This window comes from Vulpes vulpes, chromosome 1, assembly GCF_048418805.1.
Source record: "Vulpes vulpes isolate BD-2025 chromosome 1, VulVul3, whole genome shotgun sequence".
NCBI classification, from domain to species: domain Eukaryota; kingdom Metazoa; phylum Chordata; class Mammalia; order Carnivora; family Canidae; genus Vulpes; species Vulpes vulpes.
In genome coordinates, this window is record NC_132780.1 from 36,044,121 (window position 1) to 36,188,299 (window position 144,179).

At 40.4% G+C, this 144,179-nt stretch overlaps 1 protein-coding gene across 2 annotated transcripts; it reads left to right on the plus strand.

Moving 5' to 3' along the window:
• The first annotated feature begins 9,902 nt into the window (after positions 1–9,902).
• On the plus strand, positions 9,903–91,226 carry GDA (guanine deaminase). Of its 2 annotated transcripts, none has more exons than XM_026001551.2 (14): positions 9,903–10,256; positions 47,503–47,591; positions 53,157–53,328; positions 60,257–60,344; positions 62,187–62,292; positions 64,212–64,239; positions 65,407–65,514; positions 68,039–68,146; positions 70,963–71,060; positions 73,333–73,400; positions 82,239–82,385; positions 85,548–85,678; positions 86,073–86,100; positions 87,184–91,226. In XM_026001551.2, exons 1-14 carry the CDS (start codon positions 10,134–10,136, stop codon positions 87,252–87,254), a joined length of 1,365 nt encoding a protein of 454 aa, XP_025857336.1. In that variant the 5' UTR covers positions 9,903–10,133; the 3' UTR covers positions 87,255–91,226. The 2 variants fall into 2 exon arrangements, with proteins under 2 accessions (XP_025857336.1, XP_072618726.1); XM_072762625.1 differs by lacking the exon at positions 9,903–10,256 and adding an exon at positions 44,774–44,881.
• Positions 91,227–144,179: the final 52,953 nt, after the last annotated feature.

The window sequence follows — 144,179 nt, forward strand, 5'->3', positions numbered from 1 at the left end:
TCCTTAAGTAATAGTGGAATGATGGATATGGTAGGGGAAAAAAGGCTTAGGACAATCACCACCATTTTCAAATCCTGGAGAGCTGACATGTGGGAAGTTAGAACTGAGTTCTTCTTTCTTGCTCAAGAAAGTCAAAGTAGGACAACCTGTGTGACATTTTGAAATGCAGCTTTCAGCTCCATATGATATACACTATGAATATTAAAACTAGCTATAGAAATGGCTATCATTCAAAGAATTGAGTTCTCTGCCCGTGGGAATTGGTAACAGATCATCTTCCAAGATTGATATGAAAGAATTGATTTTATTATTTGGGGGATTGGTATCAACTCTAAGATCCTTTAGAACTTTAAGATCATTTTCAACTCCATCATTCTCTAAGACTCCATGATGCTTCAGGTAGCTTAAAGATCACTAGACATTTAAGATCCTATGGCTGAGGATTTTATTCTAGAGAAAGTTTTTCAACCTCAGAACTACTGACATTTTGGACTGGATAACTCTTTGTTGTAGGGGGCTGTCCTATGTATTGTGAGATGTTTAGCAGCATCCCTGGCCTTTACCCACTAGATGCTAGCAGAACCTCCCACTGTGACAACCAAAAATGTCTTGAGACACTGCTAAATGCCCCCTAGGGAGCAGACCACTGTTGGTTGAGCATCATTGCTCCAGACCCATTTCTCTCTGTGTATATTTACTCTTCTGAGACAGGAATCAATAAGAAGTTTTCAAAATATTTATATCTCATGCATACTTTTACTATTGTGCTTAATGCACCTAACAAACATCTATTGAGTATCTACAATATGCCAGATGCTGCATTAGGTCCTGTGGCTACAGTGGTAAAGGAGACAGACCTGGTCCTTACAGAGCTCTGTTCTGGGTGGTTGGGGTTCCAGGGGTTGAGGGGAAAAGAGGCAGCCCTGTATATGGTTTATCATAATTAACCTATGTGCCTATATGTTTCTATCATCTTGTGAGCTCCTTAAAGGTGAGAACCATGTTTTTTTAAAAAAATCTTTTGGTTCCCAGAGCCTAGCCGAATGCATAGAATATAGTAAGTGCTCAACAAATGTTTGCTGACTAAATGAATGAGAGGGTAGGGGGTGGGTAAGGGTGGGGAGTGGTAACTTACTCAGCACATTGGACAACGACAAAATCAACCATATTTTATTGAAGGAGGACAATTATATAGTTCAGTTTTTGTTGGATCTTATAAAACATTAATATCATGTCATCTTTCCATGAGTTTCATCATATGTTGTTTTTATGAGCATAGCCCCCTATCCTAACACTGCTACGTATATGAAAAAATATGAACCAGGCATGATCTGCCATTCCTATTTTAGCACTTTTTCTTAAGATTAACAAGTAAAAATTCAAGTCTCAGAAATGATCAAAGCAGGGCTTTTTGTTGTGGCTCACTTGAACCAGGAATTTTGGTGTATTTGGTCAACTGCAATTTTACTAGATTTTATTATCAATTTCAGGATTGCATGAAAGATAAAGACTGTGAAGATTAATAATCAGGTTAACATTGTAATGCTTTGTGTTTGAGGCCACTGATATAACTACATCAGTATATTCCATAACTTGAAATGACTGTGATTTCCATGAGGTACATGGCAAATGGAAAAATTCCTTATGGTATCACAAATGTTAAGTGTCTTTTTTCTAAGTCATAGTGGCTGAACTCTGAGCCAGATCTATGTGTTCATGTCCTTCTAAGGTAACAGCAGTCTGTAAATAAAAATTAAAAGAGTAATTCCACTACGTACTTTAATTTTAATGTTATGTTTTGTTTTTTAAAATATTTTATTTTTAAGTAATCTCTACACCCAATGTGGAGCTTAAACTTACAACCCCGAGATCAAGAGTTGTGTGCTTTCCAACTGAGTCAGCCAGGTGCCCCTATGCACTTTATTTTTAAAAGGCCCCTTATGCTTGTGATTCTTAGTGTGAGGACAGGGACCATACCACACTTATTTTTATATCCCGCACAACACATAGCACATGATCTTTCCTGTATTAGGCACAAACAAAGTTTGTTGAGGGAAAACAAAAAATGTTATAATTATTTCATGTACATCTTGTAGTCTATTATACTTTATCAATATTTATGCCTGTTACATTTCTAATTATGTCTGCACTTATTCCACTGAGTTAAGTCAATTACTTTGAATAGAGAAACTGGTACTCATTACACCATAATAAACATCAGCTGTTTTTGCTACCCAACATCCTTTCACCTCCTCCTGGACGCTTTATCTCTGTCTGGATAACTACCCTCTTCCTCACTCTCAGTTCTTGTACTTGGTGGAGCATGGGACTCAAGTCATGATATCACATTTTATATTGGCCTGCTACATTGATTGAGGAAAAAACATTGGTTCAATTAGGGCAAATAAGGCAATGAATTTTTGTTTTTGTTTTTCTGGAATTTGGGTTTTTCTCTCACTTGAATTTCAGAGAGTGTAAAGTCTAGAGTTGTTGTCGCCATCTTGTAGTCATTAGGAAAAAGATGCCAGAGAATGGAGGGAGGGAGGGAGAGAGAGGTGGGGGATGTGGGTAACTGGTTGCTGTAGACATTAATTAAACTGCAACTAAGCTGTGCCACAAGGTAATGTGACCATGGATTTTTAGGTTGTGTGAGACACTATATTTTGTCTTAAACTGTTTAAGTTAGTCTTCTACCACTTTCAACTCATAATTTTATACATGCCCCAATCTCAAATTACATTTTCTTTATTTCACAGAATATTATAGTATAAAGTATGCTATATAAATTTTAATATTCCAGGGGAAAATAAATGAATCTGAATTGGGGTTTAAATGTATATAATGTAACATTAATTCATCTAATATTTAATGAATCCTTATTATGTGCCATTGCACAAAGAATTCTGCAAACAAACCAAATTTATAAAAGCAATAACAGAAATGTATTTTCTTCTCCCATTAGGGCTAGCTTTTTTTTTTGTCACAAATACAATTATTACTGGCTTTTGCATGCCATATGGAAGAGTGTTCCATAAATGATAAGTTTTTTCATTTATGCATAATATTAAAAATCATCTCTTTAGAAATAAGGAGAGAGGAAGGAATTTTTGACATTTATGGTTTCTGAAATATGTTTAATCTTGTATATTCAAGTAATGCTATAAGAATTCCTCAGAACTCTTTTTTTCACTAAAAACGTCATTTGAGTTTCAGTTAGTCTTTAAGTTCCATATGCGATTGGCGGGGGGCGGGGGGCGCTAATTGTATAGCTCTTCTAAGGATGGTACCATTTGGCTTTCTGCTAGGGTAGAGCTCAAGTTTGGCATGCTTCTAGGAACATGAACTCCACACCCATTCAACGGTTCTTAGTACATCCACTATCATGTTATTAACTGCATCCAGTGTCTTTCCAACCTTGTAACCATTGCCAGCTTGAGCCTCTTGAGTGTGCATTGATATTTCTTGAGGAAACCCAACCCTTCTCTGTGGTCTCCAGAATTAGCACCTAAGTTCATCTCATCCTCTGGGACTTACCCATTGATGTAGCAAAAAAATTGACTACTAGTTCTCAAAATACATGTGAAATCATGTCAGTGAGTCTCTACCCTATTTTGGTTTTTATCAACCTACAGTCCCAGGATACTCAGAAGAGTAATTCAACAAATTTAAAACTGTGCTCTTTAGCTATTTTTAAAAGAGATTTTATTTATTTATTTGAGAGACAAATACACAAAACACAGACACACACACTCACAGAGGAGCAGAGGGAGAGGGACAAGGAGACTCTGTGCTGAGCATGGAGCTGTCAGAGGGCTTGATCTCAGGACCATGAAACCATGACCTGGGCTGAAATCAAGAGTCAGATACTTAAAGGTGCCTCTTAAACTATTTTTAGCAATTCACAAAGTGTAATAGAATTTGTCCAACTTAAGATAGATTGTATGGGCTAAATAAAATGTTACATCTTGGGCACATGGGTGGCTCAGTTAAGCATCTCTCTTCAGCTCAGGTCATAATCCTGGGGTCCCGGGATTGAGCCCTGGCAGGTGGCTCCCCACTAAGCGGGGAGTCTGCTTATTCCTTTCCCTCTGCTCCTCTGTGCGTGCACTCTCTCTCAAATACATAAATAAAATCTTTAAAGAAATAAAATAAAATGTTACATCTGTTTTGGCTTTCAATTATGTTAACTCAACGTGATGATATTAGTTCATATTGATTAGAAATTCTTTTTTTTAATAATCTTTTTTTAAATTTATTTATGATAGTCACACACACAGAGAGAGAGAGAGAGAGAGAGAGAGAGAGAGAGGCAGAGGGAGAAGCAGGCTCCATGCACCGGGAGCCCGACGTGGGATTCGATCCCGGGCCTCTGGGATGGCACCCTGGGCCAAAGGCAGGCGCTAAACCGCTGCGCCACCCAGGGATCCCTTGATTAGAAATTCTAATTGGTAGTTGATTTGGTCTTTAATTTGTGAAAAATAGGAAATAATTCATTCAACATCTACTTATAGCAAGTATCTATTTTTGTGTTGATGAATGAAATGTTTTAAAACTTAAGATTTAAGTAGGAGAAATAAAAAAAATGAGTCCTTCAGACTAAAGAAATATGGAGTCAGTGATAGTATGTGACCTTCCATCTTACAGAAGAAGAAACCAAGACCAGAAGAGCATCATTGGCTAGTGGCTGTGCTTGACTGGAACCTAGAGATTGTGACTCTATCCAGTGCTTATCCTTTGATATTAAATATTGAATAATAGAATTCATGTTAGGGCAGAAATGTAGATAAAGTAACACCAGGTGAGTTGTATTTGTTTTGAGCTTGCTGCCATGGTGGGAAAGTACATAAGCTAATCTCTGGTAAGGTGCTACACACAATTTTGAGGATCAGCAGTATGTGATGGAGGAAACTACTTACATGATATTGAAAGCTTTCCATCCAGGAAAAAAATTTTCCTGCACCAATTCATAAGAGAATTGTGTAAGTTGCATATGGGCAGGACTGTATCTGTTTCATACAGTGTCATATCAATGGTGCTTAGCATAATGCCTATTCTAATTTAGATTTTCAAAAAGGTTGAATGGACAAATAGAAAAAATATATAGGGGACTAGTGCAGTATTCTCATAAAAATCAGCTAAACGAGGACTGAGCCATTTCTCTGTTGCCAGGAAATGCAGGAGATGCTCACAGACATAACTACTGCTGCACAGATAAAGTAGTTTTGGGGGGTCAAGAGTGCTCCTTCGATGGGAATGCAAACCTGCATTCTCACTTAAGAACTGGAAAATCGAGATCATTATTATTTGCTATCCATTAAGGCTTCCTACTCAGAAGAGCACAGTTTTAAAAGGAATGCATTTATCCCATCTCAGATTTTTGGTGTGCTTTTTTTCTTTCTTCTCTAAAGCATAACAAGCTTGTCAGAGTTTCCATGGTGAACGTGGGGCACCATGGAAACTGATAGATTTAGCTACACAAGAAGAATAAATAAAATAGGCAGGCATTTATTTCACTGTGCAATGACAACTTCTCTCCTGCCTGGAAGAGGAAAGTGGGTTCTCATTTAACCCACCTGTCCTTCATTCTTTGTGCCTCACGAACACATGAATTGTTCACTGCATCATTTTACTGACCCATGGTGATTGGATTGTTCTTCTCCTTGAGTCCATTGGTCCTGCTTTGGCTTCACTTTGGGTTAGATCTGTGTGTCACTGGCAACTGTTGGAAAACCACGTACAATGTGAAAGTGTAAATGACAACTCACAAAGCACCGACAGTCAAGGCAAAATGGAATGGAAAATTCTTTGCAGTCTACTGTGATAAGACAATGTGTGAGAACAACTGGAGTCAAGACTCAGGTCCATCCTGTACTAACTAGATAGGCAAGCCAACTCCCCTAAACCTCAGTTTCTCCATCTCTAAAATGGTTAAAATATATCCTCTTCCTACTCTATAAGATTGTTGTGAGGCTCAGAATAAGATAATGGAAGGGAAAAACCTTTTTCAATGATGAAGTTCTGTCTTGCAGGAGAGACTGACTAGCTATGGATATAATTATATGAATAAAGTGACCAAAATATCAAAACTGATCATGCCATGTTCCTGTCCTTTGCTTCAGGGAGTTAGAGGTTCAGAATATACTGGTCCCTCCCAGTAGTTGTGAAGTTTTGAGACTACCTGGCTCCATCTAAAAATAGGGAGAAATGTGATTTTGAGAAATGTAGCTGCTCAACTTTTCTGTGTGTTTGAAATTTTTCATAATAAAATGTTGGAAAACTAAATAACAAATGAAATTTTCTTAACTTTTAGTCCTATTGAATTGATAACCATTAGCACACCACCTCTGTAGTTTTTTTTTTTGTCACTGAAATATGTGCAATAGAGCCATCACTTAAAATTCAACATTTTTTGTATAAGTCTGTTGAGTATATCCTATTAGCAAGGCACTGTATTAAGGGGATACAGAGAAAGAAAGGAAGAAGACATGGTCCTTAAGTAGAACACAATCTTCTGGTGGAGATAGATAATAAAGGAACAATTCTAGCACCCCCAAAAACTCAGAGAAGGAGCACTTAGCACCTGAGAGAGAGTGAGGAAGTGTAAAGATTTTCTGGAAGGGGTTGGGAATGGGCAATTAAGTTGAAAGATTTAGCCAGGGGAGAGTGGGAAGTAGAATAAGGCAGGCATGGTGTAAGGTGGCATAAGGGCACTGCAGGCAGAGATCGTGAGCAAAGCAGATGCATAGTATGTGGGATAGTGGAGGGAGAAGAGCCTGAAGAAGCAGTGAGGGCTTCGGGAAGCCTCCATACCAAGGAGCATCTCTTTTTTTTGGAAGGAAGTTATATGTGGGGTAGCACTGAAAGTGCATACCATTGTGGATTTCCTTTTGAGAAATTGTGTTGGTGAGGGTTGAAAGGTGTCATTGCTGATGGAATAGTGATACTAGTAAATACCAGGGAAATGCACATTGAATACTATCTTCTCAGGTCTTTCAGCTCTAATATTGCATGAATATAAACGTGGGCTATAGAAAAAGCTGAAGAATAGAAGCTGCTATTGGTACATCCTTTGCCTGGTCAGAATAACCATATTAACCAGAAGCTGTCTTGTGATGAGCTTGGGCCATATTTCAAAGATGAATGTTAAAGCTCTTCACTCCTTTCTTCCTCCAGACTTCTATGGCCTTGAGAACATTTCCCTGGAGACACTGAGATGGGAGTTGAAATTCCAGGAGAACCAACAAAGTAAAGGATGAGGATGGAGAACACATGAGAATAGTTGGAAAGCCAAGATTTCTTGGTCTTTGGCTGAGCTGAGGGTCCCAGGTCCCAGGTGAGGTGCCTACAACTTGGCTGGGAGTTGAAATGGGAGAGAGTACTGCTTGGAAGAGCTAACTCCCCAGGAGTGCTAACACTATGTCCTCTGGGGGCCCATGACCATTCCTTCTGTTTAAGATTAACTTTATTTAAAGCTGCACAATAATTACTCATTCCATAAACCAGACATAACAATGTCAACAAACATCAAAACAAAATTCCCTAGCAATTCCATTTGCTCAACAGAACAATACCCATTGTTTGGTATACCATTTAAATTCTAGCCTACATACCTACAGGTTCCTCATGATTTTAACCGCTGCATAAGTGACATTTTAAAAAAACTTACCGTTTTATTATATGTAACTCCCATATGGCTACATAGTTCTCCTATTTTTAACAACTGCATAATACTCTACTGAATAAATAGATTCTATTTTACTAAACCAGTCTCTGTTGTTGGTTGCTCAGATTGCTTTCATTAAAAAAAACAAAAACAAAAACAAAAACATTAGCTGTATCTGTTTTAGGGAACCAATATCTCTTTTGGAAACATTTAATTGGCTCCCTTTTAAATACTAAAACCCAGACATTGTCTTCACTTTTATTTCAGAGGTTCATATGTATATGAGCCTAGGTCAAGAGGATGTTTTCTTTTGTGCTAGCTGTTGGAACTGCAAGGAGGGAGTGCGGTCTGCAGAATCAAGAGAAGATGCCAGGAAGAAAGGGCTAATGTGGCAACTTCAGAAGGCAAGTCCAATGCTCTCGGCTTCAGGGCTTCCTATTTCTGAGTCCTTGGTGGGGTGAGCACCACCTTGGTGTGCCTGAGACTGCAGAGTATCCTTAACATGACAAAACCAAGGAGGGAATGAATCATTTATGTAAACTAGCCCTGTGTCATAATAATAATTCAGAGAAAGCCTGCTCATGCATTGAAATGAGAAACCCTTATAGATATTTATATACCTCTCTAATAGATATTTATATAAGGTAGGTAATTATAATTATAATTATATTATAATTATATTATCTATAATTATAGATAATTATATTATCTAGAATAGATACCAGAATAGATATTTATCTCAGGTTACTGCTGTGCTCCCCCAACACCATCCATACATTTAGTCAATAAATATGTATGAAACACTAGGCACTGTTCTAGGCATAAGAGCCCCTATCTTGTGGTGCTTCCATTACTCTGTGTGTGTGTGTGTGCGCGTGTGTGTGTGTGTGTGTGTGTGTGTTGGGGTGAGAGAAGCAGAAATAAATGAAAGCACATGAAATAAATGAGGATGGATATGATAAATCCAATGGCAGACATAAGATGGGTTGATGGGATAGAAATTTCAGGGTTGGGGGTGCTACTAGTTTGGTGGTGGTTGGGTGGGTGGGTGGGGGTTACCCCAAAGAGCTACATTTGAGGCATACCAGTGATGAGAAGAGCCAGTCATGTGAAGATCCGTAGGAGGCATGAGGGGTCGAAGGAGCAGAATGTGCGAGGGACGAGTGGAGACCAGTTGGTCTTCCTGAAGGAACTCAGTAAATGACTCTGTGAATGTAGCCCGAGGAAGGAATGCCAATCTGGAAGCGGTCTTAGCAGCCAGTCTAAATCCCATTTTCCCAAACGAAGATAAAGATGCTGAGCCCCACTGCCTTGACCACAGCCTCTTGTTCGTAGTCTGGTGCTCTTTCCAGAAAGCCGCACCACACTGCCATTCCCAGTCACTTGGCTTGAGAACTTAATTTTTCCCCCTAGTACACCTGGAGTTAAATCAAATTCATCTATTTTATTTATTTATTTTTTTTTTAAAAATTTTTATTTATTTATGATAGTCACAGAGAGAGAGAGAGAGAGAGAGGCAGAGACACAGGCAGAGGGAGAAGCAGGCTCCATGCACCGGGAGCCCGACGTGGGATTCGATCCCGGGTCTCCAGGACCGGGCCCTGGGCCAAAGGCAGGCGCCAAACTGCTGCGCCACCCAGGGATCCCAAATTCATCTATTTTAGGTGTGAGAAAGAGGGGGCTTGGAGTTGTGGATGGACACAAGGGGCAAAACACGGGCGCCAAGGTGGAAGACAGGGACTCTGGGGGTACAGATCAGCCTCCCCTGTGCCAGGGCCCCAGGTGGTTCTGTTCAGAGATGCTTTCAGAACACCAGGTTAGGACAAATTCTGCAAGCTGCAGAAACTGAGAAATCTAACTGGTCGGTAAAGCCGGCAGCCCTCACTGACCTCCCCACCTGTTCCTGGACGTGTGCCTGTTCAGACTACAGGTGCTACGGGTGGAAAAGGTCTGGTCACCAACAGCCCGAAGTGTAAAGGGCAGAGAAAAGCAGGAAGATGCGACTCTAGGTATGCCAGTAAAGGAAGGTGAGGCGCGGGGGGACAGGTGCGACAGCAAATGGCTGAGGTGCGTCGGCTGCTCCTGCCCCTTCCCTTCCCTCGCTCCCCTCCCCGGGGTCGGGCACTCAGCCCCCCCCCCCCCCCCCCCCCGGTTAAAAGAACTGCGCTGTGAGCGGTGATTTTGGAAACTCAAAGAGTTAACCTGCCAAAAACTAACCCCGGGGAGCAGAGGCAGACCACACCCCGCGGAGCGCGGAGCCGGGTGGCAGGGGGAGATCCTATTGGCGTCGGGGAGGCAGGGAGCCCGCCCCTGGGCGCGGCCTGCAGGGGGCAGGCTGCCGCTCGGGAAAGCGGGGGCAGGACGGAGCCCGCCGAGTGGTGCGCTCCGCGGCCGCCCGCAGCAGGACCGCTCGCCGACGCCCTCCGGCGCGCCCTCCTCGGCCGGGCCCGCGCTGCGCTCCGCCGCCGACATGTGTGCCGCCCCGATGCCGCCCCTGGCGCACGTCTTCCGGGGGACCTTCATCCACTCCACCTGGGCCGACCCCATGGAGGTGCTGCGGGACCACCTCCTCGGCGTGAGCGACAGCGGCAAAGTAAGCGGGCGCGGGGTCCGGGCCCCCGCGGGACGCGCCGTCGCGCGGGGCCGAGCCGCCGGGTGCGGGGTGCGCCCGAGCGTCGGCTGCTCAGAGCCCGGGAGCCGGGGCCGGGCCGGGCCGGGAGCTGTGGGGAACTCGCGGCCCGCGGCGGGTGCTTAGACGCCGTCCAGGCTGCTCGGGGAGGCCGAGCGCGGCGCTGCCCTCGCGCACCTTAGGGGACCATCCAGGAACCCGAGCCCGGCTTCCTTCATCCTTGCATCCCCTGCGCCTGCCTGCACGGGCGAGGCGCCCCGGGCGCAGGAGCGAACTGATTGTGGGAGCAGTAACAGAGGAGGGGTCACTTGCTTGTTAGTGCTTAGCCCTTTCGCATAGAATTAGCGAAGGACTCATTTACTCACCTGCTCGCTCAGCAATGTACCGATGATCCCAACCAGATGACTTCTAATACTAGAAAGGACCGTCTCAGAGGAATTATCCATGTCCCCCCCAAGCCCCCCTATAGCCATCTGCATCCAAACAAGCAGCCCCGTTTTAAGGCTCAAAATGTCCACTATGAGTGTATCTTCTATTCTTGTTTCTCCAAACTCGGGATGTCTGCAAACGACCTAGGTGACTTGATGTCTAACACTTCCCGTTCGTTCATACACACCGTGCAGGTGGTGGTAACTGCATCAGCAGTGGCTTAGCTAGTTTGGTAAGTGGAAGCCATTCCATTTTTAGCAGGAAAAAAGGAAAAAAAAAAAAAAAAAAAAAAAGACGAGGATGGGATATTTTTGAGCTTTTCCCCAACTACCAGTCTGGTTAGCAAAAGTACACCTATTTGTGAGTTGTCAGCTTGAAGTTACTATTCCTGACTAGAGATGCTTCCGAGTTGGTGACAGTTTTGAATCGTGACTCCTACATTTGGGGATACGTGAACCCTGTTTTCTTATGGTGCTTTAAAAACATTCTCTCCGTGCATATTCAGGGAGCCTGCTGCTGTGGTTCCAAGGTGATGGAACTCTCAGAGCTCCCCAAAATGGGGAGATTCCAATAACCCCGGAGACTGATGAGTTTATTGCATAGTACCCTTGACCATCAAGTTTGGGAGAACCTTTAGGCTTGGGGCAGGTCTAAGGAAGCCACTGAACTGGGGAGAGATGAGAGGAGCTTGCCTAATCACAAGCTGCTGTTCAACTCTTAGGTTTCTGTGTAAAAAGTAATTTCTCATATCTAGAACTTTAATTGGTAAGATAGCAGGCAAGAGGGTGGACTTGAAGACTGTCTTCAACCAGTGGAGAGGAGTCAGAAAAGGAAATAATTTATCTAAAAAAGTTACCTATTCTGGGGGTTGTACAGAAGAAGAAGCAAAATGTTGAGTCGGGGAGTCTATTCCTCATTAAGGAATGTACTGAAGTTATAAATTTAGAAAAATGCCATTCCCTCACAAGATAAAAGTAACTAGGCATTGAATACCAAGGTGAGTTAATCAAGTACCTTGTAAAATATCCTAATCAGTGAATTGGTAACTGTTGATAGCTCTTCTAGCTGCAAGGCTGTTGATTGCTGACTATGTGTAAGGGGAGAATGTGCCATATATACTCCAAGATTTTATTTCTCCCATTTTGTAAGTGGGAATGCTTTGCCTTTATAGTTGGTGGGATAATAGTTATTTAAAAAATGTTAAGGTTCTTACACTAAATTATGTCCCCATAAAATAAATAAGTCTGTGGAGTCAGCATGATGTTTACATTTTTACTGAGCTCCTAAAGCTGTTCACAAACCCTGGGATGATTGGAAACATCTCAGGCAGGGGGTGGGGGTGGCGGGGCGAGGGGTGGCAGAAGTTTGTTAACGTGTTGGTTCCTTGGGGTCATCCTCAGAGAATGTGAATCTGTAGGCCTGGAGAGGTCCCTAGGAAATGTCATTCCAGCAAAGGTCCCAGGAGATCTGGAGGCAGGTAGTGGATGGATTACATTTTGGGTGACCATAGTGTATATAGGCTGTGTGATGGAACCAGTTGCATGGGGTCTTGGACCTAGTTCTTCATTTCGAGCCGAGGCCTGGGGTAGCATGTGAGAGAGAAGTGGCATGACTTCCTCCTTCCTCTCCCTTCTAAACCTCATCTCTCATTTTGTGTCACTTCATTTAGACCCAGAGTATGAAAATGAGTAACTACTTTAATTTATTAATAAAAGCCCATTCAAAACTAAGTTAATTAAAAAATGCTCTAGTAAATGTTTTAGTCCTGGGCATTCTGAATTCAGAGTTAGTTCTTCTAGTGAAGTGGCATGTAGCTTTTTAAAAGAAAGACTCCAGAGTGTATAATTTATTTGCAGATATTTAATTAAGTCTTGAGACACCATGTGCTCCGATATTACTAAATTATCTGATTCTTCCCACATAGAACAGGATCAGGTTGACTTTAAACTTACCTAAAAGATGCCCTGGGTCTTGTAATGCACACTTACCTGGAAGCAAGCATGAAGAAGAGAACTCTTTTGGAGGTTAGTACCCTGGGGTAGCAGGAGAAAGTCCTATAAAGAAACCAGGGAACTGAGTTCAAGTTCAGTCTATACCACTTACTTTCTCTGAGACCATGAGTGAGACACGTAACCTGTCTGAGCCTCAGTTTCCTCATTAGTAGAATCAGATTTTCTTTTGCTGAGTATTAAATGAGATAATATATGAAAATGCGCGGCACTTAGTGGATATGTAACACATGACATATTCATTCTGTCCCCTTCTTTCCCTCTACTCCTAGTCATGTAGTTTTCGAATGTTGGTATGTTGGTGTTGGTGGGGTCAGGTCTGGACCTGACACCCAAGAAGGAATTCTTGAGTCTTTGGTGCAAAATGGTGGTTTTATTAAAGCACAAGGAAAGGACCTGTGGGCAGGAAGAGCTGCTGCCCCAGGATTGTGAGGAGCAGGTGATTATATACCTTGGGGTTGGGAGAAATAAAGATAAATGAAGTTCCAGAAGGGGAAAAAAAAAAAAAGGAAGTTCCAGAAGGACTTTCATATGCTAAAGAAGACTCAGGGTCCTGGAGGAATATTAATGATCTGCCTATCTCAGGTATCTGTCAATGGGCTGCAGGTTATGACATTTAATTTTATCTACATTTCCTTCTGCATTTGTTTCCCATATCACTATCAAACCCTTAACCCCTTCCTCACTGTAGCATTTTTTGCATATTTCCACATGGTGGCATCATACAGACCAACAAGTGGAGAAGAAAGCCATGGCCTGCGACGCACTATGTGGGAAGTGGAGAGGTCACCAGATCTCAGCTGTGCAGCCTCACAGCTCCTGTCATTGGTCCACAGGGGCACAAAGATGCTTCTGGGAAGAAAGATCTGACGAACATTTGTTGCCAGGTTCGCTAGCACATCATGTTTAGTATCCCACCGGGTCATTATTCTCACTTACAGATGGGGAAGTTGAGACTTGTCTTCAGCTTGAGTTATGACCCTAGGGTCCAGGGATGGAGCCCCATGTTGGGCTCCCTGTTCAACAGGGAGTCTGCTGCTCCCTCTCCTTCTGCCCACCCCCCCATTTGTGCTCTCTCTTACTCTCTCCTTCTCTCTCAAATAAATAAAATCTTAAAAAAAAAAAAAAAAAAAGAAGACGACAGGGGCAGTATAGTGTGTCAATTAAGATATGAACTTTTTTTTTTTTTTTTTTTTTTTTTTACTTTTTTCCCCTTGAGTATGGTGGATACACAATGTTACATTAGTTTTAGGTAAGATGAATTCTTTTTTTAAAATTTTTTTTATTTATTTATGATAGTCATACAGAGAGAGAGAGAGAGAGAGAGAGGTAGAGACATTGGCAGAGGGAGAGGGAGAAGCAGGCTCCATGCACCAGGTGCCCAATGTGGGATTCGATCCCGGGTCTCCAGGATCGCACCCTGGGCCAAAGGCAGGCGCTAAACCGCTGCGCCACCCAGGGTTCCCGGTAAGATGAATTCTTAAGAGCGTTTCTGTCACTACCTATGTGAATTTGATGAAGTCACTTAACATTTCTATTTCCTGGTTTCCTAATGTATAAAATAATTAGTGTAGTCCATCTCATAGGGTTGTTGGAAGGCTTAAATGAATGAATAATTATGAAGTGCATAGAATAATGCCTTGCACATAGCATATGCCCAATAAACACCAGGAGTTATCAGCAGTGGAGATGGAGAGAGGTGGGTAGGATTTGTAGCGACTGAGATCAAGTCGATTGGATTTGATGAGAGATATGTGTGACTGTATTAAACCAGATGGTGGGATACTTATTTTCCCAGCTTCCTGGTGGTAAAAGGTGGCCACTGATGACCTTGTGACATGCAGGAAGTTGGCTCAGAGGCTTCTTAGAAATATTTTTCTTCTTAATAAACACGGGAAGAGAAGGTCTTCCTTTTTTGGATGCTCTCATGAGAGGAGCTGCTGCTACTGCTGTTTGAGACTATGAGGAAAAAATTAAGATGATCTCAGAGCCACTTGACTAGTCCGTCCTCTAACATCATCAAATACATACATGAATAACATCACTGGATAGTTAACTGTCCCTGGAACTGCCTCCTGCCCACTGTCCTCAGACTTCTGCATGATAATGAAATGTCTTCTTTGTCTCCATCTCTGTTAATTGGAGCCTAGGACACCTCTGATTTTTGCATTGCTTTTTTCAAAGAATCATATTTTACAAAGGACTACTCACTGTCTTCCCCTTCTCCCATTTCTGTCTTCTCCTTACTGGCCCAAAATGTCAGTGTCTTTTCAGGCACCCATATCAGTAGTCAAACCTGGCCAGTTCTCCTCTGGGGTATCTGTACACAATCCTCTCCATTGTCATTGACCTTGTCTTGCTAAAGGAATAGAGGAGCCTTCTAGCTCTTTGCTCCCCTGCATTCTGGTATATCTTCCACATGCCAGACCATTACTTTCTTGGAGCATAATAGAATCATATATCTCCTCTTTGACAACTACCTGTGGCTCTCTGTTGTCTTTAACATCCAATGCCCCTGACACTGTAGGCATGACACTATTTGGCTCCAGCCTGCTTTTATAATACTTCCTCCCACTCCATCCTTCTCTCTGGCAAATGAGAGGAGGATTTCCATGACTGGTTTACACCACGAGGTATCCATGAGCTGAGGGATGTCTATCCCTGCCAATTTCTCACTGTTTCCTAGCACATCGTGTTCTTTTATGCCTCTTCTGCGGGTGCCAATCTCACAGCCTAGAATAGCCCTCCTTTTTCTACCCCCCTTTTTCCACTTCACCTCTTGAAATAAAAGGCCCCATTCTAATATCATCTTCTTTTCAAAAGTTTCCCTGACCATCATCCTTCAGGTAGAATAGATTACCCTTTGTTCTCCCATAAATGTTGGCATATATATTGAAACCATTGTTTTTCTGGTAGTTAAGAACATGGCTTCTGGAGTCAGACTATGTGGATTCAAATCCCAACCCTGCCTCTTACTTGGATGGATTTTCTAACATATCTGAGCCTTGGCACCCTCATTTATCAAATATGGATGACAATAGTACCCTGAGAGAGTGGTAAGACAGATGAGATGGTGTGTGTAAAGCATTTGGCACATAGTAATTGACAATAAGTATTGGACACTGTTCTTATTTTTTTTTTCACTAAGGTAATTATTTCATTCTTACCTTCCATCATGCTTAGCTTTATAGAATGTTCTCACTCATTGAGCTGATGAGAAGTTCTTTGACAAATGGGAGGTGAACTGGAGAGAAGTTAATATTTATTAAGTCATACTATATGTCAGACTCTGACAGATTCTTTGTTCATCAGCAATCCTGAGATGAGACAGCATCATGATCATCTTTTTCTTCTTCATCCTCTCTGCTTTACAAATGAAGAATGGAGGCTCAGAGAGTTGTCTATCTTGGCTGTAGTCACAGCAAGTAAACAGCAGAGCCAAGATTCACACCCATGTCTGTCTGATTTCCAAGATCTCTGCTCTTTCCAGAGTCCCTGCTGCCTCCTGTTATGAGAAAAGCTGAAACTATATTGTCCTAAGGGCTTCTCAACAGTATCCCATTGTTTCAGTACAAGTTAAGTGGTTAGTAAAGTGTGTTGCATGTGATATGTAATACAAAGATGTTTATGTGTGATGTGTAAAAAAAAAAAAGACGTTTCTAATTCCAGAGATTTTTTTTCCAAATTATAGTTGACACACAATGTTACGTTAATTTCAGAAGTACAAGTCTATACGTTATGCTATGCTCATCACAAGCATAGCTGCCATCTGTCACCATACAACACTTCTATGATACCATTGACTGTATTCCCAATTCTGTGCCTTTTATCTCCATGAATTGTTTTTTCTATCACTGGAAGCCTGTGTCTCTTACTCCCCTTCACCCATTTTGCCCATCCCCCTTCTTCCTGTCCTCTGGCAACCATTAGTTTTTCTCTGTATTTATGTGTCTGTTTCTACTTTTGTCTTGTTTATTCATTTGTTTTATTTTTTGGGTTCCACATGCAAGCAAAATCCTATGGTATTTGCTTTCTCTGACTCATTCCACTTACATAATACCCTCTAGGTCCATCCAGGTTGTTGCAAATGGCAAGATCTAATTCTTTTTTTTTAAGACAGAATAAGAGTCCATTGTATATTTATACCACATCTTCTTTATCCATTCATCTATTGGTGGATACTCAGGTTGCTTCCACATCTTGGCTATTGTAAATAATGCTGCAATAAACATTGAGATGCATCTATCTTTTTCAGATTAGTGTTTTCATTTTCTTTCTTTCTTTCTTTCTTTCTTCTTTCTTTCTTTCTTTCTTTCTTTCTTTCTTTCTTTCTTTCTTTCTTTCCTTCTTTCTTTCTGTTTTGTTTTCATTTTCTTTGGGTAAATACCCAGTAGTAGAATTACTAGATCGTATGGTGTTTCTATTTTTAATTTCTTTAGGAACCCCCATAGTGTTTTCCACAGCAACTGCACCAATTTACATTCCTACCAGCAGTACACAAGGATTCCTTTTTCTCTACATCTTTGCCAACACCTGTTATTTCTTTTCTTTCTTTCTTTCTTTTTTTTTTTTACTTGTTTTCAGAGGAACACCTGTTATTTCTTGTTTTTTTTTTTTTTTTTTTTGACTCTAGTCATTCTGGCAGGTATAAGATGATAATCCTAGAGAGATTTTTAAAGAGCACAATCGGACTTATTCTTTGAGGCTTTGAAGCAACACTGCTGGGTTTAACGAGTTTGCTACCCCCCTTCTGGTTCTATAACATTTCCTGTTCCTGGAATTTCTCAGCAATAATTTTTCTAAGATTGAGCAATAAATGTTGATCATCTCCCAACAGATCTTATCTCATGCATGATTTTGATGTTGTTTTCCTACTTTCTAAGAAGGCATACTCTTTTCCTTTGTGAAGACATTTTTTAGTTGATTTTATTACACTGATTTGTTAATGCTAAAGGATAAATTGCATTATCTTTAAATTCTTTTTTTTTTAAAGGTTTTATTTATTCACTTATGAGAAACACAGAGAGAGAGAATTAGAGACACAGGCAGAGGGAGAAGCAGGCTCCATGCAAGGAACCCGATGTAGGACTCGATCCCGGGTCTCCAGGATCACATCCTGGACTGAAGGCGGCGCTAAACCGCTGAGGCATCCGGGCTGCCCAAATTTAACTTCTAATTGAGATCCAGTTTTCAAAACGTTTTGACTGTTGTATTTGATGCTTCTGCTTGTCAAATGCTAATTTTGTCCCATTAATTAATTATTCATACACAATTACCTGAAACCATTTCATAGCAAATACTTCTCAAGTCTTTTCTTCCCCTGTTGGCCTGCACAGGATGGCACCCCTATGATTCCCATTTCTGTAGTCATAGTGCTCTTTCTCTTCTCAGCCTATTACTGGGTTTTTGAAAATTATTTTGACAGGATGAACCTTTCTCAGAAAAAACCCCACCAGAGAACCCAATTGTGTCGATCTCAATTTATCGGCAAGCTATTCACTCATGAGTTAAAAAACATCTTTGAAGGCTAGGGCAATGATACAGTAATTCTAATTAAAAATAAGATCTTTTAGGCTTACATATAATATTATATAAATTATAAGGGCCTAATGTTCTCCAGTAATTTAAATAGAAAACATATATCATATGATCATATGCCCCCTCCATCCACCCATACCCGTATACACACACATGTAGAACGCATTTTCAGAAGGCAATGATAAAATTAAGAACCTAAATAATACTTTTGTAGGGCAGGAGTGCAGAGTTGGAATGTGGAGAATTTTTGTGTTGTACTTTATAACTTTTTGTATTGTTAGGTTTTTTTTGTTTCACTTTTATGATTTAATGTAAAATTTACCATTTTAGAGTGTATGCTTCAGCATCATTTATGACGGTCACAATGTTGTGTAACCATTACCATTCCCTAGTTCTAGAATATATCTGTCACCCCAAAAAGAAACCCATTAACCATGAAGCAGCACTCCCTTTTCTTCCCCTCCCCCACTCAGCAAACACTAATTTGCTTTCTTTCTCTAAGTTTGCATATTCTAGATGTTTCGTATAAATGGACACATACAGTATGTGACCTTTTGTGTCTGACTTTTTTTACTTAGTTCAACGTTTTCAAGTTTCACCCATGTTGTGGCATTGAGTCAGAGCCCCATTCCTTTTAACAGCTGAATAATTATCCATTGTAGAGATATATTTTGTTTATTTATTCATCAGTTGATGAGTGTTTGAATTGTTTCTATCTTTTTGTTTTGTTTTGTTTCTATCTTTTGCTTACCATCAACAGTTCTGCTACCAACATCCTTGTGGAAATTTTAAAAACCTTTAAAATCTTTTGATGGCTTTTCATTGCTTAACTATGGGATGAACCTTAGCCTGGCCTCCTGAGTATTTGCCCAACTTTCCATATCATTTATGCCTTCATGTTTTTGTTTATACTCCTCTTTCATCTTCCATATGCTGGATGAATATACCTTTTAAGACTAATTTAAGTGTCATTTCCTCAGTGGTATCATTGTTGTCACTCCAGCCCTCCTGTTCCCAGGCATAGCTAACCTCTTTGTGCTCCACTTTTTGCTTGGCACCTTTTTACAGCTCTTACTTAGTCTCTTGACTCTTCCCCATAACCTCACCTTGAAGGGAGGGGTTATGACTTTATCACTTTCATATCCACAACTCTTAGCATATGGTAGGCACTCAGAAGAATATTTGTTGGATAAATAAGTGGTGTTTGGACTCTCACCATGTGATAACCAAGTTGGAAAAGTTTACTTTAGGAGTCAGCAAAATGTACAGCGAGCTAAAAATATCTTCCAGATAACCAACTGTTTGAATAAGAACTCTGGGTTTTTCTAATCTAGATTCTTGATACAATGTATTTGGCCACTGGGAGTTGTAATTAGTTTCATGTCCTAGTGAATAATTAAGAACCTGGAAAAGTAGACTTTAATTGGAACCCTGAGACCTCATAAAATTCTCAAATGTCTTTAACTCGGACTATGTTAAGGATTTGGAATAATGTAGATTATAGAGGACTGCTTATTCCGTTCGGTTTTGTATAGTGGTTTGTTAAGTGTTCACTTCTTTATAAGATGGTGATTTCCTTAAAATATTGCTTGTAAATTGCCACTTACAATTACAGTCCTGGAATATGGTAGGCCCTCCATGAATAATGGTTCTTATTATCCATCTCCCGTCCCTCCTAGTACCTAGTGCGTTAGCACAAATTGGCATTCAGTACGTGCTTCTGAATAAAAGAAAGGACAGAATGGGCTGCTGTACTCTGTATGCTATTCCTTTGGGAGCACAGATGAGGCAGCAGAGTTTTTCCTCCATACTATTTACCTAGAAGTTGTTTTCCTCCTGCCATGTGTAGAGCGGTCTCATGTAAACCTTCACCCTCTTTTGAAGTAAAACACAGAGAGAAGCCATTCTAGGTCCCCAGCTCAGTGGGAGCATGTGAACCTTCTCAAGATCCAGCCTGCTGTGGACTCACTAGTCCTGTGGAGCTAGTATGCTTGGAGCTCGTACGAACTGACAACCGATGAGGAAAGAACAAAGACTTCAAGGGGTTGGAATAAAATGATGAGCAAAAGAGATGCAGGTTCTGTCTTATTTGCACTCAGAGTCAAAAATCAAATGATCATGGAAAAGCATATAATTTCTAAAGGAGAAAAATGCAGAGTGCAACAGAGCATGAAACCAGAGGATGTGGATTATTTTGAAGAGGTGCTTCAAGAATGCATCCCTAGGAAAGTGACATTTGAGTTGAGTTTGAAGGTTAAATGGATTTAATTAGGCAGGGAAAGATAGAGGAAATGCCTATGCCAGAGACTCACTGGGGAGAAAGAACTGGAAACTGATGTGATAGAGAGTAGAGAAGGAGAGTTGGTGGAAATAGATGAGGCCAGAGAGCTAAGCACCAGACTATTGTAGGCTTTTTCATTTATTCCCAGGACAATACAATGGGAAACCAGTGGAGGATGTTAGATAGAGGAAGATAGATCAGATTTGCATTTAAAAATGTATATATAAACAGTAACTGCAGAATAACAGTAAAAATTACAGGAAAACAAACTGGACCAGTGGTGCAGGGCAAGAGTAGTTGCCAGAGGAGATGAGTTGGAAAGCAATTGCAGTGGACCAGGAAAGAGACACACAGATGGTGGTAGAGTAATGGTAGAGAATTGGGCAGATCTGTGACACAATAGAGAGGCAAAAAAAATCAGTGAGATTTGGTGACTGGTTGGGTAGAGAGGGCTAGGGACAAGCTTCTCTGGGTTTCAGGTTTATACAACTGGATGGATGTGTTGGCCATCACTGGTGGAGGGAACAGAATAGATCCACCCAGAGAGGGCAGACTCAGAGGCCTGTTATGATCATGCTGAGTTGAGGTGCCCTTGTGACATCCATATGGAGATATCAGGTAGGTGTTGGCTTGCAGGTCTGAAGCTCAGAGGAGATACCTGAATGGTAGCTATAAAATGTGAAATAAGGGTTGAGAAGAGAATAGGAATATATTAACTCCAGTGGTTGAGTTTGGATCAAAAGAGAATGACTAGGTTGAGAAAGGCAACCCAAAGGTCAGGGTATAACCATGGGAGGGTAGTGTAATAGAAGGCAAAGGATAGGGCACAACTTTAGGAGGAGAGAGTAGAGCAGATGGTGCACATTACTGAATAGCAGAAGTAAGAGGAATAATACTGGGAAAATGTCCAATGGATTTAGCAAACCGAGGTTATTGCTGGCCTTAAGAAAACTTATTTTATAAAGAGAGAGGATGGCAATTAGCCTGATTTGGGTTTTGGAATGGGTAGAAGATAAGAAAATGCAGAAAGCGATCATAGACAACTCTTCTGAGATAATAAAGGTGTCATATTTTTGTTTATCATATGAGAAAAATAAAATAGTGCCTTTAATAGTAATAAAATACAAATAAATTACATATGTTTTATTCTTCCAATGCTTAGGTTATTTGAGGACTTTTTATACAAATGTTTCACTTCCATAAGTTATGTAAGCACTGGTATTGCCCACTTGGAAATGTTTGAGTGGATGCCAAGGCCTTGGCAAACATGTTATATGCCACAGCTTAGAAGTAGCTGCAGCCTTCTTAATAATCATTTTACTGTCTTATCTTAGAAATATAATTTATCTTTTATGTGTCACTGAAAATCTTTGTGTTCTGTCAGTGTTTTTGTTTTATAATGCAGGATGCCAGTAGTGAAACTGTTCTCATGTTGTTAAGATCAAACAGGAAAGGCATACTTTTTCCTTAGGTTTGAGATTTTTTTTTTTTTGAAATTAAAACAAAAATAAATAAATAAAACTGGGAAAGACCATAAAACCAGATGTTTTCTTAATTTCAAAGTGCAGTTTGATTACAGGAAAGCATTTTTGGACTTCTGTTTTCTCTGAGGGAACTGAGAAAAACCTTACCCGTTCCGTCCTTTCTGGTGAATTACTTTGAAAAGAAGATTTAATCCAGCTGAGATAAACAACTTATAAGTGACTCATTAAGAAGGAGAACTGCAATCCTTACATGTATGAACACAGGCTTGTATAATCATTCTGTTTTTATTTCTCTGTCCAGACAATGAAGTAGAAGAAGGAGAAAAGCAGGAAAACCTACGTTAGATTTATGCCAATTGAAATTAGAACAAGGTGAATTATACCTAGAAAACTAGAAAGGACTGGATGCTTCCAAAATGCCAAGTCATTGGGCAGATAGAGTAAGAAGGCACTAAGAGGAGAGGATATGGAAATGCAATCAAGTGACAAATGGCAATAAAAACTCAGATCAGTTTACAGTGAGTCATGTCTTTGGCCTTCTCCATCTTTTTGTCCACACCCTGAACACTTTTACCTATCACCCACAACTATGCTCACCTTATCCATCACCTTCTCCAAAAAACAACTGGATTTTTCTAGTCCTCACTGATTTCTCCCTTCCCTGAGTTTTCTCAGCTTGGTCTATAATGCCAACTTGGAATTTACACACATGCCATCATGCACTGTTTTCAGTTTCATATATGCACATAAATTTTATTTCCTCAGCTAGAATATAAACTCTCGAAAGGTGAGGATTATTTCTTATATATATATCTGAATCCTTAGCAGTCTGATGGGCATACGATGTACATCTCAACAGTATGTGTTGCCTTGGATTGTTATCAGTTGAAGTGCATTATGGAACATGATAAAAGGTAGGCCAAGAAGCATATTTTAAGCAACTTCCTGCCAAATCTTGGGATTTTCCTCCCAAACTCTGTATGCAGTGATTTGATTGGCATGCATCCGGTCACAGGCTCTTGGCGTGCACAGGTGTGACTTTCACAGATGAACCCGGAAGATATTTCTGATTTTGTGGAGGTTTATGACTGAATCCCAGAAGGTGCATGTTGGCCTGCTGGTCGCTATCTCTTCACGAGCCCATGAGCCCACAAGCCCACCATTAGCACCAGCGTCTCAGTGCAATTTCTCACCCTTGGTATATATGGAGTAACTCTCATGAAACAGTTGGAAAACAACCCAAACTTGGCATTTCTATAAAATGTTAGAATGTTCTTGAGAAAACTGATGAGCAAAGGAAGATGTACTGCTATCAGTTTCTTTTTTACTAGTGGTGCTGCTGCCCAAGGCTATAAGCTAGCTCATCTAGTAAATAGAATGTGCTCAGCAAATATCTGAGGGATGAATAGGTTAAAAGAATGTTTATTTCTAATAAAGGCAAAAGATTGTAGAGCGCTTCTTATATATCAGCCACTGGTCTAAGTCTTTTACATATACTAACTCAATCATTGCAACAACTCTGTCAATTAAGTGCCATCATTATCTCCATTTTGCAGATGAGGAAACTGAGTCATCAACAGTTTAAGTGCTTTGTTCAAGGTCACATGGCTGTTAACTAGTGGAGTTAGGATTTAAATCCACATGGTCTAGTTCTAAAGTCTGTACTTTTAGCAGCTCTTGTATGACAGAAGTTAAATGCTGTACTGTTGCTCAACTGTTTGGTGATACATGGAAGCCTTAGGGTATTGTCCTCTGTTTCTGTTATAAAATTTTTTGCTTGTTTTTGGCTTTTTGTCTTGTAAAAGAAAACTAAGTGGTTATGAAAATTTTGTCAGCACACCTTCTAAAGCAGTTATGTGTTCTCTCTGAGATCCACAATTTTCTAATTCTTAATCAGATTTTTAACAGCACTGTTGTGTTGTCACATGTTAGAGCTTTAGAACCAGTGAGTAAGGGATCCCTGGGTGGCGCAGCGGTTTGGCGCCTGCCTTTGGCCCAGGGCGCGATCCTGGAGACCCGGGATCGAATCCCGCGTCGGGCTCCCGGTGCATGGAGCCTGCTTCTCCCTCTGCCTGTGTCTCTGCCTCTCTCTCTCTCTCTCTGTGACTATCATAAGTAAATAAAAGTTAAAAAAAAAAAAAAAAAAAAAAAAAAAAAAAAGAACCAGTGAGTAATTTGGCTTTGGGAGCCGTGAGAAGTAAACTAGTATCAGTTCGTAGCTAGCATCCATCTTCACACAGGAGAGGAATTTGTAAGGCCAGGAGTTGGGCTCGTTCTGAGTCTCTTTCATTAGCTTCAGGAGTTGAGTTTGTGGCGTTAAGCAGACAGGTCAGTGAAGCTCACAGTATATCGGTTGTGTGAAACCTAATGTTGAGTGTATTAAGAGCTACTTTAAAGAGAGTCCAGGCAAACAAAGAGGGCGAAGAGTCTTAAGTCACATGAAATATTTGTCGGACTTAGATTTTATCTTTTAAAATCTAGTCTTTTGGAAATAGAGTCATGATTTGACTTAATTCAGTTGCTGTGAATGCATGCTGTCTGGAGGGCCACCATGATTTTGTGACACGTTTATATCGACTTCGTAAGTAGGCTTTATAAATCAAACCTTGGAATAACTATCCTGGTGCAACTTATTTGAAGAACTATCCCAAATCACAGGTAGGAAGTGTGGGCAGAAACAACCAACCAGAATTTTGCCTTTGTGCTCTCATCAAACTTTCCACATGCAATCAATCTGATTAACAAATAATAAACAACAACCAAACAGGTTGATGAGCTCACACTAAAATTAGAAATTGAAAAGCAAAAACAAACAAAACTAAACTAAACTAAAAAAGCCCAACAACCCTAAAATCAACCAACCAAACAAAAAAGTAATTAAAAAACATTTGGTTTTCCGGGGGAACTGCAAAAAGCTTTGTAATTAATGCAACAAATGAAAAACTGAAATAAAGATGTTTTCAATTTCAGCATTCAATTTCACATGATAGAAAAAAATAGATGTTTAAAAAATGTAGCTCTGAGAGCAGGTTAAGCGTGCCCTACATCTGAACCTTCAGAAAGAGACATTCTTTGTTATTTCATACAACTATGTCCCATCCAGTGAGCAAATGGGATGAGGAGAGATGAGTTGTAAATTAAACAGAAAAAAATATAAAGCTTATTTTCCCTTTAAACTTAGGGAATATGACATCCAAATACCATTCTAAGGTTGCCATAAAAATACAACAGGAAAGTTGGATCAGTCCCACAGGTTTGACTAATGATTCTGTGTTCATGAAAACACATTATTATCCCTGAGCTCTTGGAATGAACCAGTTGCAGTAGCTCAGAAGGGGGAGGGGATTTGCACATATTAATTTTAAAGATAGAATTCTAGTTAGCAAAAATGGCTCTCCTAGAACTATATAAAGGATACAGCAAGAGGCAAGGAATATAAATAAAACCTGAAAGAAAAATAAAGCTCATTTTTGTCTTCATCCAGTACAGATCTTTTCAAACCCTAATACTGGACTTTTATGGAGCTATATATAAAGGGGATTTTTTAAACTAAATATTATAGGAAAATATTTAGTCCAGAAGTTAAGATACCTGAAGTAGAGAAGGGATTCTATTATTCAAACGATCATGTGATCATGGGCTAGTCAGTATTCTTTGGGTGTCTTATCTGTGAAGTGGGTATAGTGATGTGGTCCTCTAGAAAGGATTTTTATTTTCTTCTTTTGGGAGCAAGGGACCTCTGGGGCTACCATGCATTTTGTCTGAGCTTACTGCTCACTGCCCCTCTTTCAGGCTGAAAAAAGGACCTTGAGGCTTTCCCTATATCCTTCAAGTGCTACCTAAAAGCACTACTGAAAAAATCTAATGCAACACACAATTATTTTGTACCTGGAGGGCCCTTTAGAAATATCTCACCCACTGTAATCATGGAAACAGGTATCACTGATATTATTGAATGCTTACTTTATGCTAGGCATTCTTTTGAGCATTTTCCTTGTGTTATCTAATGTTCATGCCACTTTATGGGGAAGGTAGTAGTTTTATTCTCAGTTTATGAGGGAGGAAACAAAGGTCTAGTGAGATTAAGTAATGAGTTGCCAATGTCAAACAGCTGATAAATGTTGGAACTGAGCTTTAAAAAAATAGACCTAAAGAAAAAAATCCACACACCCAGTGGGCAATCTCTAGTGCACAAAAGGAGGTGTAGTGGCTAGGAAGTGCCATTCCTTGTTCCTATAGCCTAGACATGGTATTGTGCCTTCCAACAGGCAACTGATTTCTGTTTGTATTTCTTTGTATTTCTTTTGTATTTTGTATTTGTATTTTTCTAGAGATAGTGTACAAAACATACAAGCTAATATATATATTTTATATATTAAAATAGTTATATGCATTCTTTTTTTTCCCCTTAGCACGTAGTAGTACACTAAATGCACTGTTAAATGCTTTGTCTTGGACATCTTTTCTGCATTCTGGAAATGATGAGGAAATAGAGATATATTTATATATTTGCTTACCTATTCATATTTCTCACTCACTAGATTACTGATTTATTATAAAAGGATACAACTCAAGAAGAGCCATATGGAAGAGATACATAGGGCAAGGCATGGGGAAGGGTCATGGAGTTCTCCCCACATCTCCACCTTTTCATCCATCTTGAAGATCTCTAAACCTCATCCCTGTAGGCTTTTGTGGAAGCTCCATTAAGTAGGCAGGGTTGATTAAATCATTGACCATTGCTGTTTTATTTAACCTTCCGCCCCTCTCCCCTCCTAGAGATCAGGGAATGGTACTGAAAGCTCCAACCCTCCAATCATAAGGTAGAAACATTTTTCAGTAGAGGAGTAACATGTGACCAGAGCTCTATTGTTGAAAGATGGCCCTGGTGGCTGTAGGGAGGAGACTGTAGGTAGAGATGAATCTGGAAGCAAGGAGATTCTTTCTTTAATAATGAACACAAATTCCCACTTCTCCGATTACCATGTGGACAGTGTAAGCTCTTACTTCTTCCACCTATCCAACTCCAGGGGCCTCCATTCTCCTTCCACTGCAGCCACCTGCAGGGTCTCACCTGGAATCTTTGAGCTCTGACTGGGACCTGTTCCTTGTCTTGTTTCAGCCCTAGGGTAAGACTGGGCCCTACCCTACTCCCTTCTGCCTGCCTTTGATAGAAACATAGAAATAAGAAAGCCAGAAAGTCACATTTCTTGAATTCTTATTCCATGCCTGACACTTCTTATTCATCACCTCATTTAATCTTGTGGAGAATTATTAGTTTTATTTCACAGGCTCCTAACTGAGCCTTAGGAAAGTTTAGTAGCTTATCTAAGGATTTTTAGATAGTAAGAAGCAAAGCTTGGATGCAAACCCAGGTCTTCATGGAGCCTGAACCTGCACACTCAGATCTCAGATGATGCTACCTTTGGGTTTTCAGAGGAATTGACATGCTTAGCACCATTGTCCTGGGTTAGGGCAAGGTTTAGAGCTGAGGCTGGGGATAGGGTTCACCTTAGGATCTCCTGATCTCTACCCTGGTGTCCTGCCTAGATATGGCCTGCCCCAGTTAGTTTGGGCATTACTGGCTCCTGGTGGGTGGATTGGAGCGCATGAAGTTCAACCCTGCCCAGGTTCTCTGCATTCATATTGTCAGTTTCAAGCTTAAGGATAGGCCTTTGACAACCACTCTCTCTATTTTGAAGCTCCCTCCTTCTCTTTTCTTCTTTCTCGGATTCTCTTTTTCCTTCCTTCCAGCCTTTCTCCATATATTTATTTGAGTATCTCCATATGTCTAGTGCACTGTTTGATGCCAGGAATACCAAGGTCCAAGAGCCTCACTGTCTTTTGAGGAGATTATACATTAGTGGGGAGACAGATACCCTCACTTTAAATGATAATGCAGTGAATTAAGTGCTTGTGTTAAATTCCTTTGGCTACTATTACAAATTACTGTAGGCCTGGTAGCCTAAAACAACACATGTTGATTCTCTTACATTTCTGGAGGTCAGAAGTCTGTAATCACTTTCACTGGGCCAAAATCAAGGGCCCTACCCCCCCCGAAAGTTCTAGGGAAGAATCTGTTTTCTTGCCCTTCCCAGTTTCTAGAGCTACATTCCTTCCATCCTTGGTTCATGGACCCTTTCTTCATCTTCAAAGCCAGTATCTTCCTTCATTGATCACCATTGATCACCATGGAAATGCTTCTCCATCTGAAGTTTATACCAAACTTTGCTCGATCGACAGCTGAGCTCTGCTAGTGCTTGGGTGTGGCTTCTGTGTCAAATCTTTATCTCCCTTTATTAAGAACACTTGTGATAACTTTTAGGACCCACTCTGATAATCCAGAATAATTTCCCCATATTATGATTTTTAATTTAGCCGCATCTGCAAAATCTCCTTTGCCATATAAGATAACATTCACAGGTTACAAGGATTAGGAACTGGATATAACTGGCCATTATTCAGTCCACTGCATTGCTATTGCATGCAAACAGTGCCAAAGGAGCACCTCATTTAGCCTGAGGTGGTAGGTCAAAAAGATTGCCAGAGTAAGTGGTAGACCCTAACACTGAATTGTTAAAGAGTGGGTGGGAATGAGCTTCCATGTCATTACTCCCCAGTCCTGTCTCTCTGACTTTATCTTTATCTTTATCAATTTGTTTCAGGCTCCTCTCTCCCTTCTAGGCTCATTAAAGCAGCTGCAAACCCTAGGCTTCTCCTCTTAGTCCTTTTTGTTCATCTTCTCTTTCCCAGATATGTCAGCCTATGTCAGACATGCATGGGGTTCACATTCACCACCAATGGAGGTGCTTAAAACGACAACTCCAATTTCTGTCTCCAGACCCGGCTACTCCCAGAGCTTCAGTCCTATGTCCACATCTGCTGTTGGACAGCTCTATTTGCAATTCCTACTCCTCCACCTCATCTCTTCTCCCTACCCACAAACCAATATCCCCCCTGGCTTCCATAGTTCTATCCTTCTGTCCTCGTCCTCTCATTCAGAGACTTAGTGTGTGTGTGTGTGTGTGTGTATCTATATATCTATATAGCTCCTCAACTGTCCCCCCGTAACATCTAGTGTACTACCATGTTATGTGGGTCCTTCCTTAACATTCTTCCCACATCCTGCTACACTCTACACTGGTAATTGCCTTCACCCAAATGAACCATGCAAATGGTTGGCTAAGGCTTTTTCCTATCGCTAAACTCTCCTCCAAGCTTACCTTACAATCATTTTTCCATTAATTTTTACACATGACTCTTATTAAAAAAAAAACAGCCTCTAGAGCATAAAGTCTAAACTCCTTAATGTTACATTTTAAGGTTCTCCAGAGTCTAGACACTGCATTACATTCATGCATTTATTCATCTAGTGTTCATCAGACACCTTTCATGTGCTAAGATTGTGGCAGGAAATGGAAGTAGGATAACAAGTAAAAACAGACATCTCCACCCTTATGGAATTTGCCATTTAATGACAAAGACAGATGTAAATAAAACATTAATTATGAATACATGTGAGATTGTGAAATTGCAACTATAATCAAACAGTAGCTCAGACTTATGTGATGTCTGTGATGGGTTGGCCACCTTGCTAAATACTTCACATACATTTTATTTAATTGTTACAAAGTGTTCATACCTGTTACCCCTACTTTATAGATGATAAAACAGGCACAGAGAGTTTAAGTAACTTGCTGAAATGCACGCAACGGGAGAGGACTTAAGCCAGACAGCCTGGTTCTAGATTATGTGTATTTAACCTCAATGTTGCATTTCCATAAAGAAGTAGTGCCAAGTGCTTTGAGAATCATTAATTAGGGATAGGGAATTTGAGATAGTCAGGAAAAGTGTCCTAAGGAAAGACAACTAAACTGAAATAAGAAAGAAGTATAGAGTTAATTGGGCAAAAGGAAAGGAAATGTGTTTATGCAAAGGGAAGGTTTATGTAAAGACCCATTGGGGGAAAGAATAGGGTGCTGACAAGGTCTGAATGGGATCAATGTGGTGGAGCAGGGAGAGCAAGGGAGGTGTGGAGCAAGGAATGGGATTAGGCTGAAATCGAATTAGGCTAGGGAAGCACATAGGTGCCAAACCACCCAGGGCCTTGTAGATAGACCATGTTATAAACTTTTCTTCATCTTAAATGGAGTGGGAAGCCATTGAAGTTTTAAGCAGAGGGTAAGAAAGAGATGTGACAAAAGTTTCTGCATAGTATCCTGAGTTGATGAGGTCTCATTTGCTAGAACAGGAACCCTGGAAAGGGACTAGATTTGGGAATAAGATAATGGATTCCATTTTGGACATGTTGATTTTGAAGTACCTTGTGAGAAATACTAATGGGATATCAAGGAAGATGTAAATATATGAATCTGAAGTTCATAGACATCTAGGTTGGACCTTTAAGTTTGGGTGAACAGAAGGTGCCATATTGAAAGAGTTCCGTTATGTATGAAGAGTAGAAAAAAAAAAAAGAAGAGTAGAAAGGCTCAGCGCTTGTTTAAATGACCACTTGCAACTGAGAGACGAAATTGTTGAAGGCTTCATTCCTGCTAAAGATAACTTAAAGACCTATTTTTGAGGTCTGTATTAATCTTTTGCAGCAGATTTGAATGTGGGGTAATAATCAGGCAGAGTGGGAGGAATTAATTTTAGACTCCTTGTCTACTTTCTACTTTTACAACAGATTACCATTGTATAATCATTTATCCTTCAATGATAGGAACTAATTTTTGGCAATTGTAGTTTGGATTTATTAAAAGAAAAGTGGCAAAAAAAAAAAAAAGGCTGTGTGAGCAGGCTTCTCAAGACTGCAACGTACTCTTAGTATTTTAGATCAATCAAAATGGATCATATTGGTTAACTATTGCTGCAGAACGTATTACCTCAAAATGGAGGGGCTTAAAACAACTTATTATTTTTACAGTTCCTTTGGGTCAGGGATTCAGGAGCAGTTACCTGAGAGACTCAGGGTCAGGATCTCTCATGAGGTTTCACTCAAGATGTTGGCTAGAACTGAAGACTTGACTGAAGCTGGAGAATCCACTTCTGCTGTTCAATTTTATTTGTTATTCTAACAGTGTTTGGCAGCAATCCATGGTATTTCCACATAAGAGCTTCTCCTGGGGTTGCTTGAGTAACCTCATGGCATGACTGGAGGCTTCTCCCAGAATAATAATCCAAGAGTAAGAGAACCAGGTGAAAGCTGTTCTTTTTGGAGCTAGCCTTAGAAGCCATATTTTATCATGGGTCCTTCTTTCCTAGCATACTGCTAAGTTTGGCCCACTGTAAGGTTGGAAAGGTCTCTTCCACCTTTTGAAGTGAGGAACACTGAAGGATCTGTGGATGTGTTTTCGAGCCACCACATGGATGTTTGGAATCTGAGTTGTGGAGGGAGCCTCCCCTCTCACCCTGTGTAGAAACTAATTTCTGCAACAACAAACCTAACAGATGGGCAGTAAGCCTCTGCTTGGCACTTCCAGATATGAGAAGTTCACTATGTTGTGAGTCAGTGAATTCCATTTGTACCCACTTTTAATTGTTAGAAGTTTCTTCTATTCATGAAATTGAAAGCTTTGCTGCTGAATATTTCATTATTAAAAGCTGCTTCTGCTGCTCTGGAGTGGCACATTTATGTGATGGTGTGTCCATTATTTGCAACCATGGTAATCTTTCTTCCTTCAGAGAAAATAATGTCATTTCCACTTAGAATTTTCTCTCATGTTTTTCCACATTCTGGTCACCTTCCTGAAAACATTCAGTTCATCCCTCCACAGCTGTTAGCCAACAACTAGTTCTGTACTTCAAGCTAAGTTTAAAAGGACATGACAAAAAAAAAAAAAAAGAAAAAAAAGCAGTTCTTATTTGGCACAATAGGGCAGGACTGAAAAAGAATGACCGTGAAAACTGAAATCATGCAAAATAATCTTAGGAATCAACGAAAAGGGACGACTGGGTGGCTTAGTCAGTTAAATGTCTGACTCTTGATCTTGACTCAGTTCCTGACCTCAGGATTGTGAGTGAAGCCCCATTGTTGTGCCCAACAGAGAACCTACTTTGAAGAAGAAGAAGAGGAAAAGGAAGAGGAAGAGGAAGAAGAAGAAGAAGAAGAAGACGACGACGACAAAGAAGAAGAAGAAGAAGAAGAAGAAGAAGAAGAAGAAGAAGAAGAATAAGAAGAAGAAGAAGAAGAAGAAGAAGAAGAAGAAGAATTAATGAGAAAATGATGATTATTGACATCTTTAAAAACATTTGTTAAAATGAAAAAAAAATTTCCAATCTAAATACATGGGGAAATGAAAAAAAAGTAAAACTTAGTGTTCATTTAGTATAATTTAAAGCATTCAAAATAGGGAATTTTTTGTTTCTTTAATAAAAAATACTTAGCAAAAATAGTTTGTACAGTGCTTACCTTTTCTTCTCATTTTATAATTTATTACAGAGTGAGCATCTTTTGTTTGCCTTGGCAAATTGTCATCTAGCTTTTGGATCAGCTTCCAAGATTTTATCTCTCTAACTCTCAGTGTCATGAAATTTCCCTGAGATGCTTCTCTGAGAGTTCCTTTAATGGGAAGCTTTTACTGGTGTCACTTCTTCCAAGACATCTTCAATAACTATTCTCATTTATGTTGATAAGTCCACCTCTGCTCCGGCTGTTGAACTAGAATTTTTTAAATGATGGCAATGTCAACATTCCCATAGTCAGCTATTTCTTCTGTTACACCATTTATGTTAGATTCAAATTTCACTTCTTGGTAATACCTTTCCCTTCTCCACTATACTTTCATTCATCTTAAGCAATGCACTCTTTCAATTATCCATTTTCTAAAGATTATATTTATTTATTCATGAAAGACACGGAGAGAGAGAGAGAGATAGGCAGAGACATAGGTAGAGGGAGAAGCAGGCTCCACGCAGGGAGCCCGATGTGGGACTGATCGCAGAACTCCAGGATCACACCCTGAGCCAAAGGCAGATGCTCAACCACTGAGCCACCCAGGTGTCCCTCAATTATCCATTTTTATAAAATGCCATATGAGTTTATTGCTGGAAGACAAGGAGGCAACGCAACTACATGTTTTGCTGTCAGTGTTTGAATTGAGTCACAGATGATAGATCATGGTAACTGCTATTTGAACCATGCTGTTGGGGAACTGTTGTTTAAACGATGTTATCTGAAATTTATGTGTATCAGAACCATGCAAAGCAAGGGTTGCCTGTATTTCTACATATTTGACCTTAGTTAGAATCTGTTTTTATGTGCAATTATTCCACACTGTTTATTTTGAGCTTGTGGTCCTTGTGGTTATCAAGTCTCATATATCTTAACCATGTGCATTTGACTTTTCTTAAATATAAATGTCAGGTTTTACTTACGTTCTGGTTAAGCTTTCTCCTGTTAGTCTTAGCCTATGGATGTCTTTTTAAATCTTGATTTTGCTATCTAGAGAATAAGCTGTCCTCTCCAAATTGTTATCCTTTTCATATCTAAGCTGTTAATAAAAACATAGTTGGGGTGGAGCTCAGTGATGTTTCTTGAGATCTCCAGACATGCATCCCTCATCATGTTAATCAACCCTTTGAGTAGGAATATATAACCAGACATGAATTCTGCAACTCTCTTGTCAGCCAGTTGCCTTTTTCATATTTATCCAACAAAGCTAACTGGTGCCATCAGATGCCTTTCTGAAATCAATGCACATTGTGTTAGCAGTTGTCTCCTGAAATACTAGTCTGGTTACCTTATCAAAAATTAAGACTAGGGCATCCCGGGTGGCTCAGAGGTTTAGCACCTGCCTTCAGCCCAGGGCGTGATCCTGGAGACCCAGGATCGAGTCCCATGTCGGGCTCCCTGTATGGAGCCTGCTTCTCCCTCTGCCTGTGTCTCTGCCTCTCTCTCTCTCTCTGTGTGTCTCTCATGAATAAATAAATAAATCTTTAAAAAAATTAAGACTAATGGCAATACCTTATGTTTGCAGGGAGTTTTAACACTTCATGGAGTATTTTACACATCTCCATTTGAAAATATTTTGTCTTTTTGGGGTTGAAAAATGTGGCACACCTTATTACCACATTTTTGAAAATAGTAAGTCAGAAACAGTATGGGATTTGCCTGTTTTAACAGAACTCCTAAATAGTAGAATCTGGATTCTTCAGTGAGTTTAGTGTTTTTTTGTTTTTTGTTTTTAATATTTATTTATTTATTTTAGAGGGGGGAGGGGCAGAGGGAGAAGGAGAGGGAGAATCTTAAGCAAACTCCCCTCTGGGCATGGAGCCTGACTTGAGGCTCAATCTCATGACCCTGAGATCATGACCTGAGCTGAAATTAAGAGTCAGATGCTTGACTGAGCCACCCAGGTGCCCCTAGTGTTTTTTTAACCATCTCAAACTTCTCAGATGAGGTGCCTACAGAAAACAAAGAAAGAGTTTCTGTGTTTTTTTTTTTTTCTTTGCTGATTTATTAGATTAGTCTTCCAATCCTTCCTCTGATAGAATCTTTATATCAGTTTGCTAGGAGTACTGGAACAAAGTACCACAAACCAGTTGATTTACCCAACAGAAATTTATTTATTTTTATTTTTTATTTTTTTCAGAAATTTATTGTCTCCCAATCTGGAGCCTAGAAGTCTGAGATCATTGTTATCAGCAGAGTTGGTTCTTCCTGAGAGATGTGAGGGGAGCATCTGTGTTAGGCCTCTCTCCATGCCTTGTTGATAACATCTTATCCCTGTGTTTATTCATATCAACTTCCCACATTTTTCCTTCTTGTAAGGACATAAATCCTATTGGATTCAGATCCATCCTCAAGACCTTCTTTTCACTTGATTAGTGCTGTAAAGACCTTATCCCAAATACAGTCACATTTTGAGGTACTGGGGATTTAGGACTTCAACACATGAATTTTAGGAAGATTCAATCGAACCTATAATAGGTCTCTAAGGCAAATTTCATGTTTTAGAAAAACAAAGTAGTAAGCTTGTATACCCAGTACTTTTCTGCATACCTGCATTTTCTTATCAGTATATATGTATTTGCTACAGTCCATTGAGATAAACTTTATGGACTATTACTATCACCTTTCAGTTTTCAAAAGGAAAAATGAGTACTTTTCCTAAATTCATGCTCAGATGTCCACTTGCTGAATTTCATATCTGAGTATGTCTTTTGTGAAACAGCAACCAGAATTATTGGCTTGTTTAATGATTTAATGATTCAAATGTGTTTTTTAGTGTTGGTTTTGATTTGAGATTTGGGGTGAATTTGACTCAATTTTTGATGATAACTGTATCCATCTTAACAGTTTCCCTATTCTGAAAATTGGCTAAGGCATCAAGGGGTTTTGTATTTATGAAACAAATAATCAGAGCATAACAATGTGTATCCCAAAGCCATTCACAAACTGTCAGGTGCATGTAGAGGTCATTCAGCACATTACTGACTCTGAAAAAAAGGGACATATATTATCTTACTTTTTAATTATTTTTTAAAAAAGATTTATGTATTTATTTTAGAGAGAGAAAAAGCATGAGTGGGGAGGGGACAGAGTGAGACGGAGAGGGAAAATCCTCAAGCAGACTCCCTGCTGAGCATAGAACCCGATGGAGGGCTTGATCCCAGGAACCTGAGGTCATGACCTCAGCCAATACCAAGAGTCAGACACTTGCCCAATATGACCACACTTTAGATTGCTGGTTTAGGGTTCTGTAAATATTAGATCTTTGTCTTTCTGTTTTCCCACTGCCTCCACCCTGCTTGCAGTGTTTCTTTTTGGTCCTTTGGATATTCCACAGATTATCAAAGTGAGCATTTTTATATGTGATTTTTATATGTGATTTTGGTGTTAAAAAACATTTATTATGAGCAGATAATTTGTTTTTGTTCATATGTTTGCTCACATAAAAAAGAACAATTATAATGCCTGTGTGTTGGGTATGAATGAAGACACGATGAATGTCGGTTTTCTTCAAAGACTCCCAGATGCTCTTTCCATTCCTTTTCTTTCCCTTCCCCCTCTGAGGGAACTATTATCCTAAATTCTATGTTTGTCATGTCCTTACCTGTCATTATACTTTCCTTTGAATATTTGTATTTCAAATAATATACTATTGGTTTTGTAGTTAAGAGTTTTTAATACTTTTTATTTTTTAAAGGTTTTTTTTTTTTAAGATTTTATTTATTCATTCATGAGAGACACACAAAGAGAGGGAGAGGCAGAGACACAGGCAGAGGGAGAAGCAGGCTCCACGCAAGAAGCCTGACGCGGGACTCGATCCTGGGACTCCAGGATCACACCTTGGGCGGAAGGCAGGTGCCAAACTGCCGAGCCACCCAGGGATCCCCAAGAGTTTTTTATTTTTAAATCAGTGCAAAATTCTTTTAAAAAGTCACAAGACTACTATGAATAATTCTCATATAGCCTTCACCCAGGTTTCCCACTGTTAACATTGTACCACATTTGCTTCATGGTTCTTCTTCACTCTCTAGATACATGTAGGTATATATATGCAAACACACATACACACATTTTTTTTCTGAACTAATTGAGAATAATTTACAGACATACTATGTAAGTCTAAATACTTCAGTGTGTATTAAAAAAACAAGGATGCTGTCTTATATAATCATGTACAATCATTTAGATCAGGAAATAATGTCGATCTAAATCTGCAACATTATCCACAGATCCATTCAAACCTTGTCCACTGACCAACTAATGTCTGTGATAGGTTTTTTTTCCCCTTCTGGGTCAGGATGCCCATTAGAGTCCAAGTTGCATTTACTTATCATGATTTTTTAGTTGCCTTCCATCTGAAACAGGTCTTTAAGTCTTTCTTGTCCTAGGTAAATTCCAAGAATACAGGACAGTTTGTTTGTTTCTTTTGTTTTGTTTTAGAATGTCTTTCAAGTTAGGTTCACCTGATGTTTCTTCTTGATTAGACTCAGATTATGCATATTTGGGGGGAGGAATACCACAGAAGTGATGCTGGTATTCTTCTTGTTGCATCATAGTAGGAGGTACAAGATGTTGATTTATCTATCCCATTATTCTTGGTGTAACTTTATTCGCTTGGTTAAGGTAGTATTTATCAGGTTTTTTCACCATAAAGTTATTATTTTTCTCTGTAAAATAAATTTTGGGGAGAGATATTTTTAATTTATATAAATATGTTATTCAACAAAATTTTCACCCACTAGTTTTACATTAATTGATGATTTTTTTCGTGAATCATTTATTACAGTGACGGTTGCCAAATGCTCATTTTCTAATTGTATCATTCTTTCCACACGTGTTAGTTGGTGTTCTACTGTAAGGAATTCTCCCTCCCTCCCTCATTCATTCATTCATTCATTCATTCATTCATTCATTTGTGTGGCCTCAGGGATTCATATTTTATTCATAATAAAAAATTATAAATGAATAATCATAAATTTATTATTATTATTTTATTATATACTCAAATTGGCCTAGATTTTGCTAGCTGAAGCTACTTCAAGGTGGCTCCTGTGTGCTTTTACCATTCCTTAGCTATTTTTTTAGTGCTTTCTATTTGGTACAAAATTATATTCCAGATTTATCTTGTACTTTGCTCTAGCCCTGGAGTCAATCTGGTTCTTTCTAGTGGAGAATGGTATATAGAAACCAAGATCTGAGCATTATGGGTGCTGATTGCTACAGGGTGTCATTGTTTCTAGGTCCTCTTAGCAGATAGACTTAGGAAGGATCTATATATGCATGCATGTGCATTCATTCATTATTGATCTGTCTAACCCCTGCATTGACACTAGTACCTTCAATTCAAATCCAGTACCACCCTATGCTAGCCCTCCCTTTCCATATTTGTAACTCACCCCTAAGAAGACTATCACTAACCACAGGATGTTTATATACTTGCTGTATATCCTGTGTGTATAATCAGTCTCTTGACCCTAGTGGCTGACTGCCATTGCGGCCCACTTAACCTGCCTCCTTGACTCTGTACTTCTTAACCCCCAGTCCCTGTGGCCCTCTTAGCCTTCTCAGCCTTCGTGACCCCTTTAGCCCCAACTGCTTTTGTGTTCCTGGCCCCTCCAGCCTGGGATGTAGTAAGAGAAGAGAAAGGAAAGGAGAGACACCAAAAAAATATTTTATAAAGGAAAGAGAAATTGTAGGGGAGGGCTCTTTTTAAAAATTTTGTATGAAAGATGATTTTGTATGGTATAGTATTTAATAGCCCTCAGCCTGGACAACAACTGTAGATACCTACTAGCTGTGTTATCTTGGGTAAAGTGCTTAACATTATCCATGCCTCGGTTTTCTCATCTGTAAAATAAGGTTAGTAATAGTACCTGCCTCATAGGATTCTTGAGAGGTTAAAATGAGTTAACACATGTAAAGTGTGTTACTTGTACACAGTAAGTACATTTAAAAATATTTTTATTATTATCAGATGTCCCATCACTTTAAACATGTTTTATTTTTCTAATAAAAGGTTACTAAATGCCAATGAATCATAAGTGATGTCATTAGATCAGGAGAATTACTAAATTTACTTCTGTATCTGTCCAAAACCACATTTTCTATAGCAAAATAAAATTTTATAAGGCAGCCAGAATCTACACTTTTCCAAGAATATTTTATCAATCTTATAAGTTAAAGGAGTAATTGTTAAAAGTCATTACCAATTGAAAAACGAATCACAAATTCAGATAAAGCTTTTTGGAAATGTTAGTGTAAGCCACTGGGGTGGTTTTCAAATTACACAATTTTAACTTACATAAGTCTTTTTAGGGGTCTGTAGCAGAGGCTGGCAAACTGTGACCCACAGGTCAAATCCAGCCCACTGACTGATTTTATATAGCCAAGGAGCTAATGTAATTTTTATATTTTTTAAATGGTTGAACAAGAAGAATATTTCCTAACAAGTAAAAAGTAAAAAAAAACCCAAAAAACAAAAAAACAAATTTTGTTTTCTATCCATAAAGTTTCTTTGCAACACAGTCACGCCTATCTGTATTTATTATCCAGGGCTGCTTTTGTGCTCAAATGACAGTTGAATAGTGACGGCAAAGACGGTATGGCCCACAAAGCCTAAAATATTTACTTTATGGCCCTTCATAGGAAGTTTGCTGACCCTTAGTTAATACTATTACAGAAGCAGGGGACGCCTGGGTGGCTCAGCGGTTGAGCGTCTGCCTTTGGCTCAGGGTGTGATCCTGGAGACCCAGGATCTCGAGGAGCCTGCTTCTCCCTCTGCCTGTGTCTCTGCCTCTCTCTGTATGTCTCTCATGAATAAATAAATAAAAATCTTAAAAAAAATACTATTACAGAGGCAGTCTTAAAGGTCTGGGAGAACCCATGGGAAGATGGGTCAAGTCCAGGAGGTACTCCTGGCTTTCCTTGTGACCTTTGACAAGTCATGTAACCTGGTCTGTTTCCTCATCTGTGACATGAGAATATCAGACCTGAGTATCTAAGTCCCCCATGCCACCCTTTGGTGCCTTTGTAATGTGAATTTGTTTGATTGTATCTTTATAGGCTGACAGGTTTTTATGTTTGTTAGTTGTGTGTGTGTGTGTGTGTGTGTGTGTGCGTGTGTGTGTTTTGAGGCAATCTCACTTCATCTTTCTTTCTCATTAATCTGTTTGAGGTGAATTGAACTTATTAATAAGGTGATTTTTTTAAATTAATTTTTATTGGTGTTCAATTTACCAACATACAGAAAAACACCCAGTGCTCATCCCGTCAAGTGTCCACCTCAGTGCCCGTCACCCATTCCCCTCCAACACCCGCCCTCCTCCCCTTCCACCACCCCTAGTTCGTTTCCCGAGTTAGGAGTCTTTATGTTCTGTCTCCCTTCCTGATATTTCCCAACATTTCTTCTCCCTTCCTTTATATTCCCTTTCACTATTATTCATATTCCCCAAATGAATGAGAACATATACTGTTTGTCCTTCTCCGATTGACTTATTTCACTCAGCATAATACCCTCCAGTTCCATCCATGTTGAAGCAAATGGTGGGTATTTGTCGTTTCTAATTGCTGAGTAATATTCCATTGTATACATAAACCACATCTTCTTTATCCATTCATCTTTCGATGGACACCGAGGCTCCTTCCACAGTTTGGCTATTGTGGCCATTGCTGATAGAAGCATCGGGGTGCAGGTGTCCCGACGTTTCATTGCATCTGAATCTTTGGGGTAAATCCCCAACAGTGCAATTGCTGGGTCGTAGGGCAGGTCTATTTTTAACTCTTTGAGGAACCTCCACACAGTTTTCCAGAGTGGCTGCACCAGTTCACATTCCCACCAACAGTGTAAGAGGGTTCCCTTTTCTCCGCATCCTCTCCAACATTTGTTGTTTCCTGCCTTGTTAATTTTCCCCATTCTCACTGGTGTGAGGTGGGATCTCATTGTGGTTTTGATTTGTATTTCCCTGATGGCAAGTGATGCAGAGCATTTTCTCATGTGCATGTTGGCCATGTCCATGTCTTCCTCTGTGAGATTTCTCTTCATGTCTTTTGCCCATTTCATGATTGGATTGTTTGTTTCTTTGGTGTTGAGTTTAATAAGTTCTTTATAGATTTTGGAAACTAGCCCTTTATCTGATATGTCATTTGCAAATATCTTCTCCCATTCTGTAGGTTGTCTTTTAGTTTTGTTGACTGTATCCTTTGCTGTGCAAAAGCTTCTTATCTTGATAAAGTCCCAATAGTTCATTTTTGCTTTTGTTTCTTTTGCCTTTGTGGATGTATCTTGCAAGAAATTACTGTGGCCGAGTTCAAAAAGGGTGTTGCCTGTGTTCTCCTCTAGGATTTTGATGGAATCTTGTCTCACATTTAGATCTCTCATCCATTTTGAGTTTATCTTTGTGTATGGTGAAAGAGAGTGGTCCAGTTTCATTCTTCTGCATGTGGATGTCCAATTTTCCCAGCACCATTTATTGAAGAGACTGTCTTTCTTCCAATGGATAGTCTTTCCTCCTTTATCGAATATTAGATGACCGTACATTTCAGGGTCCACTTCTGGGTTCTCTATTCTGTTCCATTGATCTATGTGTCTGTTTTTGTGCCAGTACCACACTGTCTTGATGACCACAGCTTTGTAGTACAACCTGAAATCTGGCATTGTGATGCCCCCAGCTATGGTTTTCTTTTTTAAAATTCCCCTGGCTATTCGGGGTCTTTTCTGATTCCACACAAATCTTAAAATAATTTGTTCTAACTCTCTGAAGAAAGTCCATGGTATTTTGATAGGGATTGCATTAAACGTATAAATTGCCCTGGGTAACATTGACATTTTTACAATATTAATTCTGCCAATCCATGAGCATGGAATATTTTTCCATCTCTTTGTGTCTTCCTCAATTTCTTTCAGAAGTGTTCTATAGTTTTTAGGGTATAGATCTTTTACCTCTTTGGTTAGGTTTATTCCTAAGTATCTTATGCTTTTGGGTGCAATTGTAAATGGGATTGACTCCTTAATTTCTCTTTCTTCAGTCTCAAATAAGGTGATTTTTTATCTCTGTCCAAAAGATTCAGAAATCTTTGAAACCATCTATTTTTTATCCAAATCTTATTTCTCATTACAGTGCCTAAGTGTGGATTTTATGTAATGGAATGTGATATACACTAGCTTATTTTGTTGGGTGGCCGAGCTATTTTGCAGTGGCCTGAAAAGCAGTTTACTCTGTTCATGGCAACAAACATCTTGCCCAAATTTGCCATCTGCTGTTTGAAGCCTCTGTCTTATAGAGAGTTTTTTCATTAGTTGACAGTCATTACTCATATGCTTTTGGCATTCGTATTGCTGACATTCTCCTTATTGCTCATCCTCAATAGTCCCAGTTACACATGAGAGAGCACTTGGAATGGTTTCCTTAACAGAAAGGATTCAATTTCCTCATCTGGAAAACAAGGAGGTCGGATGAGAAGGTTCCGATCAGCTGGCACCATCTCTGATTTTATGAAACCTGGTTTTTAATGATTTCTGCATGTGCTAGACAGTCCACCTAAACTGTGACTTGTGGAGGAAGGTCATGGGTTATAACAAGCACCCATTAAATGGTGAAGGATTGAAGAGGTGAATGAATGTCCACAGAAGCCCAGAGAGGGGTGCCTGGGTGGCTCAGGTGGTTAAGCATCTGCCTTCGGCTGGGGTCGTGGTCCCAGGGTCCTGGGATCAAGCCCCTATCAGCTCCCTGCTCAGAGGGGAGTCTGCTTCTCCCTCTCCCTCTGCCCATCCCCCCCCCCACCTTGTTCATCCTTGCTCTGTCACTCTCTCAAATAAATAAGTAAAATCTTAAAAAAAAAAAAAAAAAAAGAAGCCCAGAGAAACTCAGGATCAAAGAGCCATGGCCCCATAAAGAGAACATTAGTGATATTTTATAATTTTGCCACATTCATTTTCCAAAATAATTTTAGATATTTCCTAAAAATATATCCCAAGGGGCACTTTGGTGGCTCATTTGGTTAAGTGTCTGCCTTTGGCTAGGATCATGGGGTCCTGGGATCAAGTCCTGTATCAGGCTCCTTGCTCCGTGGGAAGCCTGCTTCTCCCTTTGCCTCCCTCTCTCTCTCTCTGATGAATAAATAAATAAAATCTTGAAAAAAAAAATCTCAACGCCATGGTCTACAAACCCCTTGGCTACCATCTCTATTCTTCTAGTCCTTGTAATGTATCTCTGCTGGCATCCCTGGTGTTTCAAAACTTACCAAGCATCTAATTTAAATTAAATTTAAATATACATGTCAGAGCCTTTCTACTGATTTGTTGCCACTGCCTGGACTACTTCTCCCAGAATATGAAAGTGTTTTTCTCAGAGAGATCCATCATATACCACATTTTATCTCATCCATTTACCTTGCCTTTTTTTCATCACAGCACTCACTAATATATGCAATATATCTCATATTCACCTATCGATGTATTGTTCCTGCTCCCTGGAATAGTGTTTTTCATGCAGGGATCATGGAGGTGGTAATTGTTGAATGAATACATAAGTAAGAGCAAGGAAACAATCTTAGACACTTAACCAAATGAGCCACCAAGGTGCCCCTTGGGATATATTTTTAGGAAATATCTAAAATTATTTTGGAAAATGAATGTGGCAAAATTGTAAAATATCACTGATGTTCTCTTTATGGGGCCATGGTCTTTGATCCTAAGCACTTGATTTGTGGATTAAAGTTCTCTCCAAACCAGTGTTGTAATGGTGTTTAAAAAAGACTCCTGTCTATAATACAGCTTGTAGTTTCTTGCCTCTCTTTTCCTGCTCCTATCATTATTTACCCTTTCTATTCTTTTTTCTCCAACCCTAGACACTTCTGTGAGACTTCTGCCTTTGGACAACACTGTCTCTCTATCTGAACCTCGAGGCCCACTGCGCTCTTTCATTACCCTTTCCCTTTGTCTCATTTATCATCTGTCTCTGTGTATCTTAGTTCCCCAACCACAGACTCCATGAATAGAGATTATTTTTATGTATTATATTTTTTTACTTTACATTTTTATATACAATTAAAATGGAACTAACTTGATGTTTTTGCTACAAGTAAACATTGATTAACAATTTTGAATCTCAAAGATTATAAAAGATAAAAGCAAAAATCAGCCCCAGTCCTATTATAAGGAAATGATAACTACCATCAACATTCAGATATGCCAGCACACACACCACATTCTTTTTTTTTTTTTTTTTTTTAGATTTTATTTATTTATTCATGAGAGACAGAGAGAGAGAGGCAGAGATACAGGCAGAGGGAGAAGCAGTCTCCATGCAGGGAGCCCGATGTGGGACTGGACTAGATCCCGAGACTCCTGAGCCATGCTTTGGGCCGAAGGCAGATGCCAAACCACTGAGCTACCCAGGGATCCCCACATACCACATTCTTATATAAAAAATGTGTGATTATATCATACATGTTATCTAGTATCTTTTAAAAGCACCCTAAGATTGTATCAGGGATAATGTTCCATTCGGTAGATATAAGGCTTCATTGTCACTTTTTAAAAAAAATTTATTTATTTATTTGGGGGAGAGAGAAGGAGAGAGGCATGCAGGTGAGTAGGGGGAGGGGCAGAAGGAGAGAATCTTTCAAGCAGATTCCCTGCTGAAGGCAGAGCCCAACATAGGGCTCAGTCCCATGACCCAGGAGATCATGACCTGAGTGGAAACCAAGAGCTTGATGCTCAACCAACTGAGCCTCCCAGGTGCCCCTTCACTGCCACTTTTAATTGCTGCAGTGTTTAGTTGTACTTAATCAATCTCTTATTGACTGACTTTGAAATTGTTTGCGATTTTTCACTTTTGCAAATGTGTGATGTATGCTTTTGGGGGTAAGTGTGGTGAGAGATTTGAAGAAAGGATAGATTTCAAACCTTCATGATGCAGGACTGGATGTGAGTTGGCTAGAGAAATGCTCTTCACATTTTTTTAAAACTAACATTTCCCTTAAAGGAATTTTGAAAAACTTTATGTGCTTTTGCACTTTTAAAAGTTGATATGTATAATTTTTAAAGTTTAAATACATTTAAAGCCCATAATTTTTGGCAAATTGTAAATATATACCTTTTAATATTGAACTGTGAATTACTTTTTAAAATGTATCTGATAGAATAAAGATAATAAAGATATGGTGATTTGATATATACTTTAATCTATTTTCTTAAAAACTATGAACTAGCTTTTCATTAATGGTCTAAAATGCTATATAGTCCTTTTTCTTCTTGAGCTAATAATTCTATTCTACTTTCCTTACAGAGCCTACGCTAATGCAATATAGTTTTATATTGGAAAGTCTTTTATTGATCAACCATTGCAGTCAAATTTGCGTGCATAAATGTGTTTAAAATTTCCTGGGACCATAAGGTACTTTGTTAAATGTAAAATAAAAAAGCTGGTTAAAAAAAAACAACTGGTTTTTCTCCAACTAGATAACATATGTATGGATGAGTGTTACTTGTTGGTAGAATAAAATAGAAGCAGCATCAATTTTTTTCTTCTTTTCCATTTTTATAGATGTAAGTGCTGAGAAATGTTTTCATGTCAGTCAAGTTGGATGTGATTGGGAGGAGCTTTGCTATAGCAATATCTCTCAATTCTTTGAATTCCTTCTGGGTTATTTGATAAAAATTGCATATTACTCTGTCACTGAAAAAAACGTTTTTAATGATCCTTTGGTGGCTATACAATTAGGTTTTCTGTAAGTTTTACTGAAAGTAAAGACCGCAGTGCTAGAGAAATATCCTAGGGTGCTAGGCACAGGCATTGGAAGGAGCACATTTGACCTAGATAATTATGGATATTCCACCTATCATGTCATGTGTTTTGTTCCAGTGCTGCTTGGCTTTGCAGGTGTAGCCCAGAGAAGGGGAGAGTTGGGTTCAGTTAAGGCTGAACTTCTACCAGATATATATTGACTAAGACAGAAAAAAAGATGAAATAACCGGTGGTGGACTAGAAAAGAGTAGAGAGGAGAAGGTACAGGGAATGCTTTTTCAGGTAGAAGACTGGTTGGAGACATTGAAATGGCAAATGGGAAAGGGAGGTTAATTGTGATCTGATATGTGATTCAGGAGTTTTGGAGGTGGAGCAGTGGTGGGTCATGAACCCACTGTAATGTGAAGTTCATGAACTTCATTAGTTCATGGAAATAGGTGGTCATGGTATCAAAAATCCATGATGATTTTCAGAGGAATGAAGGCAGGGCTTGGAGTGGAGAGAAAGAATGTGCAGCATGCATCACTGAGTCTAGACAATAAGAATAGGGTGCTCTTGAAAGTTGGAAGGGGCAAGTCTTAAAGGACTATGCTAATAGAACGGAGAGACTTGTATTTGTGATGGACATTATAGTTAGTAAAACTTCTTATTGGGGCGCCTGAGTGGCTTAGTTGGTTAAGCAACCAATTACTGATTTCAGCTCAGGTCATGATCTCAGGGTCATGAGACTGAGTCTTGCATCAGGCTCTGTGCTCAGCACAAGTGTGCCTGAGATTCTCTCCCTCACCCTCTCCCTCGGCCCCTCCCCACCTGTTCACATACTCTCTCTCAAAAAGACCAAAAACCAAAAACCAACAACAAAAAACCCTCCTCAGTTTTTTTTAGAGTTACTAGTTCCTTCAGTTCCCCTGTCTCTCCAGAATAAATTTTGATCATTTACATTTTCCTCAAAACCCATTTATTTTAAATATATATTCAAATGTGTGAATATAGTGCTTTACAAATACTTTTATGTAGGTGTGCACGTGTGTACTTATGTCTTTAAGGGCAAATCAGCTCTGAATTATATAAATAAATTGGTTTTGTGTTTTTAAAATTAATTATGGATCTGCTTTCATACTTATTCAAATCTGTTTTTAGAATCATCAAATTACATTTTCTCATTTGTAGGAATTACATTTTCATCTTCTCTTTCTAAGATAAAAAAATCCAAGTTTTAAAAAAAGCATATTGTCAATGAATAGAGAAATCAACATTTTTTTCCTTTATTTTCAGTCCCACAAACTTTTTTGCAGTTCATTGCCTTGCTTTTAATGAATTAGATACATTTTATCTATCAGTCTTTTTTCAGTATTTAATGTTTCCTGACAATTTTACAATTTATCTTGACAATATTACATTTATAAATGAAATGCAGATTATTTCCTGCATATATATTCAATTGTTCCTTGTTTTTTTCTTTGCAATCCATTTTTATAGAGAAGGAATAATAATGCATTTTAAAAAGAATCGGCAATGGATATAATGTATCTAACATTTATATGTTCTAGGGATGTGCCAACCTCTTCACCACAGTTACCATATTTAGTTTTTACAGTAGCCCTGTGAAGTATGTACTGATGTACATCCCCAGTGTGCAGGTGGGGAAACCAGACCAAGAGCTAATAAGAGGCCCATCCAGAGTTTCCTAGCTATTGTGCATGGGCTCATCAGCCTGCATGAGAGATCACTCTGTTAGCATCTCATCCACAGTACTAGAAAGATATAACAGATCCCTTTATGGCAGATGTCCAGTACCAGAGCATAGACATAATTCATGCTGAGATTCAATTGTCAGGTAATTATTATGTACAGTTACATTCAGTATTAATAACTTGCCCCGTGATATACTACTGCCATACTCTTGACATGACTTTCCTTTAACAGCCCAACAAAAATCTTTTGTTCATCTGCAGTAAGGTACACAGTTGTTTCCTTTAATCATTCTGGGGTGTGGGGAGAAATAGATATCAATTAGCCATTTTTAATACCATGTATCTTCAAATTAGAACTTTTGAAGTCTTACTTGTATCTATAGAAAGGCAAAAAAAAAAAGAAAAAAGAAATTGCAGGCAGTTTGCTTCCTTGGACAAGCAAAGGTGAACCCCTGTCTTTTTGTCCATCAACTATATCCCATTTGGTATTGAACACCTTTGAAAAAGATTTAGATATTTAACAACAAGTGCCTATGGCTCATTGATCTGTGATTCTTCTCTTTCTTTCCTTTAAAGATAATGTTTTTAGAAGAAGCATCTCAACAAGAAGAGCTGGCCAAAGAATGGTGCTTCAAGCCATGTGAAGTAAGAGAACTAAGCAACCAGTAAGTCATAGCCAACTTCTTCCCTTTTGCTGTTAACTAGTGCCCTTAACGAATCTCAAATAATTAGAAGCCTGCCTTGACCAACTGAGGGGTTTTGTTTTGTTTTTTTCCTTGCGGGGTAAGGTGAGAAAGAGAAGGAAATTTGAGAACAGGAAGCTGTGGGATGGAAGCTTTGAGAACAGGAAACTGCCATCATTCATTTATTTCTTCAGCAAATCTTTGTTGAGCTTACTATGTGCAACGACCAGGATCTGGAGGAGAGAATGATCTATAAAGTCTTTGCCCTTGCAGGGTTTATAGCCCAAGGGGATCTCAGAGGGTAAGCAGGTGCACACATACAGAAGCATGACAGTGATGAGTTGTGATATGTTCCTCGAAAGTAACAAAGAGGGAGAGAGATAAACTGTTGGGAGGGAGGTGATGGAGGTTTGGGGGGGCAGTAACTGACAGCACAGTTAGGAAAGATTGATCCCCCAAAGTGCATTTGAGCTGTGGTTTTATGTTTTTTTTTTAATTTTTAAAATTTATTTGAGAGAGAGAGAGAGAGAGAGAGGAGAGAGAGAGAGAGGATGTAAGCAGGAGGAGGAGCAGAGGCAAAGGGAGAAGTAGGCTCCCCACTGAGCAGGGAGCCAGATGTGGGGCTCCATCCCAGGACCCTGAGATCATGCCCTGAGCTGAAGGCACATGCTTAACCTACTGAGCCACCCAGGAGCCCCACGATGTGGATTTTCTTAAATGAAAATTACGACTACAGCACTCTGAGCAGTGCTTTGATAGAAGTGGATCAGATTGTGGCCATGGACCATAGAGAGGTTGGCAGGGCCAGAATTTGGCTAATGCAAGTGGGGCATTCACATTGGGCAAGGAATTTAAGGTGGTGGGGAGACCAAAACCTTAGTAATCAAGATAAGTAATAGTTTGAGGCAATATTTTAAAACATCAAAATTAATGAAAAAATCAGTGATGAACAAAATATCAAATTTTAAATAAAGACGTCATTGATTAATTTTTACCCCTGCATTGTTGTGCAAGGAAACAGTCATTTTCGAAGAGCCTGGGGTTCTTAGATCATCACACCTCCTGCAGGGCAGGTTAACAAGGGGTGACAATGGTGTGTAAACAGCTTGGGCAGCTCAGACCCTTCTAGATAGTGATGTGTTTGATCGTAGAGATTTTATTAACATTGTCTTCTTGGTTAAAAGACGAGTAGGGGTTTTGATAAGTGTATATAGGGGTGAACATTGTTCTTTGTGCTCAGATTCTGATACAGACTGGCCAGCACCACAGGTTTGGGATATGAAATTGATGGTTTTTATCTGGGGGGATGTCAGGCTTTTCTGAGGGAATGAAGAGTGAGTGAGATTGAAAAGCCTTCTTTCATCTCTGCTTCCTTAAGAACGTGCTCAACAAACATGATTTTCCCTCTCCCCCTACATTATCATTGTTTCACTATGACTATAGGCTTAACAACATCACCCCTCCCGCAACGTGGATTTTTCTCCCACATTCTCTTCACATCATGTCATGTGTTTTTCATATGCTCAAAAACGCTCTTTTGACCTCATTCACCTCCTTTGCTGCCCAGAGCTAATAAAATATCAAGGTTTTCTTTTGGATTCACTTTTTTCCTTTCACCATAATCTTTTTTTTTTTTTTTTTTAAGATTTTATGTATTTATTCATGAGAGACACAGAGAGAGAAGCAGAGACACGGGCAGAGGGAGAAGCAGGCTCCCTGCAGGGAGCCCCATGTGGAATTCGATCCCGGGTCCCCAGGATCACGCCCTGAGCCAAAGGCAGATGCTCAACCACAGAGCCACCCAGGTGCCCCCCATCCCATCACCATAATCTTTATTCAGGAATGTCATGCTTGGGACATGCATGGAAGAAGTCTCCCAGCACATGTCTGCCACAGCCAGATTCATGTCTTAAACCTAAGGTTCAATGTGTCATAGTTCTGCAACAGAGAAGAAAAAACAAAGTAACATGTATCTTCTCCCCTCCTTCCTGGCTACAGAATAACCAGTAACACACACACACACACACACACACACACACACACACACACACACACACAAAATAACAGTACCAGTTAATTCACTAAATTGATTATTCAAAGGCAGCCCGGGTGGTGCAGCAGTTTAGCGCCACCTTCAGTCCAGGGCCTGATCCTGGGGTCCTTGGATGGAGTCCTATGTCGGGCTCCCTGCATGGAGCCTGCTTCTCCCTCTGCCTGTGTCTCTGCCTCTCTCTCTCTCTCTCTCTCTCTCATGAATAAATAAATAAAATATTTTAAAAAAAATGATTATTCAAGACCCTTTTTTAAGACACTTTTTTTTGGCTGTTTTTAAACATGTTTTATGTATAAAGTGCATGGATCTTAGGTATGTACATTGATAAATTTTAACAAGTCTATATAACTATGTAACCAACATACCAGTGAAGATATAAAACATTCCTATCAGCCTAGAAAGTTCCTTTGTGTCCCTTCCAGTCGCTTTCCAGCCCCTCATCCACTGTTTAATTTTTTCTACACTTGATCTTAGCCATAAGACCAAGAAGTGATTAATTTTTTTCCTACCACATAGATAACTTCTGCCTATTTTTAAATGTGGTGTGACTGGAGTAAATAACTCTTGTGCCTGAGTTCTTTATTCATCATGATATTTTTGAGATTTGTCCATATTGTTGTTTATATCAGTAGTTGTTTTTCTTTTTTATTGCCAAATAGTATTCTATTGTGTCCATATACCAGAGTTTATCTCTTTCCCTGTGATTTTTGGATTGTTTCCAGTTTGAGGCTCCTATGCATAAGGCTGCTATAAATATTTTTGTACAATGGTGTTTTTGTTAAGCATGTGTTTTGTTTCAGTTGGGTAAATAGCAGGAGTTAAAGTGCTCACTAAGATCCTTCTATTTTAACCAGATCTACTTCTCTCTTCCTCCTCAGCCCCCATTCTCAATCTCTCTCTCTCTCTCTCTCTCTCTCTCTCTTTCTCTGTCTTTCACACACACACAGAGATATCCTCATTCACCCCTAATCTGCTCAACTACATTATAATCTCTTTGAAGACAAGAAAATGTCTTATTTCTCTTTGGACCTCCCGCAAGGCTTAGGAGCATTTTTAAAACTAATCAGATTCTTGGGTGATATTATTTGATTGAACAATTCAACTACATGAAGAAATCACACTGCCATTTCATTTCATGGTGGTAGAGACAGTAAAAGCCCCAAGGATTGAGGTATCCTGAGAGGTCAGCAACTAATGCCTGAAAGGAGTCCATGGTTCGTCCTCCCTCTCTGCGTGCCCCCTGCATTGTAGGCTCATTTAATGCTACCTTCTTGCCATACTAACTTGTCACTGCTCATCATTGCCAAAGTGAAGTAAGAATTCTGTCCTGCGGAGCACCTGGCTGGCTCAGCGATTGAGCATCTGCCTTAGGCTCAGGTTGTGATCCTGGGGTCCTGGGATCAAGTCCCACATTGGGCTCCCTGCATGGAGCCTGCTTCTCCCTCTGCCTATCTCTGCCTCTCTCTCTCTTTGTGTCTCTCATGAATAAATACATAAAATCTTAAACAAAAAAATCCTGTCCTACTAAGGGTAGTGACCAAGAGTACTGAGGCCTGCAGACGAACTGCCTGGATTTGAATTTAGACTCCAAAGCTAACTGAATGATAACTTTTGTTCAAGCTATTTACATTTCCTAATTTTGAGTTTCTCCTATGTAAATGAATATAACAATACTACTTCATAAGTCTGCTGTGAGCACTGCATCATCATAACTACTATTTTTTGGAGTGCTTTTTATTATCCAGGCACTGCTTTTACACATGCTAACAATCCTTACAACACCCCTATGGTGCTACTACTGTCTCCATTTTATACATAAGGGAAAACTGACTCACAAAGAAGTTAAATAACACATCGATTATCCCACTGCTCCTTTATGATGGGATCTGAATTCAAAATCAGATAGTTTGAGTCAAGAAGTATATACTTAACTCCTGTAATAAACTGCCTGGGGCAGCCCGGGTGGCTCAGCGGTTTAGCGCCGCCTGCAGCCCAGGGTGTGGAGACCCAGGACCCAGTCCCACATCGGGCTCCCAGCATGGAGCCTGCTTCTCCCTCTGCCTGTGTCTCTGCCTCTCTCTCTCTCTGTGTCTCTCATGAATAAATAAATAAAATCTTTAAAAAAAATAAAAAATAAACAATAAACTGCCTCCCACAAGTAAGCTGATGCATGTGAATGCTGTGCCCTGTACATGCATCTCTTCAGGAAACATCGCTGTCACCACCATCAACATTTTTGTCACCATTCCCAGTTCCCATTTCTTTAAAAATAAAGCACTTTATAGATACCCCTGGCTTTGTCTTTCAGTTAGGTGGTATACATTTGAACTGGCAGCATAAGGAATTTTTTGTTACATCAAGTTTTGAGCTCAAGTTCTTTATATTAAAATATAATTAATATTTTCTCAGTGTGATGGTGGCGGTGGTACTTATTGTCTTCTAACAAATACCTGTTTGTGTCTGTTAGTTTGGGGCTGCCTCGATTCTGTGGGTAGTGCCTTTAAAAACTCTTTTTTAAAAAAGATTTTATTTATTTATTTGAGAGAGAGAGAATGCATGCATGTTACATGGAAGAGAAAGAGAGGGAGAGAGAGAGGGAGAGAGAGAGAGAGAGAACAGGAACATCAACAGAGAGAGAAGCAGAGGGAAAGGGAGAAGCAGGCTCCCTATAACAGGTGGCCCAACTCAGGGCTCAATCCCAGGACCCTGGGATCATGGACCTGAGCTGAAGGTGGACACCTAACCAACTGAGCCACCCAGGTGCCCCTGAAAACTCTTAAAAATGTCTTTCCAGGACTTTCTGTTATGAGAATCAGTGGAAATATGAAAGTTAGTCGGTTGGCCAGAGTAACAGCAGGAGTGACCAGCAGCACCTGGAGAAGGCCATCATAGCACTGCAACTGTGTCTTCACTTACACCACTTACCCCCTGATAGTCTCATCTCTAAGATTGTCTGTCCCTAACCAGCCTCAGTTTGCTCTTGCTGCTTCATTCCAGAACTCAGCCCCTATGTCCCATGGGAAAGGACTAGATTTCTTGTAGTCAGCCAAGGGCAAGACGACCACTGAGTCTGGCATTGTGGCCACTCTGCGATCAGCAGTCATCCTTAGTGACCTAGGAGTAATTCCTCAGTATGCCTCTAGAAGTTTAAATCTCTTCTTTCTCATCTTTGCTCTTCATCCTACAACCTCCAATTATGAGAACGAAGTCATGAGATGTCTTGTTCCATGACTGCTATGCTTCTACTCAGTGGATCACCTTGGGTTAACCTCATACCAGCCATTCCAATGTAGGAGCTGTATCTTTCCCAGCAGAGCTTCACTTCTATTTCTTGATCTCTACATAACAAGAGAATTTACAATTGCCTGATTGCATTGGCTCTAAGCCTGTGTGAGGTGAGCAATTAAATCACTATGGAGAGAAAATGTCATATAAAGATATGGAAAATGATTGAAGATGTTATTAAATTCTTTTCCTCTTGTATTGATTTCCAGTGAGTTCTTCATGCCTGGGCTGGTTGATACACATATCCATGCCCCTCAGTACTCTTTTGCTGGGAGTAATGTAGACCTGCCACTTTTGGACTGGCTGACCAAGTACACGTTTCCCACAGAGCTCAAATTCCAGAACATCGACTTTGCTGAAGAAGTATATACTAGAGTTGTTGTAAGTATCTTGCTTGTGAGTGGCGGTGAGTTATGACCGAATCACCTATAGATATATCCATTTTGGGGGGGCATATTTGAATTATAAAACACAGGCAGTTAAGGCTGGAATGGACCATGGAGACTTTTTTAGTCTTTTCACAGCCCAGGGAGTGTGTGATCATCTACCACAACTACATAAATAAGCTAACCCCTAGCAGAGAGAGAACTTGAATCCAAATCCCCAAGCCCCCAATCTGGTGGGTTCTCTTTACTCTCTGTCTGTTACTTTTTATGTTTTGAGTTACTAAATTTGAGTTTAATGCACGTGTGTGTTCCCTTGCTCCTGCCAATCCACAGTGCTGTTCTGGGGACCATATGGAATAGCTGTGTAACCTTTGGAAAGTTCTGTGACTCATTTTCCCCATCTGTAAAATAAAGTAGAGATAATGATAGTAACTACTTCTTGGGGTTGTTGTGATAAGTTAATATTTGCGAGGTTCTTAGAATAGTGCCTGACACATGGTAGGCGCTCTATATGTTTGGTTTTAAAAAATAGCCAAGGAAATTTAAAATTTAAATTTAAAATTACAGTTAGAAGGATATCACATTATTTTAGTAGGTTCCCAAGAAGGGAAAATAGGATGCTCCCCATAGCAGGGTATGTGGGACGGTGATGGGCATTAACACCACTAGAGGGAACTATGGAGCTAGTCTGGTTATTGAACAGTGACCATTGTGTATGCCAACCACAGATGGAAGGCTCTGAAAATGACCTTCCACTCTCTCAAGGAAATCAGTCCCCTTCTTTCAACTCCATCCCTATGCCAAATCCACTCAGCAACCAGAAACAGCTTCTGCAGTTGAGAATACCCTCTGCAAATACCTCCTTATCTGACCACTACCTCTTGTCATGCAGCACACTTAGTCCGAATATTTCAGTATTGCTGTTGGACCCATTGATAGTTTTCCTTCTGAAGTGATGGCTATCTTCTATAGTGTCACTTCTAAAGGGACAGTATCATAGCCTACAGTTACCTAGCCATTCTGCTATTTCCCCTGGTCTTGCATGATTCAAGCCTTGAGGAGTAAAAGTAAGTGCTGTCCTTTAAATGCTTAAATTATTTATGTATTAATTCAGTGTAATTGTGGATCTTACTTATTTAGCATGCATCCACATGACACCAGAAAAATTGAGAAGGACTCACACGGTGCATGAAGTTGCTGGGCCATTGTGTTAATGAATTGCATTAACCGCACCAAATCTTTTTATTCTCAAAATTATTTATACCTCTCATTGTTCTAAAAAGAGCTTGAGATATCTTCAAATAACATAGTATACAATGGAAGCAAATGAGTCACCAAAGCATGGCAAAGGAAAAAAGAGAGGAAAGAAAAAATAAAACTGAGAGATAAATGTTTGCAATGGGAGTCCATGCGCTTGTTAGAATTTGTCACAAATACAGCATAAAGCTGTATTTCTAGTAGCTGACCCAGAGAGGGAAATAAATTTTGTAATTTACACTGTGTATATGATAAAGAATAAAATATTTGTTAAGGTAAAGCATTTTCATTCCTTATACTGATTTTCTTAAAAATTCGTTTCAATAATATTTTATCTAGATATATGCTCTGTTGTCAAAATGTATATTGTTAAGGTGCTATAATATTTTTTTAAAAGCCTAAACATATCTTTGTTTTATGTTTAGACATTTAGAATATCTAGAAACATATATCCTCAGGCAGTACTCCATAAAGGCTGTTTCTTATATCAGAGAGCTAAGTATTTAATGTCAGTGGTACAAAATAGATTTTATTCTTACAAATATTTGCGTTGCATATGTCTGTTTCTGATTATGAGCAGATAAGCCTGCACACTTTAACAGTTGGATGTGCTGATGCTATGGTAAATCTGTATGCGTTGAGATTTGTTAACTAGAACCTGTCCCTAGGCTGACGACTGCTCATGGCAATGCAAAGGGATGCTAAAACGACAGTACATATAATGAGAACCAAGCCATTATTGTTTGTTTGTTTTTTTACTTTCTCCCTCAGGAAACAGTCCTAGATCTATACTTCAGCAAATCAAGATCTCAGAGTTTTGCACCATAGATGATAGTGATCATTTAATCTGCAAATAATTTTAAAGTATACATTAACAAACATCTCCTGAGATTATTTAGAAAAAAAAATCCCAGTAAAGCAAGCCTGGATGATCTGCCTTTAAACATTGCAAACTGGGTGAGAGATTACAGTTTCAAATTGGATTGGAATGAACTAAAAAGACTGGAAGGTACAGGAATCTATATTAATTATATAGCTTGTAGTCCAGGGATTGAAGAGTGGTAAATGTACCAAGATAAACGCGTTGCAGATATTCTGGGAAATAGAATGAATATGCTTACTCTGTGGGGTTGTCAAAGATTCAGCTGATGAATCCAGCTAATTCCAAAGAGGTATCAAATCACTAAAGTACAAGGCGAAGAGAAAGGGAACAGACCACTCTTCCTCCACTATGGCAGCCCACTGGAAATGCAAATCATCTACTCTGTGAAGAGGCCATTGCTACTGGCCTTGAAGTTTGTAGTCACCCTATGTTTGATGTCTATTTTGAGCTCAAAAAGCTTAGTCTGAAAACTCTTCTTGTCAAGAATTGAAGGTTGAGGAACAATTGAGAAACACAACCTACAGTCTGATGTTGGTCTTATTAGATTCTGATAAATGGGAAAAATACAAACCTGTCACTAATGGATGAGTCCTCTTGAAAGCTTTTTATGAAGAATTAGGGTGGAATTGGGTCCAGGATGCCCAAATATAGAACAAATGAAGAAGGAAAGTGGCTGCATTCCTCTTCAGTAAGGTTTTATAGCCAGATTCATTTCTTTCAGTTATATTAGTCGCACACATGTAGCTGATGTGTTAAATGGGCTGAACTCAGTGGGAACCAGTAAGAGTAGCTCAGGGGTTCTTTCCTTTCTTCGATCTCTCCTTCCTTTTCCTTTTTTTCTCTGTGGTTTCTCTCTGTCCTGTTCTTTAACTATAACTTGGGCCAATCCTTGAACTTTCTAGTTCCTTCTAGTCCAATTTCAAAGTGCAGTTTCTCAACTAGTGAAAGCTTCTCCCCTCCCTCCCCCTACCCCCATCAGAGGGAGGACTTACTGTGAGTGTCTGTGTGGCACTTCCATTATCCTTCTTGCTAAAGGGCTGACACTTTCCATTTTGAGTTTATCTTCAAGCCAAGATTTTAGAACGTTATGTAATATTTTGAGAACTTAGAAAATGTTAGATTATACTTCCATTTTAATTTTGAGTTCATTTTATTCTGGTTTGTGTAGGCAACTTGCGTGATTATTTTTCTTGGGATTTTGTTCGCTTTATTTTATGACCTGATCAAAAGGTCAATTTTTATGATTTTCTGCCCACTTTTTAAAAGATTGTGTGTTCCCTGTCAATATGACATTTTAATGTCTCTATTAGATTGTTAAGAGTGTTAGACAAGTCTTCTACCATTTTTCAATATATCCTCCAACAAGACAAGAACCTTATGTATATTCCCTTCTTCATCCATACCTCTTACCACATCATATGTTCTATCATCTGAGGTTTGGTTCTAGTTTATTTTTTTCACCATCTACACTTAATTTAAAATAAGCTTTAGGAGTCCCTAGGGGCACAGTCAGTTAGGTGTCTGATTCATGCTTTTGGCTCAGGCCATGATCTCAGGTCGTGAGAGCAAACCCCAGGTCAGGCTCTGTGCTCAGCAGGGAGTCCGCTGAAGAGTCCCTGTCTCTGTGCTGCTCCCTCCCACTCTCCCTTTCTCTTTCACTCAATCAAATAAATAAATAAATCTTTTAAAAAAGATTTTATTTATTCATGAGAGACACAGAAAGAGAGAGAGGCAGAGACATAGGCAGAGAGAGAAGCAGGCTCCATGCAGGGAGCCAGATGCGGGACTCTATCCCTGGACTCCAGGATCACACCCTGGGCTAAAGACAGGTGCTAAACCACTGAGCCACCCAGGGATCCCCTAAATAAATCTTTATAATAGACTAAGCTTTAGCTTTAAAATTTAATTCCACTTTATTTTTCAACATCTGTATTTAATTTAACAATGAGCTTTTTCTTTTGCTACTTGGATCCCTGTCTTCTTTTGTATTCATTGTCTTAAAATATTAGCCTCTGATAATCATTTCCAATAAGGTAGGTAATAAACCTTCTAAATCCTTGAATTACTGAAAATGGTTTTACTTTGTTCCCTCAAATGATGTGCTTTAGCAGTAGAGAGAATTCCATTTGAAATTATTTGTTCATCAGCATCCAATGTGCTGGTGTCACTCTTACTCTCATTCCTTTCTGGCTACTTTGCTGGCCTTCAAGATTTTCTCTTCATTCTTCACATTCTGTGATTTCATTATAGACTTTTTTTTCAGTTCATTCTTTTAAATATGTAGTTCTTTCAATATGAGAACTCCTGTCTTCCATCTGAGAAATTTCTCTCTCTCTCTTTCCTCCTCCATTCCCATATATTCTTCCCTCCAGTCTACATTTTTCTCTTGATAACTCTTGTTAGAAAAATATGGAAACATCTGTATATACTTTAGTGTCTCTTTCATGCTACATTAGTAGAGAATGCTGTGGCCCAATTTTACAAATCATTAATTCACTCTTAACTGTTGCAATAGCCTGTTTCTCTTTCAAGGGTACAATGTCCTGTTCTCTTCATCTAAGGCTGCTAATTTTAGTTCATTTTATGTCTCTTGTTGCTCCGTAATTCTGCTTCCTTAGGGGTTCATTCAACAATTATTTCCTCGGCACACCGTGGAATTTAGGTATTTTTCTGGTTGCTGGAGATGGAATTCAATATCTCTGTCATGATACTAGTAGCCTTTTTCCTGAATTTGTGATTCTGATGGAGGGTTTATCCTTATCTGTAACTGTCAGGCTCTAAACAACTCCAGCAGCCAGACATGTGTTATTTCATGTACAAAGTATCTTAAACATGTACAAAGTATCTTAAACAATCTTAAAAGATTGACATAAAGTCCAGATTTCCCAGTTCTCCCAACCTTTAGGACTAACTAAAGTCACTGGGCTCTCACTTGTTTTTTTCAACAATTGGTTTAAGCTGAGTAGTGGCTGTTAAAATAGGGCATGTTCTTCCCTATTATCTTAAATGTGAAGTATTTTTTCCCCTGAGAGATTCTTTTTAAATTTGTCCTACAATCCTTTTATTGACTTTTAAATTTCATTTATAAAAAGCTTTACTGTCAGAGAGCTCTTCTTCTCTGATTTTCATAGCATTCTGTTCTTGTTTTGTGAATGCAGTATATTCTTTTATTTAATTGAGAATGTTAATCATAATTTTTAAAAGATATTTATTTCTTTTTATTTTTTTTAAAAGATTTTATTTATTTATTCATGACAGAGAGAGAGAGAGACAGACAGACAGACAGACAGACAGGCAGAGGGAGAAGCAGGCTCCATGCAGGGAGTCTGACCTGGGACTTGATTCCAGGTCTCCAGGATCACACCCTGGGCTGAAGGTGGCACCAAACTGCTGGGCCACTGGGGCTGCCCTCTTTTTATTTTATTGAAAGTGTACATGTGAGTTGGGGAAGGACAGAGGGAGAAGGATATGGAGAGAAGTAGACTACCCACTGAGCACAGAGTCTGACTCAGGGCTCAATCCCATAACACTGAGCTCATAACATGAACTGAAATCAAGAGTCTGATGCTTAACCAACTGAGCCACCCAGGTGCCCCCATAGATTTTTTTTTAATCAAGCACCCTTCTTGCCTTATAGATTGCCTCTTTCCTCTGAGATATTTTTCCAGATTCTTTTTTCCTCCTCTTTTTTATACGAACTTTCCTCCAATGTCTGTTGAACCTTAAACATATTTTTTGTACTTAAGTGTGATGCTCTAAAATGCTGATTGGAAGTCTAGATGGGAGTATCACTTACTGACTAGTGAACTTCATTATAGGATGAAAAGTGAAGGCAATAAACAGCCTTTTCAACTATGGGCCCCAAATGCTATTTGAGGATATCTTCCTTCTACAGCCATTCTTCTCTAGGAAAGAGTTCCTCAGTCCTGCTAGGAGTGGTGGGAGTTGCATATGTGGCATTTTGAGGAAAGTGACCAAGGATTCAGAGGGTCAACCAGATTATCCACTTAAAATTATTTTCAGTCTCTGCTGTACCTTGCCATATTGGGTGCCTAGTTTCCAATACTACTCCTTTTCTGCAAGAGCGGACCTCTCCTGCAAGAATCAGGTTGGGGTGGTTGGCTGATTTCAACAAAGACGAGGAGGATCCTGCCAGGGTTTAATCATCTGTATACAGACTGTCAGCCAATTTTCTGTTAACAGCTCTTTGCTTCTTTTTCCCCTTATAAAGTCACTTCCAGATTCTCATCCATGTCTTTTTTGTCTTCTAAGAACACGTAGAAATGTTTCCTCTGCTCATGTCTCTTTCTTGTGGGTTAATACGTTTTATCCTCCTTTACTGTTAGTTTACTGGAAATTTGCTAAGGAAGGGAGATAAATACATGTGACTAATCTGCCAGGTTGAACTAGAAATCTGGCTGAATAATTTTGCCCTCTTCTATCTAGATGGAAAAATATCATTATTCATCTCTTGATGCAATAAAGTTTGGATATCCTTAAATAATTCTAAAAAGCAAGGAATTAATTAGTATTACATTTTGTGAATTCTGCAACACACAACGGTGTGAAATCTAGGAAATCAGAAGTACCAGCTTCTTCTCCAGCTCACACTTTTGGAATATAAATACTTTTGCCATTTACCTTAACTGTATTTCATATCAAGATGGCATCCCTTTAAGTAAAAACATTTTAAAATTAAAAACTAGAATTCTATTTTCATCTTTATTTGCCATGTGACTTTTCTGGGCACACGCGATTCATGGTTTTTGTGATTTATTTTTAGAGGAGAACACTAAAGAATGGAACAACCACAGCTTGTTACTTTGGAACAATTCACACTGACTCATCTCTGCTCCTTGCAGAAATTGCAGGTGAGGAAATGAAACCATGATTTATGGACACATCAAGCCAAGACAGTCAGACCATGCCCAGCAATGACTGATACATGTGGGCTGTACTGCCTTTTAATTGCTAGATTTTGAGTGCTGCACTTCTTGCAAGTAATTAGGTGTTTGTATATAGCCTTTGAATGTTTTTTATTGTGTAAGTAATATGATTATTTACTTATGGTTTTGATTCCAGAATGATGTGTATGGGTCTGAATTTTGTAGATTAATTTAGGGCGTTTACTAATTCTCACGGTGGCAACAGTTTAGTGTATTATAATCCGCAGGCATGTCTTGGCTGTTGGCTAGACTTAGAACACTGTGCTAGATGATGGGAACACAATGAAATAGAACATAGTCTCTGCCCTTGAGGAGCCAGACAGGATTAACCAATTAATAACCACATGCCTTGATTAATAACTGTACTAACCGCTGCTTTGCTCTTGCTAGATGCCTGGCTTTGCACAAAGCATTCTATATGGATTATCTCAGCTCAGTTGCAAACAGTCTTTAGAAGTAGTTGTTAATGTCCTCGCGTTATAGATGGATAAACTGATACCCAGAGGCCATAACATGCCCAAGTCACACAGCTAGTAAGCAGATATGAGATTGGCTTTAGATTAGTAATTCCAGGGGGCACCTGGGTGGCTCAGGTTGTGATAGATCCCAGGGTCCTGGGATTGAGTCTCACATCAGGCTCCCCACAGGGAGCCTGCTTCTCCCTCTTCCTGTGTCTCTGCCTCTGTGTGTCTCTCATGAAGAAAAAAATAAAATCTTAAAAAAAAAGATGAGTAATTCCAAAATTTGTATCTTGCACAGTGCCCAGAACATAGCAGATGATCAGTAAGTACCATTGGCTGATGTGCTGGTACTTCTGCTTTTTAGCCAAAGTAGTTTCAGCCAGAGGCTTAAAGGGGAGCACTGAAAATATATATTGCTATTTTTGGGTGAGATAGAGGAAACTCAGAATTGGATCAACTGGAAAGAATTCATAGAGGAGGACTTTAAACGGCGCATTACAGGGACATCAAATGGGGATAGAGGAGAGTATCTTCCCAACAGGGGAAATGACATGGACAAAGGTGTGGCGACAGGGAAATCCATAGTGATACAATTGTGGACAGGTTCAAATATGCATCAGATGCTCAAAGATTTTGAGCCAGATGAGGTATGTGATAAAGGTGGTGTTTCAGGGAGGAGTAACTAATGGCTAGGTATTACAATGAATTACAGGGGAAAGAGAGAGGCAAAAAGACTACTGCAAGACTCCTAGGACAGAGGCAGAGACATTGTACACAAAATTAATATCGCCCCACGTAGCTTCAACTTTCTAGCTGAAATAAAACTTCTGTAGCATCTCTAATGAGGAATAGGTTCCGGAAGTGCTGAGCGCTACTAGTAGTTCTAAATCAGATTCCCCACTGATGGCAATAATTGGCATTGCTACAGATAAGACGAGCAACAGTATCTTTTATAAGCTCTGCGTGCCAGACCCTTTATATACATTATTGAGTGTATTCCTCATAACCCTACACGTAACAGAAGACATTGGGCACATACAAGTTTAGACCGTAATCAGATATTATCACTGAGTCCTTAGTAATCCAAGGAATAATGAGTCAATAAAAGACCATTATATCTTACAGAATTTAGTGTGGTTTTGTTGCCATTGTTATTGTTCTTAAATGGTGTGATGATCTCACTTGACATTCTCACTTGTGTCTTCATAATGATTTTAATTTAAATGTGTTTCCTAAAGACTGGGGAAAATAGTCTTTTGGGGAGAAGACAACCTGACTTTGGATTCTGTTTGTGTGTGCCCCACAGATAAATTTGGGCAGCGGGCATTTGTGGGCAAAGTCTGCATGGATATGAATGCCACTGTTCCAGAATACAAGGAAACCACTGAGGCATCAATCAAGGAAACAGAGAGGTACATTTGTCCTGATTTATCTGGTGGGAGATCCCTCTGAGGCACTGATGGAGTTAGAGATGGGGAGCAGTAACCTCTGTGGACCAGGAAGATATGCACATATGTCACTGTGTGGGTCTGCCTTCATTTATGCAGTTGGTCTGCTCCTAAAGAGTCGCGTGTCAATACTATTTTGAAGCCTCTGGGAATTTGCTATAGGAGTTTTAGGGCCAATCCCCTTGTGAAATGAACTATTTTTTTTAAAAAGTTAATGATTTACCACTTCCCTCTTCTCTCTTATAGATGGGAGGCTTCTCCTATCCATTGAATTGCTTTAAGTGTATGTGGTCTGCGCATCAGATTACTTTTGGTTGTGGGGTCATCCTCTCATCTGAGGTCATGAGCTTTTGTTAATGCTCTTTTTAGATTACATTGGGATAAAATAGTGAAAGGGATTATAGGGAAAAGGAGAGAAAATGGGAAAAATCAGAGAAGGTGACAAAACATGAGAGACTCCTAACTCTGGGAAAAGAACGAGGGGGAGTGGAAGGGGAGGTGGGTGGGGGGATGGGGTGACTGGGTGACAAGCACTGAGGGGGGCACTTGATGGGATGGGCACTGGGGGTTATATTATATGTTGGCAAATCGAACTCCAATAAAAATATACATAAAAAATAAATAAAATAATATTACATTGAGATAGTCTATGAATCCCAAAAGTACTTTATCGACATTTCTTTAATGGCTTTTCCATAGTCCCTTGAGGATTTTGATTTGCCTAGGAATTGTGTTGTATGGCATTCAACATTCCAAGAGATGTAGAAGAGCATTCTTCCATTGTAAATCTTCCCCAGGACCTAACCTATCCTGATGCAAGTTTTAGAAGCCCAACTTTTCTACAGTTCCAAACATCCTCCACCTTAAATGTGTCCTCTGAAAAAGGGTGGCTTAGGAACTGCCACCAGCTCACAGAAAGGGCAAAGTGAGCACCTTCGTCTTATCATTGGCCACATGCTGAACTTTTTTACGGGTGTGGGTTTGTGGTCATACTAAACCTTAATCCGCATTTTATTCTGAAACAAAGGAGTACCAGAAGGCAGAAAGGTAGCTAGTAAATTTTTTCAGTCAGGGTACAAATAGCTGTTTCATGGACCCTACAGAAACTACCATCACTGATTGCCACCCCTGTCCTGTCTAGCCCCATTTCCTCCACCCTTTCCATTTTACAGCACCTCGGGCTTATTCTGTGTCTGTCTTACCCCAACATCTGTGCCCAGGAGGACTCAGCCTTTGAAAATAAATGATGAGGGATACCTAGGTGGCTCAGTTGGTTAAGCATCTGCCTTTGGACCGTGTCATGGTCCTGGGGTCCTGGGATCAAGCCCTGCGTTGGGCTCTCTGCTGGGCAGGGAGTCTGCTTCTCCCTCTCCCTCTGCGTGCCAGTCTGCTTGCTTCTGCTCTTTCTCTGTCAAATAAATAAAATTTTTAAAAAAGAAAAGAAAGGAAATGATGATACTGTGTGAGAAGTAGCTCTCACTCTGTAAAGGAGGAGAGAGCCCTGTGGCTTCTAAATGTCTCCAGGTGCATAGGATTCCAAGACTCTAAATATGCCTGGAGCATGACACCCTGAAATGTTCCCCCAAATAGAGCTTAAGCCAGTAGAATGGCTTGAGTGCTATGGGAATACTCATGAACAGCTCAGCTGATGTTAGATGATAAAATTGCATCTCCCTGTGATTTTGCACTCTGTGTCTCTGGGTGCAAATGAGAAAGCAGAGTAATTACTACTTGTTAATCCTTAATTAGTGGTGGTGAAACACGTATAGCGTCAGAAGGGTTTGCATGGATATGAAGACATGTAGGTATCACGTTTTCCTCCTTTTAAAAAAACTACTTAAAATGCAAAATTTTATATCTTCCCATTTGTTGCTTTATTTCAGATTTGTATCAAGAATGCTCCAAAAGAACGTAAGTAAGCTTGTTCCCCACTTGGTTTTGGATTGCTATTGTGTTATTTGTAAGATTTGTTATTAAGTTGTTTGGTAAAGATTAGTCTGTGTACATTTGGCTTACTCCATGCAGGCAGAAATGTTTTCCCAGAGCTTTTAGATTGTCTTTACAGTGGACCCTCAACTCAGTTCTGTGAGGTCAGCCTTTTTTTGTCTTCTCGATGGCTTTCCCTTCCTCTCTTCTGGAACCTTCTAAATACACAGGACTGGCCCAGGGGGAGGTGGGAGAGGGCTTCAGGGATGTGGACAGATTGATAGCAACTGGAAGTTGGTTATATCAACATTGACTCTGGCCTCTTGGATTCCCTGATCTGGTCTGAAGCATGGGTAGTGTCCTGATGCCCCAGTCATTGGCTACCTTGGACCCTAATGTTTGGTATGTCACATGGCCTGCAGACCCTCAGCCACACACTCCTCTTTGCAGTGTCCTGGCATTGGTGAGCCTGTGGAGGCAGTGCTGTTTCCTGCCTCTGCCGCCAGCAGACTGGACCGTAGCTCCATTGTGCAATCTCTTAGACGGACAAGCCAGACTCTCCCCTTACCAACTTTTGAGGGCTGATTGGAAACCATAAAAACCCCATTACTTTCAATCTCATCTTGGGAGATCAGATGGAGCTTTGTGGTTCCAACATCCTCACCACTCCCCTTGGAGCCCTTCCCACCTGTTCAGCCTTCACCCTGGGTGACATCAGAGCCAGTGCTGCCACTAAACGTCCTGAGGGAGGCCATGGCCAGCACGCCTCCCCAAGATGTAGTTGGGGAAGGGGCCACCGCTTCACTTTTAGTTTCCCATAGCAGTCTCCTTTAGAAGTTCTTCTGCTTCCCATTTTTCTTCTTGGAGGCCACCAAGTCAAGGCCTCATCTGAGCCTTCATGTGGATGTAGGACTGGGGGTATCTGTCATTTGAGACAAGATCTTCTGTTGAACTTGGCGCTAGTCTCTCTGTTGTCCTTAGCCATGAGCTGTTTCCATGAAACCCACTACTTCCACCCACTCTTAGAATGAGGGACCATCACCCAAAATGAAGACATAAAATTATCATGTTGTATGATATGCATGTTGAGGTATGCCATGCATTCATGATATCCATAGTTTCCTTACCAATTTTTTAAATTATTATTTTCAGTATTCTAGAGTGAAGCCCATAGTGACACCACGTTTTTCTCTTTCCTGCACTGACACCTTATTGAATAAACTAGGAAGCATCGCGAAGATCCATAATTTGCATATTCAGGTGGGTGTTTTTCTCCTATACATGCCTCTGTCAACACCGGCAAGACTTCTCAGTACCCTAAATTCTGTTGGTAATCTCCAGTTCTTCTCCTGAGATCTTCTAGAGAAATAGCATCAAACGACAGGAAGGGCTCTTACAGACATCACCTAAATCTGCATCTTTAATTTCCCAGATAAGAAACTTCAACTTCCTTTTACCCTCGATTTTCTTTGATCAAGCATGGAGAGACAAGGACATCATATGTAACCAAGCCAGATCAATGAGACACTGCTTACCTGTTCTCTGTAGGATAAATTTAATTCATTTCTTTCCCACTTTTCTCTTTTATTTGATCCTTTTCTCAGTATTCTAGGCCTTCATTTTTGGAGGAACCACCTATTATTTGAGAAGCAAAAAGAACCTAATTTCTGCCTTACAAAAATGCATTTAACAGCCCTTTTGTTCTGAGTTTCTTAATTTAAAATCAGGAACAAAAAAGTGTATCTTACTTTGTCACTAAATGGTTGCAATTTAGGAATAAAGCACTTTTTCGAAGCTTTCAGCTGGGTTAAAATTGGGATTTGCAAGCTCCCCTTCCCCCGTCCAAGCTTCATTACAGACTGCACTAAAATTTTCCCCCTTAAGAGTTGACTATCTTGTAACAAAGGGCAAGTTAGGGAAAAGGCAACACATTGATTCTTTATCAGGGTGGAGGGTGTTTTTTTTTGTTTGTTTGTTTCTTTTGTTTTAATAAGATTTATTTTGTTGAGGCTCATTAACTATTCTCATTACCCTTCTCCCTTTTCGGAGGACTGTGGTATTTGTATTTTTTATTCAATCCCATACAATTGTAGGGGAGGAAAAAGTCTTCCTTGACCTTCTTAGAGTCCCTGGCTGGGTCTGGAGACTAAATTGACAAAGGAGAAAAGCATACAAATGTATTTAATATAAATTTTACATGATATAGGAGCCTTCATAAGGAAATGAAGACGCAAAGTAAGAAACAGGAGCATTTCTAGGCTAGATTTGGTGACAAGTGAGCAGTCATGGAGGAATATGATCGTTGTTTGGATTCTTCTGGGCACCCCTTTGTCTTCAGAGATAAGGCTGCTCCTTTCCTCCAAGTATAGGATGGGCACCCTCACATAAAAGTTTTTTGATCTGTTACAGGGATGATGGGTAGGGGAAGGTCATTCTGATCTTCAGCTATTTTCCTTCAGCTTAAAATGTACAATATACTACAGTGCCACATTTGGAGGTAGTGTGTCCTGAACTCCATGAACACAAAACAAAATCAAGTATATCTTTGCTGGAGGTGTATGCATGTGTGCATGTTCATTCAGCATTTACTCAACCTTATCAAAGTGAAAAGAATCATCGGCTTGACCTTTCTTCCCTTCAGATGCCCATGTATTTCCTTAGTGGTCTAGATTTCCTCAAGGCCAGGATAGAGCTCACCCTCTAGGTAGAACACTCTATTTTAGACTATTGCTCTTTTTTCTCTTATTTGGTTCACACTCTACCTCATGGAGAAAGGGAAATGGCTTTGCTATTCTTGGAAGTGACAACTTGCTCATGAGTTTTTCCCCCATAATATGTACTCATCACCAGTTGATCTGGAATGATTTTTGTTTTAGGCAAGGGGATGGAGTGGTTACACTTAAATGTTGTGTCTCAAAAGTACTTACTGCCCTCTCAGGGTTTATGGTGCCCTGGAGTAAGGTTGGTGTGTGGGCCAGGACTCATTTGTTTCTATTGGATGTGGATTTTTATGGGCTCTTTTTTGGTGACTTCAGAATTGTCAAACTCAGTTATTCGCAAACTGTCTTCTGTACAAGAACTTATTTTGGAAGCTGGCAAAGTGCGCAAAATGAGGACAGTGTTCTTAAGTCCCAATCCTGCTTCTTCCTGAGACACAACTTGTTTATGCCTTTTACATATTGGATTTCTATGAATTTTTATATGAATAACATATTCAAAACTGGAAGAGTTTAGAATTTAGAAAATCACTCATTTAGCCCAACCCTAATATTTGAGAGATGAGAATGTAGAGACCCAAAGGAAAGAACTGATTCACCCTAAGACAAATGACTAGGCTCAGAACTTGGCTAACATTCATCTCTCCTTGTTCAAGTTCCAGTTTTCTTATGAAAGAACCATGCTGTCTGTCCTTTTATGGCCAATAAACTCTTTTCTTAATGGCCAGTACCAGAAGAGGCAAGTTGCCACAAAAAGCTAGGTTCTTGACTCTCTTCAAGTACTTTTTATTTTTATTCATTCTTGCTATAGAAAGAACATAATATGGATTAAGGTTAGGGCTAGAACATTACATATTGATGTAATTATCATGCTCACATTCATAGTTTCTTTTTCTTATAGATGTTATGTATAATATGAATAATTGTTTTCAATAAAGCACATGTAGAATCTTTGTTGTCTTTATATAGGCAAGTAGAAACCATCCTTATCATTGTTGGGGTAGGAAGTATAATTTCTAATGGTATTTCACATTAGAAAATTGAAAATATTATTTCTTTTCTTGTAGAGCCACATAAGTGAAAATATCAGTGAAGTTGAAGCTGTGAAGAGCCTGTTTTACGATTATAAAAATTACACAGATGTGTATGATAGAAACAATCTTCTGACAGATAAGGTACATTGCATATCATGACATAATCTGTGTAAAGTATGGCATATTTATCTACATTTTAAGATCTCAATAATGGAGGGCAGTGGGGAAAAAATGAAATAATAAAATAAAATCTCAATAGTAATCTTCAGACTTCAACATGTGCGCATTTCCCAAACTAGAGTAAAGCTTATACACCACGCGTGCATGGATGTATAGTTAAAAATCGGCCTGAAGTTTCATGCGAGTAAATAAATCTAAAGACTTTGGGGGTAAGAATGTCATTTGGCCCAAGGATATTTTGTCAGTATCCATCAGAATGTAAATGTGCATTCCCTTGAGTTAGCAGATGCATTTCTAAGGATCCATTCTGTAAGGAATATGAATAGGAATGTTAATTAATGTGAAAGTCAGGAAATGTCTATCAGTGGGGGATTGTCTAGATTATAGAACATCCATAATTAAAATTTTATCCAGCATTCGCAAGAATGATGTATACAGGCTCACCAGGAAGAATGTTTATAAGGGTTGTTTGTGTTTGATGTGTGTATGTGTGGGTGCATGCTCACTTAAAAACAATGATTTGGAGGGGCATCTGGGTGGCTCTGTGGTTAAGCACCTGACTCTTGATTTGGGCTCAGGTCATCAACCCCATATTGGGGTTGATGCTGCGTATGGAGCCTGCTTGAGAATCTCTCTTTCCTTTTCCCTCTGCCCCTCCCCATTTACGTACTCTTCCTCGCTCTCTCTCTTCCTGTCTCTTAAAAAAAAGTATAAGGGAGTACAAACATTGAATGTTAAAAAACGGTCTTCCTGAGGGAGAAAACAGAAGGACTTTTTACTCTATTTTTAAACACTGTGGTATTGCTTTAAAAAATTAGTATATAATACTTTCATAACTAAATAATTTTACATTAATTAAAATTAATATAGTGAGGTGACACCTCATTACAACCATATACCCCTTGGCCTCCAATGAATTGTACAGACTGCATGGAGAGTTGAACCTACTGCAGCAAATAAATTCTACTGCAGTGAATAAATTCTTTGGGATGATGAACAGAGGGCTGAATATGACTACTTTGAAAGGTTAATATTCTACATAGATCTTGTAAATGCTACACTGTGATTTTCATCCTCCTTTACATATATTTCCATATGATTAATAAATTAACCTCCTATTTGCATGTTAATTTTATTTGCACAGAGTGTGAGAAATTTTTATTTTATTAATAATTCTGTGGTCATTGAGCTGTGTCTCCCAAAGGAGAAAGCTATTAGAAACAGGTTTTGTACTGAAAGAAAAAGAATTTTGAAAGAGTAAAGCCTTTTTATTTTATTTTATTATTATTTTTTCTTTTGAGTAAAGTTGATGCAGAGCACTACATAATGATTATTCAACTTTTCTCTGTAATGCTGTGCTCACCACAAGTGTGGCTACCACCTGTCACCATACAACATATTACCATTGACTATATTCCCTATTACCATTGATTATATTGCCTTTTATTCCCAAGACTTATTCATCCCATAACTGGAATCCTGTGTCTCCCATTCCTCTTCCTTCATTTTGCCCATCCTCCTGCCCCTTCTCTTCTGGCAACCATCACTTTGTTTTCTTTGTTTATAGGTCTGATTCTGCTTCTGTTTCTTTACTTATTAATTTTTCTTTGTTTTAGTTTCCACATATGAGTGAAGTCATATGGTATTTGTCTTTCTCTGTCTGATTTATTTCACTTAGTATAATGCCCATCAAAGTTGTTGGAAATGGAAATATCTCATCTTTTTTATAGCTGAGTAATATTACATGATATATATATATATACACATATATATATGTATATATATATATATATATATATATATATTGCAAGAAAGGCTTAAGTCTTATTCAGGAAACCCACAAATCTTACCAGGACTAAATAGAGAAGTGTTGTATGTGTTCAGTGCCTGCCTTCATGGATAATTTTGTCTTCCAAATTAATAAATATATTTCCTAATTTTGTGAAAATGTAAATATAGGTGATAAAACAGTTTGGGTTTATTTTAAAGATTTTTTTATACTTATTCATGAGAGACACACAGAGAGAGAGAGAGCCAGAGACACAGGCAGAGGGAGAAGCAGGCTCCCAGCGGGAAGCCTGATGCAGGACTTGATCCCAGGACCAGGATCAAGCCCTGAGCCAAAGGCAGATGCTCAACCACTGAGCCACCAGGTGCCTCTTAAACGGTTAATTTGGTTATGTCAATTATACTCCAATTTTAAAAAGACTTAAAAGATAGATAAATAAAGATTATTTGGTTATATGTGTTGAGAGCATCAGTGCCTGTATTTAACTAGGAGCAGAAATAAAAGCCCAACTCTTTCCAGGATTATGCTTACAACTTCCATGTCTGACAAAGGAAAACTTACCTTTAGTAAATTCTGATTAAGATAGGAATAAGCACAGCCCCACTGGTTGCTCACCATGTAGAATTAGAAAATAAAGTAACTTGGTTGTTTTCTAAAGCGGAGATGAAGACATCATAGTATCTTTGAGCTGGGTGGATATCCTTTGCTGTAGATCACCTGGACCCTCATTATTTTATGGATTAAAAAAAGAAAAAAAGTAAGATCCACATATTTGCTGAGAATTGTGTAATCCAGTGTTTTTACAGGCCTTTTTTGAAGAGTAACTTGTACATGGATTTTATACATACAAGTAATCATAAATGGTCTTATGAAGATGTTTACAGACAAGTCACAGCTTCCGTCTGTGCCTGTAACATCTTGCTGTCAGTGAAGACTATTGGAAACATTTTTAAGTGGTAAACTCCACACAGGATACTCTTCTCTCCAGACAGTGATGGCACATGGCTGCTACCTTACTGCAGAAGAACTGCAGGTATTCAAGGAACGAGGAGCAGCTATCTCACATTGCCCCAATTCTAACTTATCGTAAGTATGCAATAATTAGTTGGTAGAGTATGATCATTTGGGTTGCAAATTAGCAGCTTAAATACCTTTGTTTTCTCAGTCATGCCTCCAAATGTCCTTCTCCTAGAGTTCTGTTTGATTGGGACAGGAACCAGATAGACCACAGAGGCTCACCTGTGTGTTGATAGGGAGAAAAAGCACTCAAAAGAGGATATTTTTGCCTTTGAAGAACACAACATCTCTTAAAATTTTTGTGCAAAAAATGGGACATTAGTATAAATAACAGAAAGAGTTCAAAACCTACAGCATATGCCAGCCAGGTGTTCTCAAGAGAGGGGACTGACTTCCCATTACTTTGCATGCTTTGTAGTCAGAAAGGCCAGTGCTATGAGAAGCACTCCATGGTATATGTCATGCTGCTGGATCCAATGGAATGTCAGTTCACACAGGAGAGACCATGTCCTATTGTAATTTCCTAGAATTCAAAGCTTCATTCATAATTAGTTTTTAACCCTTTCAAAGGTCTTAAATCTTATAAGGGAGTCAGATGAAAATTATGACCTGTATCTTCAGAAAAAAGCTCATAGAGATAGAGATGTCACATCTAATTTCAGGAAATTAATAGATCCCATGATACCCATGGATGCTAGATTAAGAATCCATGTTCTAGGATTCATTACAGAAAGGATCTCATTTCTAGTGCTAGTTGATCCAGACTATAATTCCTCCCACTTAGAGGCAGGTTGAGATGGATCATTCATATATTCATTCAAGGAATTTATTTAGCTTCTACTAGATTTTAGTTTTTTTGAGGGTTACTTTGTGTCCTCTTGTTTTGAGTTCCTGGAGAAGCAGACCATGATACAATCCATGTACGAGTAGTTTATTTGGGACGTGATCTGAGGAAACACTTTTGGGGATTGATTGGTAAGACAGAGAAGGGAAAGAAGTCAGTAAGAATGTATCATCAAGCATGTGACCACTGTAGGCTCCCGAAGTTTGATTCTTCCAGAAAACTCAGGGAACCAATGTACAAAACAGACCTCAAAGTCATTCTGCCCAAGGGGTGAGGAAGCAGGGATAGTTATCCTCACAGACCTGTCAGTTATTGTGGAGGGCTGCTGGGTGAAGTGAAGAAGCATTAATTCCCTGGAACTCCTGACCTTCCTGAAACAAGGGCAGAGTAGGTTGTGTCATGGGGAAAGAGCCCCTTGGTAGAGTTGGGAGGTACTGGTGATTGGAAGTCTAGGGAGTCGGCCAGCAAAAAGGATGCATGTCAGATGTGGTATAGGAAAGGCATGAAGGCCACAGAGCTATATTTCTGGTGTGTATTGAAAGGTTCCAGAGTCCTCTGGTTTTCAGACATGATGGGGCATGACAGGGAATCTTGTCCATGTATGGCGAGGGACCATAATTATGGTCGAGCAACTGACCAGATAGGGAAAGGATTTAACATCCCATGGGTTAGTTATACACTATCTAAATTAAAAGATGATCCAGTTTTGCAAATTGAGGTTGGAAGTTAAATTTCTTTATGGATAAATTTCTGTTAGATGGTCACTGCTGTTCTTTCTCCAACAACTTTAAAAGATTTATTGCCTGTGCATTGGGGCTTTGACAATGGTAGTTAGGTGTATCTTCAAGCAAGACCACTTTGACCTTTGCATCTTCTCAGACTTCTAAGGAACACTTTAGTTTTCCTTTGTTTTTATAGAAAGGTGGCACATCTAGTAAGCTCAAGGTCATAATGTCCAGAATTCAGCCTGGAACCTTCTCTCCTAGCTGCTACGGTCCTCAGCAGCAGCCTGTGAACTCTCAGGCCCTGACTCATTAACCTGCACCTCCTTTCCTAGTAGTACCCTCTTTGATTTTGCAAGTCATTACTCACTCAGGGTAACAAAGGATCCCAGACACAGAGGAAAGATAATGCTTTATAACTTCTACTTCTTAACATAGAAGCATTGATAAGTTGGTTTAAAAAAAAAAAAAAAACACTGAAGACCAATAGACTTTTGCACTATCTGAAAGATCGACTTTCTTCATTTATTTTTCCTTATAAATGATCCCATTTTCCTTCTGTTTCTTGCTGTTCTGTACCTTCCTGAGATTAACCTCGACCCAAGGACTAAAGCTCCTTTGTGATCACCTTTTACTCTGGGATGTGTGATTGGATTTGGCTGATATGATGGGAAACATAATTTTAGTGAAATCGCCATCATTATTGCATTGGTATCCTCTTTTTTGGTTGGAAACACATGGGTCCCCTTATTCTGACTATCTCCTCTCTCTACAGGCTCAGCAGTGGCTTTCTCAATGTGCTAGAAGTCCTGAAACATGAAGTGAAAATAGGGCTGGGTACAGGTCAGTAATTTGCTATTTGGATGTGGGCAAAGTGGTCGAGTAGGTGCATAATTTTATGATGTGACTAATTTTCTTTTTTTTTTTTTTGATGTGACTAATTTTCAAGCAACAGTTTTATGTTTAAAAATTTAGTTTTATTATTTGGTAAAACTCTTGAGCTAATAAAATAGGTTGGAAGCAGGATGAAAATGTATAAAGAGGGAGGAGTGTTGATGACACTAAATTCCTGAAGGCCATTATCCTTGCTTACTGTTCAGAGATTGGGTAAAAAAGGGTAGGTCCTCCTAAGTTGTGTTAGGGGGTTTTTGTTGTTTTTTTGTTTTTTTTAATAAAAAAACTTCTTGATTTTTTTTCTTCCTCTTTTGTTTTGTCGTTCTGGCTAGATTTTGATGGTTTGGATTTGTATGGTTTTCGTTTTCAGTAACTGTCATCACAAATACTGTCTTGGAAGAAAATTATTTGATCTTGCCATAGTGAGCACAGATTCAGTCTATGCCAGTATTGAGAACTTTGAGATATATGAAGAACTTGCTTTGCTTTTGAGCAGTTTTTAACAAAATGAGATTCCAATTCCCACAGGCAGTCTGTTGTTTGCTGACTTGAAGGACATTCTAGGTGTCTGATGAGTTAGTGATGTCTCTATTTTTTACATTATATTTCAATTGTTTTTCCTGACTGTGGGCAGTGCAGCTCACTTAGAAAGTATGAGACAGGCCCAAATGCCTTGGCATATCCTCTGTGAATCTATTATTACTGTGTGTGAATAAACTAAAAATTTTTTAAATGGATGTGGGACACAAGGATTTATTTTTTGTTCTTGATGCAGTTGTCTTCCTGATACTTAAAAGTGTTGGGATGTTTGCATATTGATGATGATGGTTGTCATCATTTTCTGCAATAACTCACATCTCAGTTAATTTTATACCAGCAATATTAGTAAGAAATACAATAAAACAAAATGAATTATTCATATTTTTAAAGATATATGCTAGATTAGATATTCTCCCCAATTTTATATGAGTCAAAAGAACTACGATTTAAAAAAAAATTCTCATTTAAGTCTTCAATCACTGAGACTGTGGTAATATGTGGATATAGTCACAGGTGTTAAGGTAGTTATTTTAACTTCACAGAAAAGCTTTAACAAATAAGAAAAACATGGCCAAGAATTTTTGTTACATACTAGTCTGTTAATGAAAAATTTTGTAGACAGCTAAAAATCAGGTAGGTATTGCTTTCCAGTTTTCTAGAATTTTGGTCTCCATGATTTAAGCTCATCACATGACTTCCAGTTCTTGACTTTAAGTTGTATAGTGATGGAAAATATTTATGTAAAGTTTTGTCACTTACTAGCTATAAGAGTTTGAGCAAATTTCCTAAGACTTCATTTCCTTAATTTCTATAACAATAACATGAGTAATAACTATGTCTATCTTACAAGCTTGTTTTGAAGCTTAAATGAGAAAAAAAGTCCATGCAAAATGGTTAGCATATACTTGACAGATTGTACTAGTCAATAAATATTGGTTTAAAGGGAAAGAACAATGTTGGTGTGTTGACCAAAGGTTTGATTAAATGTGATATATTGACTTATGAATTGGGAGAGTACTGTTGCATTTTACACAATCTCTGTTGTAATAGCCCTATTTTGTTCCACTCTTTCTGAAACACAACCTTTATATACCAACCTGCCCGTTCCACGTGGCCTTCAGAAGATCATTTAACCTCACACTGTGGGCAGAGAGCAGGTCCAAAAGTGGTTTGTTCACCCTGTCTATAAGAAGTGGAGGCAGATCTGGACTTTCTCAACTATTAGATAGGAGAAACCCACATGAAGTTTAACAAAAATATTGCAAAACAAGAGAAAGTCATATCAAAAAGAATGAGGGGCACCTGGGTAGCTCAGTTGGTTAATTGTCTGACTCTTGATTTCAGCTCAGGTCATGATCTCAGGGTCCTGTGATCAAGCCCCACATTGGGATCCACAGTGGGCATGGAGGCTGTTTAAGATTCTCTCTTTCCTTTGGCCCCCCTCCCCACTCATGTGCAATGTGTGTGCTTTCCTCTCTCAAAACAAAAATCAAATAAAAACAATGAGAAGATGAGCTTATCTCTGAAAATGCTCTACTTCAGGATCTAGAAGAAACTTTCAGAAAATTGCCATCATCCATGGAGTACAAGAAGACATGGTACTATGAAAAGACCACAAGTTGTGATGGAAAAAGGAATTTTTTAAATGAAAGAAGAAAACTGAGGGAAAAAAAGAATGAGAAGCATGTAGACAATCCTACATGACGGGAGGGAGGGTAAATTTTCCAACCACTTTGGAAAACTGTTTGGCAGTTTCTTATAAAGTTAAATATACCTCTACATATGACCCAGTAATTCCATTTTGGGGTATTTACCCTAGAGAAATGAGCACATATGTTTTCAGAAAGATTTGTACATGAATGTTTATACCAGCTGCATTCATAATAGCCCCACAATGGAAACAATCCAAAATCTTGCCGACAGGGGAATGGATAAGCAAACTGTGGTGTATTTATACAGTGGAGTGCCACTTAACATTCAAGAAAGTAGGAGCCACTGATATATGTGAAACAAAGGTAAATTGAAAAATATTTTGTTAATTGAAAAAAGCCAGGCACAAAAGAGCACATGCTATATGTCTCCATATGCATGAAACCTAGGGACCAGTAGAGCTAGCATTATGTTGATAGAAATCAGAAAGTGGTTGCCAAGGGTGGGGTATGGGGGCAGGGAAGGAAAATGCCATGAGAGAGCTTGCTGGAGGGATGGAAATGTTTAATATCTTTCTGGAGGTAGTTAAATGACTGTGTACAATTGTTAGCATTGGTCAAACTGGGCACCTGCGTTCTGTGCATTTTATGTTATCTCAATTATATTTCAATTTAAAAATAACAAGCCATGTAGGAACCTATGAGGAGTAGAACGATTGCAGAAAATTAAATCAGTGATGTGGAAAACATGGTTGATCAAAGACCAAAGGGGTGTTTGAGAATGATCTACATGGAGCATAGAAAGCATAACACTAACACAGGGGGTTTTCCTGACCCACGATTCAGAATAAATGGAATAGAATTTTTGAAGAATAAATCTTTTCTGAGCTTAAGAAAGAACTGCATCATATTCAAAGAGAACTTACTCTGCCTAGGCTAAGTCATAACTGAACACATTGTGGCAAAATATTGGAATTGCAAAGAAAAAGCGAAAAAAGCCCTAAAACATTGAGGCAGGGAAAAAAATGTCAGTTATCAATAAAGCAATTAAAAACCAGTTTGGTTTCAGATATTTTTGCTGGCATGAAAAATACCAAGAACAAGAAGGAGTTTGGAGCCAAATAGTTGTTACTTAAGAATATTATATTGGACGAGATTTCTCCCTCATGTGTGAAGGCAACAAAATTCTCAGATGTACAAAGTTTTGGAAAATATTCTCCCCATGAATTCTTGGAAAAAATCACTTGAAAATCTACAGCATTCAATGAGTTTTGAGGCAAAAACGACCAAGGTCTGGGGAAGTGATGGTAAATAGTCTATCATGGAAAGCTAAGTCAGTTAAAATAGAAATAAGATTTTTAAAAATGTAAAAGTTTAAAAAAAGAAAGCAAAATCAAAAATTTATCTTAAGAGGGAGTATGTACAATGTTAGAAGTAACATTTAAAAAATATTATCAGGGGATCCCTGGGTGGCGCAGCGGTTTGGCGCCTGCCTTTGGCCCAGGGCGCGATCCTGGAGACCCGGGATCGAATCCCACATCGGGCTCCCGGTGCATGGAGCCTGCTTCTCCCTCCGCCTGTGTCTCTGCCTCTCTCTCTCTCTCTGCGGCTATCATAAATTAAAAAAAAAAAATATTATCAGGCTGTAAACCTTAAACTGTTCTCAAAAAATAAAGTCAATAAACAACAACTACAGACATATAAAAAAATTAAAATGGCAACATCAGTCAAGAAGGGCTTCCCTCAGGTTGGAAGAGGTTCCCAGGACCTGAGTACCTGATAGTTATTCTTGAAATCAAGTGCCAGGTCCTTGAGTTTGAGTGTTATATATTCCTTATACCATTTGAACATCTTCAATCTTTGATCATAAATTTTAAAAATAATACATACTCTCCAAGAAAGAACATTCCAGATATTAAAATTCTTCTATTTTCTGATTTTGTTAACAGAAACTGAGAAATTGTGGTTTATGTGTAAGGTTGAGAGGATGAAGATGTATTTGGCAAGTGGGAGCAAAACTATAAGTGTATAAAATTTCTCATCTCAGAATCATGAGACATAGTAAAAAACAGTAATCTGAAGGGAAAAAAAAATGGAACAAGTTTACATCAACAAGACCTATGAATTCGTTAAAACAAACGACATATACATGGAGCCAGAATCCCACTTTTTTCCCCCAAAGATTTATCCATTTATTTCAGAGAAAGAGAAAGAGAGAGAATGCGTGCATGCATGTACGGGTGAGTATGGGGGAGGGAGAGAGGGAGAGAATCTCAAGCAGACTTCCTGCTGAGTGTGGAGCCCCACTCAGGGCTTGATACCTGACCCTGAAATCATGACCTGAGCCAAACCAAGAGTCAAATGCTCAACTGATTGAGCCACCAAGGTGCCCCCAGAATTCCACTTTCCAACAACTGTTTCCCATCCATCTTACTTGTTCTATTACTGCCAAAGTAACAGTTCTTTGATCAGTCTACAGACTCTAAGCCACTGATTCCATGCTTTCTCAAATTCATTGTTCCACTCTTGATTAACCCATCTTAAATGCCAGAGTTCATTACCATAATCATTCCCTTGGAAACTTCCTTGCTTCTCCTGTCCTGGCTTTCTTTGTACTCACTTTGTACTCACTCAAAAGCCCAACCTCCTTGGTTATCCCAACTATTCCCCTTCTCAGTGTGTACAGCTGAGCAGCTAGAAGTTGCTGGAAAAAAAAATTCTCCAGTGGGCTTTCATTTTAAATTTTGCTCTCAAATCCCAGATGGCCCTCAGCACTACACAAATAGACAATTATGTTTCTCTAATAGGCATGTGTCCCCATATTCCAAGGCAGCCTTTTCTTATTTTTCCTAAAATTTCTACCCTGAGGGGTGTTCTGTTTCTGCATTGTACCAACCTATGACTCCTTAATATCTCCTGAGTCCAGCCCCTTTTCCCAGACAGCCGCCACCACCTGATGCAGGTTGCCATGGTTTCTTGCCTGCACTCCGCACTAGCCTCCTAATTGGTTTCATATTCATCTTGGGCCTTTTGAATCCTTCCCTTTTCATTTTTTTTTGAATCCTTCCCTTTTCAAAAGAATTACAACAAAAATCAGACCATTTCACACCCCCTCCAGCTTATACCCTTCAATGGGGTTTTGAATACACAACCCTCATTCCCAGGCACACAAAGCTCTGCACAGTTAGAGGCCCATCCACCTCCCAGCCTTGTGTCCCACCACTCCCTCTTTCCTACACTGGTTATTTTTCAACCCGCCCTAGGAGTCACACTCCTTTCTACCAAAAGACCTTTGTGTATTCTGTTCCTCGGCCTGGAATGCCCTTTATGACACTCTTTACATGGCTGACCTCTTCTCATTCCTTAGTTTATGTCATTGCCTTAAAGAAGGCTTCTCCCTGTAGAAATGGGCTTTCCACGTCCATTTTCTCTGCCATTAGCTGAATACAATCTAGAGTTAACATCTGTTGTGTGTGTGTCTCTTTTCTTTCCCCTTCACTAGATAGTTGGCCCACATGGAGCCGGTAACTTTTATTTATGAGCCTTAAATAGATGAAGCACATAGACTATGCTCAATAAATAAATGACTGTTGATGAATGAATGAATGAATGAATGTATGAATATGAAATGAATACACACATTTCCAATCATGTCGTTTTATGTGTCCATTGCTCTTTGACTCAAGTTTTTACTTTCATATGGTTTCTTTAGAGTCTTCTTGTAAGTAACAGTGTCCTTATTGTTGACTCTGGCAAAAAGTGATGGTGGTGTTCTTCATCATGGTAGTAGCCGGGCATGGGGGACCAGGAATGCATTTTCTGCAAAATTCATTCTTTTTGGTCCCTCTACATACCCCATCTAGTTTCCATCTCTTGGTCCTTATTCCTCTGCACTTATGTTATTTAATTGGATTTTCTCAGCAGCTGTTAAGATAGGTGATGTAATTTCTATTTTCTGAGAAACCTGAGGTTCAGAGTTACTAAGTAACTGATAAAAGGTCAACAAAGCAATAAAGTTCCAGATCCACAGTTTAAAACCAGGTCAGTAAAATGTGAAGCTCATTATTTCTCTTTCCACCCCATCACACTGTCTCTTGTGATATGATAAAGTGGGATTATACCTGCATTAAATGTGCTGCAGAGGGAGGAGGAAGCCATTGAATTCACTGGATAGCACAGGGATCAGGAAGTTACACTCCATGGAAATTTCTGGAACAAAAGCTTGACTCATCCTGACTAAATACCACACTCTGTGTGATCCAGGGTTCATCAATTCATCTGCCCAGTATTGTTTCTATTGTTATTTTATTAACATAACCAAAGAGTATAAGAAGATAAGCAACATAATAAGACCAGTCTCAAAATTATCTCAATAAATTGCATTGCATTGTTTTCTAATCTGTCCTTATTCTTTCTATATTGATGATTTTGATTAGATATTGAAGAAAAGACTTCTTTCTGCCATATTTCATAAAACTTGTTTTTATAACTGCAAATATTTAAGTCCTCCATGTTAATACCATCCTAACAGCATTGCTTTTGCTTTTGTTTCCTTCCAGTCTTTGTCCTCGTACAGCTGACCCTTGAACAATGTAGGGGTGAGGGACGATGACCCCTGCATATTCAAAAATCCATATATAACTTTGACTCTCCCCAAACTTAATTATTAACAATCTACTGTTGACTGGAAACCTCACCCAAAATATAAATAGTGAATTAGTTCATGTTTTGTATGTTATATGTATTATATATTGTCTTCTTACAATAAAGTAAGCTAAAGAATAGAAATTGTTACTGAGAAAATCATAAGGAGAACACCTGGTACGGATCCTTCAGTTAAGTGTCCAACTTTTGATTTTTGGCTCAGGCCATGAGCATAGGGTCCTGAGCTCAGCAGGGAGTCTGCTTCTCCCTCTGCCTTTCCCCTCCATACACACACTCAAATAAATAAATAATCCTAAAAAAATCATAAAGAAGAGAAAATGCCTTTATAATACTATGCTGTATTTACTTTAAAAATCTGCATATAAATAGATGGACCCTCACAGTTCAAACACACATTGTTCAAAGGTCAAATATATTTTGAAATATGAATTCAGTCTTCACATGTTTCCATATCCCATAGTGATAGCATTTTTGTTCTGCCTTTACATCTTAACATTTTCATTGTTCTAGCAATAAAGAATTAGTAGACAACATATTTCAAAATTTAATGTAAATTATTCCCAAATCTTATTTGTTTTCTTAGTTTAAGCTATGGCAGAATTAAAGTTTAATGGATTGTTACTAAAATGGATTAATAACTTTTTAAAAATTGTAAGTTTTATTTTAATTCCAGTTAGTTAAATACAGTGTTACATTAGTTTCAGGTGTACAATACAGCAATTCAACATTTCCATAGATGACCCTGTGCTCATTATGACAAGTACCCCCCTTAATCCCCATCACCTATTTCACACATTCCCCTACCCACCTCCCCTTTGGTAACCATCAGTTTTTTCTCTGTAGTTCTGTTTCTTGGTTTGTCTTTCTCTCTCTTATTTTTCCCTCTGTTTTTTTTTTTTTTTGTTTCTTAAATTCCACACGAGTGAAGTCATGTGGTATTTGTCTTTCTCTATGTGACTTATTCTGCTTATATTATGCTCTTTAGCTCCATCCATATAATTGAAATGGCAAGATTTCATTCTTTTTCATGGCTGATTAATATTTCATTGCATATATATTTGTATATATATTTATATATATCACATCTTCTTTATTCATTAAAATGGACTAATAAATAGATATAATAAGACTTATCAAGGAAGTGGGTGATCTTCTGACAGTACTCGAGATAAAAGAAAAAAAATTTCTATACAGGGGTATCTAAGGACATAGAAGACGGTTGAACATAGAAGTGAACTGCAATCTAGGGATTATTACTTAATAGGCTATTGCTTTTAATCTTTGAAGTGCAGGTAGACATTGAGAATTATATATATCTACCTAGGAATGCAGAAAGAATCCTGGAAATATAAAGTGTATTTTATTAGTTATAGATATATTTTTCCTATAATAAAACATACTAATTTACTTGACACTTATTATGCAACCTCATTTAGTAACTTTGGCATTTATACTTGTCAAACATAGTATTTCAATTTAATTATGATTAGGGAATTTTTAAAAAACAAAATCACTAAAAATCAGGGGTGCCTGGGTGGTTAAATGTCTGATTCTTGGTTTCAGCTCAGGTCATGATCTTGGGGCCGTGAGATCAAGCCCTGCCTTGGGTTCCATGCTCAGCTCAGTGTTTGCTTAAGATTTTCTCTCTCTTCCTTCTCCTTCTGCCCCTCCACCTATTCATGCTCTCTCTCTCTCTCTCTCAAAAAAAAAAAAAAAGAATAAATGAATGAATAAATAAATATCAAATAAATAAATAGTTGCCGGTTTTAAATTCTTTTCAATGTTACTCTGTGTCTATTCTATGTTTAGATAAAGATCTTTTCTTTGAAGTATACTACAGACTGAATATTGGTCACTAAAAACAAAAGCCCAACCTCATCTGCCTAATATTACATTTATCTCATAAGTTTTGCCTTTATTTTGTCTGCCATAGATGTGGCTGGTGGTTATTCATCTTCCATGCTTGATGCAATCAGAAGAGCAGTGATGGTTTCCAATATCCTCTTAATTAATAAGATAAATGAGAAGAGTCTCACCCTCAAAGAGGTCTTCCGACTAGCTACTCTTGGAGGCAGCCAAGGTAATGGCCATTATTTTATTTGTCTCTCAAACAGTATTTATCTATGCCAATCTGTGTTCTCGGAAGCCATACAAAGACACTCAAGAGTAGCATTAGCAGGCATCTCATATTCATGGCTGTTGCATCTCATTTAACACACTCCAAAATTAATGAGTAATGTTCAGACATGTGGTAGAGGTATCATTTCTCCAGCAAGTCCCCTGGCTTTGGCAGAAGACATGTTCGACACACAATGATATTAATTGCTTTAATGGATATTTGCAATGGTCACATGTACATGAGTTCTCTAAAATAATAAATTATTTTCCACTGAATCAAGTAACACACTCTCTATTGGCCTGATGATGATGGCATAATATTATTAGTAATAGTAAAAATAATAGCCAAGGCTTACTGAACTCTTACCAGGTAAGAGGCACTATGTATCATGCTTTCTGTGTTCTTACTCCATCCTTCCAACCACTGCCAATAATTCTATCTTACCAGCGAGGTACCTGAGTGAGGTGGACCCAACTGTCAAGCTATGGAGTACCATGGTTGGAATCCAGAAAATCTGATGCCGGAATGCTGGTTCCTATGCTTACACTGTGTTATTTTCCCACTGTGAATCCCAGCTCAAATGATGGATTTGGTTGATGTATTTAAGGACACTAATTACCCAAAGCTATTTAAAAGGAAAAAGAGTAAAAGGATAGTTGGTTAATATGTAAATACTCTTCCTCAGGTTTTTCTGGTTCTCACCTGTATAATCATTTTTTTTTACTGAAAAAAAATAGAGATTGGTCATTGTATTACTTTCAATCACTTCAGTGTTTTGGGGAATCTGAATGTATGACGGTGAAAATAGCATAATACCTCAGGGAGCTAGTGAGAAATGAAAACATTCAAGTAGAGACAGACATAGAGAGAGAGATTTCTGAGCTACCCTGGGTCTCAGAAATGGAGGATGATAGAGGCTGAGAGTATCCTCTGAAGAGAAACCTTCTGGCTCTTTGAATGTTCTGGGCTGTGATGAATGCCATACAAAACATTTCAAGGAAAACAAGCCAAGGTCATGCTCTTTGCATTTTCCTGCATCTTATGATGATGTCATTTTCTAAAGTTCCAATTATTCAGTCACCCCTGTTTTAAATAAGTGTGGCACTCCCCGTGTTTGTGCATCTGAGTTTGTGTCGATGGCCTACTACCTGATCTTCCTGGTGCAAACGGATTGTACTTAAGTGCCTTTTTAATTCTAGGCTGTCTGTGAGATGCTTCATCAGGATCCTGTGTGTCATCAAGCTGGCATGGGGTGCTTACCAAATCATTTTTATCTTGCTGTGTAGCTTTTAAATCCATTTTCTGGGCCTCTGAGCTTACTGTGATGAGATTTCTTCTCCTTAGCCTGTGCCCCTGTGAGACTACGAGTGGAATGAGATGAATGGATCGCTGTTTAAATTGTGGCATCTCCCCAGCTTATCACACAGCCTTTCCATTCATTCTCAAGATCAAGATGAGCCTAAATCACCTTCACAGGACATCTGCTCCAAAGGCAGCAAAACTGCATTTCCTGAAATGCATCTGAATTGCTCACCAGCCCTGCTGGGCCTCTTTGCAATAATCTTAATTTAAACAATTTACAAATTTGTGAGAGTGATGGTGTCCTTTTTTTTTTTTTTTTTTTTTTTTTGATTAGCACATGCCTGACTTTCCAGATTCTAATGATTAGCTCAGTTAGTGTGTATATATATATATATATATATATATATATATATCCCATCAAACTCTGGCAAATTAACATGGTTATCTGGCCTATTAAACACACAACAATTTTATGTTGAAAGCAGTCATTAAAAACTCATATTTTGTTATGCTTCATTGTCAAAGGCAAAATGAAGTATAATTGGCAAAGGAGGAGAGAATTTCCAGTGATTTTCTATTACATTTAGTCTTCCCACACAATTAGTAGGAGTCACCTAACTGCCTTTAACATTTTCTAATTACTTTTGCACCCCTGTCTTCCTTAAAGAATTCTTTAACTAAAAAATCTTGTTCTTTTCTGAGAATAAAAGAGTTGCCCTTTTAACAATCTTTTAAGAACAAGTAAGATTTCTTAATCAGTGCTTGGAGAATTGCCAAAAGGCTGATGGATATCCATACAGAGATATATAACATACCAGATATTGTCTAACGGAGATACCTGATCCAGTATTTTCACATCAGACTGTATCTTGATGGTAACGGAATTCAACCAAGACATGTAAAAATGCAGATGCACTCCAGCTGGCCTTCCTTTTATGCATGCTTCCATTGGTAGCTCAGTGTACATTTAGATCATAGGCTTTAAGGAGCTTTAGATTTAATGCTTTTATTGACTAGGAAAGCCAACCACTCCCATCTTCTGAAACTAAATCCTAAAAATGACATATGTTCTTCCTTGACATCCAATATTCATGGGACATGAATTCTTGCTATTAAGTGGATCAAGTCAATAGATAGTATTGACCTATCCCTATTTTAGAAAACCATTCTTCTCTGGCAACCAATAAGTCTGAGGTTACAGAGAAATTGGTCTGCTTTCTAAAGCATTGGCACTCTTGAGTTATAAGGATCTATTTACTTTCAGAAGTGAATTTTCTCCATTTGGAGGATTTAAACTAAGGAACTTATGATGGATATGCCTGCATTGGCAAATATGCAAAAGGATACTTATTTCTTATTTATTCGAGGTTCATTTCACTGCCAAGAAAATAGATCCTGTCAGCTGTTTCATAGAACAAAAAGGGCAAGGAAAAGAGTTGGCGTGTTGGGGGAAGAACAGGAGGGAAAAAGAAGAAAGATATTATGTCAATCGTCACGTTTTTTAGAGGGATGAATGGAAATCTTAGACCAGCTGGACTGTGAAGTGCGCTGATAGAGCTGAAATAGACGGCATCTGAATTATAGATCATGGTGATGAGGGGACCTGTTTTTATTCTCAGATTTTGCTTTCTCTGTGCTTATTCTGCTTTCTGTGTGTCAACGTTTTAGGATCTCTTAGAATGAGAGAGTTTCTCTGCTTCACATTAAGATACTAATTTTTTCTAGTGATATGTTAACTGACTCTGTCCTTCTAAATGAGGACATTTTCACCATCTGATGATTCAAAATGCTGACTGTTTATTCCTTTATTCCACCTTGTAGCCCTGGGGCTGGATAAAGAGATTGGAAACTTTGAAGTGGGCAAGGAATTTGATGCCCTCCTGATCAACCCAAAAGCATCTGACTCTCCCATTGACTTGTTTTCTGGGGATTTGGTTGGTGAAACCTCTGAAGTAAGTGAAATAAATTTCATCAAAAGTCATCTTTTTCATGAAGTAGTCACATTATCTCTCCTGGAGGAAATAAAAAACAAAAACAGAAATGGAACCATTTAAAGGGATGCAGGAGGATCTTAAAAGGGAAGCTAGAGCCTTTTCAAATTATTATAATTTGTCAATATAATGTTAAGAATAATGGTAGTGACAAAAACTTCTACTTTGAACATATTTGTATATTTGAATGTATTTGACTACAAGAAGCCCATATCTGTTTCATTAATGGAAGTAGATTGTGCCATTGAGAAATAAATTTATAAGTCTGAACTTTGCCAACCCCTAATGGCTATAAATTTACTCTTCTAAATGCACACAATATATCTTTTTCTTATTACTTTATTTTGCATTTTAGGCTGTAATCCAGAAGTTTCTCTACCTAGGTAAGTGGATATATGTCTCTGTACTAAAGAAAACCTTTCCTTGTCTCTTTCTTGCGTACGGCTTCCTGTATGTATGGCATCAGAAGTTAAACTCTATGCGTGACCATTTTATTTGATTTATTATTTTATTTTAACATTCCTCAGCATTAAGCCCATTTATGGCACACTATTTAAAGGCAATATTTGAAATGCCCAGGCTCCTTTGGAAGATAAATCCAAAGCTGAGGAATGGCAGGCCCAGGAGACGAGGCCATCATGTCCCTTCCTCCTCTGTTCACTCTGTACCCCCCACCCCAGACTGCCCTACCATGTTGTATTTGTGATAAGTTTGTGATGGAGTCTCTTCATCCATATTTGGTGTGGTTTTTTAAAAAACATGTACTTACATTCAGTTCTGTTCACTGAGAGAAATAAATGGTACTGAAGATTTTACTTTGCCTCCCACTTGGTCCAGGGAGCTCTGAGTCCTGGGTGAACTAGAGATGGGAGAGATGCAGGTGCCATTTCCAGGGCCCCTTCCTGCAGGCCCTCCATCTTCCCATGCTGAGTATGATTCTGGGATGTAAAGATGAGTGTTTCCTTTATACTCGGGGCTGGTGATGCAAACCACTCCAACTGAAAGGGCAGCCCATGGAAAGTCAACTCAAGTTTCTGTGATTTCTGCCTTTGGTGCAGAATTCAGACCCTGATATTCCAATTCAATGCAGCACCCTTCTTGGTCATGTCGCCTTGTTCAGATTATAAACAGTCTGAGAGAAAAGAGGCAGCCTTTTGTATTTTCCCTCTCAGAAGTGGTATTTATTTTTAAATCCTTTCTAGTGGCAATTAAAATATTTACTTACATAGGGGCGCCCGGGTGGCTTAGTCAGTTGGATGTGGGGACTCTTCATTTCAGCTCAAGTCATGATCTTAGGGTCATGGGATGGAGTCCCCATAGGGCTCCATGCTCAGCAGGGAGTCTGATTCTTTCTCTCTCTCCCTCTGCCCCTCCTCTCAGTCACACTCTCTAATGAATACATAAATCTTTTAAAAAAATACTGACATAGAAACATTTTATGAATGATTCCTTCATTTTTCTTTCAGGAGATGACCGAAATATTGAGGAGGTTTATGTGGGTGGAAAGCAGGTGGTCCCCTTCTCAAGCTCAGTGTAAGATCCTTGGCCTCTACCGGTTCTCCTGGGATCATGTGGTTCTGCATCTCCCTTGTGCCCAGGCAGAGTTAGGAAGTCAAAAAATAGTATCTTGTTCTTGGGATGACTATCTCTTTCTGTGTCTAGTTAAAATATTCACTTGACAAATCGTTCGAAGGAAGTTGCGCTAATCCTCAACTCTCTGGTTGGGAGGATTCGAAATGTCTCCCTTTTGAGCTGTTCAGATTGACTTTAAGCTCAAACATAAGGGAATGTTATTCCTGGTGGTGTTCTTATTATGAGATTTAAGTAAAATCGATTTCATATTTGGAAATGTGGAGAGCAAAGATATTCCTATATGGCTAGATATTTTGAGCTAATCAATGTGACAATCAGAAAATGGAAAATGAACCCGTGGATATATTTTTATGAGGGAGAAGAAGTTAGACTATGAACAAACATTGGAAAATTACTTCAGATTATATTTGAAAATTATATACTGAGCATATTAATTTTAGGAGAGAACTTATTGAATTTTAAAATGTGTTTCTAGATTGACCTTGTGTTCTGGAAATTTGCACTTAATGGAATTTGCATTTCAGAGATGTGTTATTGTTGTGCTTTTCCTTCTTTGGGGATGAAATGTCAGAAATTGAATGCCACATGCTTTCTTAATATAGTTGCGTGCTTCAAAGTGTTTGACAGAGGTTGGGTGTTAAAGATTTAAAGTCTCTTAGGAATATTATTCATATAACTACATGGCACAAATAGTGGTATTTTTGTGTATTTCAAAATCACCTTAATGTATAACTATGCGATGCTATTATTGCTTCAGTGTTATTAGAAAAGAAACAAATTCCATACTCCACTGTTGTGTAGACTGGAGTCTTCATGAACTGGGGCCAGTGCTAAGCAGCAAAGAGCTGTCAATACTAAAAGGAAGGGCTTCATTGCAATGATGTGTTCTCCCTAAGCATTATGTCATGATTGCTGGAAATTGCATACTCTGATACCATTCTGGTAGAACTTTAAAATGAGGGACAAATTCAATTAAAAATATGAAAAATCTTTAGGCCCTGTTTACTGAAAGTACTGTATTTTTCAATTTATCCTGTTCTTTTAATTCCCAATAATTTTCAGGCCATTAGGATTTTAGGAAAATGAAAACTATGTACATGTCCCACTTAATGTTTATATGAATGGGACTTAATCTCTCAACTAGGCATCTAGGAACATTAAACAAAGCAAAGAGTATTTTTATGCCTCCTAATATAGTGTATATTCCCATCACCCACAATAAAAAGCAAATTGACTTCTTGATAAACCCTGAAGAAGTATTGATGTGAGTTTCTCATTTAATTCCATTAATACTTTAAACTGACATGGAAAAGGAATAAATCTTCTTAATATATCATAACACTGATACCTAGGGGTTAAGTGTAACTCCTTATAATTTACCTTAGAGTAAAGAACTTTATGTGATATAATAGAGTTAACTCCATATTGACAGAACAAAATTCCCCCACTTGTACTAGAAATTTTATCTTCACAGAAGTTATGCTGAATCAGCAGTAATTTGCCCACATTTTTTTGTTTTTCCTGGTGGAAACACTTTTAGATTTGATTGTGTATACCCACCACCCAATGACAGAACAGATTTTTGGTCTTATTTTTATTTTTTTAAAGACTTTTCTTATTTGAATATAGTTGATACCCAATTTGGGCTTATTGAAAACACACAAGCAAACAGAGTTTGTGTTGTGGGATATAAAGTAACTCCATAAATTTAGTTTCCAGCGTCCCATTCCTGTATTTCCAGAATTCCCACTTTCTGAGCTATGTCAGAAAATGCTCCACTAGTCCCCTTACCCCTCCCCTCCCCTCCCATTCTCTGTAGTGCTGGTGAGTGTCTCCTGCTCTGTCCCCTGATCCCTGCTAAAGGAACATGGTTACCTGATGTCTAACCCACATGAGTGGGCTTAAGAATTTGGAGAAGATGTGCAAGATCCCCTAATAGGCAGCAGCTATATGCCCAGCCTTTGCAAGTTCCTACACCTTTATCTTCCTTAAGGATGTACATTTTGATGATGAGCATCAGTGTTCATTTGGATGAAGGTTTCACATGCAGTGTATATAAACAAGCACGGCAGCAGCAGCAGGAAGAGTGACCATCTACAACCAGTCTGTCAAGCATTACATTTATCCCTGGGAGTATGTTAAGACCTGAGTATCTTTCCTAGTAAAAATAGAATGTGTTGACATGTTTATGTGTAGTTCAATCTCCCTGCATCTCTTATAACTTGTGTTTGGTTTCATCAAGGGCAGTGTTTCTGAGTGTCACATTTGCTTTTTTCAGTATGACTGGCATTGGCCGTACATGTGGCTAGATGCTCTACACTTGGAAATGTTGGCTTTGCCTACTGTGGCTTGACTTTCTGAATCGTGGCAAGGTGGTATTTCAAGCCCAACTCTATTTGTCACTTTATGTCCGGATATTTTGCTCTCTGACAGGAAAGAAAGAATTAAGACTTATCAGGCTCCTGACCTCACTTTGCACTATTTTCCTCCGCTCTCATGGTATTTTTAATGGAATACTCTTTAATGGGTAAAAATGGATTTAATAGTGCTGATAGTCATACATTTAAAAGATATTTTCTACCACAGAACACAAAAACAGGCTAATCGGCTAAGGTGAATTTAATTTCCAAAAGGGAATGAAACATGGGATTAGGACCTGAGAGGTTGTCCTGGTCATTGTAACCTGAGGCTGAGACTGCTCCCTTCATTGGCTCCTTTTCTGATTTAATTGTCAAAGGTTCTGGAATCCAAGGGAATATTTTAGAACTAGCTCCCTTCAAGCCAGGAGGAGGTCTCTCTAAGCTACTATTGTGAGCATTGAACCCGACTGAATCTCTTTTTCACATCCCTGAGAAGTGGCTGGAAAGTGGTTGGAAATATTCCTGTTATGCTTAGCTGATTTTGGACTGTGCCCTTGAACATCCCTGTTGGCAACTACAGCTGAGATGTCAGAGAGGTGACATAATGGATGTGAGATCCAGCGATGTATTTTGAATCTTCACTCCCTTCCAGATTCTTCCTATTTTTAATTTTTTCACCTCAGAACTAGACATATGGAAAGCTTTCAAGGCAAGCTGGAAGGCACATTATATTGATTCTACCTTGTGCTATACATGGAAGATATCCAGAACTGGATGCTTCTGTAGCCTAGTGGACATCTTTACATTGTTGTCCATTTTTTTAAGTTGATAATATTGTTGGACACATTCACATGTCTAAAAGGAGCATTCTGAGTTTTTAAAAGGTAGGCTAAAAAATGTATCATGGCAGTGTCTTGAAATAATTTTCAAATTACATGGATTGTTATGAGCTTCTGAGATTTTTTTTTTTTTAAGGCTCAGAAGAGATATTTGCAATTTCAGAACAATCTAGCCCCTTTAGGTATGATTTTGGACCCTAGCCCTTTTCAGTGTCTCCAAAGAAAAAGTGTGGAAAGAATTGCACTGATGAACAGATGCTATCAGAAAGCCCTCACATTGGACCCCCTGTGTGTTTTCTTGCTCAGCCTCTCCCATTCCCTCCCACAGCCTCAGGGGTGAGAGATCTAAGAGCTGAGGGGTTAGTTTGTATCTCTGATCCAAATTTACTGAAATGCAAAAGTTGAACAGGCCAGTAAATGGAACTCAGTGTAAATTCCAAGACGGATTTCAGAGTCCATGCAGAGCAAGTGACTTGAACAGATGTCATGTGGCATTGACTTACCTATTCATTTCCTATTCAAAAGCCTGTCAGAAAGCATTCTGTATCAAAAACCACCTAACATTGTATGTTAAACTCCTGATAGCTGCTCTTAAGAATATATATGTGTGTATTCATGGGGACATTTTTACCTAATATTTGTATGATTTGCTTATTGTTCACGTGCTGAGTGAGCTCCTTTGTGCTTCAGACAAAAATAAATGAGATTTTGTGTTTACATCTTTTGTTGTTGTGAATTCTATCACTCTGACAGAAGGGAGATTAATCATACAATGTTTTTCTCCTTTTAACATGAATTTTTAAAAATAGAATAGAATATTTAGCTATGGGCCAACATGTATCTTCCCTTTTGTGATAGACAATATACATGACTTAAAAATTAAGCTATAATGCCAGCCCTTAAAATAGGATTGCTATTGCTTTTGATTTCAGCATAGTTAAATTTCATATTTTCTAAAGTCACAATCCAGAGTAATTAATGCACTTAAACATCAAGAATCAGTTCACACATGCATATATATGTGCATGTGGATTTAAAACAAAAGTCTCATAAAATAATACTTTCCCTATCTGTGATGCCCTGGGCTATTTTCTGTCTCTTGCTCTATTCTATTCCTTTCTGTTCTGTGCTATTTAAGTTTTTTTTTTTTAATGCGGGTAGTTATTTCCCAAATTAGTTTCTTGAACCCAGTGGGTTGTCACCTGCAGTGAAGAAGCAGGGTATCCAGTGTCTTTTGAGCTGTGCACTGTAAGTCTCCATGACTGCATTCTGTGATCTGGGCATGACCTAAGTACCTGCCTTAGAGTAATGAGGATGACTAAATGGAATAATACATAGCCAGCACTTAGGAGAGCATGTGGGACAAAGTGAGTGCTCACCATCTGGTAGTTTTTTTTTTTTTTTAATGAATACAGACTGAACAGAAATAAAAATAATTTAAGCTGTATTTTTATCAGTTTATTTTTTAGAATCTAAATCCAGTGATTTAGGATCTCTCTGTGCATAAAAATATTCTGTAAGGATTAAATCTGATTTTCTTCAGCACTATTATGTTCATTTTTTATTTATAACATGAAGCATGAGAAAGTAGTAGAAGATTTGGTCTATAAATTCACCCTCAATGTTCTGAGCAACCCACTATGCATCTTTTTTCCTTCCTGAAGAACAACTTAGTCAAAATACCCAGAAGAGAACTCTCAGGTGCGTAATCTAGTAATAATGTGTGCCTAATTTGTAACTGTGGGTACAGAGTTCTGTAATAGTTAATTAACAGACATGTGCAAATTATTGCATGGTACTAAATTAGGCATTTAAATAAAATAAGGTGTAGATGCAAAAATTCTTGCCAGTGGCAAAATAGGACCTGTAGTAGGATGTTTTAAGACTCCATTCTGAGGCCACTCAGTTAAAGGAACGGGATCCATAAGTATTGTCACCAGTTGGAGCAGGCTTTGGATTCTGGGGTTTTAATTCTATTTTAAAATGAGACTAGAGGGAAAAAATTTTTTTAAATTAAATGGGTTAAGGGAAATATTCTCTGTTCTTTAAAGGGATAAACATTATTTTAGAGTATAATTAATTTTTTTCACAAATCAAACTCATCCCCTTTTACCATCAAGCCTGCCTACACCATCATTGTAAAATTACATTAGATTTGTCACACTTGGGGATCCCTGGGTGGCTCAGCGGTTTAGTGCCTGCCTTTGGCCCAGAGCACGATCCTGGAGTCCCGGAATCGAGTCCCACGTCGGGCTCCCAGCAAGGAGCCTGCTTCTCCCTCCTCCTGTGTCTCTGCCTCTCTCTGTCCCTCTCTGTCTCTCTCTGTCTCTCATGAATAAATAAATAAATAAATAAACCTTAAAAAAAAAGATTTGTCATACTTTTTGTGTTTTCCATGCTTCTATATTGATTGAGTCTATATTTTGGGGTAGGAAGAGAGCTAGGTTGCTAAAAAAAGCATGGGAAAAACTTTAGTGAGAAATTTTTCCGTAGTAACTCAGAACAAAATGAAACATTTTTACCTAAACATAAGAAGTGATAAAGAAAATATGAACAGTTGACATGGAATTTTGCAGGCTCCTTGAGCCCTCCTCAATTGCTTGGACTCTTCCCACCCCTATAGGGAATTAAACAAATGTTTTTTCCCTATCTGTAGAAAGAGAGTTCAAAGTCATAGCAGAAAAATCTAACACATAAGAAATAAAATCCCTAGAAAGATTATCATTCAGTCTGATGACAAAAGGTTCTCATATTCGCTTGAAAACTGAAACTTGTAGCTTCACTGTGAAATTAAATCCCGTCCTAATCTTGGACGGCCTCCAAATCAGACTTTTGTTTTACTTGTCAAACAAAGCCACAACACATACGTGAATAGTCCAAGGATGAGTTTTAGTTTTTTAATTGATAAATTTGCTTCCTGGAGCATTTGAGAGACTTTAAGCAGCTTTGCTGGGGTTTTGTGTTTTGTTTTGTTTTGTTTTCCTGCAAGAATTGATTCCTTTGCCATCTGAGCTTGAGAACAAATCCAGGGATGGCTTTATGCTTGGAAAGCACTTTGAAAATCTCCATTGAAGCACCTAAACCAAATTGATAGGTAAGGAAATAAGAGGCTTTTGTTATTTCAAAGGAGAATTTAAGAGGTTCAGGAAAGGCATTGCCCACACCTCTTTCAATTCATGAACAGTATGCTCCTGGCAGAACTGTGAAGATGAATCAGCCTTGGCCAATTACATATTCTGGATTAATTTATATAAGTACCACCAGCCCTTCAGCATCATAAACCTGCCCTGGCACCATGCAGTGGCGTGCTCTGCACCCAGTCAAACCACATGGCAATGACTCAGGTGTATGGTGTAAAAGAGAAACTGTGGCATTTAGGGCATTTGTGATTGTTGTGTTAAGCTCAGTGATAGATTTTTTTTTTTAATGTCCAGGACAATTGTGCCCTCTTTTGCAAGTAGGTTCTTTATTTCAACATATAGGGGAGAAAACCCACTATGTAGAACGTGTACAAAATCTTTATGTTCCTTGTAAAATTACTGCCCAGATAAAATGAGAAAGAAGTCAACACAAATGTGCAAAGAGTCTTCATTAAATATTGTTTGCAGTACTGTGGACCATTTAACATGGCAGGACTGCTCCTAACAGAAATTGCACTTAATCAGTCAGATTGCCCTGAAACGTACATAGCCTTTCATGTGTGGATAAAACTGAATACTTAAGATGAATGAATTGCTTCTTGTAAAAAAAAAAAAAAAAAAGATAGAAATCCGTCCCTGCAGGAAGCAGAAATAACAGCCTCTTAAGTAATGTTTAATTTGCTGATCATGAAGTTGGTAAGTTTTAGACCATATTCACTCAAGTGATATTTCAGTAAATGCTCACCAGATACCAGGCACACGGCCCAGTTTTGAGGGTTCAAAACAATGTTTATCTCTTTGAAGAACTCCATCTGGGACAGTTGGTGAGAGGAATATGTACAGAAGCCAATATATTAAGATCATGACGGATGTGTGGAGTGCTCAGAGGGGCAAACTAGTGTGTGTTGGGTATATGGTCAGCAGAGAAATCAAGGGGCACAATCTGTGGTGGAGGTATCACTGAGGAAGTGATATCCAAGTTGTGAAGAATAGGAACTAATTTTTCATGTGAAGATTCTCAAAAGCGTATTCCAAAAGGAGCATCCAGCATGAGCAATAGTAGTCATCATAAAGAACTTGACCTCTAGGGGGACCTGGTGGCTCAGCGGTTGAGCATCTGTCTTTGGCTCAGGGTGTGATCCCGGGGTCCTGGGATAGAGTCCTGCATTGGGCTCCCCACAGGGAACCTGCTTCTCCCTCTGCCTGTGTCTCTGCCTCTCTCTCTCTGTGGCTCTCATGAATAAATAAATAAAATCTTAAAAAAAAAAAAAGAAGAACTTGACCTCTAAAAGAAGTAAGATAAGGTTGAGGTGGGCTAATCCAGTGACCATAAAGGTCACAGAAAGGTGTTAATTCAAAAGGAAGGTTTCCAGGCCCTTCTTCTAGAGACTGTGATTTGGTGGATCTGGACCAGGATGTTGGTGAGGGCAGGAATCCGGTGTAGCGAGGAAGGCCATCGCTGTGAAGACAAGGACCAGGTGGGATCAGAGGCATGAAAAGTGAAGAGAGAAGACATGTCACCCATTGAGTCCAGTACTATGATCTTCATGTGCAACAAAGGCCCTTTACCAGTTCATTAGGCCAATATGTTATGAGCACACAGTGTACAGAGATGCCGGTAGCCACGTTCCTGCCATAGGGAGAAACCTGAGAGGGTGAGTCCTGCCCATCAAAATCCAGAGGCCTTTTCCTGACTCTGAGACCAGAGACAGAGGAGCTCCTGTGCTCCCAGAGCCAACTGGAGACCCCCAGGGCTGCTGCAGCTCCACTGCTCTGCCATTCTGTGGGCTACCTCAGTATCCTTTGGTGGCTTAAACACCTGCCAGCTTTGTTTCTGTCACTTGCAAATCAAAGAGCTGAAACTAAAATCCTTCTAATCTACACTCCCCCTCCCCCCCGCCCCACTGTGGCTGAATTCTTTAGAAACAGGTTATAAACTTTCTTCTTAAATAAAGGAATGAGTGATAAGAAACTATCACTTCACCAGGAATTTGGCTGCCTCCACACCCCATGTGGCCTGAACCTGCACCCTCTAGGACCCCAGACCAGCCTCCACTCACGGTTCCCTAGTTTCCTCCAATAAATGTACGAGGGGTAGAGGTGTAGAATCCCAGGTGGGATAACTGGGAGAGTCAGATGCTGTTCGAAGAAGTAAATGGTGGTGAGTTTAGCCAAAACACGAATCTGTTCCCTCTGCAGAGACAACCACACTTCTGTGAGTTCATGGGGTGGGGAAAAATTGTGGGACAACCTTGGGAGCCATGAGCTAAGAGATGGTCCAGGTACAAGACAGAAGTAGCCTGACTCACCAGGTCACCAGTGGAGCAGAGTCTCCTCGGTCCAGAAATACACAATTGAAGGTGGAAGCCTGGTCCCACTGAAAATTCAAGAACTGTTAAAACACTGCCATTCTGATACTGAAATCCAGGGCTGTTGGTTAATACCTTTGTTGAGGGCTTTCAGGGCTCTGCCCTTACCCGCCTGGACTAACCAAACAAAACCCAGGTTGGGAGCTTCCAGGGGAGGGACATCCCTGTGACCTTTGTAGGCAGGATCAGGCTTCCTTGCTGCTAAAGAAATCTTGAGCTCAGGAGAATGAGCCTCACCCAAGGGGTGTGGGTATAGGAGTCTCTACCGCAGCGTGCCCTGTCATCATGCCCTGACCCTCTTGTGGGCAGAGCATGGGTAATGGCATGACACTGCTTTGACCTCCCAGGCTTCCTGCAGTGCTTGGTCAGCTCAAGAGTTCTCAGAGCTCACGGCTGGTCTCCTCTTGCTGCAATCAGCGTTTTCCACTTGTGCAAACCCAGTGGACAAAGAATACCACGTTCTGTTTTTACAGTAAGCAGACTCAACTTAGAGAGTTTAGTAGGACCTGATCTCCAGCCCACTGATGGCCTCTCCTGGGTGCGTGGGGTGGGGGAGCGGGGAGGGGGGCTGGCTGCTGCTTGTGGTCAGTTGTGGCCTACGAGATACTGGCAACCAGAGACAGAGCAGCAGTTCCTTGGGAGTCATGCAGGGCCTGACAAAGGCCACGTGACATCTCCCCAGCCAGTCCTGGGGCACTGCTCAGTGCCCTGGTGGTGGTGCAGGAATGCTTGAGCCAGGCCTGTGTCCTTGGGTCTCTCTGGCAATCCTGGTATGAGCTGCCCTGATTGTCATTCTAGAAAAGAACCAAGGCACTTTTGGAGAGAAAAGAGCCAGTAAATGATTCTCTGCTCTGTTTGAAGAATCCTGACAAGTGCATGAGAGGCTGCTGGAGCCCTAGAGTCATCTGTGGAGGAGGCTAGTCCTCTGAATCACACACACTGAGTTTGGCAGTAAATATCCCAACAGGTTAGCATCTTCACTTGAGGATAGGGCGGACCTTGTCCAAAAAGAACAGAACAGCATGCCCCCTCAGCTTCCATTTCATGCAGTGCCCATCGCTGGACTTCAAGGACAGACATTAACACCACTTGAAAATGCATCAACATCCTGTCACTCCCTAGTGACCGATGCCAACAATATCTCTCACAAGCGTCTCAGAAGAATGTAGAACAACTTCTGAGGAAAATTATGGATGCTCTGGCTGAAAACAGTCATTTTCAGGGCAGCCCGGAACTGCTTTCCCGAGTAGGGAAGCTCCTAGAAGGGGCACTGAAGGAACTTAAGAGACAGAAACAGATGTTTGAGGAGGAAGCAAGGGGTAAATGATGAGAAACTGTCGAATACTCAAAACAGCACTAAAGATTAGGCAACTTTGCCTGTTCTTTCCAGAAAACGCTACACGACCCGGCAGTAGACAGAAAGTGGAGGTCACCTGGTCTGCGAATCTGAAGTTGATTTGAAGAAACTCATGGATGCTGTTTAGTCAAAAGGCCTGAAAGAGAAAAACTAGGACATATTGAAGAATTACCTGAAGAAAGCCAACGGAATAGAGGGCAGAGAGATCAGAGTCAGCAGCCTGCTCCAGCATGTTTACAGGGTAAACATTCACAGCTCAGAAGTGAGATTCAAGAGCTTCCGCTAAAACTTGAAATACAGCCTGAACTACCGCAAGAGTGGAACGCAGCTTGGCAGAAAAGCGAAGGATGAGGGAGTAGCCAACGGGAGAGGAGAAGCGAAGGATGAGGGAGTAGCCAACGGGAGAGGAGAAGCGAAGGATGAGGGAGTAGCCAACAGGAGAGGAGAAGCGAAGGATGAGGGAGTAGCCAACGGGAGAGGAGAAGCGAAGGATGAGGGAGTAGCCAACAGGAGAGGAGAAGCGAAGGATGAGGGAGCAGCCAAGGGGAGAGGAGAAACTTTCCACGTTGTGCGAGAACATGGATGGCCCCCTCGGAAGTGCGCCCCCTACTGGCAGATACGGCCGGCGCCTTGGAGAAAGGATCGGAAAGAACTATGACTGGCCATCAAAGATGGACTATCCATCCCGAGAAAAAAGAGCACAAGGTGATTGGGGGGCAGCTCTGTCGACTGAGAGAAAGCTCAATGAGCTGAGCAAAGAAAATGGTCGCAAAAGACAAAACCTGGCCGAAGCCGAGTTTGGAGTCCAGCTCTTTCCCTCGTGGCTCCCAGCTGCTCCACATCAGCAGGTCCACAGGCCCCAGGGTCAGGCAATCTCCTGGATCATCAGGCTCCTGAGAAAGGAAGAGAGCTAAGCAGGGAGGGCCAGGGATCTGTGTCACCTGCAGGTTTCATTCAGGTGTGTAGCAGGTGACCTCAAACATCTACAGTCACGTGCCTGTGATTTCTATCCTCAGGAATAATTTTGCTTCATCTCTTTTTAGTTTGACTGCTGTTGCTTGATTAATGTTACATTTGTTCTTACTGCCAAGGGCAGTGGCTTTCAAATATAGATGGTTTTAGGAGTACCTGGGTGGCTCAGTTGGTTGGTGTCTGACTCTTGATTTCATCTTGGGTCATGATCTTGGGGTCATGGGGTCGGCCAAGGCATAGGGCCTGCTTGGGATTCTCCCTCTTGCTCTACCCCTCCCCCCCTCAGCTTTAGTGCTCTCTCTCTCTCTCCCCCTTTCTTTTGCTCAAAAAAACCCACCACCACCACCAAAACCAAATATAGATTTTTCTAGATGGTTTTAATATCATTCTTATGAATATATTATTTCCACTTCAATTCTGTCTCCTCTAAGACAGTAGAAGTACTTTATTTTGACTAAAACAAAAAGTCCACCATACTAACCCACAATTGAGAGAGGTTTGACATGCCTGGGATGAAGATGTTTAAAAATAATAAAGATAATCTCTCTATGCTGTGAGTTTTTATCAGAAACCTAAAAAGTTACTTAATTTTTATAGCAATAAGTTTTTTTTAAAGATTTATTTATTTATTTATTTATTTATTTATTTATTCATGATAGACATAGAGAAAGAGAGAGAGAGGCAGAGTCACAGACAGAGGGAGAAGCAGGCTCCATGCAGGGAGCCCGACGTGGGACTCGATCCCGGGACCCCAGGATCACGCCGTGGGCCAAAGGCAGGCGCTGAACCACTGAGCCACCCAGGGATCCCCTATAGCAATAAGTTTTAAAAGCTTCTCAACCACGCTCCCAGCTAAATTTAGGAATATTTTTATTGGTTTGATCCTAAATTCACGTTATTTTAGAGGAGTTGACATTTTGCAAATATTTGTTACTTTTGTAATGTTTCTTAGCCCTAATCATTCTGTTTATGATATTCTTTGCTGTCTAAACATCTTGAGTTTTATGCAGTGAAAAAAGGTTGCATTTATGGGAAAAAATTGCCAGTAGGTAGCCATTGTTGAACTGTCCATTCTAAAAGGGAACAGTCATTTTCTCCAAAGAGGATGTTGTACTAGGACACCCCAACTCCACCATCACAAATGATTGACCAGGTATTTGTACTTGACAACCTAGGCCAACCTAATGATGTTTTCCTCGAATTAGGATTCAAGCGCCAAATAAACCCACTGCTTTTACTGTTTACTGCAGGATCCTTAAGGACACTTGTATTCAGAGGCCAAGTGTCTGTTTCCATTTGGGTGTGGCTCTTAGGAGCCATGGGTAGGCCAGCTGAGTAAGCAGATGCAACCTGCAGAGAGAAGTAGGACCACGGGCCAGGCCTGTGCTGAGAAACAGAGAAGAACCCATGTGCTCCCAGAGAAGGAGACAAGCTGTGTTGGACCTTTTATGTTTTTTTTTTCCCTCAATTAAGACTCTCAAGGGGCTCAGTCCATTAAGCATCTGCCTTGGGCTCTGGTCATGATCCTGGGATCCTAGGATTGAGCCCCACATAGGGCTCCCTGCTCAGGGGAGCCTGCTTCTTCCTCTGCCTCTGCTTGCTGCTCCCTTGCTCATGCTCTCTCTCTGTCTCAAATAAATAAATAAAATCTTAAAAAAAAAAAAAGACTCCTGATAGGTCTGTGTGCTTCCTTGTTGAGGATCCCATAAGATTTATTGTATTAAATCCTCTATAGCCTTCTTTTTTTCTTTTTGTAATCATATAACTCTTATTTAAAGATCTACCTGGGGGCACCTGGCTGGCTCAGGGATTGAACATCTGCCTTCGGCTCAGGTCATGATCCTGGGGTCCTGGGATTGAGTCCTGCACCGGGCTCCCCATAGGGAGCCTGCTTCTCCTTCTGCCCATGTCTCCGCCTCTGTGTCTCTCACGAATAAATAAATAAAATCTTTTTTAAAAATAAAATAAAGACTTACCTGCTATTAAAATGGAAGGTTGTTATTCCTTCTCGGGCAGCTATTCCCCTGGCAAACAGGCAGCTGGATTTGAGTGGGACAAGGGTTAAAGTCTAGGCAGGGAGAGGCAGGAGGCCTCTGTCTAGGATCTGAGGGGGGCGTGTCAGGTATGCAGATGCGAAGACAAAGGAAAAAATGAGAAAGAACGAGGCCACCCTGACCCAACTGCTAGGGTTAAAGTGTTTTTCTAATAATTACATTGTGACCACAGGAAAAAAAAATTGACTAGGCCTCAAAGGAGAGGTTAACCATTAAAAGATGTTGTGAATCCTTACTCAACAAAATAACACATAACAATATATAACAATATATAGGAATAACAATTCATAGGAATTGTAAGGCCACAGGTTTCCGAACCAATTCTAAATAAAAAAGTGCTAATGATAAACCCTCATTGGCAACTGGGAGGGCCCCTTTCTCACCCCTGAGAGTGTTCGCTGTATCCTTGCTTAATAAAACTCCCTCCATTGCCTTGCTCACTCTCCAGGGTCCGAGAGATTCATTCTTTGACTTTGTGAGACAAGAACCTCGTTCTCCTGCTTCCATTTCTTGAGGCAGAGGTGGGGAGGGAGATGTGGGGGTATCTTCTGCCCTTTTCACAACACAAATTAGAGTTAGCCTTCCTTGGCGAGGTGAAACAAGCCCCTGCTGCCACACACCATCAGTTGGTCTGACTCCCTGATTAAATTCTTTAGGTTTGCACTTAATACTTATGAAATAATTCTCTGCATTGGAATAGCTGCCACCTCCTGCGGGCTTCTCAGCTACACACCAGAGAGTAGCCAAATGTCTCTCAGCTTCTAAGAGGGGAGGACCTGGGAGGTATGCAGAACTCTGCAGTCCTTGGCCCCAGAGGGAGGACACCCCAACCAGATGCACCCCTCATTCTATGAAAAGGAGAATTTCCTGACTTTTCCTACTTCTCTTTAGAGGATGAAAAATTAACTAAGATTGATGTGATAAGAGTAGTTAATACTTAGTGAGTACTTATTTTAATGCCAAACCTCATTCCAAGACATTTATGGCATCCACATAATCTTCACAAGAACCTAACGGGAAGGGATCATCATCATCTTAACTTCACAAAGGAGACTGAGGCCCATGGAAATGAAATAACAGGATTGGATTCGAGGCCTGGTAAAAGACGTTGGAAGGATAATTGGCAAGATATGAATAACATTTGCAGATTAGATCAGAGGTCTGCAGACTCTTTGTGAAGGCCCAGGGGGTGTATGTTTGGGGCTCTGTGGACCAGCAGTGAGAGCACTTCGGAAGTCTCTGTCATAATCACTCAACTCTGTCTTTGTAGCACAAAAGCAGCCCATACGCAGTGGACACTAAAATATGAATTTCATGGAATTTTCACTTGTTAACTAGTTCTCAATTATTTAAAAACATCCGTAGCTACAACAGGCTCCACAATGTGGTGGAAATGATCTGACCCTCAGGTCACGGTTTGCAGATTGCTGCGTTAGACAACAGTGTTTGGTCATTGTACTTTGGTTATCCAAGAGGATGCCCTTGTTTCTAGAAAACACACCTGGAAGTATTTAGAGATAATGCAATATCTTGTTTCCAACTTGTCTCCACCAAATGGCTCTCCTGCCTTTGCTTGCATACCTCCACTGACAGAGAGCTTGTTTTAAGCAGCTCGTTTCATTTTATGACCACGTAAATGAATGAGGAGATGACGTATCAGATTGAAAGAAAATGTAGTTCAATGTGATTTACATGCTAAGATAAATATAATTATTCCATAGTGAATGAACCTGGCCCTTGGGTACAAGATCTAAAACAGACATTTTGAGAGCGCAGGGTGAGATTGCAAGCAGGCCATGGAGGTGGAAAAAATGTTTAACAAGTGCACCACCTAGTGACCAAAGCTTGAACAGAACAACATCTCCCATCAAAAAGGTCAAGTTAAAAAAAAACAAAAACAAAAAGGTCACGTTGCTTTGGGAGAAAAAGTCCAAACTGATTTTACATTGACATCCAGTAGAACACAAATTCACAATTTTCATAAAATACTGAAACTATACAGTAAAATTTGGAAGAGTATTTTTTTCTAGCAGTAAGCTGGATATATTCTTTTTCTATGCAAAGAAATTAATAAATAATTTCTTAGGTTGAACTCAGACTCTTTAATAGACCAGACGTAAAGAAAGGTATGTTCTCAACACAAAAAAATGTCATTTATTTACTGTCCTTAGTGAAGAAAATTTCACAAGGAAAGATAGACAAAATTATGAAATTTCAAGTGGCTTGCTCAAGTCACCTCAGTTCCTAGAAGATAAAAAGCAGTGTCCACTGAAAAGGAATCGTGCATGTGGAAATACTGCAGAATGATGAATTTCCATGGGTATATTAAATTTGGCTTAAGAAGTAAGAGAGTAATACAAATTGTTTTATATATTCACCAAATATGAAATTCAACCGTACTGCTTATAGTTTGGTCAATTATTTTCAATTTCTACAGATTCATGCATGATTCAAGTACGGCTTACTCTAGCTTATGCAAACCAATTACCCATTAGCAAGCATCATCCCCTCTGCCAGGATTAGACAGTGAAATGACATCATTAGCAGGGGAATTGGGAAGATGGTGCTGTCATAGTCCTGTGAAGGATGTTAGGAGTCAAGTCTTAGAAATCTTGAATCTCAGGTTTGGAAGGTACTTTAAAGGTCATCCAGTCTGGCCAGCTGGCTGATGCTTGAACGGCTTCTTTAATATCTCCGGCAATGAATATTCAACCTTGCTTAAGCCCTGGGAGTGAAGGGGAGCTCAAGGCTATATCCCAAAGCTCTTTCCATTTTCAGAGCACAATTTAAGAAGTCTGGCTAAAATGACCTATTAAAGAGACCAGGTGGCATGATCACATAGAGCAGGCACATAGAGATGAAGAAGTCCTAAGATCACATGGGGAGAGAAACTCAGCTTTTCCAGCATCTCAACTGAGTCCCGCCTTCCAGTCATCTCTGCATGATGTAATATATTTGTAAGCAAACCGCCTCAGCTCTTCCAGCCCAGTTGAGCCTCCAGATGACCACAGCCTCAGATGTCATCATGTGGAATATGAGAACTGGCCAGCTGGCGCCATTAACCCACAGACCCATGAGAGAAAATAATACAGTGGTTATTTTAGGCCACTCTACTCCCCCCCCCCCCCCCCCCCCAGTCCAATGGTTATACTTAAATGGTCAGAGCAGTATGTACAGTGTTAAGGTAGTTATCAATTTTTTAAAAGGATTTTTACTTATTTATTTGAAAGAGAGAGCGAGAACGCATGTGCACATGGGCATGAGCATGAGCTGGGGAGAGGAGCAGAGAGAGAGAGGGACAACACTGAGTGAGGAACCAGACATGGCAGAGGCTCAATCCCCAGCCCATGACCCTGAGATCATGACCTGAGCCAAAATCAAGAGTCGGACGCTCAACAGAATGAGCCACCCAGGGGTCCCAGCAGTTATCAATTTATTGTCTCTTAACTTTAAATTGAAGCTTTGTTGCTTTATTTATGAAAAAGTAACCGGGTCCTTCAACTGTTCTTTGTCGGGCACAATGTTAAGCTTTATCAGTAGAGGGCGCTGGAAAGACATGTCAAGAGGAAGGGTTCCAGGTGGCCTCTTCACAAGCTTGGGGAGAGCCACTACTTTCCACTGCTTGGATGATTGCTAGAGACCCGTGGGACACAGCTTTCTCACATTTGGGAATCCTGCATTTTCTCCAGCTCTTGTCTCAGGCAGCTGATGTGGCCAGGAGGGACGGCACAGACCTATACCTCAGCCTGGCTTCCTACTACTCACGTGCTTTCCTTACCACCACGGCATAAATATATATATATATATATATATATATATAAATATATATTTAAACAATATATATTTAGCTTATTACTTATTATTATAAATATATAATATATTAAAAAGTGTTTCTATTATGTTATCTAAATATATAATATACATAAATTATATATCATATTTATTATTAAAAATATATATCTTTAACATTTTCTTCAAGGAAGGAAGATAGAATGGAAGACAGGTTGGTCATTGAATTTTACTTCTCTCTTGTTTGAACTCTTTGTTGGCAGCAGTGAAATCTTATGACTTGGGCTTCAAACTGGCTCAAAATTTCAAAGCCTCTCTCCCTTTGTCACTGATACACATTTCTGTAGATTTTTGGTTTGATGATCATATGTAAACTTTTGCCTGGAGAACAAGTCATCCATATCCTCCTACCAGATCGGATACATGCATAATCCTCCATATTGAACAGTAGAGAGATTGGAGAGCCACCCTGCACAGTGCTTCTGATACTGTGTTCCCTGGAAAGGAGAAGCATTTAGGGTATTGGGACCAACGTTCTTTTGGCCCACCTAGGTAGACAGGTTAAATGAGTTTGATATTCAGTTATCTAGGTTAAGTGTGATTTATTATTGCCCTTTGGATCAAATCATTCAGCTGATAATGAATGTGATTAATATCCTGTCTAAGAAATCACTGACACAATCTCAATACTAAATAATGATGTGAAGGAGGCAGAATTGGAAAGTATGTTATGGGCAAAAATGTAAATTAGAGCCCATCTGATGTTTTATTCAAATGGGGTATAACCCAATGCCCAATCCAGAAAGTGAATAAAGCACATTAAATTGATTTGCATCTGCAAACTTTAAAGTGTATGACCAGATTTGTACATATCCAGAGTGCCAAACACTCCAAATTATACGAATTTTGCAGGCATCTTGCTGTGATAATAATTGAAAACAATGTCAACTATTTTGCTTTTCTAAAACTACTGTACTTTCAGGTCAATAAAAATGTTTTCACATTTGCTAATTCATGATCTTTTTCCTGTCCATCAAGAGAAGAGTTCGATACATATCTTATTTACTTACTGTAATGGAAATTGTTCATTACATTTTGAAGACCAATAATCTTGGAGACGAGTTGTCTTGCAGGGGGAAAAAATGTATGTGATCTATGTTTTAAGATTCTGAGGACAGATCTGGACTAGCCTGGAGACATAGAAATTCACAACTTCTGGAACAAAAAAGAGACCATGGCATTTGTCTTGATCAGGTTTCTTTGTTGTAAACAACAGAAATGATCCCAACTAATTTAAGGGTAGATTTTTACAAACTCACCATGGAGGCTGGAGAATCAGCCTTAGAAATCAGGCATGAAACAACGTGAGGCTGATAGACTGGAACTACAGTGAAAATCAGGCTATAGGAACAGTGTGCTCAGGGTTCTGCTGACACCACTTTCAGGGGACACTGCCAGTGCCTAACACCAGTGCCATCGGAGAACACCGCCATGGTAAACGATTCTAACTGTACTTCTGCTTTGGTTCCTGGCCATCTGATGGGCCAGCCTGCATACTGTACCCCTGGATTTGTAAGGGGCATGAAACGGAAAGACTTCATCCCAACCTTCTTCAGCGAGGGATGGGGTACCACATCCCACTGACACCTCATAGAGTGGGGTATTCCTGCAAATTAGAAAAGGGATGGATGGGATCGCTGGGTGGCTCAGTGGTTGAGCATCTGCCTTCAGCTCAGGGTGTGATCCGGTGGTCCAAGGATAGAGTCCCATATCGGGCCCCTGCATGGAGCCTGCTTCTCCCTCTGCCTGTGTCTCTGCCTCTCTGTCTGTGTGTCTCTCATGGATAAGTAAGTAAAATCTTAAAAAAAAAAATTAAAAAATAACGGATTAGGGGACAGTCTGGATAAAGACACAACTGTTTACAATGCTCTTCCCTACAGTGTAGGGAGATACTGACTTGTAAGTCCCATTATAGTTCCTCTCATGCCCCAGAACATTTGTGTTCCTTACATCCTGTCCACACCTGTCCCATTATATTGTCTCAGCTCTCCTGATCCACTAGTAACTCTACTGCCCCAGCCTCACTCCCACCCTCCCCCACCCTTCCTGTTGGATCTTTCTCTCTAGGTCATGAGAGCCACTCATTGCTGGTGTTTGAAGAAGGAAGCTACAAAGATGGGAAGAGGGGGAGGCAGAAAGCTATCTGCAGAGAATTTTTGTTCTCACTGTCTAGGCTATGGCAGGAGTGATACGTGTTCTGATACCCATGGCTAGAAGCCTGTATGCAAAGATGAGCTCTGCATATTGGATCCAAAGCCTGCCGACAACAACATTGAATTCTTACACATCCAATTGCTTTAACTACAGCCCAAATAAACATATTTTTAGCACCTAAAGCCTGCCAGATATACATACCTCATGGAACTGCATTCAGCAACAGCTAGCCATGCATTAGATGAACCCCATGGCTATAAAAGGCCTCAAACTGCTGCTGCCCTTCAGAGCTCTGAATCAGAGACTCCCCACCTTGCTGCTGAGTGACATTGCCTAGACACACAGCACCCTCTCCAATTCCCCTCTCCTCTGAGAGTTTCCTGGCCCTCATCCCCTTGTGGGTGGTGGCCCCTCCTCAACTTGTATGGAAGATCTCCTGCAGAGAGGGTCAGCCTTTTCCAAGCAACTCTATCCCAGCATTGCCCAAGAAGCACGCTGTACCCTAAAGCTATCTCGTGGTCCTGTCTTTTCCTATATCAGCCCTGAAATTCTCCAACACGCCACAGCATCTTGCCTTGTCCATTATTCAGAACTTATTCATGATCAGCCAAACCAAGGGTTAGACAGGCTTCTGTGAAGGAATCAGAAACATAACCATCCGAAATAAGTAGAGTGACCTGCTATCTTGGTTTGCCAGAACTGAGGGTGTTCCTGGGATGTTGAGCTATCGGTGCTAGAACTGAAAAAGTCTTCACCAACCCCCGTGGGTTGGTTACCTTAAGAATAACTGTTTTTGTGGGAAACTACATGCTTCACTCCAAGCAATTGATTTCAAGTCAACTTAGTGAATACAATCTTTGGAGACAAGTATTTGACTCACCTACTCAATGTGATCAGGACTATAAGTAGGGTGGACGGACATAGGGATGTTAATATGATTTTCCGACACCTTCCACCAGAAGTCTTAATGTTCAGGAATATTTTATACTGACTAAGCCTAGGATACTAAAGATATTAGGAGAATATTCGTGTGTTGGCTGAATCACAGGAATATTTTATAGTGGCCCAAGAGCCAAAACATGTGCTAGAGTTTAGAGAGTTTTCATTAAAAGTTTGATTATTTCTGATTCCTGGTCAAAATTTGCTCCAAGCAGGCCAGTGAGACCATGCTGGCCAAGATCTTGGTTGGCAGGGTAGCTGCCCTTGAAATCTTGTGGGAAATTTTGTCACCAACAAGATGTCAAGGTCAGTTCTGCAGGTGGGAAAGGGCTCATGGTTGAAAATTACTGACACTAATGAAAAACTCAAAGCCCTTTGAGTCCTGCACATTAGTTGGGGTGAAGCTCCATACTTTGAGGTATTCCTGAATCCATTTTCTTGGTAACCAGAAAAAAAAAAAAAACGAACAGCTTTTGGAGGGGGCTCATGAACTGGTTCTTTACATTTAAACTCCTTTCTTAATATGTCTTTATCAGAACGTCATTTGAATCTGTGAAAAAAAGCTCACTTATCATGATGTTTGTATTAGTTTGGGTTCTCCCTAAAAACACAGCCTAAAAAAAAGAACTTGGATGCAGGTAGTTAATTGGAAGGTGGTTCCTGGAGGCTGGAGTGAGGGAACCAGGAGTGTGAGAGAGAGACAGAGAAGGAAGAAAAACCAGTAAAAGGGTGTCTATCAAGGTTGTGGCCACGAGCTCATTCCTGCTGGGAACACTGAAAAGTATACAGTTTCTGTGGATTGAGAATCTAGGAAGAGTTTGGCTTGGCAGCTCTGGCTTGGGAGTCTTTCATAAGGTTGCCAGGAGATGCCAACTAGAAGCATTGTCATCCAAAGGCTTGATCCTTCTCTATCTAAGGCGACTTATTCCCAAATGGCGTTAGTGCTGGTTCTTGACATCCGGCGTCAGCCCCTTTCACGCAGTCCCTCCACAGGGCTTGCGTGTCCACACAGCATGGCAGCTGGCTTCCTCCAAGCAAGTGATCCAAAAGCCAAAATGGAATGTGCACTACATTTCACAATGTCGCCTTGAAAGTCACATGCAATTTCTTCCTCTTATTTGCTGTTGATGCACAGACCAGTCCTGATTCAATGTGGGAAAAGTTACATGAGGAGGGAAATTCTAGGAAAAGAGGATTATTGGGGGTCATCTGGGAGCTGACTTCCACATAGCCAGAGTTTCTTTATCAATGGGAATAATTATAGGACTATCTCATAGAGTCATCGAGAATATTAAACCAGATAATGTATATGAAATTCTTAATGTTCTGCCTGGAATAATAAATTCTCAATATATACTGTTTATTACTATTATTTTGAGCTCCTTTCTTCTTATCAGCTTGTGAAAGTGCACCTGTGTCCTTCAGGCTGTGGAACATGTTTCCTTATGGGCTAAATCCTCCTCCCCACACCCATACCCCCCAGCTGTTGTCTGGCTTTTTTTTTTTTTTTTTTCAATCAGAATAGCAACCTGATGTTTTGGGTTGATTTGTTGTGATTTGGCTTGATTCCTATTCTTTGGAGAGAGTTCTGTGGATAGATTTTATTATTTTATATCCCCAAACGCTGCTGTAATCCTCACCTGGGTCTCATTTTAATGTATTCTCCTGTGTCCAGTGACATAGCAATGTATGAATAAATCCAACAATTCTGGCTGGAAGAAAATCTCTGATTGGTAGGGACACACAATATCCTCCTTTTCCTAATGTGTTTTTTTTTGGGAAAACTTGATAACTCTACTGTTTACTGCTTTTCTCCTTCAATTGCCTTTGAGGATTACATTTGCTTTCCTGTTAGTTGGCCATGGCCATGCTTGTTTTGACACCGAATAAAAGCCTGAAGCCTAGAGCCGCAGTGCTCGACATTGGCTGCTCATTAGAATTGCCTGAGAGCTTTTACAATTCCCAATACCTTGGCCCTGCACCAGACTAATTGCATAAGGATCTCTGGACATGGAACCCAGGCATCAATGTTTGTTTTGAGCTTCCTAGGTTGATTCCAGTGTACAGCCAAGGTTGAGAGCATTGATTCTCAAGTGTTGTAACCTTAGAACCTCATCGTTCTTCAAAATTATTGAGGACCCTGAAGAGTTTCTGTTTACGTGGATTATGTCTATACTATTTAGTATCTTAGGTATCAAAACAGAAATAGTGTATGTATTAATTGACTTCAATAGCATTAATAAACCCATTGTATATTAATATACACAATTTTATGAAAAGAAGCTATATTTTTGAAGATAAAATTTAGAAAAGTGGCATTGTTTTACCTACAAATTGCCTATCTCTTTAATGCCTGGCTTAATGGAAGATAGTTGGATTTTCATAGCTGCATCGACAGGCAATCCATTGTGATTCCAGCAGGTCATGTGGCCTCTGAAATTCTCTACATGCCTATGCAAGAATGAGAGTAAAAAGGGCAAAATTTTGAACTATTGTGAAAATAGTTTTGATTTCGTAGACCTCCTCGGGGTCCCTGGACCACGCTTTGAGAACTGCTGTGCTAGAAGGCTGTAGAGTAAGTGAGTGCGGAATGGGTTAGCTATGAAGCTCTGCAGCTCTCTCCCTCTTTCCACTTTATTTTCAATTACCTCTGCTCTCCCTGCCCTTACTCCAGCTGGCCTCTAGAGGGAGCCCATCGCCCTTTACACCACCACCGACCGGCGCGCTGGGACTGGGTTAGGGCAGGGAGATCTTGCCCTGTAAGAAGAAACGGAGTTGAAGTTTTTTTTAAAAAAGTTTTTTTTTAAAAAAAAGTATTTGGGAGAGAGAGACCGAGAGAGACAGAGATAGTGAGAGAGACAGAGCATGAGTCAGGAGGAGAGGGAGAAGCAGACTCCTTGCTAAGCAGGGAGCTCCACATGGGACTCAATCCCATGACCTCGGGATCATGACCTGAGCCAAAGGCAGATGCTAACCAAGTGAGCCACCCAGGCGCCCGGAGAGTTGAAGTTTTGACTTCTGTCACAGCCTCTCCCAATCTCTCTCCCCTAGAAGGACTTCGGTGTTCGACATTTTTCTTTGGAGATCTGCCCTTTGTTACTTTTAGTCAATTGGTGCAACAAAAGAACCACCAGAAGAGAGCCTAGGACAGTAGGTTTCAAGCTTCATGTTCATCCAAATCACCTGGGCAATTTGTTTAAAATGCAGCTTCCAGGGTCCCTACCACAAAAACGATGATTTCATAGGACCAAGATGGGGCCCATGGATCAGCATATTGAAACAGGCACCTGAGGGCATTCTAATCCAGGTGTTTTGGAGGCATTGCTTTGAAAAACAGTGACGTAGGAGTAGAAGCAATCTGGACCTGAGTGTTCCAGGCAAAATGATCCCAGGCTAAATCCCTTTCATGAGAGTCAGGGTGCAGACTCTAGCTGATTGCTGTGCTTGTTTTGTTCTGTGCTGTGGTCCTGTTTCTGGTAAGGGCACTCATGCAATGTCACCTTAGTTCTCTGGGTTCGACAGCATGTCACTCATGGCTAGAAAACTGCCCTCAACTCTTGCTTTTCTCCCCTTTCCCGGAATCTCTTCTTTTGTTATTTTGCCTAGACTCTGTCACTGATTCCAAATGGAAACACGCTGGAGATTGTTCAGTGGAATCATCCAAGAATCAACTAAAACCATGCAGCATGGCCCTAAAGCACCAAGTGAAATAATTAAAAATGTTTAACGTGGAGCAAGGGGAATTTGACCCAGATCAGGGAGCCGTCTCTACATGTATGAAGACTTGTTTTAAATGACTTTACAAGTATAATTCAAACACTGGTTGGAAACTTGGAGAGAAAATATTTTGGTCCATTTTACAGGATTTTCTACAATTAGAGCTGTCTGTAAGGTGATGTAGACTGTCTTGGGAGTGAGTTTGCCATCACTGGAAGTATCCAAACATAGCTCAGACCATAATCTGGTAAGGATGACATGGAGCAGGTTCAGCCACAGGTTGGGTTATTGGAGAGCACTTTGAAAATCCTTTCCAACCTAGATGACTTGACTTATGAACTGAACAAATAGAACACTTTTGCTCCTGTGGTGCCCTGCTTATTTCTTAGTGAAGATTTCCTACGCAGGAAACACATAAGACCAGACCAACCACGTGTTTCATAAGGAACCAAAGCTGTACATGTGGTTCAATTTATAGGTAGTAAGTGCTTCCCTGAGAGTTCACGCGTTTGCTGGTGACTCTGCACTACCTTCCATCTCTACACATGTGGTCTCTCAGAGCCTTATGCTCAGAGCTCCGTCCCAGGACCAGTGCAGTGACCTCACAGGGGGGAGCTTCTTGGAAATGCAGACCCTCCGGCCTCATCTCAGATCTGCTGAATCAGACTCTGCAATTTAACATCCACTGTTGAGGTTAGAGGAGAAAAAAAAAAGAAAGAAAGAAAGAAAGAAAGAAAGAAAGAAAGAAAGAAAGAAAGAAAGAAAGAAAGAAAAAAGAAAGAAAGAGAAAGAAAGAAAGAAAATGTTTCTAACACAAAGTAGTCTATGAATAGAAGTCTCTGTTAGGAGAGGGATAGTGGTTTGTTCATTTCTGAGGCTTTGCACAGAGCTGACTCTCAGTATATGCTGATTTGAAGTGGTTTATAAAACTAGACAAAGAAAGAGGAGTAGCAACAGGGTGGCAGGGAGATGTCAGGATGGGGTCATAGAGGAATTATAAAGCAGTAGGAAGACGCTAAAGATAGTTTTGGAGACAAACTTGCTCTACTTTTCTATTTTATCTTGAGCTCATCAGGGTCCTCACTCAACATCACTGCTTCGGCTGGCTGATCCAGAGGCCGCCCCAGGTAAGGGCACTTTGCCAGTTTGTCTGGATGTGGATCAGGTCACCATGTGGCAGGAAGAGCATGTGCCCCTCTGCTGGTTGGTATCTCCTCTGTACCCAGAGCTACTGCCCTTTCATAGCCTGTATCTGTTAGCTACTACTGCGTGACAAATTAGCTCAAAGTTTAGTGGCCCGAAACAGTAACAAACGTGTTATCTCACATGCTTTCTGTGGATTGGGAATCCAGGAGCAGCTTAGCTGAGTGATGTGAGTTCAGGGTAGCTTCAGAATGTCTGCTAGGGCTGTCACTGTCTTGACTGGGGCTGGAGGATCTGCTTTTGAGATGCTCACTCTCATGGCTTTTGGCAGGACACCTGACTTCCTCACCACGTGGACACCTCCATAAGACCACTTGAATGTCTTCCTGGTAAGACAGCTGATTTTCCTCAGAGCCGGAGATTGAAGAGGGAGCAAAGCTCCAGTAGGGAACCTGATGTAGGACTCAATCCCAGGACCCCAGGATCACGACCTGAGCTGAAGGCAGATGCTCAACCACTGAGCCACCCAGGTGCCCCTCAAGCATTGAACTTGATTCAACTTTGAGTCTTCTCCCCACATATGGGCTGGACCTGCTTTGGGCCAAACTGTGGAAAAGAGAGTGTATCCGTTGGTGTCTGGTCAGAAATAGAGACGCTGTTCTAGACTCATCATGCAGAGAAGGATTTAACTGGTTTTTAAAGGGGAAGAACTGGAGAAGTGCAAGAGGGAAAGGGTGAGGGAGCTGTGTGCTGGAGCCCAGAGCCAAATGCACAGCTCAGCCCCAGAGGCAAGTGAGCACTCTTGCTGGTGGCACCTCACCTGACCCGCTAGGCAGAGATACAGGCGGTTGTGCTCCGAGGAGCTGCTGAAGCCACCACCACTGTGCTTGAGCTCACAGTTAATGCTGTAGCTTGCAGTTACCCAGTGCCAGAAAGAGCTGCCAGAGCAGAAAAATGGCTCCCTTCCTCCTTCCAGCCCCTCACCTCTGTCAGCAGAACCCAACTCAGAGCCTCCCAGCAAGGGGATCTGTGGATCTCAGTGTGAGAAAGGTCAGAAGTAATACTGAAGGTCAGTGCAAAATAATTTTCTCTCCTTTTTCCCCCGATCTGCCACACCAACTTGCTAGCCAGTTTCAGGTCCTTTCAGGTTTGGGTGGAAGACAAAGAAGGTCGAAAAATGAAAAGAAAGGAAAAGGAAAGGTCTAACTTGAATTTAGACTGTTGAAACCTGGCTCACTGCTCCCTAGACCTGGCATTGCTACATGTGACTTGTTCTTCGTGGGGATAGTTTGTTGGCTGTTTGCAGGTCTCTGCTGGGTCCCCTCTCCTGAGTTCCTTGATCCTGGGCAGATGCAATGCAGCTTTATGTCATATCTGACCCATGAGTTCTGCAGCTCCCAGGATCTGCCCCAACTTCCTGATGCTGTAGACCCTCATCCTAACCTGGAAGTCTGATCAGAGAGACCCAAGATGACCCTTTGCCAGCTCCGAGTGCTGTGAGGCCCACCTCGGGCCCACAGGAGGCACTCATTTCTCCACCTGCCTAAGAAACTGAAAATTTTTGCCATTCCCAACCTGTGCTTCAGACTTCTCACAGCATGGCCATCAAAGCAGTTGAGCAACTTTTCTCTCACTCACTGAATGACCCAGGCAGGAGTTGAGTGCTCCTCAACTCCCCAGAGAAGTATCTCAGACCTTCTTAGTTTTTCCACTGAAGAATTCATTCCCACTCTAGACTCATAAGGAGATGGGGTTCCTAGTCAAGCTTTCTTCGGAGACAGCCTCTTCACCTAATCCCTTCCCCACTACTTTGGGGCCTTTTACATACCCTTTCTATTCTCAAAGTGGTGTGAGATTGTGAGGATCCTGTAGCAAGTTCTCAATAACGGCCTTTAAAATTCTGTGCACGGTGATTTGGCGCCTCGCACTGGACATTCACGGCTATTACATCTTGACATCTATCGGAATTTGAATTTTAACTCCTGCTGCGTTTGTACGCCTGAACTTCAGCTGTGGGAAAGGTCATGGTCCTCCCATGGGAATAGGGATAGTTAAGTAGTCTCTTCGAAGTTGTATGAGCAAGCAGAAGTGGAAGAGTAGTGAACAGGAAAGGTCTTACTTGAACTAGGACTGCGTTTTAAGGAGCGCCCCCAAACTCCCTGAGAGTTAAAGAAGGTTTGATCAACCCAGGGTACACATAACATCTTGGGAGAGCTGGGGATGAGGAACGGGGTAGCTCTGCCCTTTCTGAGACTCAGATTTGCTTTAGTCAAGTCTCGTTCTATCGGGTTTCTCAGCATTCAGGCACTGTGCCTGGCACTGGGGGCTACCAAAGCATAGACCCCACTTCAAAGAGCTCACAACCTATTAGTACAGACCTCAGGGCAGGTGTGAGTTTAAGCCCCTTACTGTAGGAGTCATGAACAAAATTCTTTCAACCCCTGCCTGACCTTCAGACTATTTTTCAAAGTAGTTGTATCATTTTACCTTTCCACAATGTATGAGAATCTCTATTCTCCTTGTCCTCACCCCTGCTTGCTATTGTATTATTATCAGAGCCACTCTAGAGGTGTGAGGTGGTGTCTCATTGTGTGTCTTTTTTTTTTTAAAGTAATCTCTATATCCAATATAGAGCTCAAACTCAAAACCTGGAGATCAAGATTCGCATGCTCTACAGAGTCAGCCAGGTGCCCCTCATTGTGGTTTTGATAAGTATTTCCTTAATAACGAATGATGTGGAGTACCTTTTTATGTTCTTTTTTTTTTTTTTCCTTTTTATGTTCTTATTGGCCATTTGCATACCTTTTTTTTTTTTTTTTGAGAAATTCCTTTTCAGATCCCTTGTCTATTTTAAAACTGGTTGTTTGGGACACCTGGGTGGCTCAGTGGTTAAGAGTCTGCCTTCAGCCCAGGGCATGATCCTGGAGACCCAGGATTGAGTCTCGCATCAGGCTCCCTGAAAGAAGTCTGCTTCTCCCTTTGCCTCTGCCTGTGCCTTTCCCTCTCTCTCTCATAAATAAATAAACAAAATCTTAAAAAAAAATAAAACTGATTATTTATGTTCTTATTGTTTAATTGTATTTATATATTCTAAATACAAATCCTTTATGATATATTCTAGATACAAGCTTCTCATGATTTGCAAATATTTCCTCTCATTCTATGGATTGTCTTTTCACTTTTTTGTTGATGTCCTTTGAAACACAAAAAATTTTTAATTTATACAAACTACAATTTATTTTTCTTTTATTGCTTTGTGTGGTGTCATACCTAAGAAACCATTGCCTAATCCAAGGTCACAAAGATTTACTTCTATTTTTTTTCCTAAAGTTTTATAGTTTTAGCATTTTTATTTCAGTCTTTGATCTATTTGGAGTTAATTTTTGTATATAGTGTAAAGTAGAGGATTCAAATTCATTCTTTTGTGTGTGGTTATCCAATTGACCCTGTACCATTTGTTAAAGAGATTATCCTTTTTCCAATGAATGGTCTTGGAATACTTGTCAAAAATCAATTGACCATAATGTGATGGCTCATTTCTGCATTCTCTTTTTTTTAATAATAAATTTATTTTTTATTGGTGTTCAATTTACCAACATACAGAATAACACCCAGTGCTCATTCCGTCAAGTGCCCCCTCAGTGCCCGTCACCCATTCACCCTCACCCCCCGCCCTCCTCCCCTTCCATCACCCCTAGTTCATTTCCCAGAGTTAGGAGTCTTTATGTTCTGTCTCCCTTTCTGATATTTCCCACACATTCCTTTCTGATATTTCCCACACATTTCATTTCTGCATTCTCAATCCTATTCCATTGATCCTTTTGTCAACCCTTATGCTAGGTCCATAGGGCATTCATTACTGTAGTTTGGTAGTAGGTTTTGAAACCACAAAGTCTGAGTGCTCCAACTTTGTCCTTTTATTGCAAGACTGTTTGACTATTCTGGGTCCCTTGAATGTCCATGTGAATTTTGGGGTCAGTTTGTCAATGTATACAAAAAGATGATCATGTTATTTTCTGACCTGGATTATAGCAATATGGTATATTACAAGACTGATTTCAGATGTTAAATCAATCTTGCATTCCTAGGAAAAATCACTCTTAGTCATGATGTATAATCCTTTTTACATATTGCTGGTTTCAGTTTGCATGTATTTTTTTTGAGGATTGTATATAGTGTCTTTGATAAATATTTGTTGAATAGATGCTTGAATTATGCGTGTATGAATATTTACAGAGGGAAAGCTTCTCTTATACAAGCAGACCTTATAATACATGCATACAAATTTTGCATATAATTTTAACAAATTCAAGGATTAAGTACCCCTGGAGAGTTTGGCAGAATGTATTATTGTATCATATAGGGTGGACGTGGTTATGTTGAAGAGGAAAGAACACTGATCGTAACCAAAAGGCGGGGATAATGGCCTTACTTTGCTAATTCCTGGGTGAGAGACTGCATGTAGTTATCTTATTTTGGTAGACTTATATTTGATAGACTCTGTTTCTTCATCTATATAATGAAGGTGGGAGGGAAAGCTTGGGGAAGGTGTTTATTTGAATTAATAAACTCTCGGATACTTTCTGGTTCTTATAACCCATAATTTTCTTAAAAAAATTTTTTTTTTAATTTGAGAAAGAGCAAGAACAAGCAAGAGAGCAGGAGCAGGGAGAGGAGCAGTGGGAGAAGGAGAAGCAGACTCCCCACTGAGCAGGGAGCCAGGGTCAGGGCCCTATCCCAGGACCCTGGGATCATGACCCAAGCCAAAGGCAGACACACTCAACCAGCTGAGCCACCCAGGCACTCCAATCCATAATTTTCTAAAATATTTTGTGAAATTCAGTTGTAAGGAAAACGCTTTATATATTTTTGTTTAATGTCTCTGGAGTGGCTTTGGGGAGAAAGATACATAAATGATTTCACTATACTATAGTATGATAAATGTAAAATTTATTTATAGGAGCACAGAAAAGAAAACAGCTAATTCTCTTTAAGGGAATATGATTAAGCTTTCAAAGAAGATGACATGTGAGCTGGGTCCTGAGAGACAAGTAGGAGTTTGCCAGCTACAGAAGGCAGAGTTAGAAGATGCTATTTTTCAATATTTCAACTAATATGCTTTCTGCTTCCGAATTTGTATTTACAATTTTTCAAGAGGTGAAATTTTTATTTGCTTCTAAAGCGTTCTCCCAAATAATTTGTGAAAGAAATCCCTTGGTCTAAGATGGACTTTTATATCTACAGAGAACTCAATCATGTGTTATATTATTCTTGAACTCTGCATTTTCTGGACTATGTGACTGATGTTAATCTGAACAGGCAGAAAGACCTATAATTTTAGGGGCCCTTAAATGATAATAAAGCTTTATGGGTATCAGATTGGACGGTCAACACTACTGCAGGGTTCTAATTTTATTCATTTCCAGATGCCATGTCACCACTCCTCCAGCAGGGGGCATGCTTTTAAAATTATGTTCCTTCACAAGTAAGATTCCACATCCTTTTTACTTTGGGTTCGTGGACTTTAATTTTTGTGCATTTATCTCTTCTGTAATTCGCTTGGGAGGCAGGACATAGGAAATATTTAAAAATGAGGTTAATTTCAAATCATAAACAAGAAGTCAAAAACCATTTTTTTTTTTCAATGGAAGGAAAATAGGCACTTTGCTTTAAGGAAATGTGTGTGACAAGACGGTTCAAGCTTGCATGGTACAGTGAGGATGAGGAACAGCCCAGAAAGCTGAGACAAAAGTGAGCCCCTTTGGGATATTTATATTCAATTGAAAGTGATTTGATTTAGTCCAAACAATTGTTTAATTTGACATTTTTTTTTCATTTACACATCTTTCCGTTGATAAGGGATGAATGAGCAATCTATGAATTATGACTACAGGCACACATCATATGGTGGTCAGTAGGCCAGTAGGGAAGGATTCAAGGACCCAACTTCTAACAAAATGAACAGAGTATCACCTGACTACCTCTCTGTGTTGTTGAGATATTAAATAAGAAAGAGACTTTTAAAATTATTAAGCTGGGATCCCTGGGTGGCTCAGCGGTTTAGCCCCTGCCTTTGGCCCAGGGTGTGACCCTGGAGACCCAGGATCGAGTCCGGATTGTCCGGCTCCCTGCATGGGGCCTGCTTCTCCCTCTGCCTGTGTCTCTGTCCCTGCCCCCATCTCAATCTGTCTCTCTGTGTCTATCATGAATAAGTAAATAAAATCTTTAAAAAAAATAAAATTATTAAGCTGCAGACATGTAAGTTATTTTGAAAGCAGGAAACGCTTTCTTACAGCATTCTTCCCACTGGTCGGAGACCATCTACTCAAAGGGCAAAGTCTTTTGTGAGTTGCAGAGCCTTTCCTTCCTTGGAGGGAGTCATTCAAACTTCAAATGTAAGAAATCTTTGTCATTAAGGCACAGAGTCTTATACTAACAAAAAACTTCTCCTTGGAACAGAAAACCTGGACCTCATTTGTGACTCTTCTAAATCTAAGTTCTCTGTGGAAACTAGCCCCCCAAATTCCAGCAGTAATCTAGATATGCATATTAATTCATTTTGTTCCACAAGTAGATGTTAAACATTTGCTCTGCACCAGGCACCGGGTTTATACAGGGAGGATATTTCAGTGAATAAAATAGACAGTAATTTCTGTCCTGTTGGCCCTTCCGTTTTTGTGTGAGGCATATAATTACCAGGGTTTTTTTGTTTGTTCGTTTAATGGGATATAGAAATACTTCAGAGAAGCGTGCATTTTCTGTTAACATATTTGCTGAGAAATGATGAGCAAATCTCTGGGTCCTTAAATTAAAATATTTACTTTTTAAATTCCATCTCACTCTTGAGGGACAGTTCATTAAGAATTCGATTTTTCCCATTGTCAATGGCAATAGTATTGTCAATACTATTTATTCTGTACCCACTGCAGACAGAGTCTGATGGGTGATTATTAAATATGCGGTTTCTGGTTTAGTGTGCATCTTCACCATTTTTTCATTTATTTTTCTCTATCTTCCTGAAAGTTTTTCTCTATCTGCTTCTTATAGATACTTGAGAGCAAATGGCCTTGTAATGAGTCTTTAGTAATAACTTATTATTACAGTGCTTTTTAGTTCACAAAATATTTTATCGTACATAATCTCTTTTGAGACAATAGGTGGTCTCACCCATAGATGTTATTTCCACTGTAAGTAACCCACACAATGTTGCACAACTGGTGAGAGGCCCTGCTGGGATTTGAACTCATTTTCTGTATTCAGATCTCAAGCCCTTTCTTTCCTAAAGGCCACCTCTTTCTCTTGTCTTTAAAGAAGAAAAATATCACCTGACTTTGCTGTTTTAGTTTTGTCTATAATATGTCCAAAGTCAGCCTGTCAAGAGATGTATTATAGTTATTAAGCAGAGGAAGGCAAATTCTAGATGATTTTCCCTTTAAGTTTGTGTAAATTCCTGAATCTGTGAGTTTAGAGGTTAACAAAACCAATAACTGATACCATTACAAACTACACCCAATCTATTTCCTGACTCATCTTCATTTCTAGCCTAAGCTACAAAACTCATCAATGTAAGAAAGGTAGGAATGCAAATTGCTTCTAGATACTCTACAAAGAAAGCCACGTTTAGGTGTAAGGACCTTTTTTTAAAGATTTATTCATTTATTTGAGAGAGAGAGAACATTCTAGTGGGTGGAGGAGCAGAGGGAAGAAGAGAGAGAATCTCAAGAAGACTCTCTGCTAAGTGCAGAGCCCCATGCTGGGCTTGATCTCACGACCCTGAGATCATGACCTGAGCCAAAACCAAGAGTTGGATGCTCAACTGACTGAGCCACCCAGGCACCCCTAGTTGTAAGAACTGTTAATGATGATTCTGGGTTCATCTCTGTTTAAAGTTAATACTAACCAATGGAGTAGATATGTTCTGAACTCAAGGGAGAACACTAATCCGTTATAATAAAAAATTGAGCAAACTCTACTTCAAAAGGCTAAGGATGACCAGCCTTAAGAATAGCAAACTAGGAAAACACTAAATTGGTTTAGAAAGTTAGGCAGAGCTGGGCATCTGTGACCATAAGGGGCTGTGCTAACGGGTAAATAGTTCACATTTTTGTAATTCTGAGCGACTTTGTTTTACCTCTGTGTACCTGTGGGTGACCACCCAAGCAATGCCCATGGTGGTCATTGGCTGATCTTCCAATCTGTGTAAGGGAGAAATCAGACTGTGAGGAAGGAACTAAAAGAACAGAAAGAAGAAAGAGAACAGAAAGACTTGGGGTTGGTGATAGACACACTTCTGATAGACCCTCATTTATGCCACAGATTTCCTAGCCCAGGGTTCAGAAGAGATTGGGATTCAGAATTTCTATATCCTTATCCTTTTTTTGCTTCCTGTCAGACTCTTTTCTATGTCCTGGGCTCACCACAAACATTTGTGGGGCCCAGGGCAAGACTACCAAAGGGATCCACATGCCTTATGTTTAAATATTTAAAAGTTATAAATCACGTGGACAGCCTGGTAAGTGGTACAGGTTGACCTAATGTACCATTATAATGGCCCAGAGGATCAGGTTTGAATTTAGAATCATCAGATTCTCCAAAGTACCACATAGGAACATGGTGGCCTAGGGAGGCTGGGCGCTGACTTGCTCAACCCTCCTACCCGAGCTTTGTCCTCAATCTTGAGGGGCTTTAATGCAAGATGTATGGACAGCCCACATTGCCCCTTTGAGCTCTGTTGAAGGCAGCAGGTGCTTAGTCACTTTGTGGCTGGAGGTTTATCATGGCACTGGTGAATCTGCTCTCCTTGACCTTGCAGACAAGGTCTGCAGAAGCCCTCAAAAATGAAGACATTTGGTCAAGGTAGGGAAAGAACTGATGAATTCCACATCCCTTTGGCCCATGAATTCTTTCCCTCATAAGGACAGATGTTGTTTGTGGATGGCCAGCCTAGAACCCTCAAACCTACACGTCCCAGGACGAGACCCCCTCCTGCCTGGTCCTAAACGTAAGACCGCTGTGTCCTGATGTCCACTCTAATTTTCTAATCATACACAATGCATGGAATGTTCTCTTTCAAATAGCCTCGGAGGCAGGAGCTGATGTGCTGCCACCCAAAATGTGCGGCCATGCATGTCCTATCCTGCTGTTTCGGGTGGACTGTGCTAATAAAGCATTTCATAAATAAAACCCAGTTCCCAGCATTCTGTGTGGTCAGACATCACTTAATGAAACTACTTTTCATTGTCATTATTATTGTTTGACTTTTGCTGGTCTAATGTTTAAACTCAAGAAACCCTAAGTCTTCATTTGTTTTCATTCATCGTGGCTGGCTTCCTTTTGTCTCATTTTTAAACCCTCAGACTAGTTTCATCACTGGGTTTATGTAAAATTAATTGCACAATTTCTCTGTTTGCTTTGGTAACATGTAGCTTATCGTTTTTAGACACTTTTGGGTTATAATTACATAAAGACATACTGGTACATTTCTATTCTCCCCAAGTATTTTTTAAAGCTGTTTAGAACAGCTCTTGGAACCAAGATACTCGTTTCTTTCAGTCCTCAGGCAGCTGGCGAGGCCTGGGTTGGCTCAGCAATGTGGCTACTGGCTGCTATTTTCTAGAAGCTTCATTCCGTTACCCCAAGGTGCCCTGAAGCTAAAGAGGTTAGGGAGCTTGGCAGAGGTGGTTTCGCTTCGAATGTATCTGGGGATACACGCATTTAGGGTCGTTTAGGGCCACTCTAAATTTTGAATCTAAACAACATTGATGTTTCCTCCAGTTTAACAGTTTATTTGTTCACCGCAATCCTCCAAAATGCCTTTCCTTCCTCCTCCTAATTTCTGCTAGTTCTACTTATCTTTCAATGCCTGCCGAATTTATTCATCATCAAACAGGTACAAAGCTCCTTTGTTCCAGGCATCCTGCCTACCTTCTCCATGAAGCTTTCCTTGACCATGCTGGTTGGCCATGAACTCACAGTGTGTCTCATTCCCATGTTTTTCTTTTTTAGAGATGTATTTATTTATTTTATTTTATTAAAGATTATTTATTTGGGAGAGAGAGAGTCAGTGAGAGACAGAGAGAATACACATGTGAGTGGGAGGAGAGGCAGAAAGAGAGAGTGAGAGAGAATCTCAAACAGACTCTGCCCTCAGCCTGGAGCCAGACATGGGCTCTATCTCATGACCCTGAGATCATGACCTGAGCCAAAATCAAGCATTAGATGCTTAACCCACTGAGCCACCCAGACGCCCCTCATTCCCACCTTTTACCTGCACACAGCACCTCGTTATTTCGGTTCTGGTTTCACCTACCTAGATCAATGAGAGTATAGATCCCAATGAGGTTATAAATCCTTAAAGGAAAGCACTGCTTCTTATAAAGCCTTGAATTTCTCACTCCACCTACCGAAATGCACTTCGCATCTTTATCAAATCTGTTGAGTAATGATCATTATCTAATTTACTAATTGGTGATAATAAATACCATTTACTGAGTACAGGGCTTAGAGCGCAGTCTGTCCAGAGCCTCGCTGAACTGGATTGAATCTTGACAGCGCGGCATGTTAACCTGCCATTTAGGCCACTGACTTACCCATTTTCTCATCTGTAAGATTGAGGTCAGGCTGGCACCTCCGTCCTGGGGTTCTTTACGAATTCAGTGAGCTAGTCACTGAGCTAATCACTAATCACAGGTAATTCTACCTGGAAGTTACCCTTCAGAGTGTTAGATGGTAATGATAATAATCATGATTCCTAGGCCAGGGGATACATTCTTTGTGTGTATTACCATTAACTCTTATTATAATTCTACAAAGTAGGAACCATCCTTATGACTTTTTTTTTAAAGGTTTTATTTATTTATTCATGAGAGACTTAGAGAGAGAGGCACAGAGACACAGGTAGAGAGAGAAGCAGGCTCCCTGCAGGGAGCCCGATGTGGGACTCGATTCCCAGACCCTGAGATCATGACCTCAACCACTAAGCCACATTCCTTATGCCTATTTTATAGATGGGTAAGCTGAAGCTTAAAGGTCTGGCCCAAGGTCATGGAATAAAATTAGAGCCCCAGCAAACCGAGTGTGGAGCCTACCTTTTTAACCGCTACAAGATGCCAAGTGGCAGAGGGAGGCATATCAGAATCCAATGGCATTGTGCCCATCAGAGCCTCAGTTGAAGAAACAGGGAAAGCACAAGGGTTTTTTATGTAAAGGAGTCCTGCCCTAAACTGGAAGGAGGGTTCCAATTTGTCTGAGCAGGTGCATGACCTAGTAGCAAGGTTGCCCCAAGTCAAAGAACCTGGAGTGGGAGGGTGGCATGTCCTGGTGCCATGTAGAGAAAGGAGGGTAGGGAACAGAGCATGGCATTTGGTTCTATACTCTCGGAGCCCTCTAGGGCAAGAGGTGGCAGACAGATGATGAAGCAGCTGTTTCCATGAGGGATCCGAGACACAGAAGTATAAGCAGCCTGGCTGGAGGCCCAGCGATGGGCTGTGACATGGAGCAGGGTGAGCAGCGTTCTCCCCACTGCACGGGCCTGGTCACCCTCCTTGGTGGTCAGGGCAACCTGGGTGCAGACATCTGTGTTTTCCCTGAGGGCTCCAGCAGGTACAGTGGTGTGGAGGGACCCCAAAGTGGCTTCCCGGGCAAAGCAAGAGTAGAAGCCCTTGAAAACCCTGAGCACCTGTAAGACACCTTCTGGGATTCATGCTGAGCTGTGGTTGTGCTTCATGCAAATGAATGCAAGACTATGAAAGCCAAAGGCTTCCTTCTTAGGGACCAAATTGTATCCTTCCAAATTCATGTCAAGGTCCAACTCCCAATATCTCATAATTTGTAGATGAAGCCTTTAAAGAGGTGATGAAGTGAGAATGAGGCTGGTAGGGTGGGCCTTGATCCAATATGAGTGGTGGCCTTATAAGGAGAGGAAGAGATGCCAGGGGCACAGATGCACAAGGGGCAGGGCAGCCATATACACAGGCAAGGGGACAGCCATCTGCAAGGCAAGAAGAGAAGTCTCTGTCAGCACCCAGAACTGTAAGAAAATACATTTGTCCTGTTTAAGCCACCTCATCTGTGGTATTTCCTTTGGCGGCCCTAGCAAACTTGTACCCTATTCCTAAAGAAGATGCATTTCATGCCTCTAGGCTGCTTTAGTTGCCCGGGGCAACTCCTGGGTGACTCATGTTTAACTCTTATACGTGTGTTTAAGGCAGGGAGTCTCATTCACTTTACAGAATAGGAAACCAAGGTCAGGGAAGGTAAATAGCATGCCCAAGATCACACAGCAACTCAATAATGGAGCTCAGATCCAACTGCAGGTCTCTGTCATGCCCCAGTTCACACTCCACGTGATGCCGCCTACCTTCCCCTACACCATCGCTAGTGATGCATTTTACTCACATACGAATCCCTAAGTGATTAACAGGAACTGCACACCTCCTACTGCCCCCATTATCCAAAGAAAGATGGTTCTTCATTTATGACTTGAGTATAATTGACTGTGAGGTAACATCGAACCCAGAAATATGTGCTGACAAAGGGAAATATGATTTTTTAAAAAAGATTTTATTCACTCATTTGAGAAAGAGAGAGAGAGAGAACACTCACACAAGCCAGGGGTCATGGCAGAGGGGGGGAGAGAGAGAGAGAGAGAGAGGCAGACTCCCCTCTGAGCAGGAAGACCGATGTGGGGATCCCAGGACCCTGGGATCATGACCTGAGCTTAGGCAACCACTTAACCAACTGAGTCACCCAGGCACCCCAGAAAATTCAATTTCTTAAAAACATTTAAAAATATTTTTTAAATCATTACTACACAAGACCATAAAATGATCTTAGTAAGATGCTGTACAGTGGGGCCTGAGGTAGTAAATATATATATAGGTCTAGTCCTGAATGAATGTGTATCATACAAGCAGGGGAAGGAAGGGAAGGGGGCTGGGGAGGAGAGGAGGACTGGAGACTTCCCAAAATCAAAGGCTACATCTTCATCAGTGCTCTGTACCCCGCTGGGGGCTTCCAGGGTTGGGATCCCTGGGCTCGCCCGTGTATCCTTGTGGATTGGCCAACTGAATAAACAATGGGTTCCATCCACTAATGAGAAGAAAAAAAATCCTTAGGCCTTTTCAATGACCTAAATTCGTCAAAGTATTTTGGGCTTTTCCTAATTTGCTTTCTGTTTCATTTAAACCAATGAGGTGGAACTGAAAGGGAAGTAAAGATGGAATTGAAGAATTAAGCCACAGACCAAAGCAGAGCAGAAAGGGGTTCTTGCCTGAATATTTGAATAGGACTAATGAGAACCTTGTTCCCCTTTAAAGTCCTCATTGAAATCTGCCCCGTCCACTGCCTCAGGTGAGCTGGGGATGTGCTTGTTTCAGGTGGATAAGATAGCCTTGGTTTCTAGATGGTGAGCTACAGTCAGAGCTACAGTCAGAGATGCCACTAGCTCAGAAGACAATGTGCACCAGTGGTAAACATAGGCAGAAATCCAACCCTTGTGAGCCAGATGGACTTCTTTGCAGGCTGCTGATTTTTAAGAACTGTCTTCAGAGCTCGTCTGTTATTTAATTAATGCTTGAAGAGAATTATCTAAAGGCAAAGCTCAGAGGATTTCTGGGACAATGACACTGTTCTGCATGATGCCATAACGGTGGGTACGTATCATTATACATTTGTCCAACCTGGTGTTGTGCACAACACCAACAGCGAACCCTAATGTAGATGGTGAACTTTAGGTGATAATGATGTGTCAGTGGAGGTTCATCAACTGTTGCAAATGTACCAGTCTGGTGGGAGATGGTAGCGAGGGGTGGAGGGAGGTTGTGCACATGTGGGGACTAAAGCTATGTGGGAAAGTTCTGTACTTTCTGCCCCATTTTGCTAGGAGCCTAAAAAATGCTTTAAAAAGTAGAGTCTACAAAAAAATAATCTACTGAAAAATATGAACAATTAAAAAATTAATAAAGCCTCCTCCCCATTAAGAATAATGGCTAACAACAACAACAAAAGAATAATGGCTAAAAAAATTATGAACAAGGCAAAACAAAGCAAGATGTCCTTAAAGTTTTCACATACCATTGTAAAACCAACACTTTGTTTTAGTACTCTAATAAAATGCAGAACTTCCTGAGCACTCTATTCAGATTTTGATCAAGCATTGCAGGAGAAGGGGAGCGTTTTCTTACGTTACCTTGGCTTATTATAAATATTAGTGTAGTAGCTATACTGCTTTGTTTTTCCTAGGTGCTACTTAGCAATTAGTATGAAGACTATAATGTATTAGGGTGAGTTATTCTTCGTTGGTATCCCAGTATTTCCTCGGGCACAGGGCAAGTTCTAACAGCTGAATGATTTTCACAAATATTCTCCCATTTTTCCCCCAATAAACTCACCAAGTGACTGATTTCTGACACTATCTGTAGAAATTTTAGTGGGCTTTCTTTCAATTACAATGTTTCCATTTAACTTGCAAATGGAAGATACCTCCATCCTACTATCTGCTGTTATTATAAACACAGCTTTGAGTCTGAACAATCCAATGCTGATTAGAGGTCTTCAGCATTAAGCATCGGTCTCATTTCTAAAGTTTAACAAATAACACAATACATAATTCTCTGGCACGTCCAGTCCTTTTATGTCAGGCAGTTGAAGCTCCCTCTACTCATGTGACAAGCAAACAGAATGAATACTATAATCAACAGAGCAGGCTATGATTAACTTTGCACAGAGCTGTCCCCAAACTCTGCACAAACTCCATAGTGGTTCTTAGATAAAAACATGTCAAGGCATATTTCTCTAATGAAGAGAAAATTTCTAATTAAGAGCATCTGATATGTCTTATTTTTTTTAGGTGATTATGAATCAAATTAGCACAGGGCCTGGCCAAACTGCCTCTTGTATTATTTTCACTTGCTTCTGCTACACCAAGCCAATCATCTGCAAGGTGCTGGTCTTTATAATGTAGTTGGGACCATTATATTAATTAATTAATTGAACAATAATGCATTGAGCTCATTCCCATTATCCCGAAATGGGGCATGTTCCAGCCACATCTGTGAAATAAGTAGATGCAGCGTTATTCCCATATTTCTTGAGTGTGTGCACATAGACCTATCAGAAGAATGAAAAAAAGAATTTGCATTTCTTTTTCTTCCATGTTACAGGACAATATTTAGTACAGTAGAAATTGACTTTTGGGATTCTTGGGGGAACATTCTTGATGGGACAATTTTATCTCCTAGTTTTATTTATTTTTTGTTGTTGTTGTTGAGAGCAAAGAAAGACCTCATTTGATTGTCCTGTGTCCCTTCCCAAGCACTAATGATCTGCTTGAAGATAATGTTGTGAAGTCGGAAATGGTGGCTAATAGCTCTGAACTCAAGGCACCTCCATGAGCCTGATTACTTGCTCTCTTTCTGGACAGCAGAGGTTTAAGTTCCAAGTAGTAGGAATTGAGCAGCGTCTCAGCTGCCTTCCCATGACAGACATTGTCAACCATCTGGTGCCCTCCATACATACAAAGGTCTAAGTGAATTTATTTACAAAGCACTTAGACCACTCCAGTGAAAGGACCGGCATTCTGTCTGACTCCAGAACCAATTTGGAACCACTTTGCTCTAATGTCAATAATTTCATTATTATCCTAAGTCAGGTGATGGTGGCAGTCCTCTGACTAACATATTTCCCAATCTGGGAAAATTTTCTTATCAGCTGGGCTAATAAGGGGCTAAGTTTGGAGAGGGGTCCTGCTCAAGGACAATCTGTCTGGAGAAGTCGCTCCAAACTCCCGAAGGACTCAGGGGTTTAATATGTTTAAAGCATCACTAGGTTAGGTTGAATTCTAAAACCTTAAATAATTTGTGGGGGTGTGAATGCTGTGTGCCATGCCACTCAGCAACCTTCACCAGGACTGAGAATTTATTCCGCCAGCTGTTTCTGGGGAGGGTGTCAGCTGACAGTCCTCCAGCTGCTCTACCCAGTGTCACAGCTCTTCCTGGGGCAGCCAGCTTCCAATTATTGGTCCCGGCTTTCCCCTCCCAATTAAGAGCAACCCAGAAGGGCCATTCCAGCTTCAGCACTCCTCATGGAGTCACCTTAGGCCTTGGTTATGCCACTACTTTTGCCCCCTCCCCATTCTGCTTTCTTCCCTCTCCTTCCCTATCCATCCATAGGTTTTCATCCCAAGGGCACTTCCTAAGAAACTATTTGCATGCTGATTTTCATTTCAGAGTCTGTTTCCTGGGGAACCCAAGCTACAGTCTCTGGCTTCCCCTTTTCCTTAGCTTTTAAATACGATTGCTTTCTTGAAAATGGAACTAGCCCATGGAGAATGTCTTGATCATACATATATATATGGTATACTTTTTCTGCACGAGATTTCTGAGGATGTAAACTATGCCTACTTTATAGTCTATACGCACGGAACGTCTGGTGCAGTTAGGGTATAACAAATGTCAACCGGACAGAAGAAACTCCACGGTGGGGTGGGGTGGTGAGTATTAATACTCACAAGTGCTAAATATTTTATTTGGGTCTAACTAGTGACTTCAGAGGACTGCAAGTGAGTTAAACTCATTTGGGTAGACCATTATGCACAGGCAGCTACATTCAACACTGGCAAGTACATACACTTTGTTTTCCCTTGGATATATTTGAGGGTGGGGAAATGGACCTCTTGCAAAGTGGCAAAAGGGAATTGTTTGTCAATTGCCAAGTTTCTTATTTCAGGACATTTTTGGAAAGTGTCTTGCTATTGCTGTTTTTCTTTTCAGCTCTGCATATAGATTTTTGTTGGTCTTTTTGTTTCCTTTAATGGATCTAAATTTAGGACTGATTGAGAGAATTCTTACTAGCAAGTAATGTTGTCAAATCTAAGTAGACTTAGAAATAATGTGACCATAGTTAGCTGGGGTCACTCCACCCCCTTACACCCTACAGGAGATAGCCTCAATATTCCATCCCATGATTTGTGGAAAGTGTAAGGCACTCTTCAGTGATCCTATGAATTTCTGGATGGCTTACACTCTTCTGGTCAGCTTTGACCCCAAGCTCCTATTCTGCTAAATATGTTGAGTTTAGGGATGGTCTTTTTGTAACCTATTGTTTTCTTTGTTCTGTACCATGTCAATACAACGTAGAACTCTATCTTCCCTCCACCCTGCCCTTTACAGAGACACATGCACACACACCATTCACAGGAGGTATTTTTTAAAGATTATTTATTCATAAGAGACACACACAGAGAGGCAGAGACTAATCAGAGAGAGAAACAGGCTCCCTGCAAGGACTTGCCCAATGTAGGACTTGATCCCAGGACCCGGGGATCACGACCTGAGCCAAAGGCAGAGGCTCAAGCACTGAGCCCAGGTGCCCCCACAGGAGGTATTCTTGTACATGGCCAAATTTACTAAAGTTTTGGAAAGGTGAAAGTTGTGCAACCAGAACACAAAATTAATAATTACAATATTAATCATCTTTGTCCTCAAAAAACCAGTCTTTCATCCTTATCTGCAACAATTTGACAGCCTCCTCTCTATTCCTCCCTTATGTGCCCACTTCTTTTTAAGAGAAGAAAAATTCTCTCATAGAGCATAATTTAGCCCTTTCAGATACTTATTAGGTCATTTTGACTGCATGGGACAGAAGACCCAATTCAACCTGGTTTACGAAAGAGATCCTAGGAGTCGGATAACTTCAAAATCGAGCTAGATCTTATTTCAGGAATGGTGGATAAGGGACCCTGCCGTGTCAGCGGATCAGCTTCCCTTCCCTGTTGGCTCTGTTCTCACCAACGCTGGCTCCTTCTCACACGTCCTCTGCTTGTTGTTTCGTAAAAGGAGCGGAGCGCGCTGACTCTTCACACCTCTTCCAGCGCCTCACGCCCGCTGAAGGAGGGGGCCAGCCTGAGTCTCAGTCTCGGCAGTCTGGCGGCATTGCATTGGCTGCGAGTGGGTCACATGCCCATCCCTCAGCCAATCGCTGTGAGCAGGGGAATGCAGCGTGCTCATTGGCTTAGGCCTACTTCCGTCCAGCCCTCGAGCTGCTGGGGGTCGGAGTAGCCTGACTCAGATCACGTGGAAAGGGTGAGTTGCTCCTCAGAGGGAAACCAGCTGGGGTGAGCAGCTCCTGCGAGAGAATTCAGTAGGGGTGAGCGGCTCCTCAGAGGGGAACCAGCAGGGGTGAGCAGCTCCTCAGAGGGGAACCAGCTGGGGTGAGCGGCTCCTCAGAGGGGAACCAGCGGAGGGGTGAGCGGCTCCTCAGAGGGGAACCAGTTGGGGTGAGCGGCTCCTCAGAGGGGAACCAGCGGAGGGGTGAGCAGCTCCTCAGAAGGGAACCAGCGGAGGGGTGAGGAGGGGTGAGCGGCTCCTCAGAGGGGAACCAGCTGGGGTGAGCAGCTCCTGCGAGAGAATTTAGTAGGGGTGAGCGGCTCCTCAGAGGGGAACCAGCGGAGGGGTGAGCAGCTCCTCAGAGGGGAACCAGCTGGGGTGAGCGGCTCCTCAGAGGGGAACCAGCGGAGGGGTGAGCAGCTCCTCAGAGGGGAACCAGCGGAGGGGTGAGGAGGGGTGAGCGGCTCCTCAGAGGGGAACCAGCTGGGGTGAGCGGCTCCTCAGAGGGGAACCAGCGGAGGGGTGAGGAGGGGTGAGCGGCTCCTCAGAGGGAAACCAGCGGAGGGGTGAGCGGCTCCTCAGAGGGGAACCAGCGGAGGGGTGAGCAGGGGTGAGCGGCTCCTCAGAGGGAAACCAGCTGGGAGTGCCACAGATTGGTGGCATGTCACAGGGCAACAGCCCAAACCAGCAGTTTCAGCTACAGGCTTACCCCACCCTCATACTAACCTTGGGGCCTCCCTCTAAATGTTTAAGAATTCCCTAGGTCTTAAAACGATTGCTTGAAATGCCTGCCCAATTAAGTCTGTAAAGGCTATCTTCCTACCCATTGACAGTTTCAAGTGGGGAAGTTCATTTTTATAGATACTCTGAAATGGCCTGTGGATGCCATGAATGTTCCATATCTTGATGGTAGTGGTTAAATGGGTGTATCCACCTGTAAAAAGTCATTAAGCTGTACATTTTAAGGTGTGTGTATTTCACTGTATGTGTTATGTTTCAGTTAATTTTATTTTTAAAATATCCTGCAAGATGACCAACGCATGTCCGTGTGATTCTGAGTGTGATCATCAAGCCTGTTACCTTTGATGGGCTTTTCTGCTAAGTCTGATTCACCCAGAGTTGAAGACATAGCCTGATTGAGATCCGGAGGGTAGGAAACCCAATATCAGTTTGGAGTCAAGTCCTAATTGGTATTAATGTGGGTGTATTTGCCTGAAGTCTCTTCTGGGACATACATATCACTCAGAAACTTAGTATGTTGACATAGGAAACAACCTGAAAGACAGTGACCATGATTAAGGCTGCTAACCATTTCCCCAAACTATTCAGGTGAACATATTTAAGGCAGAAGAATAGTTTGCCTACTATCATAAAGCTAATCAGGCATTAGTGCTCAGTGAAACCATCACAACTGATGTTCCTTTAGAGAGGGTTACAATAAACTTAAAATTGGAGATCTGTGTTCAAGTTCTTATCCTTTACTGGCCATGTGAGTGTCAGTTCCGCATCTATGAAATGATGACAGAGTCCCCTCTTTCAGGGCTTCTCTGAGAAACAGATGACATGCACAAACAGCCTTTGGGACATGGTAAAGTCTCTTTATTATTCTGGTCCCCCCTCCTCCTATTTCCTTTGATAGAATTCATCACTTTTTTGTTAAGTGTCTCTTTTAGACTTCTCTTAGGCATTATCCTGAATGAATCTTTTTGTTCATAATGACTTCTAAGCTTAAGTGACTACCAGGAGTTGGTCCAGCAGCCACTTGCATTCTGCCAATACATCAGAACACCTTGCCTGTGTTTCATCTTACATTTTTCAGATTCTGTATCCATATATAGCTTCTTCTTGTCTTTCTGGATCTTCTGCAGTTCAGTCTTTTAATTCACTCTGCTTAGATTATTCCTCTTTGTTTTTTTTTTTTTTTTTTTTTTAGATTATTCCTCTTTGAAATCTCATTATCAACTGTGGCCAACTGGAGCAGGGATAGAGTTTCATGATTTCTCTTCATCTGTTTCAATTATCGTATACTCCTTGACTAGATAAGTAAGACGAATAAGAAATAATTGTTGATGGTGCAGTGAAGTTTTCTTTTTGAAAGATGATATTATGCTTAGGTAAGAAAAGTTTGCTGATTTTTAAAAAAAGATTTTAATTAGAGAGAGAGTAGGTGGAGGGGTAAGGGGGGAAGGAGAGGGAGACAGAATCTGAAGCAGATTCTGAGCTGAGCAGAGAGCCCAGTGTGGGGCTCCATCCTGTGACTGCAGAGATCATGACCTAAACTGAAACCAAGAGTTGGATGCTCAACCAACTGAGCCACTTAGGCACCCCTTGCTGTTTTTCATAAACTACTAGAGAGAGAGAGAGAAATTTTTTCATAAACTACTGGATTTTATGAGAGTTGATAGAATATTAGAGAGATTAATTACATTAGATCCAGATTTAGAGTATCTACTGTGTAGAAAGCATTATTTTAGATTCTTATATTTCTTTTTTCCTTTGTAAGATTTTATTTGTTTATTCATGAGAGAGAGAGAGAGAGGCAGAGAGACATAGGCAGAGGGAGAAGCAAGCTTCCTGTCAGGAGCCTGATGCAGGACTTGATCCCAGGACTTTGGGATCATGCCCTGAGCCGAAGGCAGATACTCAACCACTGAGCCACCCAGGTGCCCCTAGAACTAATCTTAATGAAAATTATGATGTCTGAGGTGTACCTAAATCCAATGATCATCAACTTCTAGGACAATAGGGATTTCAACTCAAAAGCCTTTGGGGAGACTATAATTTTATAATATAATTATTTCCTTTAGTATTAATTTAAAATGTAGTCAAATTGAAAGCTTTGAGAAGACCATCAAAGTATGTCCCCATGGGGACACATCTGTTTTGTGGGTTTGCAGAACCCAAATGGCTAGAATGATAGAGTTATCAACATTTAACCATGCTAATGTGAACATGAGTAATATTACCAAGATGTTGAGGTATACACAGGTACTTGTTTATTAAACTAGTATATTGCTAGGAAAAATGTGTACTTTTTAAAAGAGATTTTATTTATTTATTCATGAGAGACACACAGAGAGAAGCAGAGACATAGGCAGAGGGAGAAGCAGGCTCCATGCAGGAAGCCTGATTTGGGACTTGATCCTGGGACTCCAGGGTCACTCCCCAGGCCAAAGGTAGGCGCTCAACTGCTGAGTCACTCAGGGATCCCGAAAAATGTATAATTAAAAGTAAACAAGAGGACTTTACAACTTTGTTCATTCTTTTGGAAAAACAGACACTGTTATTCACTATGAAGTCAAAGATGATCCTTTTCCTAGACTCAGAGGCCCTGGTGGAGCATCACTAGGTCAGGGAGCGACTCAGATTTACAGTCCAAACAAGTTCCTGTTCTGAGCAGCACTATACATCAGCTTCCGTGGCCCTGCTGGTGAATCATAGCAGCTGCCATCACATTGCTGGGAGCTTTTTCAGCCCCTCTTAGCCATAATTCCCCAGATCCATTGCTCAAGATTAACAAAATATAACACACAAAGATTAGAGGTCAGCTTTGAAATATAAAAGCATCATGCCCAAATGTTAAAAACAAGGTCAGCAATAAATCATGTTGGAAAGAAGCTGAATGTCATAAACACAAGACAAGCGATTATAAATCATAATTCACAGCATGGAGCTCTGTCACCCTAACAGAATGGACTAAAAAAGTAGTGACAACAGCTAAGACAATGACAACAAATGACACAGGTCAGCAATCTAAGGCTTAGAAGGAACAGACCAGAAATGTCACAAGGGTCCAGAGGGAAAAGGCAAAGGGCACGTGCCTAGACAGACTAACTAGGTATCAAAATCATGTTTGCTGGTGTGTTCATTGTTTTTCATCCTGGAAAATGCCAAATTTATAATTATTAGACTTTTGGTTTGGCTGGTTGGTTCTTGGAGGTTGCTCTAGAAATGCAGGATCAGTTATTTGGAGGACCCTAAGACTAAAATCTCACGTGCTTCATTAAAGATATCCCTAACATCTTAGAGGCAGAATTACTTACTTCTTCAAACAAGAAGAGTCAACTTACATCATGTTCTTCTGGTAGCATGTGGCAATACTAAAATATCCAGGCTTTTTTTTTTTTTTTTCCCCAGTATGTAACAGTATACCCCAGCACAAAAAGAAGAATAATTTACTCTAAGAGATAGGCCGCAATCACAAATCTTACATCTGCTTTCTTGGTCAGTTGCAAAGCCAACACTGGTTTAAATTTTCTAATGGCCATTCATCATATTTTTCTTGCGGTAAAACATAATTACAGTGTGTTAATACTTATGAATTACATTGAGGTTCTCAGACAAAGTGGAGTGAAAAGCAAGTAAATAAATATTACATGAATAAGCAATTATATAGGCAATTAATGCCTCTCAGATTGTGGGCTGTAAATTTGAAAACACTAATTGCATTACAGGGTGTAGGCCCATAGACAACATGGAAAGGGCCACTGTTTAGAATAAAATTAATTCCTCTCTGATCTTTCAGATCAAGTGAAACAGAAGAAAATAAAGCTCCAGTCTATTTAATTTTTTTTTTTTTTACATACTGCTGGAGATACTCTGTATACAAAGTATTAGTTAAATAGAGTTGATTTAGGGACACAGGCAAGTAAATGGGATGATCTTTTTCTTTCTTATGGTCATATAATGTCAGTGCGTGAAAACAACTTCTCAATAGATTTAAAAGATCTGATGGCCAGAACAGTGAGAAAGAAAATATGTGAGAGTAACTCAGTCTTTGAATCTTGTTCAGATGAGATATAAATAGTAAATACTGCAGATAGCCACATGTGATTATGGAAAATTCGATTTTTGCAATTTTCTTTTTTTAGGTATAGTATTTTAATCTTTCATGACTAGGAAGAAAAGTGGACAGAAATGGAGAGTGGGAAATCACAATTCTGGTTACTAAGTCTTTTTAAACCACAGCTTTGGAAACTCAAGATTCCAGATCATGCTGGAAGTGTTAGATATTAAGGCAAGAATCCAGCTTGCTGTACAATACAAAGCATTTGGGAATGTCAGAAGCTTACTCTTCCCCCATTCAACAATTCTCTGGAGATTCATCCATAACAATCAGAAGCGGGAAATTTTTCTTTTTTTCTCATTTGATTTAAAATGACTTAAGGTAAAATATCTTGAAATTGCCCTAGAATCAAAGGGGTTTTCTTTATAGCTCTTCACAAAAATAACTGCACAGGTATTATTCAAAGCCAAATGAGCTTTGAACCTGGGCCCAGATCACACACTAAGAAATTTGGCCCTATTTTATTGGCTTCTTTATACTCTACTATATTTTCTGAATTTCCTCCAATGGACATATATCACTTTTATAATCAGAAAATAAAATCCCATAAAGAAGTTTAGTTCAGATCTAAAGCATGCTCAGGGCCAATAGAAATGAAAAAATAGGCTGGAGCCCATGGCGTGAGTTCTTATAAGCACCACCGTGGGAGTCTGTGCACAGTTTTAAGAACTGTTCCTTATGTTTAGTAGCAAACATTTGGATGATGTAAATGGACACAATTACTCCCACCCCAACCCCCTCCCTTACTGATGAGCAAAGAAGGATGTGTACACTTACATAATTTTCTTCTGCACGGAGGTTAAAAAATAAATTACCCAGTAGCAAGACAAACAATGGGAAGACTGCTTTAAATAAGTCTGGAGCTGTTTGCTCTGGACAGCATTAAGCCATCTGAGATTTTTACTAGGGGGAGACATCAGGTCCATCAAAGGGAGCAAGGATGAACTACTTAACTTGAAAATTATTGTTCTCAGGAATGTAAAAAGAGGCAACATGTCTCATAAAAATTTGGAAAGATCAAAGCAGCATAATGCAGGAGGCTCTAGATTCACCACCAATTCTGATATTTATAAGCTCTGTGGCCCCGGGGCCATTTACCTAACCTCACTGAGCCTTTGTTTTCATTTATAAACTGGCAGTGATAATAATAGTACCTATTTGGAGCGTTATTGGAAGGATTAAACTAGGTAGTTTATAGGATATCTACTAGCATATGGAAAGTGCTCTAATAAATGTTAACTTTTATGGAAGCCTATATCATCTACTCCCTTTATATGACAGTGGTATTAAAATGAAGAGCAGGGTCCAAATGTTTTAAAATATGTTTATTACACAGCAGACTAGGTTGGACACAGCAAGTTCCCTCACCTTCATGGTAAGAGTATTATTTGTGAACTTTCAACCAGGCCCTAAAATGATGCCACTTAAGTAGTTACTCGTCCTACAGTATGGGGCATGTAGAACTTCTTTCTACCAAATTAGGGTGAGTTTATGTTTGTATTTAAGGTGCTAGAAGGTGTCCTGGAGGGAAAATCATGTGCCACAGGCAGTTAATACCCACCATTTGCTTCAACGTGGATGGAACTGGAGGGTATTATGCTGAGTGAAGTAAGTCAATCGGAGAAGGACAAACATTATATGTTCTCATTATTTGGGGAATATAAATAATAGTGGAAGGGAATATAAGGGAAGGGAGAAGAAATGTGTGGGAAATATCAGAAAGGGAGACAGAACATAAAGACTCCTACCTCTGGGAAACGAACTAGGGGTGGTGGAAGGGGAGGAGGGCGGGGGGTGGGGGTGAATGGGTGATGGGCACTGAGGGGGGCACTTGACGGGATGAGCACTGGGTGTTATTCTGTATGTTGGTAAATTGAACACCAATAAAATAAAAAAATAAATAAAAATAAAAAAAGAATCTGCTTATAATACGTAAGCCATTCCCAATGTTCACTTGGAGTGAGAATGTTACAAACAAGTTGCCTCTCATTGATTTCTCACAACCACTCTATGCAGCAGGTACTGTTTTAATCTCTGGAGAAAACTGAAGCTCAGAGAGGTTAATGGCTTTCTCACTGTCACACAGTGAATAAACAGTAGACTGGGCACTCCATTGTCTAACCATAAATGGGAACATCCATTTATCTGAGAAAAAAAAAAAAAGACGTGAGCCTCACCCTTCTTAGAAATGGTTTGTGGTGTGGAAGAAGAGAGGAGAGAGGAAGAAAAATTCAGTCTTCAATTTCTTTTGTCAGAAGGCAAAACCAACCACGATTGCCCCAGAAGCAAAATCAACCCCTGGGGTGAAAATACAATCTTCTAAGGAATCTAAGAAGAAGTTATGCTTTCAAAAGGTGTAACTTCGGCTGTGTGTGTGTGTGTGTGTGTGTGTGTGTGTGTATGTTTACACTCCCTTCTCCCCTCTAACCTGTTTGTCACTGGGAAATGAAACAGTTTTGGTTCGCAAGCTGTCACCAGGGAGTGGAGCAAGACTTTGTAATAAACAAAAGCAACTGCCAGGGCCCCCAGCTAGCCTCTCCAAGGCCAGCCTGCCAAGGAAACCTGGCATTGTGACAATGAGGTCCACTCAGCATGACCAGTGGTCACCAAGGAGCACCTCTGGAAAGGACAGCCAGGTGGAGCACCCCCAAGCTCAGCAGGGGAAGAATGCAGCCTCCCAGTAGTGAACTGTCTAGACTCTTAATATACCCCCAACCTGGAACGCCTGGAAGTGAGTACAGTTGTATGCATGCACGTGTGTATGTGTAGACACATGCACACATGCACAGAGTTCTCTAGAAAGAAACCTGTAGAGCTCTCAGCAAATTCCTAAGAGCCTTCCACCCTCAATGGAGATACCACAGTTGGGAGAAGCGCGTACTCTGATCCTCCAGAAAAGAATAGCAAGCTCACCACTTTTATTTCTGAAGCAAGTGAGCCCAGGCTGTCAGCCCACTTTCCTCTTACAAAACCCTAAGGCACTTAAAAGAGACCACAGGGGGAAAAAAAATAACCCAACCCCTTTTCTAATCTAAACCTAATCCTTCTTAAACCTCGCCTGACCCAGGCTACCAGGAATCCTGCCAGTGCCAAATGATATGATGTTTATTCAGCTCAGGTCTTAGCCTGCTGCCTCCTGAGCCACAGAATCAAAGAGGAACATGTCAGCCACCACCTGCTGATAAATGGGTAAACAAAGGGCCATTGGAGAAAGAGGAGGACCAGTGTGGGAGCACAATGCCTTTGTGTAGTTCTGACTCAAAGAAGGGCACAGCAACTAAGGAACAGGCTTGAGACATGCACAAATGCTGTGCCAAGTAGTTTGGAAGCCTGGGTACAGCTGTTCCTTGTACGCCCTTTGCTCCTTGCTCCCCCTAAAACCACAATGGGGTGCCAGTGACACGGTGCCCCCCTTCCCAGAAGAAGTTGGCAAAATCACAGTTTGTGAAGCAGTTAGGTTTGTGTTGGAAGAGTGCTCTCCAAAGTGTCCTCAGAGAAGCCTCAGCTCAGTAAGAGTGACGTAGAGCTCAGAAGGCATGGCCTGACCCCCATTTTACCAGAGCAGCTGTTTTGATCTGTTTTATATCTGGGGGATCTGAATGAGATTTTGGAGGAGGGAGTTCTGTTGCTAAAAACAGAATGTTTGCAAGATGCTCTTGAGATACCAGATTTGGTGCATCTCTTCCTGAGAGGGGCTTAAATGAAATAAGTCCTAGAGGTCTGGAGATTTAGCAAGCTGGTTTTATTCTCAGTGTTCTCTGCTTCCCTTCTCTAACAAATGCCTCCTTATAACTCTTTACATGTGTGTTTGAGTCAGGATTGTCCTCTCAGGAATAACTGTGAGAGGGCTAGCTAACAAAATTTTCAGGGCTTATTGTGTGCCCTGCAATGCTCTGGGCATTTACTGGACCCTGACAGTCCTTTGGGTGCACAGTCCCACCCAAAGTGGGAACACAGTAAAGCAGAAACACAATAACGACATCCACAATGGCAGCTTGCCTCAGTGCACCCAGCTTGTAAGTGATGGGCCAGACAGGCAGCGCACATAGTAACTCAGAGCCAGAGTTCTTACTCAGTGTATCATGTTGCCTCTCGTGTCTGAGCAAGGTGTGTGTGTGTGTGTGTGTGTGTGTAAATCAGATGGACGTTATTTTTACATGTTAAAAATAAATAGAGAAAATCTGAAGGTAAAAATAGGAAGAAAAAATCGCCCATCATTCCACCATTCCGAAGACCACCAACTGTTCATGTTTGGGCATATTTCCTTCCAGTCTATTTTTATGCATAAGTTTTAGCTCTGCACATTTAAAGCAGCTGTGATTGTCTATGCATGTTTTATTTCGCTTTTGTCACTTAATATGACAGTGTAACATGATGATATTTTTAATAACATTGCAAATTCTCTTTCATATTTACTGGCTAAATAATAGTCTCCTAGGTGGAGCAGGTCAGTTTAACAAACACTTATTGAGCATGTTGTATGTCCCAGATGCTATGCTAGTCCCTGGGAATACTGTTTTCTTCAAGGAGCCAGCAGTCTATGGTAGGTCAAATAAGGTACATAGATAACTATATAGTTGTAATAATTGCTAGCACTACTGAACATATACTGTGTTGCAGGTGCCACTCATATGAATGAACTCACTGGAACTTCACAGCAACCTTATGAGTAGGGATGATTTTGAAAGATGTTGAGATTGAGGCATATCTTGCCAACAAGATAGTGCTTCTAGACATGGTAAGTAGAAGGTACACCAAGATCCCTACCTCCTAATCCCCAGAATTTATGAATACTACTCTACATGGAAGTTACCTGCAGGGTAAAATAGTAAAATGTAACGTTACCTTAATTGGAAAAGGAACTTTGGAGATATGATTAAGTTAAGTATTTTGAGAGGGGAAGGTTGTCCTGGATTATCTGGGTGGGCCCAAGGTCATCACAAGGGTCTTTATAAGAGGGAGACAGCAATATCAGTCAGAGATGTGACAATAAAACCAGAGGTGTGAGTGTGTGTGAGAGAGAGGATATGTGAAAGGGAGAGAGGGAGGGAGAGAGTCAGAGACTGGAAGATACTATACCGCTGATCCTGAAGATGGAGGAAGGGGCCATGAATCCAGGAAGGCAAGAGGCTCTCAGAAGCCTCAAAAGGCGAGGAAATAGATTCTCTCCTGGAACCTCCAGAAGGAACACAGCCCTGCCAACACCTTGATTTTAGGATTTTTGACCTCCCCAGCTGTGTGATAAAAAATTTATGTTGCTTTAAGACACTAAGTCTGTGATAATTGGTACAGCAGCTGTAGGAAACCCAGGATTCAAACCCAGGCAGCTTGACTCCAGAGCCATTATTCTCAACCACATTCATATGTGCTGGGCGAGGTAGTTAATATCCTAGCACTCTGTAAAAGCATAGAGAAAGATACTCAGCAGAACGATAGGGAAGGACAGGAGGATGACAACGTGACTCTTTAAAACAGCATGAATTGTGAAGGCAGGGAAGGATGAGAAATTAAATTAATGTAGGAAGATAACCATGATATCATAAGTGAAAAAATTCTAATACTGTGTATAATGATTCCCATTTCCATTTATAAATATATATGAACATATACAGTCCCATAGTTCTCTCTGGGGAGTTAATTTGTGGGTAGTCGGCTTGGAGAGCCGTGCCATGTCTTTCCAGAGCATCATCCACCTGTCCCTGGACAGCCCTGTCCGTGCCCTGTGTGTGCTGGGCATGGAAATCTGCTTGGATGTCAATGGGTGTGCCCCGGAGAAGTGCGAGGCGTTTACCATCAGCAGCTCCCCGGGGGTCTCCGTTGACCTCCACAGCACGCTCCCGGGGCCGGGCCGGGAGGGGACGACCATGACCCGGTGGCCTCTGTCGAATCCCACGGACGTGCTGGTGAAGATGACCTGCCCCAGCTCCGCCAACGACGGGGACCAGGTTCTGGTCTCCTACTATCTGCCCAATGAGGACGCCCCTGTGGCCACGGCCGTGCTCCGCCTCACCGGGATTGTGGTCTCCCTGGACGTGGACATCTACCACAGTGGGCAGGTGGAGATAGCGAGTGACAAGCAGGCCAAGAAAAACTGGGTCTGGGGTCCTAGCGGTTGGGGTGCCATCCTGCTTGTGAACTGCAGCCCTGCTGACAAGGGCCAGATCATAGACCAGAAGACCACCAAGGTGTTCTTTCCAGAGGAAATAAAGAGCCTGTCCCAGATGACCCTGAACGTTCAAGGGCCCGGCGCCACTTTAAAGAAATACCGGCTGGTTCTCCACACCTCCGAGGAAGAGGCGAGGAAGGCCCGAGTCTATCGGCCCCAAAGTGAGTGTTCTTGGCGCCAGCTCCCGCTTGACCTCTCCCAACGTACCAGGGGCTGGCAGTGGCCACATCGCTCCTGGCGGCAGGGACCCCATCAGAGGCCACCTGGGGCTGCAGGTCGGGGCCTGGTGTGGCCACACTTGCGTCCCCGGGACTCTGGCTGCCACCTCCATGGACTAAGAGACCTGCGGGTGACTGGCTGTGCCTCTAAGCCACTTTCCCCAACAGCGATGACCGTAGTAGTGGCATAGTGGCGGCCCATCCTGCGGGATTCCCGTGGCTGGGGGAGAGGAAGCCCATGCTGGCTGGAAGCTGTTGCCTCCTACGCATCAGCCAGGCTCTTCTGCCAGTTGCTCCTACCAGAAGGGGCCATCTCGCTTCTGTACCAAGACCCCACGTATTGTTTCCAGAAGTCGGAGGCCAAGGAGCAGAGCAGAGTGGCAGCTTGGCGCTGGCATGTCCATCTCCGGCATCGCACCACACCCTGCCCATCCCATCTGTAGCTCTGTCAACCTGAGAGGTGGTGTGTTCACCTTCTACAGATAAAGCCACAAAGGCTGTTGGTTTAGAAAGTGGAGGTCGCCGTGTCCAGCAAAACATCCCTGAACGAAAAAAAAAAAAAAAAAGGGGAAATTTTCACTTTTTACTTACGTATCTTCATATTGTTTGAAAATGTCACCAGACATGTATTTTGCATTAATTTTTTTTGTACAATAAAGTGTTTATAATATACCTTTTTTTTAAGTTGGAGAAAATAATATGCCTTACTGGGATGTAAATCTTTGTTCATAAAGCTTTGTGCTTCTATAGAATGATTTTCTTAGTGTGGAAACTTCCTGGAGGTAGAATTGCTGAATCAATGGATAGAAACATTTGGAAAACGTATATATTAAAAAATAATGGAAATGGTAGTCAGTAAGCCAGAATGAAATTTAGGAGGGGAGAGCAGGTATTTAACCTGGTGAGCAGAAGATATGATAGTTTTCCACTCCTCTGTGCAGGCTGATACGTTGGATACTAGTTCCCCAGGGCTGCCATAGCAAAGTACCACAGACTAGGTGGTTGAAACCCCAGAAATGTATTTTCTCATAATTCTAGAGGCTGGTTTTCCAAGATCAACGTGTCAGCAGGGTTGGTTCTTCCTGAGGGCTCTCTCCTTGACTGGTAGATGCTCTTCCTCCTGTGTCTTCACATGGTGTTTTCTCTGTGTAGGTCTGTGTCCTGATTTCCTTTTCTTCTAAGGACACCCCACAGCTTCTACTAGTGTCCACCCCCATGACCTCATTTTAACCTCATTACCTCTCTGAAGACCCTATCTTCAAGAATGATACCACATCCTGACATACAGGAAATTAAGACTTCAATATGTGATTTTGGGGGGACATAATTCAGCCCGTAACACATGGAAAAGAAAGTTCTAGAGGAATGCAGTACCACTGAGAGAATTTCTGTGTGAGAAGGCAACTTTGTAGTATCTTAACATTTTCCATAATGGAACAGAACTAAAGAATGAACACCAGGATTATGCTGGTTTTAGGCTCGCTTTTTCTTACCTGTCCTGGTCAGCTGGGCTGGACTCTTCTCTGACTTTTCTCTTTGGAAACTGAATCTGTGTGACTCTTCCCGAGTACCTCTGTGGTTCCACTTTGCCTCTGCAATCAATCTCCAAAGACAGCATGAGAAGAGGGAGAATAAATCATGAATAGGAAGAGAGTTTTTTGGCTCTTTTCCCCCTCCCAACAAAAATGGCACTGCAACTTCTATGTACCCTTTGTCCTTGATTCAGATCATAAATATCTACTCTTGGAATGGAAAAAGAGGAAGAGGGTGGAATCCTGAGCTTTATCATAGGTTAGAGTACATCACCAGTAAAGAGGTTTGTAGAGTCTCAATCAGAATCCAGAAACCATTTCAGTAAAAAGCCAGATAGGAAATGTTTTTGCATTGCAGGCCACAGGATTGCTGGTATGAGTACTCTACTCTGCCATGTAGCACCAAAGCAGCCACAGAAAAACATTAAAAAGAAAAGAGAAAAGCATTGTTGTATTCCAGTATAATTATTTACAAAACAAGCAGTGGGCCAGTGTTAATCTATGGGTTGTAGTTTGCCATTATTTAAGGAAATTAAAAATATTTACTATGCTGAACAAAATTATGTAGTGAGCCCAGACTGATCAACTATGAATCATACAAATTTCTCTTTTGACTTATTTAATAAATTATGTATTTTTGAGTTTAAAGAATAGTCTGGTTTTTCAACACACTTTGTTCATTTATCATAAAGAACTTTGAAAATTAATTTAATAATAGCGTATTTCTGAACCTGAACTTTAATTTTTTAAGAAAGATTTTATTTATGTATTTGAGAGAGCACGAACAGAGAGAGAAGCAGACTCCCCACTGAGCAGATACCCTGATGTGGGGCTCAGTCTCAGGACTCTAGGATCATAACTTGTGCTGAATACAGACGGTTTAACTGACTGAGCCACCCAGGTGCCCTGAACTTTAATTTTTAATAATTTCTTTGCCACATAATGTTTAGGTTAAACCTGACACAATCACATGCTATAAATACAAAAAAAGGGGCAGAGATAAAGGTCAGAATAAGTCCCAACAATTTGGTGTCTCATTCTGTCATTCAATTAACCAGTATATGTGCTGCATGCAAGTCACTAGGGTGAGTGCTTTGGAGAATTTTCCAA

What these genes read in the sequence shown, in the direction of transcription:
- GDA (XM_026001551.2), top strand. Translation starts at nt 10,134, where the DNA reads ATGTGTGCCGCCCCGATGCCGCCCCTGGCGCACGTCTTCCGGGGGACC. An exon ending in ACAATCTTCTGACAGATAAG is followed by an intron (nt 68,147 to 70,962) that starts GTACATTGCATA and finishes TCTTCTCTCCAG; the next exon opens with ACAGTGATGGCACATGGCTG. An exon ending in CCAGAAGTTTCTCTACCTAG is followed by an intron (nt 86,101 to 87,183) that starts GTAAGTGGATAT and finishes TTTTTCTTTCAG; the next exon opens with GAGATGACCGAAATATTGAG.